This window comes from Trifolium pratense, linkage group LG2, assembly GCF_020283565.1.
Source record: "Trifolium pratense cultivar HEN17-A07 linkage group LG2, ARS_RC_1.1, whole genome shotgun sequence".
NCBI classification, from domain to species: domain Eukaryota; kingdom Viridiplantae; phylum Streptophyta; class Magnoliopsida; order Fabales; family Fabaceae; genus Trifolium; species Trifolium pratense.
The window spans coordinates 38541742-38663637 of NC_060060.1; the positions used below are offsets into that span (position 1 = coordinate 38541742).

Below are 121896 nucleotides of genomic sequence, written 5' to 3' on the forward strand. Positions count from 1 at the left end.
GTTTATGCCACGTTTTATGAACCGGCCTAAAGAGTGGCTTGAACATTTTGATAATGAGGTTACATGTTACGTAGTAGACAATATACTACTGCATTTGGAAGGGGAGTGGAACCATTTGATGTTAGAATTCGTCTCGAATTTTGGACTACTATGACCCCCTTCTCCTAGGAACTGGAGGGTGAAAGCCAAAAAAAAAATAGTAATTAATTACTCAAAAATAATTTGTAAAAGATGAAAAAACCAGAAAAAGGATTTATTGAAGAATAAATTATCTCTTTAAAATTTTTAGGGACTAAGTTGTTCATTTTTTTATTATTGTTAGGGACTAATTTTCTCTTTTTTTAAAGGTGGTTTATTTAGAGACCTTGTTTAAGACTTTTTTTCTCTTTTAAGGACTAACAATTGTTTTTTTTTTTTTTAAGATCGAATTAGATTTTATGGTTTTTGTTAGGAGATTAAAACGAGTCTTCTTTTTTGTTGTGAGTTTGTAGAGCAAAAATCATTAACAACCAACACTAAACAACTCGAACAAAAAAAATTATTAAATCTCGCATTAAAAATAGATAAAATTTGAAAATAGTTTATGAAAAAATAGTAAATTTATTTTACAAATTAATTTTGTAAAGTTAAGTTAGTATAAGTCAACAATCTAGGCGGTTACTTTAAAACATCCCAACATCAATTCACTTTTTTTTTGTTTACAATGGAGTTGAGAATCGAACTCAGGATTTCATGTATATTGTCCAAACCCTTCGTCACTAGTCCAAACATAGTGGCTTTACATCAATTCGCTTTTAAAAAAACTAATTTAGAACAATTTGTAAATGCTTTGAATGTACACTTCCAAAATATGAGGGAGTTTTCTTAGCATAGGCGTGATGAAATGTAGCTCCTAACATTTTAATATTGTATCATAATAATCAGGTTTTGGAAGGTTCAATTTTGACCTATACAAATTTTTTAAGATATAAGTCAATCATGTTACCTGTCTTAAAACTTAATTTTAAACTTCAGTATGACCTACTTTTAAGGTTTTTTTTTTAAGCACCTACTTTTTTTTTGAAGCACCTACTTTTAAGTTTAGTATAACATGTTAGCTTATTTAGACTTCTAAAAGAAAAATTGACTGTCTATTTAGTATTTACACCCCTAACTATAACATATTCAATTGGGTCACACACCCTATATATTACTAATGTACCAAGAGTCCAATAGTATTTGGTGTGTTTGAAATTCTATTTAGGAATTAGGAAATATCTCACGTCTCATAATATAAAGAGATAAGTCCCCTAAAATGATTTTAAGAGTGACATGCCTTACTATTAAGACAACTTTGCAAGATGAGTTATGTTCAAATAAAAATTCAAATAATTATCTTTATCTTTATATTTTTTTTGGTAAAATTTTGAGAGTATCATTTTTTAGATTGAAAATTAAAAATATCAATGAGGTATAAATTTGTGGTGGAGTATAGTTTATGGCACATATTTTGAACCATACTAAAGATGGGCCCAAACATTGTAATAATGGGTCAAAGAAGAAGACATAAAAAAGGTCCTAAAGGAGGGTGAGCAAAGTGAATGATGAGGTGCCGTACGTATAATGTGCTCCTCTCCATTTCTATTTTTTTAATTAAAAACAAAAACACAAACACAATGCCCCATTAACAAAGACTCAAGGAAAGGAACAACCACAATTCAATAATATACATACAGGGTTGTCTACCATTAATATTATCTATTTCCTTTTTAATAAGAGCTGAGTCTAAGAACATGATTATGTCTTTGTTGTCTCACAAGGTAGGGAAATGTATATCCCTACATCACGTTTTATTAATGGTCATTTTCTTGATCATATACCTTATTCATTCTCATCATCATTGCTCTTATATATCTTATCAACAGTTCCTTTTTTTGGATAGGAAATTAATGAATAATAAGTAAATAGTAGTACCACCTTAATCTATGAAAGTGTTGGACACTATCATGTCATATTAGTCCTTGGAGGAATCAAAATAAAATTCCTATTAATTGATGGCTCAAATAAAATTCCTTCTAGCTCGATCACACTATTGTGCCATGTTAATCTTTGTTTTGAAACCGTGTATTCAATAAATCTAGGCTACTTGACAAAAAAAAAAATGCATTCATCAAATCTTTGATGATAAATATATCTTGCAAAATCTGAATCACCCATTTATATAATAGTCTTCACTTCTAAGCTTTTTTTTATTTTCGAAACTTAAACTTAAGATAGACTTAATTAGGGGATTAGAATCCTTATACGTGATATCGTGATTCTCTGCGTTTTTTTATTCAATATAAACTTTACTTTTTCTACAAAATGTTCCTCGTGATATGTCTTTTATTCTCTTTGTGTATGCTTTAGGTGTGATGTTTATTCATCGTTACTTTTTTTAAACCAAAAAACCCGCCTGCATCAGAGATAATTTGTTTACTATGAGATTTATATATGCAGGAAATTATTAGGTGCAATTAAGCAACTTTTGTGACCGTTCAATCGGACGGTCTAAAAAATGTTTTTTTTTAAAAAAAAAAAATATTGCACTTAAATTAAAACTATCTAATCTTGATCGAATGATTATTGATATCTGATTGCCCGACTGCAACACTTTATGACTGCACTTAATTCTAGTCCAGTTTATGCATAATCTAGTGGTAAAGAAACCAATGAATATTGTCACCGACAAACAAATGCCGAAATTGTTAAACTAAACGTCATGACCGGGGTTCGAACCCCGACTCCCTTACTTATGTGTTAATTTATAATAACTTTGTCATTTTGTCTATGTAAAAAAAAAAGAATATTTATTTAAACATGCATTTTTTAATTCAAATAATTAATTTTTTTTAAAAAAAATTATACACACATTATTTATTTATTTATTTATTTAAAAAATATTATGAATAATTGAGATTTGATGAATAAAAAAAAGCTTACCTACAAATAGGGTTGGGAATAGGCCAGACAGCCTACAGGGGGCTTCGGCCTAGTGAAGTCTGGCCTGTTTATTAAAAATGTCAGGCTCAGACTTTAAAAAGAGCATATTTATATAAATAGGCCAGACTCAGACTTCTAAAAAAGCCTACAAAGCCTGATAGGCCGACCTGTTTATATTTAATAATATTATTTATATCTTGTAAAAAAATATTATTTATATATATATATATTTACAAATAAAAAATATATTATTTAGACAAAATATTTCAGCACAATTCACAAATCATCGGGTAAACATTAGTGCTTAGCAAACAATTTGTATCATGGCATACTTAATAGACTTTGTCGTAATCGTATTTCTTATTTTATTAGCTTTTAATTATTGTGCTAATCATTTTATTAGCTTTTTCTTAACGTTGTAGAAATTATAAAAATTTAAATGTGAAATAGGCTTTAAGGCCTGTTTGGCCTATTTAAAAAGACTATATAGAGGTCTTTATATAACACAGACTTTTAAATAGGCTATAAGGTCAGACCAGACTTTAAAAAGCTCAGGCCAGTAAAAAAAAATAACAATTGGTAAGCCCTAGACCAAGCTTAGGCTCGAAGAAAAACCGTATGCCAGACTCAGACCTGTCAAAGCCTGGTATGCCCTTTCCCAACCCTACCTACAAAGAAACGTTTTTCTCAATTAATATACGGTACAGTATATACAAATGATGATGAAATGATATTTGAGGGGAAAACAGTACATTTTGCAGGGATTTTTTTTTTTTGACGGCACATTTTGCAGGGATTTGTTTTTAAAGTAATTCGTAATTTTTGAATTTTAAAAATAAAAAGGTCGAATAATAATTGCTAGACAGGATAGAAAACAACATGTGAATTATGTTCTCCATTGTTTGTGTGTTAGTAAAATAGAAGAGGACAAGGCAAAAACATAAAGAAAAAATAATACACTTTAATTTCACTTTTAAAGGATGAAACTGAAGAGATAAAAAGGGAGAAAATTCCATTTTATGTATATAGGAATGGATTTCTGTCCAAAAAAAAAAGTTCAGGAATTGATCAATGAGTACTAATTAATCGTACTCAACATTTTTTGTCACACCAAAATTAATGACCAAGTAAATTTTATTCCTTTAAGGCTTTAACATTACCGTCCTTTGTTTTATTCTATTTTAGTATTCTTCTTTTCTGTTTTGTTTGGTTTGGGCATAAGTAGGGTCCTTCCCTACCTTTCAAATTTCTAAGACTCATTGGATAGTAAATGATAAGATTTTTGTGTCCTTTCCATTTTTTACTAACCACATAATAATTCTTGCATAAACATATATATTTGAACACATCTTTTGGACACATGCTAAAAAAATGATAACTTAGAAATTACTCCGATTATGTAGTCATTTTAACTATGCGACAATCAAACAGTAGCACTCATGCTCTTGCACTAACAATATTACCCAATTCTTAATGCACACCCTAAGACATTGTGCTGCCAACTTACCAAAGTGTATTCTTCTCAAATGATTAATCACCATCATCATCAGACTATGATCGACTAACTGCGCCGAGAATCTCTCAATGACCGCTTAGAACTTACCCTAATTTACCTAAAACTTCACTTATTACATGACATTTGCGCCAGACTATGATCCATTAATTGTGCCGACAAACTATCAAATACTGACTTGAGTATTAAAATGTTTGCAGGTACATTAAGAGTAGCGCCACCATCTTACCAACCATCGTCTCTAATCCACCCCGATCAAAGCTGTTTATGTAAAATATTCCAATATTAGGCTAAGTTAGAATCTGAAGATTTTGCATGATAACTACACCTCTCATAAGTTTCCAATAAAAGTAGTAAAAACTCATGCCATGTGAGGAAAAATTGAATTGATGGCAATATGTGCTATAGTTTACCAAGCATATAGCATAAAATTTAGACTTAAATTCCCGACATTGAAAGTAATTTTGTACTTAGAAGGCATGTGATTCAAAGGTTAAATATTTGGTTGATGTAAATGATGCTGCTGGAATGATATTCCAATATAAAATGGTATCTAGTCATTCTAATGTACTTTTTTGGATGATTCCATTCAACCTTTGCCAATGGTTTCAAAGAGTTAAGAGTTCAATGTATATGCAAGTAACAGTGGTGTTTGGCACTCACACTACCTCACTAACATTTTACGGTGTCATCTCTCATCTTACTAACTAATTTTGTAAAGATTAGTTAGACTCCATATAAAAACATAAAATGTTACCAGGCCTTATTGATTTGGGTCGTCCGCCGAATTACACATCAATTTCAATGTAATAAAAATTTACCCCACTACTCTAGCTCACAATGAGTGTCTAGTTTCTATTTTATTTTTTATTTTAGGTTAGTGATTGGAATGAACTATTTCGAAATTTAAATGATGAATAAAAAAATGGTAAGGGATTTTGAAAGATGGGAAGACCAAGCTAACAATCTATGGAATTCTACACTAAACTAATTAGAAAGACAATAAAATTTACTCTAAGAAAAAAGAGATTATTAATTATAACTTTTATATCCCTTTGTTGTGCAGTCAGATAAGCCTCGTTATGCTGGTAACTGGATAAATACCAAAACAGTGAGTGTTACTGTTGTCCCAAAAGCTGAAGGATAAAGATTGATGCAAAGGAAGAGAATCTACTACTTTTCTGTAGAAATACCAAGTTACAAAATTCACACAACAAAAGTATAAGTTATAAGGATTATCTACCTATATGACTGCAAAGTTTCATTCATGTATGTGCTTACTAGAAATTACATGATATACCTAAGTAAGAAGAAATAGTTGTACCAAAAAATATTATTTATAAATATTATCAAGAATGTAATACAAATTGCTTGAGTTCTTCCTTGCATGTGTAATCTGGTTTAGTAATCTTAATCAAGTCATTTTGAGATAATATATAGCTTCTATGAATGGCCTAATCAAAAATTAGTTGATGCAGTGAATTAGTGACAGAAGCTCTACTTTCTTGTAATGAAGTCAAAATATTAAATTTTCTCAAATAATCGACCGCGCCAACTCTGTTCCTTGCCAACGATGTCGCGATCAAGGCTTATATCTAGTGCAAGAACTAAGTAGTATATAAAATAAAAAAAAGAAGGATTGATAAGAATATAAGATATCAAAACAAAACAAAAAAAAATGAATGTGATTTTATATTATTTATTAATAAGTAATAACAAAACACATTATTGCAGCTATAGCATGTTTGAATTCATACCTCAGATTATAACACTGACTAAGCATTACATTACATTAGATTACATTTGGGGAGGGGATTATTGGAAAACAACATTAATGAAGAAGAAGGAGTTTAATAAATAAATAAATAAATAAAATCTTAAGATGCAATTTGTTGCTCAGAATCAGTGATACGGTTTTCATAGAATCTAGCAATGAAAGCAGATGCTTTCTTGTCAATACCAGGCTCAGCAACCCAACGACCTCTGTCTTCATCACTTGCAAACACTCTTCTGCGACTGTCATCATAGCAATAGTAATCATCTCTGCTTCCACTTGAGAAGCAAGATTTCAACATGCCACAAAAGGAGAATGAAGATGATTTCTTACCTGCCATAACTTCACCTCTAAGATAACTTATAGGTTGTGTAATGTCTCTCTTCTTTTTGTTTGAACTTGGAATGGAATTGTAGCTAGCTAGCATGGCTCATATTTATAGGCTACAGCAAAAAGAAAGTGAATGCCACATGCAATGCAATATCTCTTCATGTACAACAAAAATAATCATATTCTATGGTCAAAAATATAAACAACTTTATACCATCACTTATCAATCAATGTGAAACTTTTTAATACACTTCGTGTTCAGTAATATTGGACTTGAAGTGCGGATAAATGGTAGATAGTCTGATTAGAAACTTGTTAGCAGATGGTCCAATAAATTGTAGATGAGGCTCTGATACCATCATATAATTGGAAGTTGGGTCTAACTCAACCCTACAAAACCAACTTCTAATTAGGTGAGAATTGACCTCACTTATAAACATATATTCAGATCATCTTACAACTGATGTGAAACTTTTTAACCGTTTTCAATGTATTTTAATTATTTTTTGCCAATTACTCTATGATTAATAATATTCTTCACCGTGTATTTAGTAAAATTATTATTTTATTTCTTTCATTTATAATACTTTATTTTTAATTTATGTGAAATAAACTAGTATGACAATTACTCTTCTAAAGAATTACTAATAAAAATGGTTATCAATTACCAACATTAAATTGGTCTAAATGGTAAGGATTTTGGTCCCCTTAAGCATGTGATTAGGGGTTCGATATGGCTCATACGTATGAAGAAAATTCGATTGGAAGGGGAGAACAAACTTTGTGTGTCCCACAAGTTTTCCGACGGAGATTAATCATCGCTAACGACGGTGAAAACTTTGTATTAATATCATTTTTTTTTTTTGAAAACTTGGTATCCGGCCTTAGGACCGACTAATCCAAGAGGATCAATCTCACCGTTCACTTGCGGGAGCCCCATTTAAAGCCAGAGTTTTTTTGCTCTGTATGTATTTAGCCCACCGAAATTAGCACTAGAGGAAATCGAACCTGAGACATTAAGAGAAGCATACTCCAAAGATCCAAGCCAACACCACTAGACCAACCCGAAGTGGGTAAAACTTGAGAAAGAATTGTTTGATTACCATGTACCCAAGAAAAAATGGTTATCAATTTATCATAGTTGTAAAACTTGAGAAAGAGAAGAAAAAAGCACAAGTGTTATTGTCCTCTCATCTTGTATTGACTGAACTTGCATGCGGTTCATCCTTTTTGTTACCCATGTTTGCTTTTGTTTCCCCCACACAAAAGATGCCTTCTTTATATGTAATATAATGCCTATGGAATTAGATTAATGTGTTTAGTCCTAACTTTGTTGAATGTATGTTTATATGACTTTTCTTTCCATTAATTTCTGTGGGCTTTCTTCAATATCCTTTTTTTTTTTTTGATTTTCCTCTTTCTTGGAACCCGAGAGTAACTACTTCAACAACAAGATTAGGATGTCTTTGGTAACAATAAATGTGAATAATTCTATGAAAATTTCCACCAATTAAGTTAATTAGTACTATTGTATGTAACTTAATTACCAAGACATACCAAGACATGTTAGATAGGTAGAATCGGAAGGGGAGAACCCACTTTGTATGGCCTACAAGTTTTTTGACGAAGATTAATTATCGTTAATAGCGGTGAAAACTTTGTACCAATATCATGGTAATCTAAAGGATAAGTAGAATTGAGATATCTAAAATAATTTATTAACACATAATATATTTGTCTATAAAAAAACTTGATCATTATAAAAAAAAAATACTTGATATAAATTTAATTTTCATCTTACAAGCCAATTTATCAAAGTTCAACTTAATCTTAATCTTAATTTTTTTTTTACAATAATCTTAATTTTAAATGAACACGTGTTTATATTTCATGGGTATCCAATGCAACATGGTCTCACTAGCTAGCATTTCTATGTTCTTTTCATTTTCAATCAAACAATTTAAATGGTTTTATAGAGAAAACTTTATATTGGAATAAAATTTCTAATGTCAATTAATACATACAATTGAGGAAATAATATTTGCTTGTTGTTGTAGTCCAACGAAAGTTGTGTACAGCCATTCTCTTTGATTATTCTGTTCACATTAGGATGTTTGCAATAGGGGGAATTTAATCTTCTTAGCTATAATTTTTCACCTATATAATTAGCTAGAAATTAACTAATGCAACTATGCCTAAAAGCAATAAAAAAATGTGCTTATAAATAATACTTAAATAAAATTCTTTTGAACATATAAAGTTGGACCGTGTACTTTGTACATTGTACCGTATAGATTTATCAAAAAGGATAAAGGTAAAGATTTAGAACTAATATTATAAAGAAAAGAAAATTTCAAAGGAAGCTTTGAGGTTATTTCTTTTCAACTTTAACTAGTATAATATAATATTTTATATAGTATATGAATTTCATGTTATAGTATATGTTAAATTTTGATGATCTTTATTCAGAAGCAGCGTAGCCATAACCGTTACAGTAAGTAAGTAGTGAAGGCTGATATATATATATATATTGTGCTATCAAGCTGTCCTAACTTTATGAGATCTTAATTCTTAAGGATCTTCATGGGAGGGTACAGTTGGTATACGTATATTTCGTACAATTGAATTTGATCAAATACAAGGCACTATATCTTTAATTCTAATATATCAATCATTGTTAAAGCTATTTTATTGGTCCTTAATCACTAATCATATTTCTTTTAAATTTGCTTTCTATTAATCTTGTTTTAAAGGGAAAAAGTTGGATACTGTTGGTGTACAACTATACATAATAATCCATTTTAAAGCCACTTGTGATTTGGTAATCTTCCACTAATAATTGATGGCTGAGCTGAGTGAGAGGATTATATTTCTCATCACATATATCAATATTATCAAGCCATGTGATGAATTCCCTATATTTTCAAGGAGATTAATTCATATGTTGTAATACTTTTATACACATCTATTCAATTATATCACACATCATTTTTATATGATGATTTTTAAAATATCTCCTCAAAATTTTGTGAAAGTTAGGGTCCAAATGTACAATTTAACTTTTGTATTTTAACTTGCAAACAATGTTTTATTCCAAATATTTTCATGGAGGGCATGATAGGGGGACAAAGGCTGAGAAATAAAAAAGCTTATTTTTTATTAGGTGAGAAAGGTTAATTACATTTATGCCCTGGTATTTAAGCCTAAATTAGGTGAAAATCATCTTCAACCTCTATTATTCGCAAAAGGATGGGGAAGAATAATTGGGTTTATCAAGTTATTTGAACCCAAAAATCAAACAGTATATTTCGGGAAAAAATATCTCTATTGTTGTCCTTATCATGTTTCCATTATCTTCAACCTCTATTTTATTGCTTATATGAATAATACATGCTTCTCTAAAATTACTCCTTTTTTTGGTGTTTGGTGTTGCTCCAATAAATGGGCTCAAAGTGTTCACTTCCAAATTGGAGACCATCTAAGTAATTATTACTTTTTCAAGAACAACAACATCATCAATGGTGATTCCGACGAACTCGAGTGGAAAGGTGTCGTCATCGGCGAATCAATTGCTATTTTTCATTATTCCAATATTGAATACATCAGTTACGATGGAGAACATCACCTCCCCCTAATATCATTCTGGGCCGTTTTTCAATTCTTAGTTAATCACTTCAATTTTGCTAACATTTTTTTTCAATTGTTTTTAGGCTTTTCATAAGGGTTAAATTTGTGGGTACGGTGGATTGTGTGGTTACGGCGGAAATAAAAAATAATAATTCTATTTTCTGATTTTTTTTTTTTTAAAATTAATAATCACACAATGTCTAATGAGATGATTAAATTGGACCTTATAAGAAAGATTAAAATTTCAAATTGTAATGCCATACACCATACTCGTCCTTCCGTCAGTGATTTAAGGATATATCACGTGTGCGATGAAGAACATTGAAATTTTGCTTGTTAAACTAAGTATTCGTTCAATTACGGATACGGAGTAATATTTCATGAATATTTTATGTGCTAGAAGTTAATTGAAACTAGTTGTACAAACAAGATAAGATGTGCATGTCAACCTCCATACAATGTACACAAAAATTTGTTCAACTAAATAAGGGTTTTCACGTTTTGCAATTTATTATCCATTAAAAGTAAATTATTTTAACCAAAGCCATAGTCGGAAATATAAATATACAAGGATGCAAAAATAAAATTACTATATCAATCTATATTTAAAATGTTGTTGAATTGAATGTACATTTCACTTTTATAATCGTATGATGTTTATTTGGTTAGCGCAAAACAACTTCGGAAGTTAAGATCCGAAAGCGCCTATGTTTCGGAAAATGCAATCCAAACTCGCTTAGGTTCGGAAACTGCGATACAAATTGGATTTTTAAAGGCGCAAACACAGAGTTGTTCCATCAATTCAGTTTTATGAGTGAGCAACATTAACAGAGCATTTGGATGTGGTTGCTGAAATCATGGGGGGGGGTCAGAAGAGCAACTGTTTTGCGTAACGAAACACAAGGTCTGTAACGCTCTCTAAGTTCTTAAAGCCCATCACTATTCGACTTCTTAGACTCACTCAACGTATTGACCATCTTTACCAAAACAAAAAATAAAAACGTATTATTATCCAAAAAAAAAAGTGTTGACTCAATAAAGAAACTCAAACTAAAATTGACTAAAAATACTCAAACCAAAATACATAAATTCTTCATATTAGAGATGTTTTGTATGAAACTGACAACACTACTGATGTAGTTTTTTAGAGAAATAAATCTTAAACTTAAATTATTATTTTTTTCTTTCTCTATTACTTTTACTTTGTAACACCACCAAAATAAAATATATATCACTTAATATGAGATATATGGAGTATATTTTTGGTATACCCCTTTGGAAACGTACCAAAGCTGCTGCCAAATAAATCTGTGTGTACCAAAAGAAAGTAGTTGACAACAAGTATTGGGCGGTAACGTAACGTGTGTAATCAGTGTGAGTCATGAGATGAGATAAAATCCACCAATCTTAATTAAAAAATAAATTACACATCTCACCTACTAGTCTTTTATTATTTTTGCCAAGAAATACCAACCTTATATTTTAACGACCATAACTATGGCATATTGGCATGCATATGATCTAGTCCATATATCCGTATAAGACAAAACAAAACATAGTTAACGATAGTTATCAGACAGATTTAATTGAAATGTGCAAGTATTGTCACTCAAAATTTCTCATTTTTTCTTAATTCTTCCATAATTGAAATTGTTTTTTTATAAGAGTCGGAATCATCTTTGTTAGAAACTAATTCATAATTTGTTAACTTCACTTTCAAACAGCATCACATAATTTTTTGAACTTTACCCGTCAGGTTTCTTGGACTTTACATAACAGATGGAAGATGGAAGAATTATATGTATATTTTAACTTATATACATTTTAATGTAATTCATATTTTCATATAAAGAAATTGTTGTGCTGATAAAAATGTCAACATTGGTTTATCTTCTTACAACTTTACTTTGTGGAATAATTTGTCTAGCTCTATATGAAATGATTTCAATCATAATAGGTTAAGTTTACATTTATATAAGGTTTCGTTAATTTCTTGTTTATGTTTGAACCATTGTTTGATCTATGCAGGTTTTTTTATTTCTTCATAAGATTTTATTTCATTGAATTTTTCTCGATAAAGTTCTTAATGAGGCAGAGAAACTCTTGTATCTTGGGTTTTAGTCTAGTTCCCCAAAGTTCTTTTATATTTTTGTTATTTTATTTTTATTTAATTTTTTTTATTAAGATACTTTAGTGATTTCTTTGAAGTGCGAGAGTATTAACTATAGCTAACAAGGCAATTGTTATCTCAACTAGGGGTAAACCCGTGCGTTGCACGGGTTCGATTAAATATATAATTAAAATATTTTTATAAATGAAAAATAATAATTGTTATAAATATAATAATATCATATAGTTAAATGATAGATATTAAAATAACTTATTTAACTCATCTTCAATGTATTATTGGTAAAAAAAGAATAAGAAAATATGAGACATAAGAGCAATTTAAAGTTCACTTATAGAGATGTCGTAAAATAAATTATAACCTTTAACTTCTAAACTTTTGCATATAGGTCATATACATTCAAATTATTTCTAATGTAGTTGAGACATACATTTTTATTTTTTTTACAAAACATACCAAATCCATGGTTTAAATAGAAGGAAAACTTCCGATCAAATTGACGTGCTCCACAATCATCACACTACAATGACCACATTTATTCCATAAAGCAATCTTTAAACTTCAGTCCTTAAAAATATGAAAAATGGATAATGAAAATAGAATAACATTCATATATATATAAAGATAAAGATATATAGTGGCTGACTTACTTGTTGAGAATATATATAAACATAATTTGCTAAAATATCTATACATAGAAAACATACAAAAAATGAGAGAGCATGACTAAACAAAAAGTATGTGATACAGGTGAATAGATATTAGTTATATAAGGATCATGGTTACATTGAGAAGCATTCCAACAGTCATAAGATTTAATTCTAATGATTGTTTAGTTATCATTGCATTATATTTTTACAAATTAACTATGCAAAGGTTAATTTATAGTATAAGAAATTAAAACTCTTTATGCAAAAACCACAATAACACATGGAGTTTTATTCTTTTCATTTTAGTGTGCCGTTTCTTTTGCATATAATCAAAAGTCACACTATTAATTGGTATTTCCAATTATTTGCAATTAAGCATAAAATAAATCTCATAACCGATTTCAATTATTTTTTCTCCTATGGACTAATAATAGACATGTTATTGTTCTCGTATTTATCAATTCTCTTTTCTAAAAAGTCCGATATAAAATATAAAATTATATTCATAGTTATACAATAACTTTAGTAAAATTACATATTATTAATTTTTTTTCTAAGGAAGATTTTTTTTTTTGTTTATCAAAGAATTTTTTAGTAAAGTTGGATGCAAAAATGTCAATATGGCACAATATCAATTTTTTCTCAATTACATTATATACTATCATTTATCATTATAAGTTCAAATTTAGTAGAAAGCTGAGACAAATAATATAAGAATACATAATTGTTTGTTGATATATCTTCTTGTGAGAATTTCATTTTAGAATTTCAACAATCATGAGAATTTAATAGTCATAGTATCAGTTATGTCTCTCTCTAAACCATAACCGAGATATAAGTTTGTAGGTCTTACAATATTAGTTGGTCTCACTTTTAATTAAATTTTTCATTTTTCATTATTGATATATTCTTTTGTAAGAAATTCTCTTAGAGGTGTCATATCATCACAAAGAAGGCCTAAGAGCAATTCAAGCTTCCTTTTAATAGTAAAAGATGTTATATCAATTTTCAAGATATAATTTGGCCGATCAATATAATAGATATCCAACCATAAAAATTATAGATTAACATATATGAAGAATATGAAATACAAAATGGATAAATAATAAAATGGTGAAACTGAATATACAATAGATGATAAGATATTCTTATATGAGTGACCATTTGTTTTACAAATTTCTCGTAAGGATGCATGAAAATCAATAGATACTTTAGTCAATATTCTGCCATAGAAATCAATAAATTAGTGAAGGCATACATGAAAAGTAAGAAAATAACATAAGACATTATTAAAAGTTGAAGAATACGTACCCAAGAGTTATATTGGAGAAAGTAAATGATGACTCAAACAAAAAATCTATAAATTAGTAAATACCTTTTTCTTCCTACAAATGAATAACAAAAACTAAACATTAGTATCTTTCAACCTACAAATGAAGAACAAAAACTAAACATTAGTACAAATGAATATTGAGTGAAAATGTCAAATATTAAGATTTAGAAATGAGTAGAAAAAGAATGTGGGTGGTGGTTATAAAAAGTGAGAGTGAACCTATTAGTCACTAAACTTTCTCATTTTATAAGTTATATTTGGAGGAATGTAAAAGGATGCATACAATTATGATGATCTTTTTGGTATGCTAATTTAATTTTTTTTTAGATTTAATTTAATAAATTAAAAGAGATAATATTAAGATTTTAACAAAGATTGAAAACATCTTTTATATTATAAGCTTGTATACACAAGCAAACTCTAAACCCTAATTTGTTTTCCCTGTTTTCCCTCCATTTTATCTTGCAATTTTTATTAAAAAATAATACAATTTTGTCTTGACTAGGATTCGAACCCACAACCCTTTAATGCAAGGCAATATTTCAAACCATTATGGCAAGTATACCAATTGTGATTAAAATTATGTGCAATAATTGATAAGCACCATCAATTTTAAAAGTATATCATATCAAAATTATTGTTGACTATATTATTCATCACGAAATATTTTTATGACTTTCCTGATCGATATTTTTTTTCTACCGGGTCATAAATTTAGAGAATAATTATCATGTGAGATTTGGAAAGTTATTATCACGTGTAATTTGGAAAGTTATTATCAAACTCAATTCTACTAAATCAATTTTTTTTTGCAATACAACCAAACACAATCATAGTCATGTCACTAATCACATTCATTATTTTGTTTTTAATATTACAGATTTAATATTAACCGATGATCAATTGATATAATATGCACTAGCAGACCAATTGTGATTTAAATTATGTCCACAAAGTGTTAAGCTCCATCAACTTTCATACGAAAGATTTCATACGACAATTAAGCACCATCAATTTTCATTGCATAATTTAAACAATTAAAAAATGATAATCTCTTATATTATAAGCTTGCTATCATAAGCTAACCTTAAACCAAATTTTTTTCCCCTCATTTTCTCTTTCTTTTTTTTTTTTGGTAGAATTTTCTCTTTCTTTTTATTGCAACTTTATATTAAAAATATACAGATTTGTCATCGAACCTGCATCTCTTACTTACAATAAAACCTTTCAACCGCTAAAACATATGCTTCAATTATGAAAGAATTTAGGAATCCTAATATGTTAATCCTGTTTTCAATAAATTTGAACGGCGTAATTAATCACAATTTTTATTTATTTATGGATGTCTACTTAAGTTTATGTTCTTGATTACATCTTTAATTTTTTTTAACCTTTAATTATCATCAATTTTTTAACCTTTAGTTATCAGCAATTTTTTTTTAATAAGTAAACAAAACGATGAGGTTCAAAAATTATTTAAAAAATATATAAAATATAAAATAAGCACATAAACAAACATAAAATAATTAGTCCATGAAATTCTCTATACTACTCTTATTGAAAATATTCTTAGAATTTTTGTATTTTATTTTTTATTGTTACATATTACACCTAATTAGACCCATGCACCGCATGGGTCAAAGTTCTAGTTTTCTTAGAGTGCCACATCATCACAATGAAGGCCTATGAGCAATTCAACCTTCCTTTTACTAGTAAAAGATTAGTATAAAATATCATTTACAATAATTAGAATATCATTGTTATTATTTTGTAATTATTTACCATTATTTAGTTGTCAAAGTTGTACGTTGGCAATCTTGTATATTAATACCTCTTATGATAATGATAATGATAATAGAGACACCTTGAATTCATTTCCTTTGAGAGATTCATTAGTTGTCATCTTTATACCCATTTAATCTTTTATAAAAAAAAAAGAAAAAAAAGCGAGGGATTCTTGACACTTAATTTTTTTTTGTTAAGACACTTTTTTTTTTTATTTTACGCAAACAAACTTAACCATTTTATTAATTTTATTAATAATTGTTTCTCAATAATATGATGTCTATTGGTGTCCCACCCTAAGTCTTGCCACTCTTTTTTTTTTTTTTTTACAGTAGTCTTGCCACTCATTTAAAAGGTGCAAATATTGTCTTTAAACTAGTTACAACTTGACATAAAATATAAAATATCGTAGTTGTTACTTAGAGCATCTCCAATGATGATATTACTTTAGGTATCATACGTTACTAACAAGTGGTCCATATAATGCCATGTAATATTTATGCAACTCATATATATTTTACTTCAATGGTGATACCACTTTTTGAATATCATACATTAATGACAAACAGTAATATTTTGACATATACGGAAGCTATTAAATTTGATTTATATACCAAAAATAAAAATAATAATAACATTAAATTGATGATACAATACCTTATTTAAGGTACTAGTATCATCAATTTTGATACCCTCTGTGTCACATCATGAAACTCCAATGATATAAAAGTTAAGGTACAATATCATTAGTCTATGAAACTCTCTTAGGTACTCTTATTAGAGATGCTCTTAGTCACTAGGGTAGTTGCTACTTGACATAAAATTTTCAATCTTTAATTGAAATAGAAATATAAGCCACTGTGTTTGATTTAATAGTGAGAGGTCTGAGTAATACTTTCTCCGATTAAAAAAGTAATATATTTGGTCAATAATATATATTAGATATTTTTCTTATACATAGATACATTATTTTTTTAAGAAGAGTTTTTTTATTATAATAGTGACCAGAGAAAATATGCATGAGATTTTAGATTCGATGTTCGTTAATTCTATGATAAAAAGATAAATAGAAATATAGAATATAAAATAAGTGTGAACTCAGAACTCATCTAAACTATTTCTTGCCAACTATATTCATCAGTACTTTTTTTTTATTTATTTATAAGATCGGTACCTTTTTATTTAAAGATTTAATTGATATGCACCGACGGTGTAAAATAATTTTACATTATCAACCAATATCAACCATGTTTTCCGCTACATCACCCTACTTGACAAAATAATGGTTATTTATTGGACGATCGTATAAAACATTTTACACCGTCAATGCATATCAATTACACTCTTTATTTAAATCATTGTTTTTTTTGACTAAATATTTAAATCATTTATCACGACCTTTAGGGTCTGTTTGGTTCAACAGAGGGGGAGGGGAGGTGAGGGATTTTAATAGAGGGGAAGGGAGGGGAGGGAATAGGAGGGGAGATTTTTAATTACATATATGTTTGGTTCAAACAAGGGAACAAAAGAGATTTTAATAACATATGTGTTTGGTTCACGAGGGGAAAAGAGAGATTTTAATATTAATTTACTTTTTTATCCTTATAATCTTGAAATAGTCTCATAAATTAAACTATATGTTTATAATAATCTCTCAATATTTTTTGTCAAAAAAAAAAACTCTCAATATTTATGATCCATCTAACTGGGAAAAAATTATAGTTTTAAATTATTTACATCTATAAATATATAAAAAGAATTTATTGATTGTGTCAAAAAAAAAAGAATTTATTGATATTTTATTAACATACAATATGATATAAAATAATATTGAAATAATAGACACAACAAAATGTAATAATAAATAAAATAATATATAGAACATGTACCCAAAAATATAAAAATATAGCAATAGTACAAAACAGTAGTAAACGTAAATGAAAACATGAATAAAAAAACGTAAAGATAAATTGTTAAACAATAGAAAAGCAAAATAAATTAAAACGTAAATAAAAATTAAAACAAAAGATTAATGAGAAAAATATAAAAATAATTCCGGTTAAGTAAAATATGTAGGATAAATACAAAATAGTGATGTAGCTTAAAAAGTAAAGCAAGATGATCAAATGAATAGTTTTGGATTTCAACATAAAATTAGGGATAATAATGTCAATTTAATTAATATTGTATTACTCTACCTTCCCTCCTCTCCAAATCCCCCCAATTTGGGGGAAAGCAAAAAGTGGATTTATGAGGGATTTTGCTCACCTCCTCTCACCTCCCCTCCCCTTATAAAAATTGAACCAAACATAAATAATTTAAAATATTCCCCACCTCCCCTCCCTTCCCCTTCAATTACCTCGAACCAAACACACCCTTATTTGATTGTGATTCACATTTGCATCTAAAATCACATGTCCAATTAATTATTCATTTCAGTTTTAAATAAATATAAATAAAAATTAATTTTAAAATTAATTGAATAATTAATAAATCTGAGCTATCATTATAAAAAAAAATTCGATCTATTTTATAAAAGACATTTCATCTTTTTAAATTCATTGAGTAAATAATAACTTTGGTCTATATTCAATAAATTTAAAAAATGAAATATCTCGAGGATCAAATCGAAGAGAATAATATAATATAAAGCTCAACAAATCGGTATATATCCAAATAAGATAAGATAAGATGTGTACGAATAATGTATATTTATTAGTATTTATTTACACATTTATTTGCGTAACTAACGATATTCCGCGTTATTATTAATAGTATATTTTGGTGGACTCCATTCTCTTCATCCTTCTTCTTTTCTTTCTAACCCAACAACGACCTTTCCGATTCCGACCAATGGAAGAAGTTAACGGTATTTTCACTGTTCTTTCAATTTCACTTTTCCTTAACCGAATTCCATTTCCAATTTCATTATCTTTTGCGATTTCTATTCTATAATTATTACGATCAGGTTTTATCGCTAATGCTTTTCATTGATTTTGAAATTGTCGCACATTTTGAATTGTTTGTTTAACCTAATTCAATTGATTTTCGAATTCTACTGAAGAAATTTTTTGCAACACTTTAACTTGATTATACCGTGAAATCTTTTTGAATTTGTAATGGAAGTGATTAATTAAGTAATTAAAGTTGTTGAAGATTTGTGTTGCTTCATTTGGATCCTTGAAATTTCTAGCTAACTGAACAATTTTGTGATTTTTTTTTCTTGTTGATTATTCCAGTTCTAGAAACTAAGGATGGAACCGTTTCAGTAGCTGCTGCATTTGCTGGTCACCAGGAAGGTAATGCTTCGGCATGCATCAGCTTTCTTGTTGAACGTTTTTTCTTTCTTTCATTTTTTTTACTAAAATTGAAATTGGCTGATTGATTGATACATTGAGATTTGAGGCCCTGGATTTTTAATGATATTATGCTGTTGTTAGGTTTAGTTATTTCAGATTATTGTCATCAAATCTATACTCGAATAATGAATCGGAAGACCTATTTTTGAATTGTGTGGATCAAATCTTATTATGAATCATGAGATACATTACCAATACAGATATGTCATTTTTAAGTAAAAATAAGCAACATAGCATAATTATAATATAATATATCATCTACTAACCTCAAAATGATTAGGATTCGTGTCATAAATTAAATGACGGATGAAAAGTGTTTGGCTATACAAAATTGAAAAATTAAGTGTTTGACTACACTAAGTTTAGGTTGTGAATTGTGATTCATTTGGAAAAATTGAGATTCACTGCAATGTATCGAGACTTGAAATGGGACTCATGTTCAAAATAGATAATAAATTCATCTCAATTTGATTTAATTTTTTTTTTAAATCAAATCGAGATACGACTCACATGTATCGTAAGATGTTGATGACCATGTTTCAAGAGTCTTACTCATATCATGTCATTTCATTTAATACAATCCTGAAGCTTAGGATTCAAGTTGGTAAACAATTGGCCTTATATGCAAAAGACATGTACTATCTATCTGTCTATGATTCAGGGTTTAAAAACAACAATATGGAGTTTTTTGTTTTATCTGCTTGGTATTGGGTTTTTTGTTTTATCTGCTTGGTATTGGGATGGCCTCTTATCAATTGTATTCTGTTGTTGTCATTGCTTAATTAGCTGTGCAAGATAGAGACCACAAATTTTTAAGAAGAGCAGTCGAAGAAGCATATAAAGGAGTAGATTGTGGAGACGGAGGCCCTTTTGGTGCTGTTATTGTTCACAATGATGAAGTAGTTGCTAGTTGTCACAACATGGTTCTGAACTACACTGATCCAACTGCTCATGCAGAGGTCACAGCAATAAGAGAGGTTAGACTATAAATAGCCAAATAATTTTCTTATACAACATAGAAAAATGTAATTTTTCTATTAGGAAGGAAGTATTTGTTCTGTATTGCATTTCTGTTTTTTGATTGAAATAACATTCATCATTATTGCACAGGATGGTTACACCCTGCCTTACTTTATAATTGATTCGTTCAAAGCAATTTTAATTTATGTAAATGTTAGGAACTTAAAAGCTTTGGTCTGACATGGTTGAAAAATTGAAAGCTTATGTACAGAACCATTGATGCAGGTTTTCCGAGAATTCTATGCAAAAAAACCCAGTTTGTGGTAGCTATTTTAATATTTTGACTTAAGAGTTCTATGGATTAAGAACTTAAAAAGCTTTGATCTGACACGATTGAAAGATTGAAGGCATCAACGTAACAGACACTGCTACTAAAGATTCCATTCAATCTTTGGTCAACTCTATTAGTTTAAACTTTTTGAGAGCAACTGTCTAGCTACTAATTAAGATCATTTTTGCTTGTCTCCTTTATTCTCACAAAAACTGTATGTGAAATGGTCAGTTTGAATTTGACATTCATCTAATAAGGGTTTTTGACATATTTTAGGTTTTATCTGTGCAAGAATAATTAAAAAGGGTTTGATTCTTGATACCCAATTTTGAGATCTGATGCATGTAGAACATGATCCATATCTTGTGGGCATTAGTATCTTATAGTTTCAGTAAACTCTTGCTGGAAAGTGGCAAGAACTCTGTTAATTGTTGTTAAATTTATTAGATATATACTACCGAGAGATTTGACATGATTTTAGGATACATAATATGAGGCTATGCTTGCCATAGGATACATTATCTGTTTAAAATTTAGTATCGAGATATGAATTGGATGAAAATGCTGCAGTATTTCACTCTAAACTGTATATGTTTTACACTGTATGCCTATGCCTATTTGCAATGCGTGGACTTTATGCAATGTTAATTTTAAAAAATGATTGATGCAGTGTTTTCAATTTGCAGGCGTGTAAGAAGCTGAAGCAGATTGAACTTTCAGATTGTGAAATATATGCTTCTTGTGAACCTTGCCCTATGTGCTTTGGGGCAATCCACCTTTCCCGAATTAAGGTTGGAATTACCTGCTTTTTCTATGTTTCTCATTTGTATCAACATTGTACTGTTTCAAGCTTAACTTGTTACAATATTTTTTTTAAACAGAGATTGGTCTATGGAGCTAAGGCAGAGGCAGCAATTGCTATTGGGTTTGATGATTTTATTGCAGATGCATTGAGAGGTACTGGATTCTATCAGAAAGCATCGTTGGAAATTAAAAGAGCTGACGGTAATGAGGCCATCATTGCTGAAGAGGTTTTTGAGAAAACAAAGGCAAAATTCCAAATGTATTAACAATTTTTTCTTTCAGATGTAAGGACAATTAGCCATAAATGATTGGCTTCATTTGAATTTGAATCATTGTAATTGTCGATAGATAATTGCTATCTGATTGTCAACCTTTTCTAATTCACATTTTCACACTGGAAGATACCAAATGCTTTCCCTTCTTTATCATGTCATTTCCACTGATGTTAAATGGAAACCTTTTGTTTTTTCTGAAGTTACATTTTCATGATGTTCAAACAAACATTTCTTAGGGGATTTTAATGCAAGGATGAGTTCTCATTTATTTGAAATAATGTAGGTGGATTCTGTACTAGTACATTATAATTGTGATTTTACTTCTAGTAACAAATTGGGGAAACTTGCTTGGTTGTTCTGAGTTACTGCACCTTGAAATTTCATTATTTAACTTTATTGGTGTTAGAATTTGCTACAAGAACATTCAACTCTGCTCTGCTGATGAAGAAGAATCTACACATACACGTTTATCAACTTATTCTTCCTTGTCTTTTACTCTATTTTGAAAAGTTATACTTGCACAACTTTGTCTCCACTTACGCAAGCGATACATTTTTATACCAAGAATGATTCTTTAAGAATATTTTTCTTTTTCTTACTCTTTATATGGCCATTATTTTATTTTTTTGGTCAAGAGTATAGCCACTATTATAAGCACGAGTTTATTTTTTAGATTTATTAAATAATTAATGTTTCTGGTTTATAATATGAATCAGATACATTAGTTATTTAAAGAATCTAAAATTTGTTTTAATCTCAAAGTCTATTTTTCTTTTAATTTCAACTTTGTATTCTTTGATTTTGAAAGCAACATTTTTCCTTTTAATTTCTCCCCTATTTTGTTTCCCCATGAAGGACTTGGTCAAGTTATTGTATTGTAATCTAAAGTCAAAGTTGAAGCAGTCTGGTCTCATGTGAAGGTGGCCACTAACGCCGCTTTCCTTTACCACCGTTATTTATTCCTTTTCCATTGAGATTGATTGAAATTAGATTTATGACTTTGAAGCAAGTCCATGTTCTTTTGTCCCTTTAATCATTAATAGTATTAGTAAACTCTCTTTTGAAATACTACCAAGCCATTGCCGCATATTACAAGCAATGGTTTTAATATAATAATCTCCCTTCTTTTCTATATACTCCATTTATTTAATAGTATAAAGTAAACAATCTCGTAAAAATAAAAAGATCTTTGTTTTAAAAGGAAAATAGTAAAAACAATTTAACTTGATATCTCGTGGTTTACAAGACTCAGACTCACACACCCGGCATATCAGCCAACAATACACTTTTTTTAAAGTTTTTTTAAGTTTCAAGGGTGCGTTTAATCAGTTAAAAAAAACAACGCAACATATAATAAAACAACACAAAATAAACTTTTATGATATTAAACAATATTTTGTCTTATACAATATTTGGATGATATTTTGATATTTTAGACAACTTGTACTTGGGACAAAAAGTTGTGACGTAGTTTAGTGAGGGACAAACTTTCTGCTTTTGTCCGGCCCCTTGCCTCCTAGTTTATCCGGTTCCTAAAGTTTTTTAAGTTGTAGTGAAAATGTATTCTCTAAGTGAAATATTTAGTATTGTCTTCTTCTCTTTTATTGTCCTTTGCATGGGATGAAAGGAAACGAATGAAGTCTACCCTTTGATTATGTTGGTCCACTGTGCAGTTGGATGGTAGCAACTTCAATGGTTGACTTAAAAGATTAATGAATTGCTTTTTATATAATTAAATCTGATGAAGACAATTGATGCATGGCTCAACAACCTACAAGAATTGAGAAACATATATGGACGTGTTCACTAGACATTTGTCTAAAACGAAAATATTTGTGCTTGTCAAAAAAGAAATATCTAATGAAAATGTTCCAATAGTTAGTCATTTAGTGTAGTACTAGTACTATAGTCACACACTTTTATTTAATTATATAATCTTGCTTAGCCTACTTAAATTACAAGTTTTAAGGCCTTATTTGTACAACCAAAATCAAATCTCTCTTTTATTTCTTTTTTTTTTGACAAAAACAAATCTCTCTAGTCAACATTTATATATGATCTCATTTAATCAGAGTAGTATATAATATATAATATACCTTTCATATTCAATATATTTAATAATCATGATCTAAAACTAATTTTATTTTATTTCTTGGTAGCGTCTTCCCCTCTAGTCGCTATATATCCTTTGTTTCTAGTCTCTAGTATACCACTAATTGAACTAGCTAGATGATTTTTAATATCTTATGTGGAAATTGAATTTTTTGATAACAAGTAAACGACTTATACTTGACAGAGACTATTTTTTATTAGAAACTCGGTATCTAATTGAAGAATCGATTAATCTTGAGATCAATTTCACCGTCCACTAGCAAAGAGAATTTGACATCAAGAGAATTTGAACTTGACATTTAGAGAGGAGCACACTCTGAGATCCTAAACCGGCACCACCAGGTCAACCTCTTTTGGATAAGAAATTGAGTCCTTGTACACACTCTTTATATGCTTGGATAGGAAGGCTGCATCCATCATTCATATGTTGTTGCTACAAAAATGGAAGGCAAAGTTGCACTTCAAAAATTCCTACAAGTTCAGGAAAGGCTATATGATGAAAATACACATGCTTCCATTAAAAATACTGTGAGATAATTTCCACCAATCCCATATTAATATTAATCATTCACTGCTTCCTAGCTAACTGACACTCTCTACCTATATATTTTTTTTTTTTTTTTGACAAATCTACCTATATATTTTGATCCTGTTTTTTTTTTTGTTTCTAAATTATCTTTGCCTCTCAAAGTTATATATATAGTAGCTAACAATAAAATTATTGCAGTTATATATTTGAAGCTTGTATTATATATTTTTATTGCTTTTGAGTAATTTAGTGGTGGAATTAATTGTGTAGGTAGGAATTGGATGTAGTGGTCTGAGTTTGAGTCTGAATAATAACTTAGAAGAGATCACTCCTCAGAATCAAGACCACCTTATCCCCGAACTCAAAGTAAGTCGGTACTCAGTATCAATCTTTCATAACTTAAATGGATCTCAGTTATTTCGAGGATTCGTCTCTGCAGTTATGCGCGGATCGATATTGGTTTACTAAAAAAATTAACTTAAATTGATAATTTGATGTCCCTGACCAAGATTTTTTGAGTTGACTTAATTCAGTTGGGGTGGCTGGAAAGTAAGGTAGAGGAGGTGAAGAAGGAAAATCAAATTTTAAGATGTATGTTAAATCAAGTAAGTCAACACTATGCACTTCTTCAAACTCAATTCTTAATAGCCATGCAGCAGCAACAACAACTGTCTACATCACCTAATGAAATCAATAAAGAAGAAGCAAAAATATTAAAAGAGGAGGATGGAGCAATAGCATCTGAATTAGCTTCTTGTAGAAAAAAAGCTAGAGTTTCCATTAGGGCACGTTCAGATTTCTCATTGGTATGAATATATATGTTCTATATATCTTTTTATGTATTGTATATATGTAAATGAATGAATGAATGATTGTGGATTAGCACTAATTAATTAAGTGATTTGTTTGTGATTAGATGAGTGATGGGTGTAGATGGAGAAAGTATGGACAAAAGATATCAAAGGTTAATCCCCACTGTCCACGGGCCTATTACCGTTGCAATATGGGATTGGGAACAACAACACCATGTCCCGTCCGTAAGCAGGTAATTTAATTCCACTTTTGTGGACTCCTTGAGTTTATACAAATTTTATATTGATTTTAGGTTCAAGGGTCACTATCCAACTATCCAAGTGGTTAGTTTCGTACCGACTACTGTTAATAAGTTTGAATATATAAGAGAGATGACCCATTAACACATATATTGTCTAATATTTTAAAATTTTGTGTGGATATGTGCATCTCTAGCTCTTGGGGTCCTTGATCATTTGTCCATTGCGACTCTTGGCCTCCAGATTCTGTAACGTGTTGAAATTGGATCAATGTCTACGCTAAGGCGTGATAGCGAGTATTGAATTTTGTATTTGAGTCACAACTGAAAGGCCGATTGTTAGGGTGTGCAGGTGTGACTAAGTCTCACATTCGACAACAAAATTGATATTCAACAATAAATGAGTAGATTCATATACCGAATACTTTAAAATTTTAGGTGAAGAAGTGTTGTCCGTGTCATTGTTCTTAGTTCACTGTAATGAAGTTTGAGTGTTAATATTTCCTTCATGACTCAACTAGAAATGGTGTCAATCTTTCAACGTTCCTCAAAGATAGTCGAGCTTAGCTCTATGAAGATCTATCTTTAAATATACGGTCTCTTGAAATTATTCATTGTCCTTTTTATATAACTTTTTCATATTTTCAACTACACTAACTATATTTTTACCATCATATTTTTAAGGTTCTTGCTAATGAGTGTCTTCGAGATAGTAGTTCTTTTTGTGTGACATTTTGAAGAAATTTGATATTCAAACCTCAGGGGCGGCCCAAGTCCATGTGCAACATGAACCATGGCATAGGGCCTCTTAAAAACGAGGGCCTCAAATAAAATTATAGGTTATTAGTATATGATTTTGTATAAACTCTTGTGTGATGTTACATGGCTTGAAAGTGTCTTGCAGAAATTGAACTCTTAAAATGTTTCACAAAATACTCGTGAGATTTTTTTGTCTGTGAAATATCAAATTGCAACCGTTTAGGATATATTATCTAGCATAAGATAATTAGTTTGTAACTGCAGGTTCAAAGGTGTTGTGTAGATGAGACTGTATTCATCACAACCTATGAGGGGAATCACAATCATTCACTTCCACAAGCAGCAAAGTTAATGGCAAATACAACATCAGCAGCATTGAGCATGTTTCTTTCAGGTTCAACTTCAACCACTATGTCAAATTCAGGACTCTTCTCTTCCTCTGCCTCCACTAGCTTGACTACTTTATATTCATCTGCATCATCATGTCCTACTATAACATTGGACTTAACTCAACCCTCTACTAACTTCTTCAAATTCCAAACACCTATTTCTTCAAACTACCTCAATTACCAAACCTTGCATGGTTACACTCAACAATCTAATGAGGGATTGAGTTTGTCTTCTAAGATTTCAACCATGATACCCTCAGAGAAAAACCTTAGCTTGATTGATGGTGTGGTTGCAGCTATAGTCAAGGATCCTTCTATTAAGGCAGCATTAGATGCAGCTGTTTCTTCACTCCCTGGAGTTGTATTGCAACAGTGATGCAGCATATATAGATTAGTTAATTTAGAGTTGGTTATAACCTATTGTCAATAAATTAAGAAATTGGAATATGTTTTAATGTATCTTGAGTAGACACACTTGGTTCTTGTAAATGATATCAATATGTAACATAGGCATTAAGAAATTGGAATTGTTTTTAATGTATTTTTGTTTTATCTTTTAAAATTTGTGTTGATTTTAATTGGCTATCAAAGACGAGTTAGGATCTCTCCATTTATTTTCTAACTTTTTTCTCTTTATTACTATGTGGTTTTAAGGGTGATGTTAATGTGTGCCCTTAAAACACATGTTAACATTTTCCTAGTTTTAATAGGTTTTAGAATATATCTTAAGTATTTCGATCCACTAAATATCACATAATTGTATTTATATTCTCAAAACTTTAATAATTGCAAAAATAAAGAGATATAAACAAATGGAGAGGATTTTGATTCATCAAAAGATGATAGACTTTTGAAGTGAACACAAGTGTTTTTCTTTAATAAATGAAAATGTTAAAAGAGATATTTTCATAAATCCATTATTTCATCTTCTTTTCATCACATTTATTCACTTGCAGAGTCTCACATATTAACAAGTTAAAATAACAAACATAATTTAGACAAAAAAATAAAATGTTAACAACATACTCTTAACATATTTTTTAGTCCATTTTCTTTTATTGCTTAAGATTCATGAAAACCACATCATTTTATGAGTCATATATAATTTTAATAAAAAAAAAAGTATGTTGGCCTTATATAAAAAAGATGGTGTTATAAAGTACTAGTATATGTTGCTCCTTCTAACACTTCTATTTTATTTTGTTAATTTTTTAAGTTATAGCAGTGGAGATGTAAATAAATTTAAGAAAAGGAAGTGTCCTTCACTATAATTTTACTTTAAATAAAGAATGAGTACACATTTTTAATATTTGCGATATTCATAGCTATGTATGGGATATGCCTATTTATTTATTTTAAAATATAATGAATTTTAACCTCATTTATTCTACATGTTGAATTAATATAAGATACATGGGCCAAAAAACAAAAGGCCCAAAAGAGGGAAAAATCAAGAAAGGGCCATAAAACCCAAAAGCCCAAAAAAAAATTGAACTACTATTGGAAGGGGCCGCGCGAACGCAGGCCCCCACAGCAACAAATTATGATGTAGGCTCCACCACTTGGGTAGACCTTAGAAAGGCACCCCTCCTAAGTGCAATGGAGGTCACCTTCCTAGGCCATGGGCCTTCTTGATCACCCATTGACCCCATCCAGGTAAGTATGTAATCCATTGCCACACCCTTTCTTTTTATAACCATCATCACTCACTCTTTCACTCAATCTCCCCGATGTGGGACTCGTTTCAAACACAAAACTATACTTCTATTGATGGAATTGGTGTTGGCCACGATGGAAAATCAAGTGAAACCATTTGCAAAGATTGAAACCCATGAATCCCATAACCAACACCTTCAATCTTATTCATCTTCAAATTTCCAACAAAAATTCTATGCGCACGTTGTAAGAACACAACATCACTATCATAAGGATGAAAAGCTCTAACTTGAGTCCCCATATCAACAATTTCACCTCTTCCTCCTGTTATCAATAACTCATCCACAATACAATCTTTCACAAATATGGGAGGGAATTTTGTCATGTGCAATAAACACCAACTATATTCCGATTCCGAATTTTCCAATTCCCACACATTTACGTAGCATCGAATAGTACAAAAACTCGCTATTCGAATTGTTCCACAACATACACCAATGTGGCCATTAAATAAAATGGCATTTTTAGATGTGTCACTAGGAAAAGTAATGATGTTACATTTTTCATCATTGTTGAAAGGGTCATACATAAGAATACTAGTTTCTCCGATGAAATACAATATTCCTTTATGTGCAAATGCCGGTAGCAAAATGGTGGATTGTGTAAAACCGTTCGGGCAGGACACGGTTTTTTTGTTCCATTTTCCTGTTTCTGATGAGTAAATCACCATTTCAAATTCTGACTTTGTTATACCCCAAAGAATCTCATTAATTGTTCCTTCAAAGCGAGGAAACCGGACTATCCTGAACCTGTGATTGTTTAAAGTGACCTTATTTGTGTTTTCTTCAATGTGATAATAAGGTTCACAGACAAAGCCTTCGGATACACGGTCGCGTTTATTGTGACCAGTTAACGGTGGTGGAGGGAGTGGAAGTTTGATATAATCTTTTGTGAGGATGTTGCAAACATGGTAGACTCTACCACGTGTAGTTTTCTTGCAGAGAAACAAGCCGTTGGAAAATCCAACGATTCTTGAATATAAGACAGATTTCTTTAGTGTTATGTTGTCGAGTTTAGGATCAAATTTTCGGCCGAGAAAACTGAAGGAAACTTGGTTTTGAGGAGTAGAAAGATTGAGATTAGGGAAGAAAGAAATGAGAAGTTTACGCTTCGAGATAAAATTGAATTTCCATTCTTTCTGTTGGTTTTCATCTTCTTTCATGTGTTGGAGCAGGTTATGGTGATGGAGAATGGATCGTTGAATAAATTGGAGTTGTGAGATTAAAGCTAAGAAACGCTTTGAAATGGATTTGCCTCTCACTGCTGTCTTGGATGGAACACGACTCCATATCTCTATCAACAAGTCATCTGATAAATTTTCCATGTTGATAATCAATTCTGCTAAGAGATTATTTGAGATATATGTAGTTGCTTATGAATAAATGTTTCTCTTTATATATACTTTCTTAATTCTCTATCAAATGTGTACTAGGAACTAGTCAATATATCAACTTTGAAAGCCAAGTATATATGTCTATGAATTAATCAGCATTTGAACAATACAACATAAGCTTCTTCACACTTTTTCAACTTTCATTTGCCAAATCAAACAAAAAGTATAGTATATATATTTTCTCTTTGTTGAAATTAAGAGTTTAATGAGTCAGGACCCAGTTTGTACAAATAAAAACATTTGGTCAATTGAATTTCAATTTAAAAGTGAAAAAAACAAGAATGTTCTACTTGATTTTGCTGGCTAGTCTGCCCCTAGAATTAACATTCTTTACCATGTCACATGTATCAAGTTTTTATATGAATTTGTGGTGAAACCTATGCCCACTGAGAGATATAAGGTGAATTCTTCTTTTCATCTGAACTTTTTTTTTATACGTGTAGAAGTTAGAGATCGAACCTCTAACAACCTGCTTAAGAGGTCAAAATCTCAACCCACTTCGATCAACTCATTGCTTATTATTTAATGCTTTTATCTATTTAAAAGAAATAAATATATTTTTTATAAAATAAATCCATCCTACAACAATCGAACAATTTAACAATTTTATACCATATAAATTATATAAAAAACTGTATAATGAAAGAGATAAGTAGTAGTTTTACTATAGTATCTAATTAATAAGTAATAGTGTATTTAATATTACCATAAATATTAGTAAAAAAAATTACCATAAATACAAGTAGAACATATTAAAAGTTGAAAACATTTGTACCAAAAAAAAAAAGTTGAAAACATTAATGAGGGTTTGAATTGAATATTTTTTAAAATTCAAATACTTAATAATATTCCTTTTAAAGAAAGATTTAATAATATTAATATTTCAAAAATATTTTTATTTTATTTTTGGGTTACCTTTCTAAAATATTTTTAATTGATTCAGATTTTATTTTCAAAAACTTTCTATTATGTTTATAACACAAGTGTTAATAAATGATTTTCTTTTGACTAAAAGTGTCAACAAAAGAAAAGTTTTTAACATTAAATATGACTTGAATGTTATTGCTATAAATTCAAATATACTCTACCTCTTGATTCAGTGTGGAGTCATTTGACAATGGAGGATGAGGTAGTATTGTTGGGTTTTCATCTGAGTATGTTTGAGATAAGAGTTAGGATTGCATTGGCAGAGAAAGGTGTCAAGTATGAGTACAAGGAAGAGGATCTTGTCAACACCAAGAGTCCACTGCTTCTGCAAATGAATCCAGTTCACAAGAAAATCCCAGTCCTGATTCATAATGGGAAGCCCATTTGTGAATCCCTCATTATTGTTGAGTACATTGATGAGGTCTGGAAGGATCAAGCTCCATTGTTGCCCACTGATCCTTATCAGAGAGCTCAAGCCAGATTCTGGGCTGATTTTTTTGATAACAAAGTCAGTTTAAATTTTCATACTTACATTTTTTTTCTTCCTTGTGTTAACGTTCGGTTTTCGGAGAAAGAGGAGTTCGGTTGAAAGATAAATAAAATTTAGTCAAAATATTTTGACTATGGTATTATAGGAAATGTAAATGACGTGTCACAATTGCAATCACGTTATAGTTGTAGATACATAAAAAAAAGTTTATGTCATAGTCACATTCACAATTGCACGAATTTAGATTCGGTGCAATGTGTATATGCACGCAGTCAGTCACACATGCATCACGAGTGATCAAACGATTCAGATTTTAAAACAGATTTTGATATTTTGTAAAACATTTAAAGTTGAAATCGAGAATCATTCAATCTCAATCGGACGGTTGAGATGTGTGTGACTGCACATAACCCTAAACCAAATCGCGCATAACTGTTTGTGTGAGCCAAATTACAAGGATTATGTTGACATCAATTATATGTATAAATAATGCAGGTACATGAAGTTGCAAAGAAGATATGGACTGGAAAGGTGGATGAACATGAGAAAGAAAAGAAAGAGTTAGTAGAGAATTTGAAGACATTGGAGGAGGTTCTTGGGGACAAGCCATATTTTGGGGGTGACACATTTGGGTTTCTTGACATTGCTTTCATTCCTTTTTATAAGTGGTTTTCTACTTATGAGGCAGTTGGCAAAATGAACTTAGACTGCCCAAAACTCATTGCATGGGGAAAGAGATGTTTGGAGAGACAAAGTGTGTCCAAATTCGTCTCTGACGAAAAGGATGTCTATGAGTTTGTTATGATGTACAGGAAGAAAATTGGAGTAGACTAAGACACAGAATGTAGAACTTAGGAGTTTGTGATTTTGTGTTAAGCTAAATAAATCAGAGGATATGTGAAATTAAAAGTTTCTTAATAAAAATTATGTTGTTAGTTGAACTTGTCTGGATTTGGTTTTGCTGATTTGAATAAAATTGAGTTTTATTTTTTCATTTTGTGTTTCTAATAATGTGTTTGTATCTGTAACACCCCGATATTTTACACGGATTTTATTTTGAAATATTTTATCGTTGTCGAAATTAAATTATTATATTTTATAATTTATTGGGTTAGAATATTATTTTATAATATGGTCTAATGTATTTGTTTTAATTAGAAGGAAAAATAAATTACATGTATCGATAGTAAAAAAATAATATGTGGAGCATATATAATGGGTTAAGGATTTACTAGTAAGTAGTATATTTAGCTAACAAAAACTAAGAATCAATCCCTATATCTGTACTCCAACGTGAAGATAGAAACCACACAAACATATTACTTCTTGTTTAATTTTTAATATTAAAAATTGATATAGTATGGGTAGACATGAAACATATATAGGTACACGGCTGAAGAAAATAAGATTTTATGTTTTGAAAATAAATTGTAACTTCTTTTCCCCTATTTACATGATCACAATACCACTTTCCACTATGTAGTATAATACCATTTATTTAGGAAAAAGTTAGTGGGAGGATTATCACCTATTTAAGTAACCATCGGTTCTCTCTCCCTTGTATTATTCTTTCCCTTACTGGTTCTATTACGCTTAGAAAATAGAGAGAAAATTTAGAGACGGTGAAACTATAAAATTAGAGACTTAATGGCGAAAGGAGGACGAGCGGAAGGTCAACTAAGAATTAGTAAATAGGTTTTGTCACCAAGTGTGAGCTTATAGTGGAGCATGTGTTGATTATGAGTTGCTGCTATTAAGGTTAGAGGGTCCTCCGTTGCTTGTTTATTTTAATTATACATATGCTTATGTGATCTTTATGATGTGCGTAAATGATATATGAATTTTTGTGATGCATAGTTTATTTCCTTGTTGTTAACGTGATTTATTATGTCTTCTGATTTGGTGATTTGGGTTAACAACGGTGTCTTTGGTTGGTGATTGGGGTTATCATTGGAGAGGTCTTGTCTCTAAACCGGTGTTAGAACAAGACTGTTTTGATTAATTGCTCGGCGGAGTAATTTTTTTGGTGTGACTAACTTAGCGGTGATAGGGGGTTCATTTCCTTTTTGGTGTGGTTTGGAATAATACCCAACGGTGGGGTACCGAACCATAATACCCAATGGTGGGGTATTGTGTCCAACGGTGGGACACTGTCCAATGGTGGGACAAATTACTCTGCGGAGCGGTGATATCCGGATCATATAAGGTGCATTAGAATGACATGTAGACTAACCTTTAGGATTTGGTGAAACATTGGAGAATGTAACTATGGCGTTGTGTGGTAAGTGATTAATAACTACTTATTTTATTGTTGGTAATTTATGAGTTTTCCATATGTATATATGCATGCTTAATTGATGTTTTCCTATGTTTTGGAGCGACCCTCATGTATAAATTTGGTCAGGTTACTAAATCAGTAGATCAGAGTTGCGCAGCAGAAACGTGGTGACATGTAGTTGAGGCTCCGAAATTCGTGGACATCAGTGCTAGTCTTGTCGAGAGAGATTCTCACAAGCATCCGGAGTTATGACCATCTATAGATTGAGTGTTTGAGTAGTAAAAGGCCAATAGTCTTGGTTTAGAAATTTATTTTGAGTTAAAGAGAAATTCAATCTTTTGAAATTACATTACTCTAAATTATTAATTTGGAGAAATCTATTATTATAATACTAAATAATACTAAATATTTAGCATTATGAGTTTATTTTATTCTTTTAAAAAAATGGTTCATCATTTTGGTTAAAATTTGGTTAATTAACGTACCAAAAATTTGGGATGTTACAGTATCCACAGTAGACAAACTTTGAGGTTTGAACACATTTTATTCACCGTTTCAATAAAAGTGTTCTTGAAGAATGATGTTCAACATAAACGTCCTTCACACGCAGCACAGTGCCAGATAGAATTTGGACTTAGCTTAACTCTACTTAAAAAACTAGCTAAAAAGGTTGAAAATTGCTCAGAGTATTATTATTTTGGCCATATATATGTTCAAGCCGGTATCTCAACACAAACAAACAATGTAAAAGACTAAAAACAATAGTCAGCTAGAGCAACTTTGAGGGAAGCCAGGAGCACAGATGTCCCGACTGGTAAGGGAAATGAATCGGACATGACTCTTCAATGTAAAATAGACTTCCAGTTGAGTGGTTTGGAGTTAGATTCTAATTGCGAGAAGGAGGAACTGAACTCTTGTAAACGAGGTCATAGAACTCATGCCGGTTATGAGGATGCTTAGAAGTTAGAAATGCTTTGTTGTGTGCATGCATTTCTTGGGCCATGCAATAAAACATGGGTCACTCAGCCTCTACATCGAGGTTCAAAAGTTCCACATGCTTGAAACTCAAGATGGGAACAAGTGCCACAATCTCCATCAAAATTAGGCTTGGTCGCTTATAGCTGCCTCTCCAACAATGTAAGGACCTCAATGAATCCCTTCATGGCCACTTCTTTCTTTTCTCCTTTTGTAGACCATATCTCGGCTGTAGCATCATTCATATGTTAAAACCAAAATAAAGTAATGCTGGGTGGCTTCAATCTATTACAAAATGGTATTGCAAACATTATCAGCCATCCTTTACTAATTAAGAACTAAAAACAATAGTGTTACTGTGTCGGAAGTTCATGCCACCTATCTCCTCTGCTCTTTTCGTATGCATCAGCCGTATTATAGTTTGCATTAAAAGATCAGAATCAATGTTAAATGGAATATAATTAGAAGTAATAATAACAGTTATAAGGCATAGAAAGTTACCTTCTTGACAAATAGTCAGCCCAACATCTGACTTGCGCTCTCTCAAGTAAGGAGCAGAAGGCCATGAGGGAGATTTATCCTTCCAGACCTCATCAATGTATTGAACAACAATGACAGACTCACTTAGAGTTTTTCATTCTGGATGGGAACCCAGATTTTCAAGTGAACAAGGTTCGTTCGAAGGAGAAGAGGTCTCTTGTTGGTCAAGTCCCCCTCTTCGTACTTGTAACTGATAACCGTTTTCTTTTTGAACAAGAGAAATTCAGTCCTTCATCCCAAATGCGCATAACCGGTAATCCAGTAGTGCCAGTCAGATAAGAGCAAGAGTGTCCCAGAAAGCTCAAGAAACAAAAGCTGCTGGGACGGTGAAGTGATTTGCAGACAGTTTACTCTTGTCAATGAATAGTGAAAATTCAAAATGAGAGTTGAAAAATGAAATAGAATGTCAGGGAAAGCAGGGAATGTTCGCTCATAGATAAGGAAAGAGTAAAAACCAATTCAAATTGAAAAGAAATGAGAGAAAGAAAAGAACAGTGAGCTAAGTCCACAAGTCCACCAGGGATTGTGAACATCTGCACCCACTAGGGGCAGAACATCTCACAAGGTGTCTTGCAAAGTAAGCTGAACCCCACTAAGCTAATTGGCCAATGGTATCAAGCTACGAATTTGGGACAGCAAAAAAAAGATAAAAGATAGTTCTTTCATGATGTTGTGCAGCTTAGTTGAATTTCTGTCATACACATAACAGTAATTTGAGATTGAGAGACAGAAACTGGAGATATGTTTCGATAGCGACAAACATTACAGCATAACATACTGTATCTATTGAAAATAGGTGAGTGAATCTGTTCATCAGACAAAAGAATGGTTATATAATTACTGAGATTGTATGTTTTGTCCTGGCTTCCATTTTGCCAACATATAACAGAGTTTATTCGGTTGAAGCTGTGATACAGGACAGAGTTATAAGACACTTTCCATCACTGACAGGCAAGAAAGAATATTTGATAACACTGGTGTCAAGCATATAACTCCCTTGCTCCTACTTATCTGGATTATCTTTGATATGGGGCCATTGATAAAAAAGGTGTATATTAGGAGGAATAGGAAGGGCAGCAAGGTATAACAATTAGTTGTATCATTTGTAAAAAGGGTTTAATAGTTCTTTAGTCGCATGCTTTTATGACAGTTAGGAGAGGGATGAAATATGAGAAGGGAACTGAGGGATGAAAGGGAGAAAGAAAGTTGACAGTAGTGAATAGGAGAATAATATTCAAGGACTCTTGAATTTTCCTTGAAGATTGTACACGGTTTCTCATTCTTCCCTTCTCTGACTCATATTAAGTAGTGAATCAGTAAAGATTTGTTGTTGATTCCTACATAAATTGCTAATTCATTTGCATTGAAAAAGTACAGAAAACGGATACCGTCTTCTACCATTCTACACAACAAGAGTTCATGGCAAAAAATAAGTATGTAGAAAATTTTATGTAGTTCTGCAACCAGCAGCAAAATTATTGGTCACAGGTATTGTCAAACAGATATTGAATCAACCAGGATACAAATCTTTGCCACCTCTCAAGAAAGAGCAGGGGTTCATCCAACACGACCCAAGCTCTTAATTGACATATAATTCAGTTCTAAACTGATTGATTGTTGCAAAAACATGATGACCTCTAAAGCCGGTACTCTAATTTTGGGGACATACACATACCCAGTACGTGAAATAATTTTTCAAAAAAGCAATCGAGTATGCTTTGAATACTCTTTATTTACAGCTTGGGTACTGTTTGAGCATAACTTGAGTATAATTTGTCCAAAAACTATAAACCTTCTCTGCCTATGACGTTAGAGCACAATGGTATGCTGTATTATATATAGAAATCTTTGCCACCTCTCAATAAAGACCAAGGGTTGTAATAACAAGGGTAAAACTAAAATGTGGGAGATTTGTGACTGTTTTTGCAGAAATGGTTGAGAAATAAATAATGAGATTGACACCGTTATAGGGTGATCTTCACAGACAGTTTCATAGTAAGACCATGTTTATATACAATTTTATTTTCTTCTTAATGTGCATTTTAAAAATCTATATTAAGGTAGTTGTGCCCTAGATTTATTAATAATCTAACAAGTTATCTGTGCAAGATAGATTATAACATGTGAACGACTGCATTTGAACACGGAATGACAAAAAACAAGGGTATTTTTATTAAAAGCTACAACAATATTTGAATGATGCAATCAACCTGATAATCAACTAATCCTACAAAAACAACTGTAATTTTATAACAAACATAAATATTCAAATAATGCAATCAACCTAATCAACAACTAATCCTAATCAAAAACCAAAACCCGCCACAAACAGATCAGGGAATTTAACTCAGTCACAACAATATAACGAATTCAATAACCTAAATTCAATTCTAGGTTTCAATAACAAAGACTATAACAAATTAATCTGATGATTCAGATTCAGAATTCTGAGTACCGGAATTATCCTCCTGCTCCGACGAAATTGAAGCCGCTTCTTGCTCCTTAGCAACCAAATCGGCAAAAAGCTCCAGCGCTTCCACAGCTCTCTTCCTAGCTCCAACCGCAATCATAGCTCGTCTCTCAGCATCCAACCGAATCGCAGTAGCCGCTCTAGTCAAAGTATTAGCAGAAATCTGAGCAGCAGCAGCGAGTACCTTATTAGCATGAAAATCGATAGTTCTCCGATCGATTTTGAAGTAAGAGAAATTAGGATCGGCGCAAGGAGGACAAAGGAAAGCGAAATCGGGAGTCGAGGAAGGAAGAACGCACGATCTGTGAGCAATTGAAGGACATCGGATACACATGAGGTGAAGATTAGGGATGAATGAATCGTCGAAGAGTTCGAAGCAGATAGGGCAAAAAGTGCCTTGTTGTTGTTTGAGAACGCAATTTGTGCAGAAACGACGGTTTATTGTTCTGTAGCAAATTGTGTGGATGAAGAGAGGTGTGGTTGGGGTTGCGCCGCAACAGTGACATGCTTCCGGTGAAGGTTGAAAGGGATTCATCGGAATGGCATTGATGGAGGGGGAAGTGGCTCCGTTTGTGGGCAGTGATAACGGTAACCCTAGAAATAAAGTGAAGGACCGTACAAATAAAGTGAAGGACTGTAACAAATGGGGAAATGTGAATAGGAAAAAATGGTGGGAACTGGGAATCAATGACATGGCTACATCCTACTCATCCAAGTGACCTATTGGTTAGGATGATGATGGAAAATGCTTCGGACACCGGTTAAGCATAATTTTATGTTTTTTTTTTTGAAAACAAGCATAATTTTATGTTGAAATTTGTATATTTAACATATTAAAGATATAAAAAGTCATATTTATTATTAATTTTATCTTTTTATTTTCTTTTTTGGTAGTATATTTAACTAGTGTCCTGAGAGCACTATTTAATATGATCATTCGATTTATTTATACTTTAACTTTTAACTTGTGTTGATCCGTTGAGTTGATTCTCCAAGCTACTTTGTAAGTAAAAGAAATTAATGTCTCAGATTCGATTTTCTCTGATGTTAATTTCGGTGCACTAATTTAGCTTATTCAAAAAAAAAAATTAAGGTGCGAGGTATATGTATATTGGTATGAACATGGCTCGGAGATAGGAGATTACTCATTTTCGAGTGAACAATGACTTAAAAGTGCTAGTGGACATGATTAAATTAAAGGAAAATGCAACATTAACGAAAATATTCCTACATTGATTCAGCGAATTCATGATCTTAAGAGCATGAACTAGCAAAGTGCAAATCAATCATATCCAGCATATTCGTGATCTTATAAATTACATGTCTTTGAGGTTCCTCCTAGAGATGTGCAAAGACTCATCTTTGATGATAGATGTGTCTGTATGATTCGAAATGTTCATTTAGTTTTGTAATTTTTTCTCTTAACCTTTGCTCTCTTTTGCGCAAAAAAAAATGAAAAACTAAATAATTTAGTAACATAATCTAATAATAATCAATCATTTTATCTTTTATTTTTTTAGTTTATGTAATTATGTTTGAACATAATATATTTAGTGTTTTGGCTAAGCAAAAATTGCTCAAGTAGTTGGACAATCAATTGATTTTTCTTTTTTATTTTTCAAATCAAATTTAAGTAAATTATTAATATGACGAGATGAAGACACAATTAACGAAGAAAGGAGAGGAGTTTTTTGAGGGTTTACATTTGAGGTTATCATATGATATTGACGTTTGTTTTTATGATAGCTCTACCACTTTATTAGAACAAACTCATACTTTTAAATTATTATTAATTTACTTAATTATTACTCTACTTTTAAAAATTGAAACAGCATTTTGTGTCTCTCTCCTTGTCACCACCGATCTGTAAGTCTGTAACATGTGTAAGTGTAACCAACCATCATCGTAATAAGAGAGAATAAAAGCGCAAAAAGAAAGAAAGTCCGAAATTGAATTGAAAAAAAAGGCAAAGAAAGTTTGAAATTGAATTGAAAAGGGGTTATGGAGCCAGAAGACTGGGATTTGAGCGGCGAAGACCTCGATTCCCTTGAAAGAGAAGCTTATCAGAAGATTGCTCAACTCCGCTCCAACCCCACTCATCCTCCATCATCTTCTTCTCATTCTGCAAACCCTCCTCCTCCTCCTCCTCAAAGATCACTCCCCCCTTCATTCAAATCAGGAGGAGGAGTGACTAACAACACTAACGACCATTCTAAAGAATTCACAAAAGCCTCAGTCAAATTTTTTCTCCATTCCACTGGACTTATTGCAGCAAAGTTTCAATATGATCAGGTTTTATTTCTCAACATTATTTCATTCTTCCACATTTTAGGGTTTTATCATTTACCTTGTATATGAGCCACTGGAGAACTTTCTCGCTCATGCTTTGCAATTTTGTCTGTGTTAGGTAATAGTTGCTGCTTTTAGAAAAATCCCTAAATCTTCTTGGAATGCCAAAGAACGGTATGTCTCTCCACTCTTCAATCATTTCCGCCGTCGATTGGGATTGCCTGTCTGCTTTGTTGCCTTAGCTAATTAAATATTTCGGGTCTGCATGATGCAGGTTATGGATGTTCCCTATATCTTCTTTGTCAGAAGCAGAAAAGGTTCTTAGAGAAATATCTGGTTATAATGTTCAGGTAATAATAACTTATTCATTTCGTTTACAGTTGACAATTCCGTGTTACTATTTGCTACTGTAAGGCAAATAACTTTTGCATAGATACATTCCTTCATAATGAATTGGTTACCTTATGGGCAAGTCTTGGCATAACAACAATATTGTTGTCAGTGACTGTTTTGTGATCTGGTGGACACATGTTGTTGTTATAGAAACAGTTTTTCTACTCATAGATTATCGCTGACACACCCTCCCGTATTTTTCTTTTTTTTTCCTTTTGTTTGTGTTTTATTTGATATAGAAATTTTAGGGTTTGTCTCGAAACTCCAGATTATGGAGGATTACTTTGACTTTCCCATTTTATGATTGAATATGAATATGATATGATGAGATGAGCAAGGTCTAGGGAATCAAATACATTTTGAATAGGAGTGAATGAGACTGAAGTTCTGAGAAATTTAGGTAGCATAGAGATGAGGATATGGTTCATGATTACCTAATTAATTGCTATCTCCACCAGTATATCTGTTTGTTGATGGAACTTTCCTGGTCTGTTTTGGGAAACTATCACAATTTTTTGGATTTTATTGCGAAGTACCTTAATTATGGGCGCAGAGCGAGTTTCGTTTCTCAGCACATATTGGCTGTGCTGTGCGGGTCCTTCTGAAGATCTTTTGTATCAATACTGACATTGTTCAACCACTGCATGTGGTTGTTGATTGTCCATTTGTCCTGACTGTTTGAATATAAGCTAAAAAGTAATGCTTGAGAGAATAGACTGTTTTACGTGGCTGATCTGGGTTTTCTGGCTTGAGAGAATCCATAGCATTCATGAGCTTTAACTCAAATTTCTACAATGGATATAATTTAATTTCAACCATGCTTTTTAATTTTCTTTTTTATCCTCCACTTAGTTTATTTTTCCTGTACAACCAACACACTGTATATGCACCCTTAGAGGTTCTAAACTTCTAATGAGATTGAATGAGAGATAGATTATCAGAGAAGAAAAGCATCATATGTGGATAATAGGACTTGTGGAGTAAATGTTTTCATTGAGTGAGGATTACTAAGGATGTATGCCATTTTTTTGTGATTTTTATTTGAGATTATTTTGGCCTTAATTTCTAAATGTTCTAGCCTTCTCCCTACATTTATGCAAATTATTTTATAGGTGGAGAACTTAGATCCCTTAGTGCAACGTGCTATCACTGCTTCCACTTCTGCTCCTGATCTTCGAGGTATAAGCTGAATGTTTTGACTATCAGTTTTTCTGTTCTCTCCTTTCTAGATCAGCAAAGGCTTTATGTATATATTGTTCATTCCCCAAAAAATTCTGAAGTTTTTGTTTTGTCTTTACTGAAAGATCGATATGATAAGATCCCTAGCTATGTTGAATCAAAGCTTTTGCCATTTCAACGAGACGGTATAAGGTATGTACTGGCTTGCTTACTTTTTTCCCATCAGTCTCATAATATTTGTTTTTCCCTCTATAATTTGTTTTTCTACCATGCCATGATTTTATTTATTATTTATTTGTTTTTAGGTTTATATTGCAGCATGGATGTCGTGCTTTTTTAGCGGATGAAATGGGACTGGGGAAAACGTTGCAGGCAATTCACTGTCTAAAACTAAACTATTTCTATACTACCTATGAAGCACGTGTACACAAACACGGACATGACACAAACACTGATAATACTTTGAGAAAATGAAATAATTCAATGTAATCATAAGTACCGTATCACAGAAGAGTTACACATATAACTTCTATTGGCTTTTGCAGGCCATTGCTGTAGCTGCATGCGTCCAGGATTCGTGGCCTGTTCTTATACTAGCACCATCTGCATTACGATTGCAATGGGCTTCTGTAAGGGTTATATTTCTATATTTTTCATCATTTATTGAACACATTCGGTAACTTATGTCCTTATTGTTTTGCTTTGATCTAGATGATTCAACAATGGCTGAATATTCCTTCATCAGATATACTTGTAAGTTTTCCATGATCCCTTTATGGTTGTATTGAAAAATTTCTGAAGTTTTTTTTTTGTTTCTTTATGTTCCCCTTCTTATACTACCTAATCACGATTAGGTTGTCTTATCTCAAAGTGGTGGATCAAATAGAGGAGGTTTCAACATAGTATCTTCAAGTGCGAAAAGCAGCATTCATCTGGACGGACTATTCAACATTATCTCGTATGATTTGGTGCCAAAGATGCAAAATACGCTTATGGCGTCTGATTTTAAGGTTAGCGTTCGTAACCCAGTTATGTAATTTTTCTGACCTTTTGACTTTTGTTGTGGTTCTTAAGTCGTAATCTTAACTATATGTCAGTATGTGCTTTTAGTTTTTGGTCAGAGGCAGTCGTAATCTTAACTATATGTCAGTATGTGCTTTTAGTTTTTGGTCAGAGGCACAATGAATACAATGAATGGAGGAAGTCATCTATATATTGTGACTAAAAGTGTTGAAATACACGAAATTTGATAAAGTACATCATGTTTGAAAATTTAAGTCTCATTATGATCAACAGACAATGGTGCATAATTCTAGGGCTATTAAAGGTGTGTTCATCGAAAAATGAACTGTGAAAGCGTTGTAAATATTGTTGAAGGCTATGGAGTACGTGCAAGATTTGCTATTCCCCCTTCCTTAGGATCTTTTTGCAATGATGTTTAATAGTCACTGATAAAAATTATCAGATAATAATTGCGTACGTTTTTATGTGATATATTTCATTTCAGGCTGTGTGTGAATTTCAGAATATCTAGCTCTAGCAACAATAGCCATCTACTATGATTCAAAAGAAAAAACTGAAAACTAAAATAGATTTTTTTATCTTCTTTTGGTTTCCTAGTGATGTTTGTTTCTCCTTCCAGTATAATATTTTGAAAATCAAAATGGCTTGAGCAAGTGGTTAAAATGCCAAGAAATGTTTGTTTTTTGCATTTTAGTTGTTGTTGCCAATGTAATTATTATTATTATTATTGGGTTATATATATATTTTTTTGAAGTTCTATTATTATTGGGTTATATGTACTTTACCATCAGTTATTTTTCCTGAAAAGATGACTGAGTCTACCTGTGTGCATGTACTTACCAAGTGTTGCTGATAAATCACACTCTAAGCTATAAACTGTTTTTATCCAGGTTGTAATTGCTGACGAGTCACACTTTCTGAAAAATGCTCAGGCAAAGAGGACAACTGCTTCTCTTCCGATTATAAAGGTACTCATTCTTGAAAGCCACAATCACATACTTGCTTCTGGTCTTGTATACTTGGCTCCAAAGTAAGTACATGTTTAATAAACATAGAAAACAAACATATAATGAAAGATAAAAGTGGAAGACCGAGAATCAGAATGAAATTTAAACAAAAAAGAAAAAGGAATATGTGAAACATTTTGTTTTTGATTAACTTACCCTCCTCCCCAAAAGGTGGTCTGGTGGTATATGTGAAACATTTTGTTTTTGATTGAATCATATTTTAGCTTTGTTATTAGTCAAGTTGCTGTAGAGACTGCTTAGCTACTGAATACTAATATCTATCCAATTATCTCATGCTTCTTTCACTTAAAAACTAAAATTTGTGCGCCAATTTCAGAAAGCTAAATATGCAATATTGCTTAGTGGAACTCCTGCTTTATCTCGACCAATCGAACTATTCAAACAGGTACTCCCTCCATCCCAAAATATAAGGGAAAAAAACTCAATTTATGTCTAGTTTGGTTTAATACCTCATTAATGCTCAACATTGATGGAATCTACAATTTGATAATCTCTTTGGAATTTTGTTATAGCTGGAAGCTTTGTATCCTGATGTGTATAAGAATGTTCATGAATATGGTAACCGGTATTGCAAGGGTGTAAGTCATCTTTTCTTTGTTACATATAGGATTTTTAAATTAGCCACTTTCCGTTTGTTTGTACTGGATAAGTATTCCAACTTGTCGTTTGCATGGATCTTCCAGGGAGTTTTTGGACTTTATCAAGGGGCAAGTAATCATGAAGAATTGCACAATTTGATGAAGGCAACATCGATGATTAGGAGGCTTAAAAAGGATGTTCTTTCTGAACTTCCTGTAAAGCGTAGGCAACAGGTGTGTACATTCATCACCATTTTTTCTCTGTTATCTGTTTATACTTTATTATATAGTGCACGCTTTGACCGTGTTTTTTTCAATGCACGAAGCTTTAGTGCAACTTAAAAGTTATTTATTTATTTATTTATTTTGCATTGAATAAAAGTTATTTATTTTATTTGTTCTATAATTGATTTTCAGATTTTCCTAGACTTGGCCGATAAGGACATGAAGCAAATTAATGCTCTATTTCGCGAGGTAATTCAACATATTTGTTGTACATATTGAGGCGAGGGTTGCATCATTCAATTTTGTTAGGTTAGAACTCAAGCTAGTTATGAAGTGCAGCTATGTGTCTTTGCAATATTCTTTTAGCTTATTGTATGGCATCTAACATTTGTCATAGGATTGTGGAATTTCAAATTTCAAACAAGTAAATTGATTTACTTTGTCCGGACTTTTTTTTATTGTTATTCATATGACAAGTAGTTTATTTAAAGCTTTTGTGAATAAATGAATTGTAGTCTGGCCTCGGAACTTTTTATTTAAAGCTTTTTTTACTTCTAAACTGGTTTGGAATGGGCTCTCAGCCATTTTTATCTACAAACATGGTCGTAATTTGTTTTACCAAGTATGGGTCATTTTACTCAAAATAAGAGGTCTTGCATGTGCAGTTTAAGGTGGTAAAAGCTGACCAGTATTGATATTTGTTTTGCAGTTGGAGATGGTAAAAGCCAAAATTAAGGCTTCTAAATCACAAGAGGAGGCTGAATCACTCAAGTTTACTCAAAAGAATCTTATTAACAGGGTATTAGTGGAAGCAGTTGTTCACATAGATTTAAGTTGCACAATTTGTTTGAGAAATTGTTATGATTTCCTAGAACTAGAAAAAGTTTATATAGTTCACTGCAATGTCTGTTCATTTCCTTTCTGTATGCATATTAAAATATTATGACTCTGCTATGTGATTAAACACTGACTTTTGATCCATTCAATTCCAGATTTATACTGATTCTGCGGAAGCCAAGATTCCTGCTGTTCTTGATTATGTTGGAACTGTAATTGAGGTATGCCGCGCTTCTTCTCTTTAAAAAAATTGAAGATTAATACATTCAACTGCTGTAATATATATGAACTTCCAGAACGTTAAAATCTTAAGATCTTGTTTTAGCTTTCTCACTCAACGCACAGTTATGACTTTGATTCTACAAGGATATTTAAGATGTTACTTTGTCGTATCTCCTTAATTTTGATCCCTTCAAGTTCCTATATGTTGTTTATGTTCAATGGTAGAAATTTTTGTGATGATTAACCTTCCATGAATCAAATGGTGAAACTTCATTAAAGTACAGATTCCTTAGTGTGCTAGGGTATTTTTAACATCTGAATTATATTTCCATGCCATTGATCTTGGCTCGCAAATATAATATAATATGGAAAATGACAATGTAGGGTATTTTCCTCTAATGTAACAATTCCTTTTGTAATCTTAATTTTAAAAGGTGGCTGATTTATTTTTTTTTCTTCTTGTGATCTCCATTGCATGTGGTAATTCTATATATGTAATGATTGTTGCAGGCAGGTTGCAAGTTTCTTATATTTGCACACCATCTACCAATGATTGATGCGATACACGAGTTTCTTCTTGTAAGGCCACTTAAATTTTACTTATCTCATCAAGAAGTGATGATAAACACTTATGAGACTTATGAGAACTGTTAAAAATTTCCAGAAAAAAAAAGTTGGATGCATCCGGATTGATGGAGGTACACCTTCTGGATCAAGGCAACAATTAGTTACAGAGTTTCAGGAAAAAGATGCTATCAAGGCAGCAGTGGTATGGCAATTTCATTCATATGTTTTCATGCAAATGCAATTATATTTCTGTTTGATCTGTTGAGATATTCACTAGTTTTGACTATAGTTCTGGTGTAAAGTCTGGTTCAATTTAGAGAGAATAATTTTCCTGTCCTGCAGCTATCTATCAAAGCTGGAGGTGTCGGGTTAACGTTGACTGCTGCCAGCACAGTCATCTTTGCAGAATTGTCTTGGACTCCTGGTGATCTAATTCAGGCCGAAGACCGTGTTCATAGAATTGGCCAGGTATTCTCAAACTTGGTTGTTGTTAAGTTGAAAAAGAAAGGAAAAGAGAGAGTGATCTGAATACTGTTGTAGTTTAAAAATCAGCATCAACAATACGAGAGTACTAGCACAGTATCATTTTAGAAATTGTGACGATCTCTTAAAAATTTGTGATAGATTACCTCTTTTAAGAAAACATCTGTCATTGCTAAGCATAGTTGATATTTTTGTATCCAAAAAAATCTTTGCTTTGATGATTATGACTTTCTAGCTCTTGTTTTCAGGTTTCTTCGGTAAATATATACTACTTGCTTGCAAATGACACAGTTGATGATATCATATGGTAGGTTTTTGTGTTTTTTGCAGTCCTCTGAGACTTAGTAGAATGGTATTTGGTATTGACTTGATGTCTCTGATGCATTGATAACCTTATACTTTTTCTCTTCTTAGGGACGTAGTGCAAAGCAAACTGGACAATTTGGGGCAGGTATATCTCTATTTTGTTTGGGAACTCTGTCACATGTAGTGCAAAGTGAAAGTAATTGTAAATTCAGTTTCTGCACAGTAACATGTTGGTTTAATTCTGCTTTATGTTATTACCTTTTAGAGAAGAGTTATACTCAAGTAGTTTTTGATAGCGTGGATTTTATGTTCTGAAGAAGAATTCTGAACTTTAGTTATTGAAAATTCAGATGCTTGATGGCCATGAGAACACCTTAAAGGTCTCAGATTCAGATGATCAGCCACCATTGAGTAGCCCTGCAAAGCAGAAAACACTCGACCAATTTGTCAGAAGATGTGAAAACAACAGTAGTGGATTGGAACATCAGTCAACCCCCAAACGTCCTCGGTACTTACCCAAAGGTTCTGTGAAATGGTAAGTTGATCTATAACTGCTGTGTATCTGCAAACTGCTCACTCTACTTGGGGAATGTTGCAGCAATATTATTTAGAAGTTCCGTGTAATTTATTTTGGAATTTTGACATGACAACAGGTAATCATAAAAGAATATGATCACGTGTCGATACTATGTCAATCCAAGAGAAAGGCGTATGCAGTGGCTAAAATCTACTTGGCTATATAGGTATATAAAATAGGTGGTCAGCACAGGACAGCTGGGTTGGCAAGTAACTCTAACCTATGCTGCTGGGATGACGATGGTTATGTGATGAAGTCTTGCAACAGATTTTGTGTTTATCCCTTAACTAATTGTTCCCCCCTAGTTGTGTGTGGGACTTGTACATAGTACAGTATCATATGAATGTAGCTTGTATACTACCCTACTCAACACTAATTTTTATATTTCCACCATGTTGCTATTTGTTTTTCTAGTTCTTTTGATTGAGTTATACAATGGAATAGTTTTTCTAGTTCTTTTGATTGAGTTAAAAATTGCTATGATGCCCCTTAGTTATCTCCCTCCACTCTGTTTTCGGTTGGCTAGTTTGAGCCCCTTACCTTTTCTCTTCTCCGTCTCTTTTGTTTAACTGTAGTTTCAGCTTTCCTCTTAATTGTGCAAATCTACCTTAGCCCCTTGCTCTTTCCATCGATTTTGATTCTTCTGTTGCATTTCATCGTGAAGAATAGGCTTTTTGGCAAGTCAGGGTTCTTTTCTCTTTCCAGGGTTTTCCTCCTTCTCAAGGGAAAGTTAGTTTTTAGAATGATACCACATTTTTTCAATGTAAGAAATATTGGGGGAGAGGACATTCTTTCATAGCTCCATAAAACTTGAAATGCAATCAAAGGGTGCATACAAAAACAGTCAGGCCAACAATGAAAACACCACCATTATCCTTCAAAATTACTACCATGACAAATTGGAATTAAAAGAATGGCATTTTAATTTCTCACATATACTGTACATAAAGTCATAAATCCAAGGGCAAGTTGTACCAGATGGATAATAGGAAATAGAAAACCATAGTACATAAAACTAATTTTCATACAAAATGAAGTTGATATCAACAACTTAAGAAGAAAGTGATAATAACGATATTTCCTCCACGCTACATATATATACAATCAGCACACTAGCTAGCCATTTCTACTGCCTTGTGCATCAAGAAGTTGCAGCAGCAATACCCAAATCTTCGTGACTCTCCCCTAAAAATCTAGCCACAATAGTATCCACATCCTCCAAACCAACCCCAATGCAGAGAGGATTACTTGGAATCTTAACAGAATCATCAAGTCCTTGAACCATGCTATGATCCACGGAATTCTGAATTCTCACATTAGGAGCACTTTTACACTTCCCCATACACTTACATCCAACAACAGAACCAGCGCCTTCAACACCCACCACCTTCTCAAACTCTTCCAACAATGCAGCAGCCCCTGATTTTTTGCATTTGTTACCCATGCATACCTCAATCCTCTTTTGAGCTGCAGGGATAACCACATTAGTCTCTTTCTTAAACCCAACAACAGAAGCATCATTTGTAGAACACACATCCATAACATGATGATGTTGTGTGGAACCTTCAGCACCAATAGTGGTCTGTTGGGGCAGTAAAGCCGCCGGTGAAGCCGGTGGCTGCAACTCCAATTCCTCCACAGGCTTTGTGGCAACACCAACACTAGTTCCTCTGAAGGTGTTCATGTCAACAACTTCACCACATTCACTATCACTTGACTCAGATTCAGAGGATGAAGATGAAGATTTATCACAAGTTTTCATCTTGGAGGCTTTAGATTTAGCTTTTTTCTTCTCTTGTTTCATTTTTTTCTTCAATTCCTTCTCCTCTGCTCTTACTTTCTCTAGCTCTCTCAGTAATTCCTCACCACCACCCTGCATCCACCCAAGTAAAAAAGTAAAATAAAAACCAATTCAACCAAGCAGCACAGGTTAAGGAACTCGATATAGAAAATATCCATCTTAAAAATTCATAATTCATAATTATCATTGAAAATTTGTGGTAAAAATGGAAAAAACAAAAAAAACCCAAAAAATAAAAAACAGATTTTTAATCAAAGAAAATAAGAAATAATTGAGAAAATTATGAGCAAGTAAAAATTAAGATGACGAGAAATAAAAATCAAAGAGGGGCATAAAAAAAATACCGTGGTGAGGTTTTGAAGGTGCTCCAAGAGATTGGGTTGATTTGAATCTGAAGCAAACCCTAATTGAGGAAAAGATGAAACGTTTTTAGTGAAACGTTTGAGCAATTTCAATTTCTTCTTAGTAGTCATAACAGGTTCTCTGTTTTTGGTATCTTGGTAATACTGAACGTGACCATCGTCACGGAAACCAGACTCCATTGAAGACATTCTCACTCTAACAACGTCTCTCCGTGGAACCACGCCATGAGAACGGGGGTTGGTTCCAACGCCGGAGATATAGGTTATCTGACGGAGAACGGTGCCGGAAACCTCCATGTCTGACGGTGACGGTGAGAGTTGCTGAAAGTTGAAACTTCTACGTTTTGTTTTTTTTTTTTGTTTCCTTTTCTGTGTGGAATGTTATCTTCGAAGTTTATTTGAATGGGAACTTACGTGGCGGGTTTTGATTGGGTGGTGGTGAGGTGGCATGTGGTTTGCGTTTGAATGTGGCGGGCGTGTGACCGTTTTCGGTTTGCGCATGGCGGGCTTACGAATTGGTTTGATATCTGCCGTTCGTTGTAATTTTGTTACATCGTAAGGTTGACATGAATGGCAACTGGTGACAAGTGTGAAGGTTTTGTTGACGTGTTAAAAGAAAGACACGTGTACATAAAACGGTGCGTTTCATTGGAATAGAGACGTGGCCTTTCTGTTCTTTTTTTTCTTCATACAAATATTAATTATTATTTTTTATTTTAAATTAAGGGTTAAATATGTTTTTAATTGTTATATTTTAGTATACTTCTAAAAATAGTCAATGCATTTTTTTATTATATTTTTAATCTTCCATTTATTTACTGATTCCAACATTGATTTCTAATGTGAAACTTTGGTTAATTGGACACACAAAAATGACACATAGATATCTGACTTATTTAATGACGTGGATGTGTAAAGAGTAAGCATTAAATGAGTCTGGGGGACATCAATGACCAATGTTGAAAACGGCAAAAACGTGAGGACTAAAAATATAGGGATTATTTTTAGAAATCCACCAAAATGTAGGGACTTAAAACATATTTAACCCTGAAATTAAAACATTGACTTAAAACACCTAAATTAAGATTAAATTCACCTAAATTTTTACCTAAGAAGAAAACTTGTTCTCATAGAAGTATTACTAGTAAGGATATGGCTCAATAGAGCAATATCTGGCATTGTCAATAGAACACAATAGAGGGCGCGCGCTTCAATATGTATTTGACAAACACTACACATGAGTCGTGACTTGAAACATGAGTATATTACATTATTAGAGAGTACCTTTGTAAATGTTAAATACATATATATGCATCTACACATGGCAAAGCTTGTTACAACATTAGAGTCAACTATCTCAAAAAGTTCACTATTGAAATTAAATGAAGATCCTATTCCTAGATTGTGAGACAGGTTGTAACAATTTCATAGCTGACTTATCTAAATATTGATTGGAGTGTACTTTCTTCACAAAATCTTCTCACTGTTCTGATTGAGTGGTTCATACTTCATAGTAAGCATTGAGTGAGCATTGAAGAAGATATTATTTAATGAATAATGAATGTTTAGTAGCCAACTTTTTGTCACCATTAGCAGCAGTATTAAAAACCAGTGACATCTCATGAGGATGCTATGCAAGCCAAAAGTTCTCGCGACCCTACCAGGTGTCCCGGTACACGTTGCCTTATCTCTTCAAATGCACACAATGTTTCTGAGTCCAAACCTCCAGCAAACTACAAAACAACAAGTGACATAATTTTGGCATTTACTTTTAATTTATCTACTCAAAATGAGCTATATTGGTTCTTCATCCATAAATAATCAGGGGACTTTAAGGCTTTAAGTTATGATCTGTTTTAATGACGCGTTTCTGAACAATTCACAAGTTACATACTTCATGTACATGATACATCCCTTAAAAGTTGCTAAAAACAATACCTGATGGGCTCTGTATGCAAAATGCACACCCTGTAGTAGAAGAGAATCTTGACTAGATTCTCTGTCTGAATTTCTATTGGATTTAAGCTCCATTGTCAATCTTTTCATGTACATCTTGACCAGAGTCATGGAAGCCTGCTTTATCTGCATACATTGGTGTATAACTAATCAACTCAAGTTCTAATAAACATTTCAAAGGCCAATAGGGCATTAGAGTCATTGTTTTTCATTTCACGAATAAAACCATTGAAATAAAATACCTTGCTCGTTATTCCCGAATCAAGCATCCATGCAGTTGGAATGTTGTACGTTTGATACAAACGTATGACAGAATTTCGTAGGATGATTAGCTTCTGTATGCTCCGCTCAGACCTATCACAACGAGTGAAAGAGTTAGCCCTTCCCACCTGAAAATCCGTCATATCTTTAATTCATACATAGAATCATTTGTCAAAATAATCTTACTTGTCTAATAGGCTTGCCATCTTTTTCAAACTAGCTACACATGGAATGTCAGGGTCATCCTTGTAAGACGAAATCTCTTGTTCTAACATTTTAAGCTCACGATACTCAACTGCTGCCTCACGCATTGCATCAGCTTTCTTCTCAGGCCACTTAAAATGCTTCAAGACCGCACGCTCGTCAGCCTGCACAATACAGGATCATAAGAAGCTACTGAGAAACCAGGTATTGATAATGTTTTACCACATGACCACAGCATAATGTAAGAGTTTGACACAAAAATTGACATCAAAATTCGACAACAATCTAGATGATTACCACAAAATGTTACAACTCATTAACCATGAATTTGAAAGTTAACCACGAATTTTCAGGTGTTCACATATACAAATATATCCATTAACCATCCAAATTGTGTTTAAAAATATACATGATATTTATTAACCACAATTTGTGCTCAATAGATGCCAGAGGTTATAACTCATAATGGAATAAAATTCTATCTATCTTATAAAGAAGAAACACACATACTGGTTGCATCAATGATAGAGTCATTGGGCCACCAATAACTAACTGTCAGAAACTTACCAAAGTGGAAAGTTCACCATCAAGCCAGTCAACAAACTTGAGGACATCTTCAATGTCCACATAGGCTGCATCAACCACCTTTTTAATAAGGTCATTAATGAACTCTCCTTTTGTTTGAATATCCTCCCTTATCTGGAAACAATGGTCAATCATCACTCACTGATTAACGGAACAAATTGGAAAGTTAGTAACCAAAATTAAATGCAATGCTTACAGCTAAAAGATGAGCCGAACGGTTTTGAATTTCTCCTACAATGCTATTGTGTGCACTGTTAGTTATCGGTTTATGATGATGATGATTCATTGGCCTTTTCAAGTCTTTCATCCCATCCTGATTCTTTATGGAGTGAAATAGTTGCACAATTGGAGGAGGTTTTTGAGTGTTGGACAATTTTGCCAAAGGACGAGACGGAATTGGTGGCGGCGGTGGTGGTGGAGGTGGAAAGAGGCATCTGCTTGGTGGAGATTTTCTTCCTAAACTTGTAATTTCAGGAATGGCTTGGCTTGGTTTTGGAGCTTGAATTGAAGCTTTAACAAAAATCACCTCAGGATTAGCTTCTTTTTTTACCTTAGACCTTTCTAATTTGTCAGCAATGAGTTTTTGTATGTCTTTAAATTTAGGACTCTGGTGTTCTCCAATTGGTTCCTTCTTCATTCAAGAAAAAGAAAAATCAGATTCATTGATAGATAACATTCTATGCATATGAAAACAATTGTTCTGAAATTTGAACCACCATTTAAGTCAGCACTTAACACTGTGGAAATTCCAATCATAAACAAATTGATTCAATGATTCTAATGAATGAACTAACAACAAAAAAATCATTTCTTTCTTCAATGAAACATTTGAACAAACACATTCCATGCACTTTGAAGCAAAATACAAGAAAACAAACCAATAAATATATTAAATTCTCACCTTTTTACTACTAGTGCCAATAGCTTCTATCTTAGCTTCAGCAGAAGCAAGGTTCTGATTAAGCTTCATATTCTGAGACTCAAGATCAATATTCAAGCTCTTAACTTTATCCAATTCATCCTTCAAGGCCTTCACCTCAGACTGTAAACTCTTGATCAAATTCTCACTTACCTCAAGCTTCTCCATTAACTCCTTCTTCTCTTTCACATCAGGATCATCCTCAATTCTCCTTCGCCGCGGCCGAGTAACAACAATAACCTTAGCCTCTTCAACTTCCTTACCACCACCACCACCACCACCCTTGTGAGAACTCTCAACCTCTTCAACCTTGTTCATCACAACAATACCCCTTTTAGCCTTTGAATTATTCTTCATATCTGGAGGCACTGATTTAGCTCTTGTTGATGAAATGGTAGAGACCCTATTAACAATTTCAGGTGTTGGTGGTGTTTTTGGAGATTCTTTGGTTTTAGAAGAAGCTCTTAGTCTTAAACGTGTTGGTGTTGTTGTTTGTGGAACAGTTTGTAGAGACTTATTATCACTATGATGTTGTTGTTTCAACACAGTTCTTGATGTTGTGGTTGTTGTTGATGTTGGTGTTGGTGTTTTGTGCTTCATGGTTATGATTCTGAAAATGGGGTCTGAAAAAAGAGAGAAAAAAAATGAAACAAGTACTATAAAGCAGAGATCTTTGTGAGTGAATGAATGAATGAATGTTGTTGTAACAGGAACCTGACACGTAGAATATAAAAAAACAAACGTTATGCGACACTCGTGTGTTTAGTGTTTGTGTTTGAGTGGAAGATTAAATCTTGATGGTAGATGGTAGCCATAGATGAATACCTTCAACCTAACTGACCCACAAGTATCACCATGTACTAAGAAGATTGATAATTGATAGATTAGTATATTATAGTTAGTTAGTTTGATACCATGGTGTTCAAATTATAGCTTGTGTGAGAGAGATTAATCATAGTAATGTGACATGTATCACCTAAGATTCGCATATAAGATCTTATGTTTGAATATGACTGATTAATAATATCGATATTGTCGGTTGAATTACACCTCACCGACATTTTTTTTAGGAAACATATCATTAAATTGAAGAGAAACTTAATTTTTTATATTTCATTTCATAAAACTTAAGGTAAAATTTACTTACAATTGAATTAACAGATCCTCTCTAGTTAAAAGTGTGATCCAATGAGATCTAGACCATTTAATTTTTTTATTTGCAAGCGGTTAAATATTAAAAATAAAATGAATGGTACTAATTAACCGTGAATTTTTTCCAATAAAATTTCACGGGAATAGATTCTCACCCATTAAATTAGAAAGAAGTATAATATCACTTACTCTAAAAACTTGATTTCCAACATAATTTCTAATTGGGTGAAATTTGATGTTGGTTCCAAATTAAATTAGGTAGAGCTTTTGTGTCGAAGTGACAATTATTATCAAACTATCTCATCTTCTAAACTAATAAACCTTGAAGGAAAAATAAATAAAGGGTAATGCTAACTAGTGCCCCGGGGCACAAGTTAAGGATACAAAAAAAATAATTTTTGCATTGAAAATGACACTTTTTATACTTTATAAACATTGACTACATAAGTTTCAATGTAATTTTACTATAATTAGTATCCTTAACTAGTGACCCAGCATTTTCCATAAATAAACCTAACCTTGAGGGGTTCAAGTTGGCCACCACAATAGAGAAAGTGATATAAGGTGAAGGGACACAACGATCCAACAAGGCACAAAAAGCCAATTTATTTTTGTGTCTTATTCAACTTGTGTTGGCACATGATCACAATATATCCTAGGTCTATCTTCTGTCTCTTTGGTTGGTTCCACACGACCACCGAATTTAGATTATGACTTTATATAAAAGTGGGTTTGGCTTCAAATATATAATTTTGCTAAACAATATTTTTGTCTTATTCTGAAAAAGAAAATAGTTATTGTATTATGTTGAATTTTCTTATATGCTTTTAGAATGAGAGGATAAAAAATTCAAAACCAATTTTAAGAAAAATATAAATTTGTTGATTTATTCATGTAATCTTAGCTCGGTTAATGATAGTGACATTGTTATATACATGTGTTAGGATTTTAATCTTTCAAATTCCGAACATTTTATTTATAAATTGATAATTTTAATAATTAAGCTGATCGACAAAGAAAAAATTAGTTTATATATATTTTTTTTCTTTATTTGTTTACAGATTCTTTTCATACACCCAGTAAAAGATCCACCTTGAAAATATTTACTCGTATACTATGTTTTTGTGGAAGGAACTTTTTTGTTATTTTGAAATATAAATATGAAGTTGTGTGTCTTCTAATTATTAATGTTAATGGTGTCACGTACCAACGGACAACACACATTCCAAGGGTATATTGGTATTGGTTTGGTCAATTTCCTAACCCTTAAACTAATTATAAACCGAGTGAGTATAATTGATTTTCAAGACATTCTCATGACACACCTTTAATTAATTTGTTTTGCATTCTAGTTCTAGCTTAAAGAAAAATCAAACAACCTCATTGATTTCCAAATGATTTTATGTTTTATTATTAAAAGTACTACTTGAGCAATAATAATATTTACCTAAATACCTATAGGGGTAAACAACACTTTGATCATAGCTGAAGACAACGCATACATAATGTCTCTTATAAGTTATTTGATGTCAAAATCAAATTTATAAAGGTCGGTTTGTATCACATTCCTTTCCTTATCTTCACGGCTAATTACCACCACAAATTGAAGCAAAGACAATTACATATCATTGGGTTGAGGGGGATCAAATCAAATATAAAGAAAGAGAAAAAACACAAAGCCATTCACTTTAAGATAATATGTTATTGATAAAAAAGTAAAAAAATTATACTTGATGACATGATTGTTCAGTAATGATAAATTATTTTGGGATAATAGTGTAATCATTTGATTAATAATATATGTATTTTTTAATTAACTATTATCAATATATCAAATTAAATTTTGACCCAAAAAAATCAAATTATATATTTTTAAGTTTAAGACTAATATTATATACATTGTAGATATTTGTGAACATATTTTAATTGAGGTAATATATAACAAAATAACATTATAGTAATCAGATATATTTGGTTGCATAAATGAATTTTTTTTCATATCCTTAGTCCTTAATTAAATTATTTTTATTTATGTTTTCATTAATTATATTGATGTTGTTACGTAGAAAATTTATAGTGATACTTAGTTAGACATGCTTCGAGTTTAAGTCTTAGAGTTAGTGAATATATAAATGTGATGATTTTCTCATAACATTAGGGTTTCCTATAATATATATAGGCCCCTTAGGTACTTGTTTTGGCGAGATTGACTCCAAGAAGTAGTGGAGCGGTTGATCCTGCCATTAATGGGGGAAAATATCCCATGTCTATCTCTTGGGTCTTGACGTCATCCTATGTCCAATTCCAAGCCTATTTTTCGGTACTAGCTGTTAGTGGCGCACTGCCCTAATCCCATAAGAATATTGAATTTTTTCTTGTAAGGCGATGTGGGTCTTTTCCCCTTAGATAGGCGCGTCCCACCTAAAAGTGGTGATTCAGATTCATATGGCAATTTCTGGAATCCGTCGATACAATTAATATTTATAAAAATTACATCTTAAATATTTGAGTTCGAATAGAAAATAAACAATAATACTTTTATTTAATTTTGATACAATAAGTAAAAATAAATTATAAAATAATATACTACTATTTTGAATGATTATTGATAAAAGAAAAGAAAATTTTACACAAATAAAATAATTAGTACCCAAAGTGTGATATTGTAAGTTGTAATCTTGAGAGTATAGTTCAACTTATATTAATAAGAAAATACAAGAAGCACTTGTCATGAGGTGAATGGAAGACAATGTAAGTACATTGCTTTTGGCATAGGTTTTCCTTTCTTTAATTTGTTACTGTATCATAAAAAAAGAGGGTAGCCACGCAAATCTAAGTAGGCATAGGATCAAGTGTTTCTTCAAGTGCATCACTTTCACCTTGTAAAGCAAAACCACTTATAAAGAGATGCATTTCATTCATGGTAGTTTTTTGGGAGTAGTATTTACTTATTTTTAACAACTAATTAACTTTTTTGACTATGTTCTTTTTCTTTTTTGGAATAATTATTTTACTACGTCCTTCTTATAATTAAAATAATAAAGTTTCTTGTATAAAAAAAAATAACAAAGTTTCTTACGATAATTAAAATAATAAAGTTGATTTTCCCATTTTTAAAAATGCTAATATACATGAGATATTTGCTCAAGGTATGATTTAATTTGAAGGATAAGTATTTAACTTGACATCTAAATATTTTTTTTTTTGTATTAAAAGACACAACGAATTAAGACTCATACGAGCCCATAGTCACAAATTCCTTACTTAACGCTGTAAAAGCAGAGAATTAAAATAGGATGCTCCTATGATTTCCACAAAAGGGGTATAGGGAATATATACACATACTCAATGAGTAAAAAAGGTGAAGAGTAATATCTGTTATATATGATGTTTTCTCTTCCCACCCCGTGAATCTTTTATCTTCCCTGAATTCCCAATTTTGTTCTTGAAAAAACTTCGGTTCGTAGAAACCGAAGTTTTTTTTTGCCTTGAAAACAAATTTCGATTTCTAAAAACCAAAATTTACTCTGAATTTGCACTAGTAAAAATTCAATTTATACGAACCGAATTTTTCTGCAAGGACAAAATTAGAATATTGAGGATATAAAAATTCACGGGAGGTTAGAAGAGAAAACATCACCATATATGCCAAAGGTGATGAGTGAATCCGTGAAGTGTGAAGAAAATGCAGAAGCATATTCACATGTGACAGGGCATGAATATGTGCATGAAAGTGAGAGAGAAATGGTAAACCTGCTAGCTAGAGTTTAGAGCCACCGTTTAGTACTCTCAATACTTTGTTGCCACATATTCCATATAAGAGCAAATATGCTAACAACATTTTTACTAAATCACATTTTTGTCTCTATTGTTTTGATCAGAAAATTAGGACCACATTCACCTATTTTCTATGTTAAATTAAAATTAGCTAATTGTAGGTACTATTGTATTTTATATATATATATATATATATATATATATATATATATATATATATATATATATATATATATATATGCACATTTTCAATCATTTTTTAGCTGCATGCAAACTAACTAGACACAATTTAAGGTTACATTACCTTTTTGTTCATCAATTTTATATATTTTAAAATATGTTACCTTCTTAGCAATTTTGCTGTTGGAAGATGTTGTCAATAATCAAACGCAACTATATATTCCTTTTACAATCAAGACATAAATATATTGGTTTTAAGTTATAAAAGGCCATACTGAAATAGGTAGCTCAGTTGTTGAACTAACTAACACCGAATGAGTTTTAAGTATGGTGTCAAAGGTTCGAATACTGAAAACTAACATAACCAACTAACTTATTAATATTTGACTATAAAGATGTCCGGACTATACAAAAGTTAATTAATTAATGCCATGTTTAAATTAGTTTTTGCTAAAGCTAAAAAATTAACAACATAAATACCTTTCTAATTAAGAACTTGTTGTATATTTCATATATAGTAATGTTGCAATCTTCAAGCCATATGTAATAGCCCATCAATGAATCACCAAGAAATAATTTCCAAGCTATACCAACAAAATCTCTTTGATGTGATCATCTACAAAGTAATATATGAAGATATATTAGTTTAGTGTAAGAGATATATGAATTATGATGACTCAAACACATGCACAAACAGAGAAAATTGGTACCTTGGCTTTCAACAATTAGTCCCACCATTCACCAATGAGTTAGGTGGGTATACTTGTCTTATATGCATTTTTTTTTCTTCCTTTGTGACAATTGATATTTGATTATTATGAGAGAGTTGGAAATATGTATGATGAAGGGGAAGGCTATGGTGAGAACAAGGGTTGTAGGGGGTTGAGTATATAGGTAAATAAGTGATTTCCCTTTGAAGGAATACTTAAAATATATAAGGAAAAATTCCAAGTTTTCACTTGTTTGTTGTGATTTCATGTCAGATCAGGTGTCATATTTTATGGCTGTTGTGATTTATTAAAGAAATATTAAGAGTTTTATAAAAAAAATAATAAAGTAATATTAAGAGTTGCATAATGAATTATTTTCTCTATTTTGAAATTCCTTGTCTTTTGTTACTTTGCTCTTGAATTCACGTGCCTAAATTCTAATCCCTCTTGCCATAGAGGTTTGGACACAAAATTAAACCTTTTTCTAGTTGGTACATCGGTATAATTATAAAACTTAAGTATCTTAAGATGATAAACATCACTTTATCAAACTATAGTTTTTGATTAATTTGTTAACAAACTTCTAACAATATCCCTTTTGTTCCAAATATTTTTGTGTGTCCCTTTCCAAGTAGATTTGAATTTCTATGTTCGCATGATCATATACGGTCACCCATTTAGGCCATCGAGTTAAACTAAATCTCTTAACATTTTAAGAGACATAGTTTAATTCGACAACCAAAATAGACATATATAATCTTTTAATTGACTTGACATATCTTTGCTTACATGTTGTAAGTTCAATAACAAAAACTACTAGTGTGTGTCTTGTTGGAAGCTTGGAATGTTGGGAGCAACAACTATCTCAATCAAATTTTATACGGATCTTACTTACTAAAAATAGACATCAATTTTTTGTACTTGGGTTAGGAAATTATAGTTCATCGCTTCAAAAGTCATTACCTTATATGGTATTTTTCACTCTACACTCTTCATTTTAAATCCCTCTTATACATTTACCTGTTTTGTTAGTAGCTTATATTCAACCATTGGCATATATAGGCATTCAAACTTTGATGAAAATGCTAAGCAAAATATGTAGGTTCAAAAGATTTCTCGTTTTATTAATTGAGTTGATGAAAATGTACTTTATTTGGAAATTAAGCGAGTTAATATATGAGTTTGACATAAAGATAAAAATGGGCCCTGCATTTCCGTCAAAAAAAAAAAATAAAAATGGGCCCTGCATATTATTTTATTTTCATTTATAAATTGTAGATTTGAAGCTAAGCAGTTGACGAAATCAAGTGATCAGGCGTTTTTAGTTACCCATTGATGCTAATTTAGTGGTTGATTTGATGCTCATTATATGTAGGGACCATGTTTCTATCTAGTGCTGTTTTTTCAAAATAAAGTACATCTATTTTTACATGTTTTTAATCATATTGTAGATGCAAAATATCTACCAATTTTATCTTTAAATAATTTCCAAGAAACCTGATTGGTTTTTTGAAAGTAAGCCTAGTGAACTCATGTGCTATATAGCCTTAATGTAAAAAGGTGTAGTAATTAATAATAGATGTAAAATGAAGATATGCAAATTGGTATTTTTATTTTAAAAAAATGATCCACTAATTGATATTTGTTTAATTTCACAAATAATGATTTAAGGAAAATGACCCACTAATTGATATATCTGTTTAATTCCACAAATAATTATATAAGTAAAGAATTGTTGGCTGCAGCTTTAAGGAAGGGATAGTGATAAGCAAGTTTGAGGCATGAATCATGATAAGCCATATCAGGTGTTTACACACTTCACACCACTAAACCCACTATAATGACAGAAAGAGTAAAATACACTTAGTTTCCTAATAACAACAAACACAATCTTATGGTGGGATCCTTAATACATCATAAAAGATTGTTTATGATACTTTGAACAGATTTGTGCTGTTGGATGCAACAAAATACATCATGATCAAGGAGGTGTAGGATGCAATGATGAAACTGGGAGCCTCTCCTTTCTAAGTTCCTTGACAATAGCAGCAAGTGCTTCAGGGTTTACCCCAAGATCGCAGAGAGCAATGAGAATAGAAACTGTATGACGGTCTAAGCCCGTGTCTAGTATATTGGACATGTGAAATGCCAGGTCCAGAGCTTCTCGTGCACTTCTTGCAGCTTCTGGATCCATGCTAAAGGCTGAAATGTGAATATGATATACTTAATAGATCATAATTGCAAAAATGAAAACACCTAAATACAGGTCAAAGTTTCCCTCCAAACTACTATCTAAAACCTAAAGCCAATGTTTTAAAAACTGGAACAAAGGTCCAAACAGACGAGACCTCCTCCAGGTCATGGTTCAATTGATTCAACCAACAGTTGTAACAACGGAAGAAGAAGAGTCAAGTAACTGACTCTGCAAGTTACTCTCCATCTAATAGTTAGTTATCTTGTTAGTTGGTAGTTTTGGACCAATTCAGGCCTATTCCGCAGTGTACCTGTCCTATGCCGTGTGTATGTGCCGCTACGCGTAGTGCTAGAATGTTCAAATCTGAGGACAAGATCATTCAATTTCTTATGGGATTGAATGAACAGTATCACGGTGTTCGATAAAAATAAATATGGTGCTAAACTTCATAGATAACTCATGCAAATGTAAACAAAATATCCATCACAAATACATTAAAATCTATAACAAAGACAAGTCTTTATAGTATAAATTCAAACATCAAATCTCATGTAGATAAATATCACCTCTACAAAGAACACTTTGTTTCATTAGGGTTCATAAAATTCTTTATAGTATAACTTATATTTGCAGCAATTTTTCTAAAGTTTTCCTCCTCACAAACTTTACTCTATGAAAAAAAAAAAAGTAAATTTTTCAATTTTTCTAATCTTTCATTTCTTTCATCCTCACAAGCTTTCCTCCTAAAAAATACTCATTTTTTCTGACATTGATCTTCAATTTTCGTATGCAAATAAAAAAACAATTTAGGCAAAGTTCAATAAATCAAATAACCATTTATCAACAATAAATCAACGTAGAGAGTGAGGAAGAGAGAGAGAGAGACCTGCGAGAGAACAGAAATCAGAGAGATGAGAGAACGACGGTGGACGCTTAGTAGGGAGATGCGATGGGCGGTGGTTGCACGGTGGTGGATTTTGTGTTTGCGTGTGGTGAGAACGAAATTTAGGTCGAATTCTAATTCAATTTTGGGGGTAAAGTGTGCAAATTTTGATTTCTTTTGGACCGGACGGTTTGCTTGCTGAAAAGGAAAGGCACCAGTTCCATGGGTTGTCCGGTTCGGACCATTAGTTTTTTACTTCTTAATTAGAAATTTAATTAGATCTATTCTTTTTAATTATAATAGTTTTTGAGTTTATTAGTTAGATTTTGTTTTTATACAATTAGAAATTTAATTTAGCCACTAGACTACTAGACCAAAAAAAAAATAAAATTAATATCAACGATGAATTGGTCTAAGTGGTATGTATTTTATTTTGATCCGTGGTTAGGAGTTTGATTCCGGCTCATCCGTATAGAAAAAATTCGGTTGGGAGGGGGGAGAACCCAACTTATGTGCATCACATGTTGATGTAAAACTAAATTTGCAAACATCAATCAAATTCGTCCATGAATTATTCGAAATAGCTTAAACGTCTCTGAATTTGACATACGTCAATCAATTTCGTCCCTCAGTTATGTCCGTCAAATTTGGAGACATTTTAGTTATTTTGAATAATTCAAAGACAAATTTGATTATTTACTTGTAAAACTGTTCTATCCTTTAAATCCACAAAAGGAATAAAATTACTATATGATATGATAAATTAGAAGAAACAATTGTGAAATTGATAGAAAATCAAGATTTCTATATAGAATATGAAAAGAAACTTCATATCATCATATATATCATATATATAAAGAGAGATTAAGAAACCATCAGAAAATAGATACAAGAAGATGAAAGAGTCTTAATAAGATGAAGCAGTGCTACTTGTATGCAATGCTACTAAAGAAGCATAGGTACCACCCTTATTGAGCAATGTGTCATGCTTTCCTTTTTCTTCAATCACTCCATTTTTAACAACTGCTATTGAATTTGCACCTTTTATTGTAGATAATCTATGAGCCACCACAATGGTGGTTCTGTCCACCCTCACTCTGTCAAGTGCATCTTGAACCACTTTTTCAGACTCAGCATCAAGTGCACTTGTGGCTTCATCTAGTAGTAATATTCTTGGACCGTTAACTACTGCTCTTGCAATTGCCACACGTTGCTTCTGTCCTCCAGATAGTTGAGTCCCTCTCTCCCCTACTATTGTATCATACCCCTGCATATGTTGTTTTTCATAGATAACTAGTTATTCAAAATATTGGATTTCACATGTTTATTGCAAAAGTTTTAAGAATAGATTTAACTCATTCAGTACTGACTTCGAATTGAAAGTGTATTTGGTTTTTTTTCAACAGTCTAATTATTACTTAATGATCATAACGATTTGTTTTTTCTTTTCAACAGTCTAATTATTAGTTAATGATGATAATTTGGTACAGTTAAAAAACGCACAATTTGTTAAGATTTTGGTTCGATTTGAAACTACAAAAATGGTGCACCGAACCTTTATACTAGTTCGTTTTGGTTTCGGATGAACCACTAACGGTTTGGCTAAGTTTTAAAGAATTGTAGTAACGGTTCAGTTCGGTGCACCATGTATGTGTTAGTGCTTCATAAATGGTTTGTTTTACCTGCTGCAAACTGCTAATGAACTTATGAGCATTTGCCAGTTCTGCCGCAGCTATAATTTCAGCCTCAGTTGCATTACCACCTTTTCCATAAGCAATGTTGGCTCTGATGGTGTCATTGAACAGCACAGGCTCTTGGCTTACCAGGCCCATTTGTTGCCTAAACCATTTAAGTTGTAGCTTTTGGATTTCTGTTCCATCCAGTTTAATCTGACCTGAATCTGGATCATAAAATCTTTGCAACAGTGAGATCACTGTTGATTTTCCACTTCCACTTTCTCCAACCAATGCAACTGTCTGATTGAAATAACTAAACTTTAAGCTTCCGTCAAAGAAATACCTAGATGGATTTTTATGATAGTGGTTTCTTGTGAGAATTATGCATTAAACCATTATATAACTTTTTAAAATACCTGTCCTGAATGAATGGTTAATGAAAGATTTTTGAATATATGAACATCAGGTCTAGTTGGATACTTGAAAGCGACATTGTGAAACTCTATCTCTCCCTTCACATCTTCCAGTGTCATTCCTGATTCATCGCTGGTGTCAATTTTTGATTTCTGATCAAGGATAGCAAGTATAGAAGCAGCAGAACTTTTTGCTTTACTGGCTCCTGGTGCCATGAAGCCGGACTGAGATATTGCAACGGCTGCCATATTGAGAGAGAAAAATACCTGAAAATTAGTAAATTAAAGTTTTAATGCTAGAACAATATGATGAACTTAGATCTTACAATATACTTTTTGATACAAGTGATGAGAAATTAGCTTATTCTTTGACAGTAACAATTGATAAAGTAGAAAAAGAACTTGAATTTGACTTCGGCCTAGAGGTAAGTAACGTCTGATCAATAATTGTTCAGTCAGGATTCGACAAAAGAACACTATCTGAAGTGGCCTCCAAGTTCGGACAATAACTTACTTGAAAAACTTCGGATATTGATGTTTTGCCATGCTCAACAAGTTGTGCGCCGGCGTAAAAACTGCATGCATAGACACAAAACAGAAAGAAGATAGAGGAGGCAAAACCAATTCCACTGACTAAACCCTGCCTTTTTCCTGTCTGGACTGGTACTACACATTTCTTCTGGTATAACTCCATCACCTTCTCTTCGGCACAGAAAGCAGAAACTGTTCTGATATTCCCAACCGCATCGTTCGCTACTTGACTTGCTTCCTCATATAGTTTCTGTGAAACATATATAGACAATAGTAACATCATGTCAAGTTGAGATTAGTACTAATTAAATATAGAAAAAAACATGTGGTTACAGTTGAAGCACATGGTGGAAGGCACATACCTTTGCATCTGTGTTGAATCCTTGCATGGACTTGATTTGAAAATGTCCATTTACTAGTAGTAGAGGTACCAAAACAATAATGATGAGAGAAAGCTGCCAATTTGCCACAAAGGAGATTACCAACGCTGTAATAACAGTAGCAATATCTTGAACAAACAAACTGAGTGCATCGCCAACCAAAGTTCGAATTGAAGCGGCGTCAGTTGACAGCCTTGCTCCAAGTGCACCACTTGAATTCGCAGCTTTATCAAACCAGCCTACTTCCATGTGAATTATTTTCTCAAAACACATTAACCGGATCCTTTTTATCAACTTCGAACCAGCTAATGCAAAAAAGTAGGACCTTAAAGGATGGAAAACGAAGGAAGCCACACCAAGGGAAATAAATATCAATGCCCAAAACTTCGAGTCTTTATGAAGTTCATCTGCAGGCTCAAAGAATGTATTTATCATCTTGGAGACTAGAAGTCCCAGAATAGGTAGCATTGCTCCGGTAACTGCTGCTGCTAGAATCCCTAGGAGTAACACTGGGATTTCAGGCTTGTTAAGATAAGCGAGGCGGAGAAATGGGACATCTTTAGTTTTACTTATATGTGATGATGCTGATGTTGAAGAAACAACTTCAGCTCCTTGTACTAGTGTGGTAGGAATAGAATTTGATACTTGGAGTGAGTTATCACTGCTTTTTCCTATCCCTAATGATCCACAGCTTAAAGACCTTTGGCTTGACTCTCTTCCAGAATCTACAAAGTTGTCTAGCTTATCTGAGTCATTAGCACCATACTGTTCTGATGAATCCCTTTCAGTTTCTTGCAGCTTAATGAGTTGACTATAAGCTCCATCAGGATCTTCAGTGAGCTCAGCATGTGTACCTAATAATCAGTTAGAAGATATAAGAAAGCTTCGTTGTACCATATTTACTGTGCATGCACGCGTATGTATGTCTACCTTTTTCTACTACTTTTCCTTGATGAATAATTGCAATGATATCAGCATTCCTTATCGTGCTTAGGCGGTGAGCTACAATGATGGTTGTTCGATTTATCATGATTCTGTCTAGAGTCTCTTGTACCACTCTTTCCGATTCCACGTCAAGAGCACTTGTTGCTTCATCGAGTAGTAAAATTCTTGGATCTTTCAGAATTGCTCTTGCTATAGCAATTCTTTGTTTTTGGCCTCCAGAAAGCTGAGCTCCATGCTCTCCGACCATCGTTTCAAGTCCCTAAAATTAATAATTTTCCAGAACTAGTACGGTAAAAGGGACTTAAACATTTAAAGAAAAAACGTCTATTATAAAATAGTCTTCAGCACTATATTAAAACTAACTGATATTGAGATCTCACATGGGGAAATTTATCAATAAAGTTAGAAGCATTAGCAAGTTCTGCTGCATCTCTGATTTCTTCATCGGTTGCCGCATCCTTACCATAGCCAATGTTCTCTTTAATGCTACAAGCAAAGAGAACTGGTTCCTGACTGACTAGGCCTATTTTCTGTCTGATCCATTTCAGTTGAAACTCTCTGAGGTTGATACTATCAATGAGAATTTCACCACCTTGTGGATCATAAAATCTCTCTATTAAACTAATAACCGTCGATTTCCCACTCCCACTTTGCCCTACCAAAGCTGCGGTAGTACCACTCGATATTGAAATAGAAAATGCATCGAATATCATTTCATTTGGTCTTGTAGGATAACTAAAGCAAACCTCTCTAAGATCTATGTCTCCGCGGATGTCATCAAGCTTTCTCCCAGTAGTATCATAAGCATCAATTTCTGGCCTCCTTTTAATCGTTTCAAACATATTAAAGGCTGCAGCTTGTCCAGCTGCAAATGCAGTTAAACATGGAAATGCCTGTCCTAGAGACCTAGAAAATAAAATTAGCTCATCAAAATAGATGTTTTGTATGTTCATATAATCTTCTTGCAAAATACTAACTTGACTTACAAGGAACCAGTTAGAATTGCAAAAAATACACTTATGACTTGACCTCCAGTATAACCTTTCTCTAGTACCATCTTCCCTCCGAACCATACAGTCAAAGCATAAGTGCAATAAACTAATAAACGAGCCGAACCGAATCCTAAACCAATAGCCAATCCTTCTTGCACTCCAATTTTATAAGCTTTAGTTAAGGATTTATTGTACTGAGCTATAGCTTGCTTTTCGCCGGTAAATGATGCAACCTGCGCGCATTGGAGTAATTTGTTGTGTATCCTTAGTTAGAAACATGAAAAAGAAAAACAGTGGAAGGTTCTTTATGGAGGGAGTTGGCATGCATACTGTTCTAATGGAACCGGTTATCCGCTCTACTATAATTGCTGCTTCAGAATAAGCTACTTGTCCATGGGATGCCATCATTGCAAATACAAAGCTCGTTATTGAACCAGAGAGGAGAAGAAGAGGGATAGACGATAGAAGGACAAGGGTTAGAAGCCAACCCTTGATGAATGCCACAACTAAACCTCCTAATAAACATGACATGCACTGTATGAATTTTCCTACCTGAGAACATATCTCCCAAAAAACTAAGTTATTATCATCTTCAGACTTTGTTATCATAGTTAGATCAAATGATGCTGCATTAATACCTTCTCTCCCATGGCTTCTTGAATAAAAACTGTATCACCTGACATTCTTCCAACAACTTCACCACTGTTTGTTTCCTTGTCAAAGAAACTGATATCTTGCCTTAAAACTGCTTTGAGGTATAAGGCCCTTATTCTTGCAGCTTGTCTCTCCCCTGTGACCATCCAACAAGACACCTCTGCAAGATTTCAAGTATAACCACCTCTTGTTATTAAAATTGTAAGATAAATTATATTTATAATTTTCTAGTTATATTTAGTTGAGTCATACTAAGCTAGAAAATGGAGCATGCTTACGTAGAAACACCGCAATAAAAGCACATGCACCTAAAATTGCAAACTTGAGAGACACCTGATAGCATGAAATGAACCATGGTGAATTAGATACTCGCAAGGAACAAACTTATTGCACAACAGAATCAGTGACACAGATTGAACAGAAAATAGACATAAATTAAGAAAAACAATTACTTCACACTTGTATGCAAAAATGTGAGACAATTTATAAGAAATATCTTCCCTATAGATATTTCACAAGTGGATTCTTAATGAATATTTCTTACCTTGGAAACTTGATGAACTACTTGTTTAGTGTTGTTAACATTTGCTCCAAAAGCATCAAGAGTGTCTCCAATAATTATAGCCATTAAAGGCATAGAGACTCCATTCCCTACAGCACTTGTAGTCCCAACAATCATCAACGAATAATCCCAAGAGTCTGCAAATGAGAACAGCTTGTAAAAGGGTACTGTTTTATTGCTTTGATCCTTCACCTTGTTCTTCTTGGTATCTTCGTGCATGTCAACCATTTCTTGGAAATTTCCAGAACCTGCAGGAACTGGTGTATGTTGACTTGCTGACCCTGTCATCTCAGTTGAGGCTATATCTTCATCCAAACTAGCCTTAGCCAACATTTTCTTGGTTGCTTATAGCTTACAGAAACCACAATGAAACAGCTGTTGAAGAAAATTTAATGGTTTGAGATAGCAATTCTAGTTCAGCTATTCCATTAAGTCCTGTTTGGATAAACAACATAATTACGAGTTAATAGCATAAGCGCTTATCATATAAGTGCTTATATATAAACTATTTTTATAACAAAAGATCAAATAAAGTTAAACTGTTTCCATATAAGCTGCAAGTTGTTTTATAAGCTATGATGGAGAAGTTGTTTCTGTAAGTTTTTCCAAACAATTTTACAAGTACTTATGTCAGTAGATTAAGCTTAAATAAGTCAATCCAAACAAATGAGGTTTTATTCTTTAGATATGTAAAAAATATAGCACTAGAAACTAGTTGACTTTAACAAATTCAACAATAGTGAGGAATAGGAATTGAAGAGTAATAGATGAAAATTGCTAGCAGGCAAAGTTGAAAAGCCAAAAACAAATTCAGCTGTTCTTGTCATTGTGATTTTATGACAAAAGCAAAAAAAGCCAAAACAAACCTTTTTGCAAAAAACTTGAGGTAGAGGTGCTTTTTGCCTACAAAGCAACAGAAGAATGAAGGAAAATAATTAAGTTTGATGGAACAGTTTGGCAATAGCTTAGCATTGCAAAAGAAGAGTGCAAAATCAGATGCATGCATGTTACCATGGAATAACATGAAATCTTTTATATTATAAGGAAAAAAAAAATGTATTTGGAAAGTATCACCCACCATCCACTAAAAAAATAACACTTGGAGTTTATAATCTTTCATCCTTAAATTATGTTTGAACTATTATATGATGAAATTTATATCAAGTCAAATTTCATTGTAGTTGTGAGGACATCGTTGTTGAATTATACGTAAGTTATCTCTAACAACGCTCTCATAGCTTTGACGCGTTCTTTCGCCGACCCTCATGAGCTCTCAGAATCCAACTCGCCTAAACTTTTTTGCATAAAAAAAATTGATACTAAATTTCAACAATTGTATAATTCCAACCTTTTGTTTTTATTTGATTTCTATATCATTATGGTACTAATTTGACTTGAGAAACATGGGACGGCATGATTTTTTTTAATTTTTATTTTTATTTTTTGACTAATGTAATGGGGGACCGCATGATGTTTGCTAAATAAAAGTATCTATTATATTATTCTTTTCCAAATAGTATTATTATCATAAAATAAGACAACTAATTTTCCTGATAGCATATAATTTTTTTTTGTTTTTTTTACGAAATTATAGCATATAAATATAGAGCCCGGCCCTATGATAAAAATATAGTACAATAGGAAGGTCCAGGTTGATTGATCTCATCCAAGTGCTTTCAGGTTATAAAATTTTGCATGTTAGCCAAATGTAAAACACGTTTGTTAATTATTTTGCATGTTAGCCAAATGTAAAACACATTTAAGATTTCTTGGAGCATTGAACTAGAGATGATGAGTTAGGGCTCAAGCACATGAACATTAATTTTAGAAGAAGTCATGCTAACAAGCGTCCTTAAAATTTATCATTTTAGGATATCTCATATATATAGGGAAGGTAACATTTGTGGCGATAAGTTAACTAACTAACTAACTAACTTGGGTTTTCGGTGTAATACGGTTATTTGGTGTGGGATTCGTTGCCAAATTGTGTTAGGATGACTTTTTCAGTAATAGGTTTGGTCTTTCTAATTTTAGGTTATGTTGATTTTCTTTGATTGGTTTGGTGCTTCCCTTTCCATTTGTTTTCTTTATTTCTTATTCTTATCTATAATAATACTTTTGGGGAGCTAGCCGCTGCAATTGATTGTTGGGGTATCAACATAGTTAGTTAGGATGTCATCAAAGCCGTTACACTTCCAATTTTGCTTAATAAACAGGCTTTTATGTTGAAGCAGAATGTGAAGAGAAAAAACTTGTTCAGACTAATTTATATTAGAAACATATGTTATTCATTTCAGCCAAATGTAGACACCTGATATAGTGTGTATTAATGTTAGTTATCTTGTAGTATTTAATTTTCTTATCATCAATAATCCCTTGTCACACTTATGTTTTTGAAACAATTTTAATTTTTAAATAAATTGAATGTGAAAAAATAGAATCAGAAAATGAAATGGCTTGATGAAATATAAACAATGTTAACTAGGAATTATGAAATATCAAATTAATGAATTTATTAGGAGAACAAAAGATATAATAAAAGTACTATATGACAAATTGGATTATTATTATCTAAAGAGATGAAACAATTGTGAAAATGATAAATAAAATCAAGATTTCTTATTCTTATAGAATATGAAAAATGAAAACAAACTGCAAGAGATTAAGAAACCATCAGAAAATAGATACTAGAAGAAGTTGAAAGAGTCTTAAGATGAAGCAGTGTTAGTTGTGCAGTGCTACTAAAGAAGCATAGGTACCACCCTTATTGAGCAATGTATCATGCTTTCCTTTTTCTTCAATCACTCCATTTTTAACAACTGCAATTGAATTTGCACCCTTTATGGTAGATAATCTATGAGCCACTACAATGGTGGTTCTGTCCACCCTAACTCTATCAAGTGCATCTTGAACCACTTTTTCAGACTCGGCATCAAGTGCACTTGTGGCTTCATCTAGTAGTAATATTCTTGGACTGTTAACTATGGCTCTTGCAATTGCCACGCGTTGCTTCTGTCCTCCGGATAGTTGAGTCCCTCTCTCCCCTACTATTGTATCATACCCCTGCATATGTTATTTAAAATAATGGAATTCACATGTTTGTTGCAAAAGTTTTAAGAACAATTTCAGCTCATTGAGTACTGTGTGTATGTAGCATTGGCACTATAGATTGAAGGCATGTCTAGCATCTGACACGATGATTCGACACATGTAGTTAGTTACATTAAATCACACTTAGTTTCTTAAATTCTTCTAGGTGTCTACATATTAGAGTCCGTATCGTGTCCGATGGGACTGTTTATAAAAACCAAAAACCATACCAAACAGTTAAACCAAAGCGAATTGCACTGCACCGAAAAACTGAATTGTGAATCACAGTTCAAGAACTGAACTCAGTTCGGTTCAATTCATGAACTATCTATCACAGTTCGGCTCTTTTCCGTGTGGTTTAATATTTGGTTTTTTTAAACAATCATAACATTCAATTTGGTTATTAAACAGTCCTAGTGTCCGTGTATGTGTCAGTGATTCATAAATTGTGTGTGGTTTACCTGTTGCAAACTGCTAATGAACGTATGAGCATTTGCTAGCTCTGCTGCGGCTACAATTTCATCCTCAGTTGCATTACCACCTTTTCCATAAGCAATGTTGGCTCTGATGGTGTCATTGAACAGCACAGGCTCTTGGCTTACCAGGCCCATTTGTTGCCTAAACCATTTAAGTTGTAGCTTTTGGATTTCTGTTCCATCCAGTTTAATCTGACCTGAATCTGGATCATAAAATCTTTGCAACAGTGAGATCACTGTTGATTTTCCACTTCCACTTTCTCCAACCAATGCAACTGTCTGATTGAAATAACTAAACTTTAAGCTTCTGTCTAAGGAAGATCTAGATGGACCATTATGATAGCGAGTTCTTGTGATAATTATGCATTAAGTCGATATATAACTTTTTAAGGTACCTGTCCTGAATGAATGGTTAAGGAAAGCTTTTTGAATATATGGACATCAGGTCTAGTTGGATACTTGAAAGTGACATTGTAAAACTCTATCTCTCCTTTCACATCTTCTAATGTCATTCCTGATTCATCACTGGTGTCTATTGTTGATTTCTGATCAAGAATAGAAAAGATAGAAGCAGCAGAACTTTTTGCTTTACTAGCTCCTGGTGCCGTGAAGCCGGATTGAGCTATTGCGACAGTTGCCATTGTGAGAGAGAAAAATACCTGAAAATTAAGAAATTAAAGTTTTAATGCTAAAACAATATGATGAACTTAGATCTTAAAATATCCTTGTTGTGAGACAAGTGATGAGAAATTAGAATATTCTTTGACAGTAACAATTGATACAAGTAAAAAAAGAGCTCAAATCTGACTTCGGCCAGGAGGTAATTAATTAAAGTCTGGCCGAGAATTTTTCCAGTCAGAAATTGACAAAATAACACTATCTGAAATGGTCTCCAAGTTGGGATAATAACTTACTTGAAAAACTTCTGATATTGATGTTTTTCCCTTCTCAACAAGTTGGGCGCCGGCATAAAAACTGGTTGCATAGACACAAAACAAAAAGAAGTTTGATATGCCAAAACCAATTCCACTAACTAAACCCTGCCTTTTTCCTGTCTGTACTGGTACTACACATTTCTTCTGGTATAACTCCATCACCTTCTCTTCGGCACAGAAAGCAGAAACTGTTCTGATATTCCCTACTGCATCCTTCGCTACTTGACTTGCTTCCTCAAATAGTTTCTGTGAAACATAAATAGAGCATAGTAACATCATGTCAAATTGAGATTAGTACTAATTAAATATAGAAACAAAATATGTACTAAAAATATTTAAGAGACAAAGATGCATTGTGATTACAGTTGAAGCACATGGTGTAAGGCACAAACCTTCGCATCTGTGTTGAATCCTTGCATGGACTTAATTTGAAAATGTCCACTTACTAATAGTAGCGGTAGCAGAACAATAATGATGAGAGACAGCTGCCAATTCGCCTCAAAGGAAATTACCAAGGCTGTAATAACTGTAGAAATATCTTGAACAAGCAAACCAAGTGCATCGCCAACCAAAGTTCGAATTGAAGCAGCATCAATTGACAGCCTTGCTCCAAGTGCACCACTTGAATTCTCAGCTTTATCAAACCAGCCTACTTCCATGTGAATTATTTTCTCAAAGCACATCAAGCGGATCCTTTTTATCAACTTCGAACCAGCTACCGCAAAAAAGTAGGACCTTAATGGATGGAAAGCAAAGCAAGCCACACTAAGGGAAACAAATATTAGTGACCAAAACTTTGAGTCTTTACGAAGTTCATCTGCAGGCTCAAAGAATGTATTTATCATCTTGGAGGTTAGAAATCCCACAATAGGTAGTATTGCTCCGATAAATGCTGCAGCTAGAGTCCCTATGAGTAAGACTGGGATTTCAGGCTTGTTAAGATAAGCGAGGCGGAGAAATGGGACATCTTGAGTTTTACTTATATGTGATGATGCTGATGTTGAAGGAACAACTTCAGATCCTTGTACTAGTGTGGTAGGAATAGAATTTGATACTCGAAATGAGTTGTCACGGCTTAAAGACCTTTGGCTTGACTCTCTTCCAGAATCTACAAAGTTTTCTAGCTTATCTGAGTCATTAGCACCATACTGTTCTGATGAATCCTTTTTAATTTCTTGAAGCCTAATCAGTTGGCTATAAGCTCCATCAGGATCTTTAGTGAGCTCCGCATGTGTACCTAATAATCAGTTAGAAGATATAAGAATGCTGCATTGCACCATATTTAGTTTGCAGGCATGTATGTGTACCTTTTTCTACGACTTTCCCTTGGTGAATAACGGCAATGTTATCAGCATTCCTTATTGTGCTAAGGCGGTGGGCTATGATGATGGTTGTTAGGTTTATCATAATTCTGTCTAGCGTCTCTTGTACTAATCTTTCAGATTCTGCATCAAGTGCGCTTGTTGCTTCATCAAGGAGTAGAATTCTTGGATCTTTCAGAATTGCTCTTGCTATAGCAATTCTTTGCTTTTGGCCTCCAGAAAGCTGAGCTCCATGCTCTCCGACCATTGTTTCAAGTCCCTGAATTAATAATTTTCCAGAACTAGTAAGGTAAAAGGGACATAACGTTTAACGAAAAAACATAAACTATAAAATAGTCTTAAGTCTTGTATTGTATAATTCAAAACTTAATTTTCACAAGATGAATGAATCAAGAATTAAGAGCTCACATGAGGGAACTTATCGATGAAGTTAGCAGCATTAGCAAGTTCGGCTGCAGCTCTGATTTCTTCATCGGTTGCGGCATCCTTACCGTAGCCAATGTTCTCTTTAATGCTACCAGCAAAGAGAATTGGTTCTTGACTGACTAGGCCTATTTTCTGTCTGATCCATTTCAGTTGAAATTCTCTAAGGTTGATACTATCAATGAAAATTTCACCACCTTGTGGATCATAAAATCTCTCTATCAAACTAATAACCGTCGATTTCCCACTCCCACTTTGCCCTACCAAAGCCGTGGTAGTGCCACTTGATATTGAAATAGAAAATGCATTGAATATCATTTCATTTGGTCTTGCAGGATAACTAAAGCAAACCTCCCTAAGCTCTATGTCTCCGCGAATGTCATCAAGCTTTAGCCCAGTAATATCATAAGCATCGATTGCTGGCTTCCTTTTAATTGTTTCAAACATCTTAAAGGCTGCAGCTTGTCCAGCAGCAAATGCAGTTAAACATGGAGATGCTTGTCCTAGAGACCTAGAAAATTAAATTAGCTCATATAAAGTGATGTATTGTATGTGCATATAAACGTTTTGCAAAAAACTAACTTAACTTGACTTACATGGAACCTGTTAGTATTGCAAAAAATACACTTATGACTTCACCTCCTGTATAACCTTTCTCTAGTACCATCTTCCCTCCGAACCATACGGTCAAAGCATAAGAGCAATAAACAAATAAACGAACCGTACCAAGGCCAAAACCAATAGCCAGTCCTTCTTGCACTCCAATTTTATAAGATTTAGTTAAGGATATATTGTATTGAGCTATAGCTTGTTTTTCGCCAGTAAATGATGCAACCTGCGTGCATTGGAGTAATTGTGTTGTGTATCCTTAGTTAGAAACATGAAAAAGAAAAACAATGGAAGGTTCTTTATGGAGGGAGTTGGCTTGCATACTGTTCGAATTGACCCGATTATCCGCTCTACTATAATTGCTGCTTCAGAATAAGCTGCTTGTCCACGGGATGCCATCATTCCATATGCAAAGCTCATTAATGAACCAGAGATGACAAGAAGAGGGAGAGACGATAGAAGGATAAGGGTTAGAAGCCAACCCTTGATGAATGCCACAACTAAACCTCCTATAAAACATGACACATACTGTATGAATTTTCCTACCTGAGAACGTATCAACCAAAAAACGAAGAATAAGTTATTATTATCTTCAAATTTTGTTAAGAATGTATCAGCCCTTGATGCTGTATTAATACCTTCTCTCCCATGGCTTCTTGAATAAGAACTGTGTCACCTGACATTCTTCCAACAACTTCACCACTGTTTGTTTCTGTATCAAAAAAACTGATATCTTGCCGTAAAATTGCTTTGAGGTATAATGCCCTTATTCTTGCAGACTGTATCTCCCCTGTGATCATCCAGCAAGACACCTCTACAAGATTTCATGCATAACCAACTCTTGATATTTAAATCCTGAGATAAATTATATTTATAATTTTCTAGTTATATTTAGTTGAATCGTACTAAGCTAGAAAATTCGGCATGCTTACGTAGAAACACTGCAAGAAAAGTGCATGCACCCATGATTGCAAACTTGAGAGACACCTGAGAGCATCAAATGAACCATGGTGAATCATGGAATGAAAATAGGAGAATTTCAAAACTAAAGTTAATTCTTGTCGAATCAGATACTCACAAGGCACAAATTTATTCCACAAACATAATCAGTGACACTGATTGAACACAAAATAGGCATATGGATCATGATAAGACATAAATTTAGAATATAAATTACATTACGCTTGTATGCTTCAACAAAAATATCAGATAATTTAAAAGAAACTGTTCCATATAACACCAACTTCACATCTTCCCTATAGATATTTCAGAATTGGATTCTTAATGAAAAGTTGTTACCTTGGAAACTTGATGAACTATTTGTTTAGTGTTAACATTTCCTCCAAAAGCATCAAGAGCATCTCCGATAATTATAGTCATTAAAGGCATAGAGAGTCCATTCCCAACAGCACTTAAAGTACCAACAAACATAAGCATATAATCCCAAGAGTCTGCAAATGAGAAAAGCTTGTAAAAGGGTACTGTTTTATTGCTATGATCCTTCACCTTGTTCTTCTTTGAATTCTGTTGGTTCATGTCAGCCATGTCTTGAACATTTTCAGAACCTGCAGAAACTGGTGGATGATGACCTGCTGACCCTGTCATCTCAGTTGAAGTAATATCTTCATCCAAACTAGCCTTTGCCAACATTTTCTCTGTTGCTTACAGCTTATAGACACCACAGTGAAACAGCTGCTGAAGAAAATACAATGGTTTGAGTTAGCAACTCTAATTCAGCTATTCCATTAAGTCCTGTTTGCATAAACAACTTAATTAAGAGCTTATATATATATATACTATTTTTATAACAAAACATCAAATAAAGTTAAACTGTTTTCATATAAGCTACATGTTTTTTTTTCATAAGTTATCATGGAGAACTTATGAAAATAAGCTAAATATAGCATATGGACATTTCATAAAATGTTTCCACAAGTTGTTTCTATAAGTTTTTCAAATCAGTTTCACAAGTACTTATGTTAGTAGATTAAGCTCAGATAAGTCAATCCAAACAAATGAGGTTATAATCTTTTGATGTCAAAAATACAACACTACCTAAATTAGAAACTAGTTGACTTTGACAAATTCAACAATAGTGAGAAATGAGAATTGAAGAGTAACAGATGAAAATAGTTAGAAGGCAAAGTGGAAAATCCAAAAACAAACCCTTTTGCAAACTTGAGGTAGAGGTGCTTCTTTTGCCTACAATGCAACAGAAGAATGAAGGAAACTATAAGAACTAAGTTTGATGGAACAGTTGGCAATAGTTTAGCATTGCAAGTTAACTTGACTGTCTTTAAATCATGAGATAAAGCAAAAGATTAGTGCAGAATCAGATGCTTATTACTAAAGCTAGCAGTTTATGTATGGTTTAAATGCACCATGGAATAACATGAACTCTTTGATATTATTATAAGGGGGGGGAAAATGTATTTTTAAAGTATCACACAAAGGGTAATTTAGTAATAATCACACACATTTCACACAAATTTATTACACTGCCAATGTGAAGATCTCGTTGTTGGATTATACGTAAGTATCTTTGTCAGCACTCTCTGAGTCTTGACACTTTCTTTGACTCTCTAGTGAGTTCTGGAAACCCAACTCACCTAAACTTATTTGCATATGGTAATTGATATCAAATTTGGATAGTGGTATATAATTCTATACTGTCCTTTTTCTTGTTATTTGTGCCACTTTGGTGTTACTAGCTAGGAAACCTATATTATGTTTGAGCAGAATCTCTAAGACAACTGCAGGTAATGTTACTACCATTTGTTTATACTAACATTGCATTGAATGGACAAACACATTATTGGTATTACAACTTAAAAATAATCTCTAGATTGCATCATCTCTCCTTTGTTATGTTACTGATTTGACTAGAGAAACATAGGGACCACATGATGTTTGCTAAATAGAAGTATCTATATGATTCTTTTCCAAATAGCATTATCTTAAAATAAGACAACCAATTTTTCTGATCATAGGATATAAATATAGATTTTACAGTGTACAATCTTTGTTCTTAATTGATATAGTACTATTTTATATGGTACGATAGCATATTTAAAGAGAGAAAAGTAAGAAGAAAACAAAAGAAAAATGGTAGAGGCCTATGATAAAATATAGAATAGGACAGCTGAGCCTAAGAGTTTTATAAGAGTCAACCTTGTTGGAGAATATAAGAAGGTCCAGGTTGATTGAATACAAAAGTTTATGCTTGAGTGAATGAGTCCAATAAGTTTATGCTTTTAGGACAAAAATTGTTGCTCCCAAACCTTGTGACCAATCAATCTACACTCATTATTAGAGAGAAACTTTCCTCATGTCATCCCACATGTATTTTTTAGAAGTGTACTTTTTTTTTATTAATTAATATATATCCTTGATTAAAAAAAAATTAATTTCTCCACAAATCGTAGCTCAATTAACATAAATGTCGATATTATTAAGTCGAACATTATGATCGGGATTCGAATCTCGGGCCCTCCACTTTGTGCGTGTAAGTTTTCAATTACTTGTCATTTTGTCTATCTACAAAAGAAAAACTCATATTTGTTGTTATATTTTTTAGGGTTAAATATGTTTTTAGTTTTTTTATCAAATTAAAAAAATGTTTTTAGTCCCTTTAAAATCACGAGTTTTTAAGTTTAGTCTCTCGAAAATATTTATTCACTTTTGACTATTAATTGTATTTTATAGAGGCTATTTTTATAAACTGCAATACTATGGAGGATTAAAATTACCATTAAAGATTTGTAAAAATAAATTACCATTATAGTTTAATAGAGACTAAACTTTTTTTGAAGTGAATAGGAACTAAACTTGAGAGATCATAATTTTACGGGAAATAAAAATATATTTAACCCTAATTCTTATAACAGGTAAACTTTTTTAATAATAACTCTAAATATTCCTTCAAAAAAAAACTCAAAATATACATGGAACAAAGTTAACTAAATCCTACAGACATAGTACCTTTAATTGTAAATTTTATTTTTTAACAATTAATTTTGTACTATTTAGAAAAAATAAATAATAAATAAATTAAGTTAAATAGTAATTTTTTAATTAAGGGTGTGAGGTAATTTCCTTTTGCTTATATATGTAAGCGAAATATATGAAAATTTTGTTTTTAATGTATTTCATTCATTCAACAATAAATTTCATGTTGGATAATTTAATTTTTTTTGACAATTGTTGGATAATTTAATTAGAAAATGAATATATATATATATATATATATATATATATATATATATATATATATATATATATATATATATATTAACCAGTTGTGCTCTCAACTGGGGCTAAACAAGTAATTGAATTCAATCTTCCTCTCTGTACAATAAGGTTCTCTAACAAGCAATATATACTGTCCATGTTTTTCAATTTTTTATTTTGACATACAGATAGGGCACTTGAATAACTTGGCTGTGATAATTGCTCTTTGCTATCAAATATTATTGGTTGAAGTTCAGTCAAAACCTCATGAATTTTACGCCGAAAATTGCTCTTTAGGCCCCCAGTCTTAGGCCCTCCAAAAATCCCAAAATAACCCTGATTTTGGAGGCCAATTTACTTTGGATTTTACGATCTGAAATGAAATTAGGTTTTACGAAAATAAAATATAATTAAGTGGCTTTTTTTTTATGAAAATCTCAGTACTTAAGGCTCGTTTGGCCTAACTTTTTTTAGAGTTTATGCAATATAAATTAGGTTTTATGCTATTTTATAAGTTTCCACTAGTGAAAATTATAATTTTATAAGTTATTTTATCATAAACTACCCTGACAAACTTATAATAATAATATATAAAAATTGCATAAGTTGTTTGCATAAGCTCTAAAAAAAGATGGGTCAAACGAGCATGGTTTAAAATTTTAACACTTTTTTTACACTTGATTTAAGTTGAAACACTTAAATTTAAGTTGAAACACTTAAATTTTGACATGAAAAAATTATGTAAATGAGAATGATATGTATATGAATAATTTTATGAGTCAAAACCAGAAGAAAGTCAAGAAAAAATGCAATGAAATCCTTCTTTATCACTTATTCAATATCAAGAAAAAGAAAAATCTTACATATAAATAAAGCCATGAAAGAGCTTAATATTTAAGGACAAAATTATAAAAGCATGAAAAAGTGGGTGGTCTAAGATGTAGAACTAGAAGCACTTGTATGTAATGCTACTAAAGAAGCATAGTCCCCACCCTTACGGAGCAATGCTTCATGTTTTCCTTTCTCTGCTATAACACCATTCTTAACTACTGCAATTAAATCTGCACCTTTAATAGTTGATAACCTATGAGCTACTATTATTGTCGTCCGCTCCACCATAACACGATCAAGTGCATCTTGAACCACCTTCTCAGACTCAGCATCAAGTGCACTAGTTGCTTCATCTAGTAATAGTATTTTTGGATTCTTCACTATAGCTCTTGCAATTGCCACACGCTGTTTCTGTCCCCCGGATAATTGAACTCCTCTCTCTCCTACTATCGTATCATAACCCTGCATACATACATTATATATTTTTAGTTACTATGTACTAGATCATCATGTATTTCTGTCAGACGATGCTTATAATTTATACGAATATGAGAAATGTTAATAGATATCGCAATATTATTTTATACCTTTTGCAAACTACTTATAAACTTGTGCGCATTTGCTAATTCTGCTGCAGCTATAATCTCTGCTTCCGATGCATCTCCTCCTTTTCCGTATGCAATATTGGCTCTGATGGTATCATTGAAAAGAACAGGCTCTTGGCTTACTAGACCCATTTGTTGTCTTAGCCATTTCACTTGTAGACTTTGGATTTCTTTTCCATCAAGTGTAATGTGACCTGAATCTGGATCATAAAATCTTTGTATTAACGAGATCACTGTTGATTTTCCGCTTCCACTTTCTCCAACAAGTGCAACTGTCTGATATTTTTATCAATAACATAATCAATATGTTAGTTATTTTGTTCCTCCTTTACATAGAACAATTTAGAGTAGTGTATTAGAAAATTACCTTGCCACAGTGAATAGTCAAGCTAAGATCTCTGAATATTTGAACATCGGGTCTAGTAGGATACTTGAAACTGACATGCTTTAACTCAATTTCACCCTTGACTTCTTCCAATGTCATTCCTGATTCATCATTTGGATCTATGAGTGATTTCCTATCAAGAATAGCAAATATGGAAGCAGCTGCACTTTTTGCCTTAGTCGAATCAGGTACCAACGACCCGGATTGAGAGAGTCCTATAGCTGCCATGCTTAGGGCAAAAAATACCTGCAAATCAGGAAGCAACAAATAACTCAATGCTAGAAAAATTGGCTCTAATAATACCACCTGTTATAGGCTCAAAAAACTACAATACATAACATCTTGACCCAAAACCTTAAAGATATAATAAGTATATTATGGAGAGTAACTTACACGAAAAACGTCTGAGAATGTAGATTTTCCATCCTCGACGAGACGTGCTCCAGCATAAAAACTGGTTGCATAAACTGCATACAGCACGAAGAATGATATCCCAAAACCAAATCCGCTTACTATCCCTCGCCTTATGCCTGTCTTAATTGGTCCCTCACATTTTTTCTTATATAGGTCCATCACCTTCTCTTCAGAACAGAAAGAAGCAATTGTTCTTATACTCCCCACTGCATCGTTCGCCACTTGACTTGCCTCCTCATACAATTTCTGTTCATTGAAATGTATATCAGTATTCACAACATAAAGCTAAGTCAAAAATGCATATAGAGATCATGCTTGTATTGTAACAATGTTGACTCGTTCATGAAGTAATTTTCTTACATCTTAATGATGCCAAAAATTGTACAAAATATTGATCTGATTACTATTGATTCAGTTGAAAACACATTTTCATATCCATTCACAATATTAATTGTTTACCTTTGAATCATTGCTGAACCCTTTCAAGAACTTCACTTGCAAAAATCCATTAAGTCCTAGTAGAGGCACCAAAGCAAGGATTACAAGAGCAAGCTGCCAGCTAGCTACAAAAGCAATTACCAAACCAGCTATAGCTGTAGAAATATTTTCAACCAGTAAACCAAGTGCATCACCAACCAAAGCTCGAATCGAAGCTGCATCGGTTGAGAGCCTTGCTCCAATTGCTCCACTTGAATGCTCAGATTCATCAAACCAACTTACTTCCATGTGAACTACCTTCTCAAAACACATTTTTCTTATCCTTTTGATCAACTTACCTCCAGCAATGCCAAAAAAGTAGAATCTACATGGAAAAATGAATAACGACGCAACACCAAACCCAACAAATACTAACGCCCAAACTTTTGAATCGTGACGAAGTTCGTCATGTGACTCGTAGAAAATACTTATCATTTTCGAAAGCAATAGGCCGAAAACCGGTAATATTACACCATGCAGCACTGCAGCTATTGTCCCTATAAGTAAGACAGGAATTTCTGGCTTGTTTAAATAGGCCAGGCGATAAAGCGGCACTTCTGGTGGTGAAGGAGGAGCTTGAGTTCCACCATCTGCGGTTTCTGAGACGCCAACTATTGTGGTCGGCACACCAAATGACGCTGTGAATGAGTGACGACCGCTGTCTCCACCTCCAGATGACACTTGACTTATAGATCTCGAGGATAAAGATCTATGACTCGATCTTCTTTCAGATAGCACTATATTGTTTGACTTGTTTGTGTCATTTGCAACATTCTGGTCTGACCCCTTCATTTCTTGCAGCTTAATGAGCTGGCTATAGGCTCCATCGGGATCCCTTGTGAGATGAGCATGTGAACCTGATCAATTGAAAAAAGTATAAGAATACAGTAAGGTATATAATAAACATTCAGTTTGATTTTGGTTACACCATATGATATGTGTATATATATACCTCTTTCAATTATTTTTCCTTGATGAATAACCGCAATGGTGTCAGCATTCTTTATGGTACTTAAGCGGTGAGCTACAATGACAGTTGTTCGGTTTACCATTATTCTGTCCAATGCCTCTTGTACTACTCTTTCAGATTCCGCATCAAGTGCACTTGTAGCTTCATCAAGAAGAAGGATTCTTGGATCTTTCAGAATTGCTCTTGCAATTGCAACTCTTTGCTTTTGACCTCCGGAGAGCTGAGTTCCATGCTCACCAACCATTGTGTTTAGTCCCTAAGATCATTATCCATAATTTTACAAAATTATTAAGGCAGAAAAACCACGTTCAATATGAAGGAACACACAGAATATTTCAAACTGTTAAACAAGCAATTTCTTCATTTTAATAAAGATTTGAGAGTTCACCTGAGGAAGTTTATCTATAAATTTGGCGGCATTAGCAAGTTCTGCTGCAGCTCTGATTTCTTCATCCGTTGCACCATCCTTACCATAGGCAATATTTTCTTTAATGCTGCAAGTAAAGAGAACCGGTTCCTGACTGACTAGGCCGATTTTCTGTCGGATCCATTTAAGTTGAAATTCTTTGAGATTGATACCATCAATGAGAACTTCACCAGCTTGTGGATCATAAAATCTCTCTATCAAACTGACAACTGTGGATTTTCCGCTCCCACTTTGCCCTACCAAAGCTACAGTAGTCCCACTTGGTATTGCAAGAGAGAATCCATTGAATATCAGTTCATCTGGCCTTGTAGGATAACTAAAGCAAACCTCCCTAAGCTCTATGTCTCCGCGAATATCATCAAGCTTTTTCCCGGTTGTGTCGTAAGCATCAATTTCCGGCTTCCTTTTAATCGTTTCGAACATCTTAAATGCTGCAGCTTGTCCTGCAGCAAAAGCACTCAAGCTTGGAGATGCCTGTCCCAGAGACCTGGAATTGGAAATAGAAATATACTTAGGAAGGTAAAACAAGTACTCCCTCTGTAACAAAATATAAGCAAAAAAGTACATGTATTTGGTCCAGGTTCTAAATTCTGAGATAGGATAAAGAAATTAAATTTAGAAATAATAATCACAAGTGAAGAAAAGGAACACAAAACTTACATGGATCCAGTCAATACAGCAAAAATTATAGTCACAACTTCCCCTCCTGTATAACCTTTCTCTATTATCATTTTTGCACCAAACCATACTGCCAAACCATAACTAGCAATAACAACAAAGTAGAGTGAACCAAACCCCAAACCAGAAGCTAGGGCCTCCTTCACTACAGTTTTGTAAGCATCGATTAAGGACTGGTCATATTTAGCTATGGCTTGTTTCTCTCCGGTGAACGACGCAACCTGCGTTGGAAAAACGAAAGTCATTTATATAATCTGCAATAAGAAGAAGAAGAATAAAAGGAAAGTAAAAGGAGTTGTTTCTGAAATTTTGCATACAGTTCTGATAGAACCAATTGTCTGCTCTACTACAGTTGCTGCTTTAGAATAAGCTGTTTGTCCACTGGATGATGCTTTTGTAATAACCATGCTCATCATGGCACCAGACAAGACAAGAAGTGGAATACAAGACATCATGACAACGGTTAAAAGCCATCCCTTGATGAATGCTACAACAAAACCTCCAAAGAATGTAGCGATTAACTGTAGAAACTGTCCCACCTGAAATCAAAAGGTGAAAAATAGATGTAAATAATTCCACCATTGAATAAGACATGGCCTGAAAAATGTAGCGATTTATGACTTGCATGGCGGTTCATTCATACCTTCTCACCCATGGCATCTTGAATAAGAACAGTATCACCGGACATTCTTCCAACAACCTCTCCAGTATTAGTTTCCTTATCGAAGAAACTCACATCTTGCCTCAAAATAGTTTGTAGGTATAAACCTCTAATTCTTGCAGCCTGTCTCTCACCAGTGATCATCCAGCAAGTCAATTCTGATACATATCAAAACGGTTTCTTTTTATATCATGATGAGCCAAACTCGTTATAAGTTAGATCGTAAGAACTAATAGATAAACAAGTGTACTTACGCAAAAGAGACGCAACAAATGTACCCGCAGCCAAGTATACGAATTTCAAGGACACCTGAACACAGTAACAAGGATTAGGCTCTTTTTCGATAAACACCTTAATTAAGCGCTTATAGCATATGTGCTTATCCTATAAAGTCAGACTGTTCATATAAGCTATAAGTTATTTTCATAAGCTATCCTTGACAGCTTATGGAAATAAGTTGTAAAAAAAAGTCTCACAACCAAGCTCATGTTAAAAGGGATTGGTGAGGAGGGATGATGATTGATTGATTACCTTAGAAACTTCATCAACAACTTCTTTGGTGCTTGATGATCCACCAAATGCATTGATCATATTTCCAAATATTAAAGTCATCAAAGGCATGGAGATTCCATTCCCAATAGCACCAATAGTCCCAACAAACATCAATAAACGATCCAAAGGATCGGCAAATGAGAAAAGCTTGTATAAAGGTACTGTATTGGTTTTTTCATCCTTAGCTTTGTTCTCCTCTGAACCTTCTTGCTTGCTTCCAGTATCTTCTACTACTGGCTGAATACTTGCAGAATCTATATCCATTTCCTTAGAGGAAAGCTTGCTTTGCTCACAAACCCCTTTACCAATGACTCTAGTTTGTATAAAGCTGCATAAAAAAGCATTTCTGATTCAAGTCAGTAACACACAAGATATATAGTTTTATCCGAACTTTGAAAGACTCATGTAGTGAACAATTGTGATAGCGAAAACATGAAACACGCGTTTATGTATTAGTCATGGAAACTTTGTTAGTAAAGAGAGAGTAATGAACCTTTTTGTACCAAAAGATGAAGTAATTTTTGCCTTCAAAGTTGATGGAAAACTAGCCGTAGCAAGCAAATTTAGAAATGAATAAATGAATGAAGAAAAAAAAAACAATTGTTAGTTTGAAAATGGTTACCAACTTATGTTATAAGTCGCTGAATGGAACATGTCTTGTTCTTACTATCTTATATAGTAGAAAATTTGGAATTTGCAAATGCAATTTCTTGACACGCAAGTTGAATTTTATTCTCTTTTTTTTTTGGGTCAAAAAGTTGAATTTTATTCTAGTCCTAATTATTTGTTTACTAAAGTTGTCTTGTCCAAAGTATTTGTTTTATGTTGTGTTGGAGATTGGAGATTGTGGTTATTACTATTAAATTAATTTAATAAACAAAAATGTTAACTACTTCAATATCATTCCTACTGATTAAACCCTTTTTTCAATTATTTATGTTAACTTTGTATTATAGTCATAGGTCACTATCACAGTCAAGATAGACCATTCTTTTTAAAGATAATTTTCAATAGACAAAACAACAATTGTTTTGAAATAAAATTCTTATGGAAAATACTAATAGCACTTCGGGCCACTAGTTGAGAAAATCAAACATAATAAAGTTATTTTCAAACTTGTGTAGTTAATATTTTTAAAATATATAAAATTCACCTTTTTTATTTCTTACTTATAGGTTTGTCTCGCTTATTGAGATTGATTAAAATAAAATCTTGGTTCTAAAGGTTCATATGTTAACTAGTATTTTTGGATACTAATTAAAAATATTATATTTTATATCTTAAAATTATTGACTACGCAAATTTTAAGACAATTTTATTATATTTAATTTCTTTAATTAATGTTCCTGTCACTAGAGCATTAATTAACATTATCTTTAACTATAGGGTTTTGTTAACATGTGCATATAGGGCACATGATAAGGTATCTTAATATAGAAATTTAACATTTAATGATACAAGATATTTAATGCTTGAAAAGTTAAAATGCACAAATTTTAAAGCATTATTTCTATTTTTATTACCTTAATATGTGCCATATATGCACATGTTAACATTCTCCTTAACTATATGCGCACACAAAAAAAAAAAAAAAGAGAGAGAGAGTTTATGAAAGCAACAAGATGGTTGGAGTGAATTATTGGTTTCTTTCTTGGCAGTCACGCACAGCATTTGAAATGAATAATATGAGAATCCAATACGTGATCCCCAAATAAATCCAATACATTTGAAATGAATGATATGATTATGATGGGTGGTGTAGTAGAATATAATCCAATGATAAATCCATTACGTGATCCACAAATACAAACTCGTAGTATTACTTGCTTACTAGTCCATTCACCATTTGACCTTGATTCCTCTTTGAATAATAATAATAATAATAATAATAATAATAATAATAATAATAATATAACAAATTGGCATGGACATTACAAATTATTACATGGCAATATAACTCAAATCCTTGAATATAACTCTCACTTAGGCATGACAATATAACTCAAATCCGCGGGTACCCGCCTGCCCCGCCCTGATTTTGACGGGAAAAAACTAAATTGGCTGGATTTGGGTTCATGTTTAGATTTTCCGGATTTATGTCTAATTACATTTTACCCCTTTTAAATTAATATTATATTCATATGTTTGTGTTTATTTTTTATGGTACAATGTTTGTGTTTATTTTTAAGTTGAGTACTACAGTGTTTTTATTACTAGTCTTTAGCTAAGATATAATTTGAAAAGCATACGCGCTCTCTCAAGGACTTTGATTTTGAACTCTCCTCTTTCTACAATTTCCTGGAAATTACTATCTCAAAACATCATCAAATCATTCATGCACCATAATATTCTCAAACATGTACATACATCAAACATGTGAGTGAAAGAAGACTTTGGTTTAAAGTTTTATTTTCCCTAGGTTTAGACCTATTTGTCTTGTTTTCTTATATCTGAAATTTTAGATGTTCGATTGAGGTGATCTTTAATTCATTGGAAAGCTTACATAATTTAATATAATTTGTATGTTGGACACAAAATTCTAAATAGTGGAAAATCGACAATTAATTATTATTAGGTCATGCAGCAAAAAAAAATCCTAAATTATTTATGTGTCCATTGTTATTCTTTTGCATTCAATAATAAGCAGGTTAAATTATATTTTTGGTCCTCTAAATTTTATAAACTTGTAATTTTTGCTCTCTAATTTTGAAAATAACACTTTTGGCCCCCTCTGTTTATCCCATTTTCCAAAAGATCAATTTTGAGCAAGTTGGAGTAAAAAAAAATTGAGCAAATTAATACTAATGTGATAAGTCACTTAAGTGACTCTATTACCGGCTGCTTTTTTTACTATAATTCTAATGATTGAAATAGAGCAAGTTCTTCTCATTTAAATTGAAAAATTACAACTTGATCTGAAATACAACATATTCAATCATGGTTTTCTCATTGAGTACCTAAATTGTTAATTGTAAATGGTCAATTTTCTTATCTACGTTGAATCATATTCACCACAAGAAAAAATGTCTTAAAACAATAATAAAACACATCACCGATAAAAAAGTATGCAATTTTTTTTTATAATTTTTTTTTGCTTTTATCATGTGAAAATGCAATGTGACCTAAAACTACCCCATATGAGACACCAATGATTCTGATAAAAGCCGAAAAGTGTTCTTGCTGCAAAGGCCGAAAAGCGTATGACTTGCCACAAAGGCGACCACATAGACTCTACTATACACATATTACATGATGCATGCATGTTTCAATAACATTAAAATAATCATTTTATTCAAAAATCATACTAACTTGTATTTACTTATACTGGTTCGCGGTTTGGTTTGGATCGACTTTAAGACAAAAATTCATTCAATCCAAAAATAAATTTATTCGCGATCCGGTTCAATTTTTGATGACAAATAAAAAACATTCTATCTAATCCAATTTTATGGGTGGATTGGTTTTGAAAAATTAATATGAAATTAATCTGATGCGATCTAGTAGTTTTTAGAAAATGACATGAGTTGTGGGTGTGTAGTTAGCCATTTCCCAACATATTAGGCACATGGCCAATTTCTTCCCATGCTTATTGTCTCAATATATTATATGGTGTGACCGTCATATTATATCTCGCCGAATCATGTCTGCTAGCCTATTAGAAATAGGAAGAATCCAAACACAATTAATGCTATAACTTCACGACTGCTAACAGTACCATTATTTACAGAGGTTAGTACCAATTTTGTCGAACAACTTCAATAGATCTTTTTTGGACTTGGACCACAAGTCAGAGGTTTTGGCCCGATTCAAAATAAGTCCTTCTTTTTGCAGATTATGGTTATTAAATTAATTTAGGAAAATCCATTTAAAAGGTGGAATTTCTAACAAATAAGTTACCTAACAAAATTCATAAGAAAAATATTGTTGTTTTGAGTAAAAAAAAAGTTACCTAACAAAAAAAAATTAATCTAGGAAAATGCGGCACTAATTAAGGAGCTAAATAAGGTATGAGTGTATGTATTGGTTATTAAATTAATTTAGGACTTATTAATTTTTTATTCTGCATTATTTTTCTCTTTATCCAAGTTTTATTCCAATGATTTTTTTCATGGTAAAGTTTTTAACGAGGTACTTATTATCTAAGTTTATCCGATGAATTTAGAGAATCTTACACATTGGACTTTGATCTAGTCTCAAGATTCATTGTATCCTTCTTGTTTTATTTTTCTTTAGGGTACTTATTAGGTGAATTATTTTGGAGTTACAACATAGTTGGGATGCTTAACTATCATTTTTGTACCTTTTAGCTTTTATAAAAAGAAACTAAAGTTTAAAATAATAATAAATATTATTTATAGTATTTACTTGAGTAAAGTCAACCTTATCAATCTAATTGGCTTTTTTTCTTTCTTTCTCGGTACTGAGTTTCAAACCGAGTTCCTCAATGTTGTAGAACAAATCCTCAACCAAGTAACCTCTCGAAAAACAGACGAATTAATTGGTATTTTTAGTCTATATACTATGATATTTTTAGCTAAATGTTCTATTTTTAAAAAATTAATTTTATTATCTCTTATATTCTAAGCATTATCCTCCACAATCATCTTGGGTTTCTGTTTGTTGCAAGAGTTGACTAGGTGGCCAATAAACTTACAGTAATCACAATATTTTGGTAACTTCTCATACACTATCTCCCCATAGAAGGCATGACCTTCTCTTTCCACCAAAATGTCATCAAATAAGCGCTGAGAAAGATCGATGTCCATCAAAATCCTCACATAATGACCAAAAGAGGATTTTTGGTAGTCAAATGATTGTTTCACTTAACTAACTAATCATAATAACTCATGTCATTATCCACATTAGTGTGTATAAGCCTTTAGATTTCCCTTAGCTCTACTCAAAAGTAAATGACACGAAATCAAGTTTGAAAAGAAAATTGAAACATCACAAAAAGATTAAACAAAAAAAAGACATTATCCATAATAAGCAATTGCAACTCTCAATCAGAAGGTTTTTGTTTGACTTGCTTTTAAATTTAAATTTAGTTTGGGTAGTTCATCTATGTGTGATGTTTTGTTGGATATCACTCACGTTACGGATTCATCAAATTTACCTCGGCCTAATAATGTTCGAAAGGGTTAGGTGCGTGGATACGTCGTGTTGGCGGTAGTGTCGTTTGTCGCACTAAGAGTTTGGCGATTCTCATGTTCGTGGTGCTCAGTTCTGTTGATCGACCATCCCTCGATCTAGCTTCCCCAGTTATTGTATATATCTTATTAAGGGCTTGTTTGGCCCACCTTTTTTTAGGTATAGAAGCTCTTTTAATCATAAAGTTAGCTTTTTAACTAAAGTTCAAATTGTTTGGTAAATCTTAATTTTTTTTTTTATAAAAAAAATGGTTAAAAGTTGTTGTTTTTTATTATAATAGGGTTAAAAGATATATTTGATAATATATTATAGTTTTTCCTAAAATATAGATTTTTTTTTTTACTATAACTTTTAGAAATTGTTGTTTGGGCCTAGCTTCTTACTTTTAACTAAAAAGAAGAGAAAAAAAAAGTAGGCCAAATGGACCTTAATAATATGAGCGATAGGTGGAGGATGGGGAAGAATAAAAATGCGAACTAAGTTGGGATGTCTGATCTCTTTCTTGCATGTTTGTTGAGGACACTATCAAAAATGAGATATTCTAGGAAATTTTCTTAGGATATGTTTGAGAAATATATTTTCTAGATATACTCAGAAATGTGATTCAAGAATTAAGTCAGATATGTTTTAGAAACATATTTTCTATATATACTCAGAAATGTGATTCAAGAATTAAGTCAGATATGTTTTAGAAACATATTTTTGAGATACATCTTGGGAAATAATTAGGATATACTCTAAAACATATATTTTTATACTTTATTTTGAAAACAAGAAAGAAAGAAACAAAATAATAGATCTATCACAATCCACTCTTTCCTTTTAGTTTGTTTTATACTGAAAACCTGACAATTATTTGTACAAAATAACAACATTTAAGTATTTATATCAAAAGTTTCAAATTTGGTAATTATTTTGGTCAAGATAAGAATATGTACTACACTTGATCTTAACCAAAGAGCAAAAAAGATATTGTGAATTTCATATATTATAACTACAATATAATATAAAAAAAAAGGCTAAAATGCACTTTTAGCCCTCTAACTTTCACAAAATTGCAATTTTAGCCCCCTAATTTTCAAAATAGCAGTTTTAGCCCCTAATTTTAATCCTTTTGCAAAACCTCAATTTTGACTTAGTCAATGCATATGTGGCAACTCACTTAGCTGAGTAAGACGACATGTGTGTTATTTTTTTAATTTTAAAATAAAAAACCACATAACTAAAGAGCATGTGATAGTAGAAAATATTCAATCTCCAAATCAGTGACTAAAAATGAAATCTCTAATAGTGTTAAAGAGCATGTGAGTAATGTTCAACTTAAAATGCATCGTCCCCTATGCTGTCATGGTTGCATCTCATCACTGCATTTCCATGTCACAAAAATATAAGAGTGGTATGAATCACAATATAAAGGGACTCTATACGTTTGAATTGAAGCTCTACCAAGGATGAATGAATTGGCACATCTCATTAATGTAAGTTTCTTATTCCCTCCTCATATTATTATTTTTACCTCACTTTTTTTTCACTCCATTTCTTACACAAGTTCAACAATACTAGGTTCTGCATAGTCAAATTTCATTCGAGTAAAGTTAGAGACCAAATTGACAGTTAGCGGTTAAAATATAGAAACTTAATTGATAGTAAATAGTTATATATAGAGACTAACTTGACAGTGTAATCTCATAGACTTAATTGAAAGTGTACTACAAAGTCGGTGACTAATTTGGTGGTTTAGTCACTTTTATTCTTATTCTTGATACAATAAACAGGAATACAAGCTTATGTACATATACATATTCATGTAATTTGTATCTTACAAACTGAACCTAACTGCCAGTCTGCCACATACCTAGTTTCTTTGTATTTGCTTCCTCATTGACACTCTATCAATTAACTAACTTAACTGATCATGTTCATGACCCTATCACTATTTACTTTACACACAAATGAAACCACTAAAAAAGGCATCTAAGATGAAGAAGCGCCTGCGTGTGTATGCAATGCTACTAAAGAAGCATAATCACCATCCTTATGGAGCAATGCTTCATGTTTTCCTTTTTCTGCAATAACACCATTTTTAACTACTGCAATTAAATCTGCACCCTTAATAGTTGATAACCTATGAGCCACTATTATTGTTGTTCGCTCCACCATAACACGGTCAAGTGCATCTTGTACCACCTTTTCAGACTCAGCATCAAGTGCACTTGTTGCTTCATCTAGTAGCAGTATTTTTGGATTCTTCACCATTGCTCGTGCAATTGCCACTCGCTGCTTCTGTCCCCCAGATAATTGAATTCCTCTCTCGCCTACTATCGTCTCATAACCCTGCATATATAGTATCATGTTCAAGAATTCAGACCTATGTAGTATGTTTGTATTTTTACTATACTAAACTGGTGAAATGATAATATGCAATTTACCGTCTGCAAACTACTTATGAACTGGTGAGCATTTGCAAGTTCTGCCGCAGCTATAATTTCTGCTTCAGTTGCATCTCCTCCTTTTCCGTATGCAATATTGGCTCGAACCGTATCATTGAAAAGAACTGGCTCTTGGCTTACCAGTCCCATCTGTTGTCTCAGCCATTTCACTTGCATCCTTTGAATTTGTATTCCATCAAGTGTAATGTATCCTGAGTCAGGGTCATAGAATCTTTGTAGTAATGAGATCACTGTTGATTTTCCACTTCCACTTTCACCAACCAGTGCAACTGTCTGTTTTTTATATCAATAAATTGTTGATCTGTTAGTTGTTTTTAAATTAGGAAGAACAATTTAGATATTCTATTGGATAAGATGTGAAATAGAAAAACAACCTTGCCGCTATGAATGTTCAAGCAAAGATCTCTGAATATTTGAACATCAGGTCTAATAGGATACCTAAAACTAACATGGTTAAACTCAATTTCTCCCTTGACTTCTTCCAGTGTCATTCCAGATTCATCACTAGGGTCTATTTGTGACTTCTGATCAAGAATAGCAAATACGGATGCAGTAGCACCTTGTGCATTACTTGAATCAGGGACCAAGGTTCCAGATTGAGAGATTCCCACAGCTGCCATGTTGAGAGCGAAAAAGACCTACAAATCAGGAAACAAAAAATCAATGCTAGAAAAATGTGTTAGGTAAGATTTTTGTTTCGTCATCTTCTTTAGGTTTTCATTGTTATACCCCTTTGTGGATCATTGTTCTTTGTTGCTTAATGCAATTTGCGATTTTCCATTGTGTATACACACACACCCTTTCCCAATAAAATGCTAATTAATAACATAGCAAATAATTGTGAAAGTGATAGAATGTATGTAATGGTGAACAAGTTAGGAGAGTAACTTACAAGGAAAACATCCGAGAATGTAGATTTACCATCCTCTACAAGTCGAGCTCCAGCATAAAAACAGCAGGCATAAACTGAATACAGCACAAAGAATGATAACCCAAAACCAAATCCACTTATTATCCCTCGCCTTATGCCTTTCTTAATTGGTCCCTCACATTTTCCCTGATATAATTCCATCACCTTCTCTTCAGCACAGAAAGAAGAAACTGTTCTTATACTCCCTACAGCATCATTCGCCACTTGACTTGCTTCCTCGTACAATTTCTGTTAGCCAAAAAGAGTATCAGTATATTCTTATAACATTTAGCTGAGTAAAAAATGCACTCAAAGCACATGCTTGTATCACTTTTGGTTCATGTTCATAAAGTATGATGCAAAAAATGTAGTTAGACAGGTATTAATCTGATTACTTCTATTTCGATCTATCATACTACTTTCCCTTTAGTTAAAAAAACACACATTTTCATGTTCGTTCACAATATTTGTTAGTTAGTTGATAGAAGTCACCAACAAACCTTTGCATCTGCGCTAAATCCTTTCAAGACTTTTACTTGCACATATCCATGTAGTCCTAATAGAGGCGCCAAAGCAAGGACTATAAAAGCAAGCTGCCAGCATGCTTGAAAAGCAAATACCAAGCCAGCTATTACTGAAGCAATATTTTGAACCAGCAAACCAAGTGCATCTCCAACCAGAGCTCTGACTGAAGCTGCATCAGTGGAGAGCCTTGCTCCAAGTGCTCCACTTGAATGCTCAGCCTCATCAAACCAGCTTACATTCATGTGAACTACTTTCTCAAAACACATGTTCCGGATCCTTTGGATCAACTTACCTCCAGCAACACCAAAAAAGTAGAATCTACACGGAATAATGAGTAATGATGCCACAGCAACCGCTTCAAACACTATTGCCCAAACTTTTGAATCATGACGAAGTTCATGAGCTGGTTTGTAGAAAATACTTATCATTTTAAAAAGCATGAACCCGAAAGTGGGCATTAATACTCCATTTAGCACGGCGGCTATAGTCCCCATCAATAAGACTGGAATTTCAGGCTTGTTAAAATATGCCAGGCGATAAAGTGGCACTTCTGGTGGTGAAGAAACTATTGAAAGAGAAGCTTGAGGTTCACCATCTGCAGTTTCTAAGAAGCCATCTGTCGTGGGTGCAACATGCGATGCTGAGAATGAGTGATGACCACTGTTTCCAGTTGACCCTTGGCTTATAGATCTTGAGGAAAAAGATCTTTGACTCGATTGTCTTCTAGAATGCACTATACTATTTGACTTGTTTGTGTCATTTACGTCATTTTGTTCTGACCCCTTCATTTCTTGCAATCTAATAAGCTGACTATAGGCTCCATTGGGATCCTTGGTGAGCTCATCATGCGAACCTAACCAATTGAAAAATATAAGAATGCTACGGAAGTATATAAACATTTAGGCTTCATGCTTTCTATGAATTATATGATTCATGCAGAAAGTAGAATTTCGTTACAAAATAATGTGCCTACCTCTTTCAACTATTTTTCCTTGATGAATGACAGCAATGGTGTCAACATTTCTTATTGTACTTAATCGGTGAGCTACAACAATAGTTGTCCGGTTTATCATTATTCTGTCCAATGCCTCTTGTACAATTCTCTCAGATTCCGCATCAAGGGCACTTGTAGCTTCATCAAGAAGTAGGATTCTTGGATCTTTCAAAATTGCTCTTGCGATTGCCACTCTTTGTTTTTGACCTCCGGAGAGCTGAGTTCCATGCTCACCAACCATTGTGTCTAGTCCCTGAGATCATAATCCATAAATTTAAAAAATATTGAGGTAGAACATAGAAGGGCTGTTCAATATTGATAATCCAGTCAAATAAAGGGAAGAGAACATTTCAAATGTAAAGCAGGAATTCACCAAACACCTTTCTTTTTAAATGAAGATTTGAGAATTCACCTGAGGAAGTTTATCTATAAATTTGGCAGCATTAGCAAGTTCTGCTGCAGCTCTGATTTCATCATCAGTTGCACCATCTTTTCCATAGGCAATATTCTCCTTAATGCTGCAAGTAAAGAGAACGGGTTCTTGGCTGACCAGGCCTATTTTCTGTCTGATCCATTTCAGTTGAAATTCTTTGAGGTTGATTCCATCAATGAGAATTTCGCCATCCGTTGGATCATAGAATCTCTCTATCAAACTAACAACTGTCGATTTCCCACTCCCACTTTGCCCTACCAAAGCTGCAGTAGTGCCGCTTGGTAATGAAAGAGAAAATCCATTGAATATCAATTCATCTGGTCTTGTAGGGTAACTAAAGCAAACCTCCCTAAGCTCTATGTCTCCACGAATATCATCAAGCTTTTTCCCAGTAGTGTCATAGGCATCAATTTCTGGCTTCCTTTTAATCGTTTCAAACATCTTAAAGGCTGCAGCTTGTCCTGCAGCAAAAGCACTTAGACTTGGAGATGTCTGCCCAAGGTTCCTGGGGTTGGAAACAGAAATATAGTTAGGAGAAAAAAAATATTCATACCTTACGAGTATGGAAGGAAATAAATTTTTCGAAATTATACGCTGGTATGAACAAAAAAAAGCAACACAAATCTTACATTGAGCCAGTAAATACACAAAAAATTATTGTGATAACGTCCCCTCCTGTATATCCTTTCTCTATTATCAGTTTCCCACCAAACCATACAGCCAAAGCATAACTGGAGATAAAAACAAAAAAGAATGCAGCAAACCCCAAACCAGATGCTAGTGCCTCCTGCACTGAAGTCTTGTAGACCTTGATTAAGGACTGATTATATTTAGCTATAGCTTCTTTCTCCCCAGTGAATGATGCAACCTGCATTGGAAAAATCGATGTAATTTATATACTTTGCAATAACATTATAAAACAAAATGCCAATGTTATTTTTTTCGCCAGTTGGCTTACAGTTCGGATAGAACTTATTGTCTGCTCTACCACACTAGCTGATTTAGAATAAGCTGCTTGTCCAGTTGATGATGCTTTTGCAATAGCCATACTTGTCATAGCACCAGACAATACAATAAGTGGTATACTAGATAGCATGACAACAGATAGAAGCCATCCCTTAATGAATGCTATGACAAAACCTCCTATAAAAGTTGCTACAAACTGTATGAACTGTCCCACCTGAAATGGTAGGAGGGGGGACAATAAACAACTTAAATTATTTTTATAGGTATTACAAAATGGTGGTGATTTAAGATAGTACGATGTACCTTCTCCCCCATGGCATCTTTAATCAGAACGGTATCACCCGACATCCTTCCAACAACCTCCCCAGTGCTAGTTTCCTTATCAAAGAAGCTCACATCTTGTCTCAAAATTGTTTTAAGGTATAAGCCTCTAATTCTCCCAGCCTGTCTCTCACCAGTGATCATCCAGCAAGTTAATTCTGGTACATAGCAAACAAGGTTTATTTGGGGTCATAATGAACCAAACCAATAAGTTAGATTGTAAGAACTAACTGGGAAACTAATGTACTTACGCAAAAATGCCGCAACAAAGGCACCTGCCCCCAAGTATACAAATTTTAGAGACACCTGATCACAGTAAGTCGTTAGTAAGTTCGTAGATGTTTGTTTCTAAGTTGTAGTGAGCCATGAAGGGTATACCAGAAGTAATAACCTCACCATATACACGAGACGAGACTAGTGAGAAAATTACCTTGGAGACTTCATCAACAACGTCTGAGTCCGTGGAATCTCCAAATGCATTGATCAAAGTTCCAAATATTAAAATCATCAAGGGTATAGATATTCCATTCCCAATAGCACCCAAAGTCCCCACAAACATCAATAAACGATCCAAAGAATCGGCAAATGAGAAAAGCTTGTAAAAGGGTACTGTGTCCGTTTTTTCGTCTTTAGCCTTGCTCTTCTCTGAATCTTGCTTTCTCTCAATATCTACAACTGGTTGAAGACTCGGAGTATCTCCTTCCAAACTGATCTCCGTTTCCATTTTCCTTGAGGAAGACTTGTTTTGCTTACAAACCCCTCTGCCGGTGACTGTAAATTCAAAACAGCTGCAGAAAAAGCATTCTAGCTAGATTCAAGTTAGTAACATACAACAAGATAGTGTTCTTCAAATGATAAAATGGAAACAAGTAAAATAAAAACTGTATGAAACAGTGAAAAGATTGCAAAGAAGATGGGAAACTAACTAGTCGTGGCAAGCAACCGAATGAACTGTCAGTTGGAAAGTGGAACTCAGTTCAAATTAGTGGCTAATGTAATAGATGGATTGGTGTATGTAAAATTTCTACTAATATATTCTTCAAATTATGTAGTATTGGTCAAATGATTCTAATAGATTAATTGGTAATTATGTCTACACGTTTCTTGAGCTGCAAGTCAACTATTTATATTTTCATTCAAATTGTTTTATCTTTTTTCTATTTAGCTGTCTATTCCAAATTAATAAATTTATGTTGTTTTTAAAAGTTAGATTATCATTGAATATAAGAGTCAATGCATCTACTTGACGGCTAGCTAAACTTTTTTTCAATGTTATTATAATCTAACAAATTCATAAGATATTTTATTTGACATAAACAGATATACTAGTACCAGTAAATTCATTCAGTATAAAATGAATGTGAAAACTCCACATAAACAGATAAAAAAATTCATATCAATTTCAACAGTTTTATGTTTCAGACCGTTAAATTATGCCTCAACATCTTCAACCTTGCCTACTGAACACAAAGCTTTAATGATATTTATGTGTAGCAGAGTTCGGCTTCACAATTTGACTCTCCATAGAAATCAAAAGGTCAATTGCTTCACATTCATAACGATTTCTAAACAAACTGTTGACTAGTACATTATAGTGAATTATATTTTCTTTTCTCTCACTCCACGTGTGTGGTGTGTTTTTCTTATCAAACAAGTTTGAGTTTTCACCGATCCATTTTAGGTTATGTAAATATAAATTATTATTTTTCTCATCAAACATAGTATAATTTTCCATGTCTTGCTTTATATTGGAGTGCATAAAATCCTTTATCCAAAAAAATCGTTCATTAAACGAATAAATAAACTTCAAATGCTTATTATAGGTATTAGGTAGGAGAGTACACTAATTGTGATCGGTATAAATGTATTGAATCCAACAAAAATCTAAAAACAATGCAACACACACAATTAAAATCATTATTTTACATAATTTAGTCGCTATGACATTGATATGCAGACATTAATTCGATCCTAAAATTTCCATTTTTACACTTAAAACATGTGAATATAGTCACTATGTAGATATCCAAAACATTAACTTGATCCTAAAATTTTCATTTTAACACTTATAACATGTGAATATAGTCACTATGACGTAGATATGCAAGACATTAACTTGATCCTAAAATTTCTATTTTTACATTTAAAACATGTGAATCTAACCACTATGACATTCATATGCAATACATGAATTTAATCTTAAATTTCCATTTTCTACACATAAGGTGTGTGAATCTAGTTATTATTTGACTAAAAGAAATTCATCATTTGTAATTTTAAATATATCAAATAAATAAGGTTAAATTGGACAATTAGTCCTTAATTTATTTATTAGTTTATCGGTCCCTTAATTAATTAATATTACAAATTTGTCCCTTAACTAATTAATTTTATAACTTAATCCTTAACTTTAATTATGTTTGTTATATTGATCATTTCTATTAGTTTTTCGAAAAAAATGTATGAACTCGTAATATTTCTTTATACGTCTAACAATATTACTCATAAACAAATTATTTTATGCATATATATATATATATATATATATATATATATATATATATAAAGAATAACATAAAGTAAAATTAACATTTTTTGAGAAAACCTAATAAAAATAATCGATATGAGGAACAAAATTAAAGTTAATGGAGTAATTTATAACCTAATAAAAACGCTTGGGGCCTTTAACCAATGGCATCAAATATCCAAACTCCAAAAACAAAAACAAAAAACACAACAAAAATAAAAAACAATTTTCTTTTTCATGTTCTGTTCCTCTTTCTATCCACAATTCTCAGTTTCACTGTTCCCCCGACAAAGATTCTGCTTCCGTCACCAACCTCCGTGCCAACAAATGTATGCGACGGAGATTCTCTCCATGTTCGCTCTTCACGGCGTCGATACTTCGTTGCCAGTGGTCCCCACCACCACCACTAACTCCTTCAAAAACGTATCTTTCAACATACCCACTTCACATAACGCAACGAATGTGAAGTTGTCTAAAGCTTTGACACTTTGTCGCTGTACTGTTGACTCAAAGTCCATCGGCGGTGATGTTTTCTCGGTGACTCCGCCGAACAAGTGTGACGTTGATTATCTTGGTGAAAGCACTAAGGGTGATTTGAATGTTAAGTTGGAACAGCTTGAAGCTTTTGGTAAATTTTTAAACTTTTCTAAATTTTCTTTGTTTTTTCTTTGGCCCTTTTTTGTGTTCATTTTTATTTTCACTACTTCACTCTAGTTTCATAGTTTTCTTTATTTCATGTGTTTTTTTTGTTGGGTGTGTCTTGTGTTTGTATGATTGGAATAGCACATTGACCAACTATTAGTTAGTATTCTAGTTTTGTACGGATTGAATTGATAATAGAGTTTAATTAATGGAGATACACGTTTGACGTTAAATAGTTTTACACTGATATCCAATGACAAGTTGCGACATTAAATAGTTTTACACCGATATCCAATGAGAAGTTGCGGTGTTAAATAGTTTTACACTGATATCCAATGAGAAGTTGCGACGTTAAATAGATTTCCATGTAAGCTAATTTTGTAGCTGTAATTGAAATATAACTTCTTAATGCTGCATTCTGATTGGACGTCAGTGTAAAACTAGTTTGCTTTGACATCATTGTTGTTTCATTTTCTATTTGCACCAGTAATAACAAAACTGCAACATTGTTTTTACTTTATTTATTGCTGTTTTCAAATATTTGTATAGAAAATTGTGGATACCATGTGATGGTTTCATTTTTATATTTTTACTAATAAGTGTCACATTAATTATTTATTTTTTAATTATTGGTAAAAGTCGAAATTGTTTTCTCAGACCAAACAGACCTGGATCTTCTCACCATAACATCAGGAGTTACTACATTGAATATTGTTTTCATAAATGTATGCCTACAAATAAAATGTTGGTCTCCTCATTTGTAGGAATTGGTGATGCTTCATTTGAAGGTCCAATCGAGGAAGTGGCTAGAACAGAGGCTAGAGAGGCAGAAGATTTGCTAAAAGACTTGGGCATTCCGGTGCATTATTTTTGCTTACATGCGTCTTTTCTAGTTTGCTGATGTTTTTGGATAGAAAGATTCTACCTTAGATTTACTAAACATATTTAAACAGCTCATCTAGTTCTAGAAATTGCATAGGTCTCTCCCACTTTAACATAGAGGGCGTGTTTGCATAGGTTTGATAAACCTTTATGAAAGGTTGATGCTTGGCATAATCTACTTTTGTTATCATCTGCATATTGCTCATTTCATTATCACCGAATTCCATAGCAGATAATCTTTTTTTTTTTTTTTTCATTCATGCAAATGCTAGCTTTTCAGGTGAACATGTGATACTTATGTCAATATCAACCTACTATTTCTTTCACCACTTGTTATTTTCTTGATTTAATTAGTGTTTCTGACTCACTCTAATTTTGTTACCTTCAATTGGTGCACGTCTTCTCTGTTAGGATTTTGACTGGTGTGTTGTTTCTTGTCCTCATGTAGAGCCCCTCTTCATCCAGAAATTCACCTCGTGGAATATTCTGCACCCGTACATTGAATCTGAGGTCAATTAGTGCCATTGGATATGACATGGACTACACCCTTGTCCATTATAATGTGATGGTAAACCTCTTTCCCATGTATCAGATAGTTTGTATGAGTTTTTATAAATTAGCAAATGTGCAGATGTAACTTCTTTGTTCAATTTTCAATTGTATCATACGTGACATTTACAATTAAAATTTTATGTAACTCAAGTTGGTTGGTAATGTAGGAATTTTGTACTCATTAATTCTAAGATATTCTTTTATTCTTAAATTTTACTGCACTACTAAAACTACCAAGTATTTCTCCTGAACTGCGTGCTTGAAGTTTTTATTCTTGTATGTTAAAATCTTTGTCATGGTACTTCAAAGCATAAAATAATAAAGTATGAAAGAGGTTATTTATTGTTTTATGTTACCTGGAACTGTAGGCTTGGGAAGGCCGGGCTTATGACTACTGTATGGAAAACCTGAAGAATATGGGCTTCCCGGTTGATGGACTTGCATTTGATCCTGACCTGGTAATATGTTTTCTCTGGCAAGCTGGAGGCATTTGGAAATCCAATCCGTATTATCTCTTGTTTGTTGGAGTAATCTTTGCATTCTATTGTAAATTGTTCAGGTAATTAGAGGCCTTGTCATAGACAAAGAGAGAGGCAACCTGGTTAAAGCTGATCGATTTGGTTATGTAAAACGAGCCATGCATGGCACCAAAATGTTATCTACTCGAGCTGTTAGGTATGTGTCAGACCTTGTAAATTGTAATTTTGATTTCTGATAATGAATATAAATGCAGAGTCATTTGTTTTGAAAATCGATGCTTAGTTCAAATAGCCAAAACAACAGAGTCAAGGTTTCACCTTAGGTTTCTGTTTAACACCAAAAGCCTATTTTCTGAAAGTACCATATATTTGTGCATTGTATATATGCACGTGGACATGGACCATGTACTGTTAATTGATTGAATGCCTTGTAGCAAAACATTCACATTGACATATGTATACACTATCACTCATCACGCGCCCGTGCTCACACGCATTAATAGCTTAGTAGATGTCATTTGTGTAATAGTTTCTGTAGTGCTACTTAATTTTGTATGCAATGGAAGTGAGATATACGGAAGAGAACTGGTGGACCTGCGGAAAGAAAGTCAATGGGAGTTTCTCAATACACTGTTCTCCGTGTCTGAAGCAGTGGCCTACATGCAGGTATGTTGCAATTAACTGTGAAACCACTAAACTTTCAGCAACAGATATATTATGCTATGATGTGAAGTTCATTTTGCACTAGTATTCATATCTTAGTTGATTCTTTTTATCTCTCTACAAAGGGTACTAGGTTTTGTTGGTGTCTTAAATTTGAACATTGGTTACTATTTGTAAAAATATGAGAGAATGCTTTATTAATTTATTCCTCAGCTCAAGGCTGGTATTTATAATAAAAGTACAACTGGCTATCTCCTTGATTTTAGGAGAAATAAAAGGAAATAATGATATGTTTAAAATAACAAATTAGGAAACTAAATATATTCCAACACCCCCCCTCAAGTTGGTGCATAGATATCTGTCATGCCCAACTTGCCTATCAAATGCTCAAAGGTGGGTCTTGCCAAACTTTTGGTTAAGATATCTGCAGTTTGTTGACTTGAAGTTACAAAAGGTAAACATATGATTCCAGCATCTAACTTCTCTTTTATGAAATGTCGATCAATCTCAATATGCTTGGTTCTGTCATGTTGAACAGGGTTATGAGCTATGCTAATGGCAGCTTTACTGTCAGAGTACAATTTCAACGGAAGCTCAATTTTCATCTTAAGTTCTTCTAAGACTCTATGGATCCATAATCCTTCACATATACCTTGAGCCATAGCTCTAAACTCAGCTTCTGCACTACTTCTTGCTACAACTCCTTGTTTCTTGCTCCTCCATGTCACAAGATTACCCCAAACATAGGCACAATATCCAGAAGTTGATCTTCTATCAGTAATCGAACCTGCCCAATCAGCATCGGTGAAGATAGACACATTTCTTTCATTAGTCTTCCTGAAAAATAATCCTTTTCCGGGAGTTGCCTTTAAATATCTCAGTATCCTATAGACTGCCTCAAGATGTTCCTCAAAAGGAGAATGCATAAACTGGCTTACTACACTAACTGAGAACGCAATGTCTGGTCTGGTATGTGACAGATAAATCAATTTCCCAACCAATCTCTGGTATCTTCCGGTATCAACAGGAACATTACCTTTTTCCCAAAGTTTTGCATTAGGATCCATAGGGGTATCTGCCGGTCGACATCCACTCATTCCCGTTTCTTTCAATAAATCGATGATGTATTTCTGCTGGGAAACAACAATACCATCTTTTGATCGAGCAACCTCCATACCAAGAAAATATCTCATGGATCCCAAGTCCTTGATTTCAAAGTCTGCTGCTAATTTCTCTTTTACTCTTCCCATTTCAACTGTATCATTTCCGGTAAGAACAATATCATCAACATAAACAATCAGGACAGCTACTTTCCCATCTTGGGAGAACTTTGTGAACAAGGTGTGGTCAGCCTGCCCTTGAACGTACCCTTGTTTCTTCATGGACTGAGTGAATTTTTCAAACCAAGCTCTAGGAGATTGTTTTAATCCATACAAAGACCTATTTAGTTTGCATACGTTTGATCCAAACCTGTCTTCAAAACCAGGAGGAATGTCCATATATACTTCTTCTTCTAAATCACCATTGAGAAAGGCATTCTTAACATCTAACTGATGTAGGGGCCAATCCAGGTTAGCTGCAACAGATAAGAGAATTCTAACAGTATTCAATTTAGCAACAGGAGCAAATGTCTCTGAGTAGTCTATACCATAGGTCTGAGTAAACCCCTTAGCTACCAATCGAGCCTTATACCTTTCAATTGACCCATCTGAATTATACTTCACAGTAAACACCCATTTGCATCCAACTGTCTTCTTCCCATCCGGTAGTGTCATAATACTCCAAGTTTTGTTCTTTTCAAGGGCTTTCATCTCCTCAAGTACAGCTTCCCTCCACTTTGGAACTTCTAGAGCAACCTGTACATTTTTTGGAATTTCTACACTAGACAATTTTGAGGTGAAAGCAGAAAATGATGAAGACAATTTTGAATATGATATGAAATTAGACAAGGGATGTTTAGTGCAAGATCTAACAGGTTTTCTAACAGCAACTGGATCATCTATATCGGGATACAAGATACGACTCTCAGAAACAGAGATAGACTTACCTTTTCGGTTTTTAGGAGGTTGATCATTCCCCGGTTCAGATTCATGACACTGTTGAGATGTGGACTCATCACTTCCTTTGTGATTCTTTCTCACAAAGACCTTTCCTTTCCAAATGTTGTTTTCTGCTTCAAACCTATTCTCTTTAGATGACTCACTACTTTGTGGCATTTCAATTAGATCATCATTATTACTTTGAAAATTCTCATGATTTTCTTCATGAGAAAATGTAGGCTCAGATTCACCAAGTTCCTTACTCATAACAGGAGTAGGCTCAGATAAAGAATCATGGCCATTTTCTGTTGGTGCAAAACTGTAAGTCTTAGAACTTTCTGATTCCGGCAAAGATAAATTATTAAAAAAACTCATGTCCTCGGTTTGAAACGAGTCTTCCTTTAAATTCCCCCCCTGAAGATGAGTATCATCAAAAAAATACTTGTTTTCAAAAAATGTAACGTCCATAGTGACATACATTTTCTTGTTTTTTGGATCAAAACATTTATATCCCTTCTGGGTTGGGGAGTATCCAACAAAAACACATTTTATAGCACGTGGTTCGAGTTTTCCAACATTCTTATGTTCATGTACAAAGGCTGTGCAACCAAAAATTTTTAATATTAAATCATTTGAAACACGAGTACTAGGAAAACATTCTTTGAAAGTATCAATTGGAGTTTGAAAATTGAGAACTTTTGAAGGCATTCTGTTAATTAAATAGGCAGCAGTCAAAACCGCTTCACCCCACAAATAGTTTGGTACTTTACTTGAGAAAAGTAAGGCTCTAGCTACCTCCAATAAATGTCTATTTTTTCTTTCTGCAACTCCATTTTGTTGGGGAGTATTAGGACAAGAACTTTGATGTATAATTCCATTTTTAAGAAAAAAATCACTCAAATTAGCGTTAAAATATTCTTTGCCATTATCACTTCTAAAGACTTGAATATTAGTTTGATATTGGTTTTGCACCATTGTACAAAAATCTTTTACAGCCTGACAAACATCAGATTTCCCCTTTAACAAGTACACCCAACATACCCTTGAATGGTCATCGATAAAGGTGATAAACCATTTCTTAAGAGATAGTGTACTTGTACGGTTAGGGCCCCAAACATCACTGTGAATAATAGAAAAAGGTTTTGATGGTTTGTAAGGCTGTATTGCAAAATGGGAACGATGATGTTTCGCAAATTCACATGCTTCACATTTAAACAAAGAAATATCCTTATTACGAAATAACTTTGGAAACAAGTGTTTTAAATAGGGAAAACTAGGATGACCTAATCGTAAATGCCATAACATAATATTGTCATCATGATTATTCAAAACAGAAAAAGACTCAAAGCAGGAACTTATTGTTTCAGAAGGTAGTTGTGATGCAGATCCAATGTCAAAGTAGTAGAGTCCTCCACTCTCCTCAGCGCTGCCAATCATCTTTCCCGAGTTCAAATCCTGAAAGACACAATGAGATCGGAAAAAATTAGTTTGACAATTTATATCTTGGGCTAACTTACTAACGGACATTAGACTACAGGACAAGTTGGGAACATGAAGGACATTTTTAAGAGTTAACATTGGAGACAACACAACTGACCCTTTACCGGCAATGGCTGAAAAAGAGCCATCTGCGACTTTTATTTTTTGATTACCTGCACATGGACTATATGAAGAGAACAAAGCGGATTCACCTGTCATGTGATCAGAGGCACCGGAATCTACTATCCAAGTATGATTGGGACTGACACTAAGAAAAACAGAGTTACCTTTTGTTGCTACAGAGCAAGAGGGAGTTTGAGACTCGAGGAGTTTGAACAGTTTCTCTAGTTGTTCCGTAGTGAATGGACCCTGAGTTGAAGTAGATTGTTGTCCTTGATCAGAATTACTTGCTTGGAATGCACGACCACCTTTCTTCTTCTTCCAATTAGGAGTCCAGTTAGGAGGTTTGCCTTTGAGCTTCCAACACTCTTCACGCGTATGCCATTCGCGGTTGCAGTAATCACATCGAGGAACTTCGTCTGGTTTTTTTCCTTCGTAGGGGTTTCTAGTTGCCAAAGCTGAGCCTTCAGATTCAGAGATGCGAGGTGTCTTGCCCATCATAATTCCTTGTCGTGCCTCCTCCCTTTTTATTTCGGCAAAAGTTTCACGAAGAGTTGGCAATGGAACCTTTCCCAAAACTCGACCTCTTACCTCATCAAGGTCTTTATTCAGCCCAGCGAGAAACATGAACACACGATCATTCTCTTGCCTCTTTAGAAATAAAACACTATCTTCTGCGCATTTCCAATTGTCATCATAACAAAGATCCAACTCTTGCCACAAGGTCAGCAACTCATTGTAATAAGTAGTTACATTCCGGTCACCTTGCTTAGCATGCCATAATCGTGACTTTAAACCAAAGATTTGAGAGGCGTTTTGGATATCAGAGTATGTTTCCTTAACAGCTTCCCACACATCCTTTGCTGAAGGCAAAAACATGTAAGGCTTGCCTATGCCAGGTTCCATAGTGCTTACTAACCAGGCAATAATCATGGAGTTTTCAGACTTCCATTGTTGGTGAAGTGGGTCTCCTTGTGCCGGTTCAGCGAAATCACCCGTCAAAAAACCAAGTCTTCCTTTGCCATCCAATACCAATCGAACAGTTTGGGCCCATTGATTATAGTTATTCCCGTTCATCTTAGGAATATCGACCTTGAGGGAGGAACCCTCCTTGTCTTTGAAGCCTGTGTTGAAATCTCTGTCACCATAAACAGGTTTATTCTTGTTTTCGTTGTTTCCGCCATTACCGCTACTGGTAGCGATAAAGTCTGGTATCTTTCCGAAGTCTGGTATCCCACCACCACGGCCACCACCGTCTCCGCGGCCAGCTCCTTCTACGCGGCCACCTCCTCCGTTTCCGCGGCCAGCACTTGCAGGTTGGCCATCGTTATTGACCGAGGATCCGGTATAGGCCTGGCCTAGGGAGGGCCACTTGTTGTGGTCGGCCATGAGAGGCTAAACGGGTATGGGAATGGGTCGGGTAAAATAACGGGTCGAACAGAAATTTTTTTCAGGGCTGCGCCCCGAACCCCACTAGTTGTGGAAAGCTTTACAGTAGCACTCTAACCCTAACCCTAACCTAGGTCTCGTGATACCATGCAAAAATATGAGAGAATGCTTTATTAATTTATTCCTCAGCTCAAGGCTGGTATTTATAATAAAAGTACAACTGGCTATCTCCTTGATTTTAGGAGAAATAAAAGGAAATAATGATATGTTTAAAATAACAAATTAGGAAACTAAATATATTCCAACACTATTAATAAATTTGTGTTGTTTCAAAAACAATCCCTTGTTGACTATTACATAGACAACTATGTGTTAGCAAATTTCTAGTAGGCACGGGGGAGTTGAGAAATATTAAGATATAAAGCATTTATATCGATGTTGCCTTTTATATAATTTAATCATGTGTGATTATTGTAATGGGACTTTATTGATGATATATATAATTTATTTCAGATGGTTGACAGATTGGATGATGGGACCATACCGGCAGATCTTGGCCCCCTTGATTATAAGGGTCTTTATAAGGTAATATGGTGCAAAAGCAAAAGTATTTGTGAACATTATATTTGATCAGGGAATTTTTTTCCTTACAATTGGCACAACTTTCAGGCTGTTGGAAAAGCTCTTTTCTGGGCTCATGTTGAAGGCCGTCTTAAGGTCAACACAATCTTCTTTTTAACTTGTCCCCTATGAAAATTTGATGATGATGATGTTCTTTGTTCACACCAAATGACTTATGAAAATTATGCAGAGTGAGATCATGTCTAAGCCTGAACAGTTTGTGGAGCCTGATCCTGAATTACCTTTGGCACTTTTGGATCAGAAGGAGGTATATTTCCTCTATTGTTATAATTTTGGCTTAGCATCCAATGCCCTTATTACCACTTACTCTGTTATCCTCATGAAACAGGCCGGCAAAAAACTTGTGCTTATTACCAACTCGGACTTTCATTACACAGACAAAATGATGCGCCATTCTTTTAATAGATTCCTTCCGAATGATATGAGTTGGCGAGATCTTTTTGAAATTGTAAGTTCATATAAAGTTGCTTCTTCAATAAAACTGAACTCTCTTGACATTAGAGTGATGGCAAATGCTCTATATCCTCTTCATTACCTTGCCCATTAACAACCCTGTCTTATTGTGAGATAAACCTTTCATAATGATGCGGCTCTTTTAATGGATAGGTAATTGTGTCAGCGAGAAAACCAGAGTTCTTCCAAACGTCAAGCCCCATGTATGAAGTGGTGACAGGCGAGGGTCTAATGCGTCCATGCTTCAAGGCTCAACCTGGTAATTTGTTTAATTATTTTCTCTAGGTATAAGAGGATTCTTATCTTTTTTTAATAGAGAGTATAACATATTTCTTTGATGGGTTCGTGTATGAATGTATAGATGAAACAGCAATAATATGAGCAGAATTGTAATGAAAACAATGTAATTGTATTAGAATGGATGAACAATTACAAGAGAAAAAAGTAAAGTAAAAGGTAACAAACTGATAACAGTAGTTATCAGCCCCAAAAGCTCAAAGGCTTCCCAAATCACCAAGATGGTGATCCCCAATTCCCTAACAGAAAACTTGGATACCTATTCCTTATGTTCACTACTCTTTATATAATAAAATAAGGCCTCATGCACTCATGCCACCTCACCATTCTTTCAATCCTTTCCCCTTTCCTTTCCACACCTTAGGCTTGGGCCAAAGTCAAGGCCCACTTCATGATTCAAGTCTCTATCATTCTTAAAAAATTAATTTTTATATTTATATATTAATGAAGGGGACATGAACCCAAAGTTCAAGCGTATAGACTAATACTGAATAATATGTAGAAAATTATTATGAATATTATTTCAAAATGCTATCTAAGTACAAGTGCTATTCTATATTTATAAGGCGAGTACTAACTACACGGGCCAGACTACTCGGCTGTGACAACTAATACAAATAAATTCCTACAAATTTTAAGTGGTGGAGGGGGGGCTCGGATACCATCCTAGAAAATATATGATAGCAGGTGGCCCAACTTTATCTTTCCCAATAGCTAGGCTGCTACGTGCACCTAGACAGTTACCTGCATTGATGGCTATAGGGATTCTAACATGGATGCCACAAAATACAAATTGCAAAACCATCATCAATTTCGTATCAAGAGTAGTTTCAAGAAAATAATTCCTAATCTTATCTGTTGAGAGGGACAATAGCAGGTGGAACGGCAATACCTGCGAGAAGAGTTTCATGAGCTAAGTGGGCCGACTTAAAGTATGGAACTAACTCGAAAAAGGTAACATCAGCCAGTATGAGGTATCGTTGGAATGTAGGAGAATAACAACGATAACGGAGTGCCGGTGTCCACGTGTTAGAGGCGTGTGTGGACGAGAATTTGTCGAATCTGAGAGCCAGATTGGGTCATTGCAGCGGCGGAGGGGCAAACCAGAGTTAAGGACAGTGAGACTTCTGGGTACGCCTGGTTTAGGGTTTCCTCTCAATAGACTCTGATCCCATGTTGAGAGAAATAAAATAAGAGAGACATATGCATAAAACAAAATTGTGTGTTTCAACTTTCAACTACACGGCAGAGAACCTTTATATAGACTCGGGGCAATAAATACAAAGAATAACAGAACTAATTACAGAATATTCTAATCTTATTTACAAGATATTTTTCCTTATTTATATGATTCTATTTTATTTTCAACATTATCTTTCACATATTTACCCATTTTTCAGTTCTGATATGAACTTGGATAATAAATTCATGACATTAGAAGAGATTAATCACTTTTGACCAATCACAAACCATCATTTGTATGCATTTTTACGTATATACGATTAAAATCAAATATTTGTAATGATCTAACAATTATGATTGATCTAACAATGGAGTGTGAGGATACAAATTGAGACAGATGGAGCTTTTGTCCCTTTAACAAAGGCAAAAAGGTTTATATATCTGTATTTGGCACCCCTCTGCTACTTCCTTTATGATAAAAGGAGGACAAGTTGCAGACTGTAGACAGCTTTGGTACTAATCTGAGAGCCACCAATACAAAGAAGAAAAGCACCGACAATATTTATGATGCATCAATATTTTTAAAAAACTTAGTTCTGAATCTTTTAGGGTTGAGCAGATCTGATTGCAAAATAATAATTGAATTGTTTTTGTCATTGTAACATATAGCAGAAATGCAAAATAGCTACAATTGATTATTGTGCTTTGCCATCTTCTGCAGGTGGTTTGTACTCAGGGGGAAGTGCACAGATGGTTGAAAATTCACTAGGTATCCATGGAGATGAAATTTTGTATGTTGGTGATCATATTTACACTGATGTCAGTCAATCCAAAGTCCATTTGCGGTGGCGAACAGCATTGATTTGTAGAGAACTCGAAGATGAGGTTAGTATAATCAGTTCTCATTGGCCTCATTTGGTAGTAAAGAAATTTCTGAAACAACATTTATTTTTTCAATTTCAAAAAATTAATACACCGTTTTTTTAGGGGGAAAATGATATTATTGGTTGTTGAATTATGTATAGAAACACAGAGCCTTTGCTGGATCCAACTATTAATTGTCCTTGTGCTTTTGTAAATGTTAAAACTGCAGTACAGTGCCTTGATTCGTTGCCGAAGTGATAGAGAATCATTGATAGAGCTTATAAATCAAAAGGAAGTTGTGGGAGATCTTTTTAACCAACTTCGACTGGCTTTGCAAAGGCGAAGCAAAGACCGGCCTGCTCAAGTAAGTTTTGGTCCTACAATAATCCTATCGTATATGCTACTTTTTTTGGTTTATTAGGTGCAATTCTGTTAAATCCCATATTGACTAGAGATACAGCCAAATTAGCCTTATAAAGTATAAACTTGAGTAATATAAACCTCTTGAGCTAGCCTATGGGGTTGAGTTAAGCCTAAAGTTCAAATTCTAAGATTGTATCAAAGTCTATTCTAGATATGAATTTGTCGAAGTTCCAGATTACCAATCTTTGGTGTGGGAGTGTTTTAAGATTTCTGTTATTGGGCCACCCGCATTTATCCATGCTTCAGATGTTCAGGTTTGAGCGTCAGAGGATGTGTTGAGATCTGGGTCCCTGATCCCACGTCGATTATAGATATGGCCAACTGGCCAAGTCAGTCTTTATAAGGCTTGGGTAATCCGTATATCTTGAGGTAGCTTGTGGTGGTTAAGTGAGGCCTAAAATTCAAATTCTAAGAAATTCTTATATGGTACTTGTACCCATATTTATTGGCCTATTACTTTAACACTAATAGTAAGATTTTCAATGTACTTAAAGACCCTTGCAGCAACGCACATGGATGATGAAGACCTCACTGAAAGCATGCAAAAGCTACTTATTGTTATGCAACGACTAGATAATAAAATTGCTCCAATGCTCGAGGCAGATGGGGAGCTCTTCAATTCGAGGTAAGTTCAAAGAATTTAAAAACTCTAACAGTACTCGGTCATTTCATTTTCACCACGTGCAATTGTTATTAACTTGGCGTACCTCTCTACACTAGGTGGGGTTTCCTATCTCGTGCTGGACTGTGGGATAAAAGCCACTTGATGAGGCAAATTGAGAAGTAGGTGCTTTCCTTTTGATGTCCATGATATTATTGGATCATATCGCTCTTTTGATGTTGAACTGTTTAAATTTATTATTGCAGATATGCTGATATTTATACGTCAAGGGTATCAAACTTTTTATATTATACACCCTTCATGTATTTCCGCTCACAGGAACAGGTATTCAAACAACATTTTTCTTACCTTGTCATTTATAGTTATGACACATTAGATCATTATTTGAATTTTGAACTGATTTTGATATGTTTCTGTGTTCTGCAGAACCTCGCACATGACTCATACGCACACTATTGTTCACAATTCAATAATAAACCTTCTTCCTAGGGAAAATGGAAGTAGAATGAGGAGGATAAGTATCAGAAATAAAGAATCTGCTGGTGATATTATAAGCAGATGTATCATTGTAACAGTAGTTAATGTTGTGATGATACCGTGTATTAGTTTGGCTGATATCACGTCCTCAATATTATTAGGGACTAGGGATTTTGTTTCCAAATGACTCTGAAATTGGTATCAAATGAATTCTAATTCATAATTTATATGATGTGATCACATCACAATTTGGCAAAAAAACATTATGGGACATTGCCACAAAATTTGTATCCTGTATTTGTATTTGGTTTTAGTAAGTTACATTCTTACAAACATTATAGCTGTAATTCCAAAACTTTTAATGTTACAAGTTTCTCATTATGTTTTTTTCATGGTTTTGAATGAGTCAATGTTATCTGGATATAAATGTTGAAGAAAAATTTATGCATTTTGAATTTTTGAACGAATATCGTCAGCATGATCCTGGCGCCAGGCGTTTGTGGAGATGTAAACTTCAAGACAATGTCATTGCCACCTTCAACTTCAAGAAGCCACATCGAAAGAGAGAAGAAAAAAACCTTAATAACTAAACATATTTCAAACGGTAAAAGTTACACTTAGAATATACAGAAAATAAGAAACTTAACTAATGTTTTTCTAAATACAATCAGTAAAGGGCTTGTTTGATTGTGTTTTGTTTTCATAATATATTTTAAAACTAAAAACCATTAAATTTGTATGATTAATGTTTAAAATAAGTACGATTGCTATTTCCCTAAGGAATGTTAATTCATTGACTAAATAAAGGATATAAATTTTTAAAAGTTACAATTAACTGGTTGGATAGCTCAACTCAACTAAGAGTTGGAAAAGTTAAAGGCCTAGTGTTTTTTTAATTGTATTTTAAGGCAAACCGATCAACCAAATCAAACCATATATCATTCGTTTAGTTTGATTCAATTTCATTTTTGAAAAACATAGAAAACCAAACAAACTAATATAGATTTGGTCAGTTTGGAGCTCTTTTTTAATAAATGATAGTCGAACCAAACCAAACCGTTACACTCCTAACCGATACTCTATTGGCAAATTTTGTTTTATTTTAAAAATAAGTTAATATACAAATATAACATGACGTCGTTGAATGATGAATATATATACTCAACCAAATGTGAGTTTTATAATACAAGTAAAAATCAACTGTTTCTTATAAAATGGACCGAAGGTAGTAGTTATTATTATGGTATTTGGATAGTAAAAACTCAAATCATGAACAACCCTTTGGTTAAGGAGGCTTTTACTTTGCATTCGAGGTCTTGAAATTTCTAAGGACCATACCATGATGGCACAAGACAGGCAAAGTCCAAGAAACATTCCATTATATTTGTACATAGTACACACACCTTGCAAAACCTTCTTCAGTTGTCAATTAAGTCAAAGTAAATAAATTTTCACTGATAATGCTTGCAAAATGTAGTCACCATTAAACTAATTTTTTGGATTAAACAAATATCACTTATCAAATACAGAAATTCAACTCAATTACATCTCTGAAACAGCCCTAAAAGTTAAATTCCTATTTTATGCCCCCCACTGCTCCAACAATTTATGATTATGCAGCTTGAAGCGCACACATCAAATGAATGTGAAAAAAATCAGTCCATAAATATTTAAATTTTAGACTGTTTTGTTCTGCTACCTAGTTATTATCAATAGTATACAACCTTGCATTTTCTTATGGTATGATGCATACCAAAACTTTTTGCAGGGCAATCTGGTGGAGGCAACAGGTGACTTTCATTATAGTTGATAGAAACAAGACAAAGACCATGTGGTGGCAAATAGAAGCTGTATTTTGCCAGCTCCTTGCGATCTCGACTTGCCAAAATATATGGAACAATGTCTGGAGGGATCGCTTCCTTCCCGATTTGAAGCAACAAAGCCACCTAAAAATGCAAACAGATATATGTCAATGGCTCAATGCCAACAACTATACATTAATTATGCAATTGCAAAGTAATTTTTTAAATGAATACCATGTTTCGGACTTGTCTATACAAGAAACCCGAGCCTTCAACTTCTAGCTGCAAAAGAGCTCCCTACAGATTGATATTGAAATGTGATAACCTTTAGAGTATTCCTAGTTCACAAAAAATACACCAAGAAGATACTACAAACATGGTAAATTTTGTGCAAAATACTAATAATGCTAACAGTAGTACGGAAAAACTCTACCATTTCTTTCACATCGAATCGGAAAATATGCTTCACTGGATCTGGTACGCGATCATTGTGAGATGCATTTTCGAAAGAAGTGAAATCATGCTTCCCAACAAAATATTTTGCAGCTTCTCTCATAGCAGCGGTATTGAGTTTATACATATTATGGTAAGCAAAACGGCGCTGGAACGGGTCCATGATGGTATCACTGTAAATCTTGTAATGATAAATCTTACTTTTTACAGAAAAACGAGCATGAAATTCAGCAGATGCAGGGCTTGTCTCTCTAACTCGGATATCAGAAGGAAGAAGACCGTTCAAAGCCATGTGAACTCTATCCAAGTTTTCGTAATTAAATGGTGTAACAAAATGTGCAACCTACAGTCACAACAGAATATAAAATTCCAATCCAATGGTTGCCATTTGAAAGTTGAAATTGAACAAGCGGAACAAGGTCGGACCTGACCCCAAGCATGGACTCCTGCATCAGTCCTGCTTGCACCAACCAACTGGAGATCCTTCCTTGGAAGCTTTGTTGTTTGAATTAAAGCTTTTTCTACGGCGCATTGTACAGTAGGGGGAGACTCTTGATATTGCCAGCCTGAAAATATAATCAGCATTCAAAATAATGGAGAGAAAAGAAAGAAGTCAACTATTTAACAATGTTTTCATTTATTAAATACTGGAAAACTAAACTTTCATATATGGCTCAAGAGTTAATTGAGGGATTTGGTATCCTCTTTATAGTACACTATTACACCAAGCTCAAAACTTCATTCAATAGTTTGAGACTCTGAGCTTTATCCAACTTGGATTTTGATGGACAAAGAGTTTGGACAATTTAAATAATGTGAGGTTCAGCTCAATAACACATATATGGAACTTATAAGGAACTATTTTATCTGAGAAACTGTTATATGTTTTCATGTTTAATTATGTTGGTTTATGGCAGAATAATATTGAAAACTAAAGTAAAGTATGTTGAAGAGAATAATACTGAGATGAAATAGGGAAATTCAGTTTATTAATGACTGCAGCAATACACTAAATAGTAAGTTCAAAATATCAAAACAGAACACAACCACATCACCATAGAATTAGGAATGTGGGATAATAAAAGCTACTTTCTCTCCTAAGATGTAGGAACCACTTATTGACTCAAATAAAAAACTGAAACAATAGAAAATAAAGATAAAACAGCCACGTAATGCAGTCCAAAAGCAATAATTAACACTCCTCCTTGCTTTAGGATCTGCAAACTCCAATTTTCTGCCTTAAAAACTCAAACTTGCTGACAGGAAGTGGCTTTGTAAACAAATCTGCCAATTGATCCTCTGACTTGCAATAAACCAAAGTCACTTCTCCATTTTGCTGCATTTCTCTTAAAAAATAGAGTTTGATGTTAAAATGTTTAGTCTTCCCATGACATACAGGATCCTTTGAAATTGCAATTGCTGCCTGGTTGTCAATAAATACCTCTATCTTATGATTTTGTTGGAGATGTAAATCAAATAAAATCTTTTTTAGCCACACAACTTGATTTACAGCTGCTGTTGCTGCTATGAATTCGGCTTCTGCAGTGGATTGTGCTACTGTCTCTTGCTTCTTTGTGCACCATGAAAAAACTCCTGAGCCTAGACTGAAACAATATCCAGAGGTACTCTTCATGTCATCAATGGATCCAGCCCAGTCACTATCAGAGAATCCACACAACTTGAATGTTGGACAGCTCTCAAATTTGACACCATAATCAACAGTGCCCTTAATATATCTCAGTATTCTTTTTGCTGCTTTTAAATGCATTTCACTAGCACAATGCATAAATCTAGAGAGAATACTTACAGCAAATAAAATGTCTGGCCTTGTTGCAGTGAGATACATTAAACATCCAATAAGACTCCTATAGTATCCTTCATCAACTTTGTCAAACCCATCTTCCTTGCTCAACTTCTCCTTTTGGTTCATTGGTGTGCCAACTGTTTTGCACTCTTCCATCTGAAATTTTTTCAATATTTCCTTTGCATACTTCTTTTGGTAGATGAACACATCATTCTCATTTTGCTTGATCTCAATTCCAAGGAAAAATGTCATCAAACCAAGATCTGTCATTTCAAAAGCTTGCATCATTTCTTGTTTGAATTCCTCAACAAGCCTTGTATCATCTCCGGTTACTAAAAGATCATCAACATAGAGGGAAATTATGAGAGAATTTTTACCCTTATGTTTCACATAAAGAGTGGACTCAGATAAACTTTTTTCAAAACCTATGCTCAATAGGTGATCATTTATCTTACTGTACCAAGCCCTTGGTGCTTGTTTTAAGCCATAAAGGGCCTTCTTAAGAAGATAGACTTTATCTTCTCCACCTTGCACCGCAAATCCCTCTGGCTGCTCCACATATATCTCTTCTTGTAAATCTCCATTTAAAAAAGCTGATTTAACATCTAACTGGAATACTTTCCAGCCTTTTTGTGCAGCAATTGCTAACACCAATCTAATTGTATCTAATCTTGATACAGGTGCAAAAGTTTCAGAATAATCAACACCAAAAATTTGTGCATACCCTTTAACTACGAGTCTGGCCTTGTATTTATTGATCGAGCAATCTGCATTAAGCTTTGTTCTGAAAACCCATTTAACTCCAATGATGTTTCTATCTTCAGGCTTGTCAACGAGTTCCCATGTCTTGTTTTTTTGAATCATTGACATCTCCTCCTCCATTGCATTTTTCCATTTTGGATCTTTTAGTGCTTCTTCACAGCAAGCAGGTTCACATACTGCAACATTGCATCTTTGATAGATATCTGACAGCAGCCTTGTGCCTCTAATGGGAGGATCATCTTCTAATTCGTTCTCACACAACTCTGTTGTTTGCTTTTCAAGATAATCATCTTCAATATCATTGAAAGATCCAATTGTTTTTTTAGGATTCTTCCAGTCCCATTGTTGATCTTCATTAAAATGCACATCTCTAGAGACAGTCATCTTTCCACTTTGAGGATGATACACCTTGTAGGCTTTTGAAACAGAACTATATCCCACAAAAATTCCTGGAATTGCTTTCTTGTCAAGTTTATCACGCTTAACTTGTGGAACATGTGCAAAACAAACACAACCAAACACTTTAAGAAAGGTTAGTGAAGGCTTATACCCATACCAAGCCTCAAAAGGAGTTTTATCTTTCAAAACCTTTGTGGGGAGTCGATTTTGAAGATAAACAGCCGTGTTGGCTGCTTCTGCCCAAAATTGTTTTGGCAAGTCTTTCTCATGCAACATGCATCTAGCCATCTCCATTATGGATCTATTTCTCCTTTCACTAACTCCATTTTGCTCCGGAGTGTATGGAGTTGTGAGTTGATGTACAATGCCAGCTTCTTCACAAAATAAATTAAACTGTGTTGATGTATACTCCTTCCCATTATCGGATCTTAGAAATTGAATCTTGCAGCCACTTTGAGTTTCAACCATATTCTTGAACTTTACAAATACTCCAGCCACTTCATGCTTAAATTTCAAGAAAAAAATCCAGCACATTCTTGTAAAATCATCTATGAAGAGAACAAAGTACAGACTACCTTGTAATGACGGTGTTCTTTGAGGTCCTGCCACATCAGTGTGAATGAGTTGCAGCTTTTGAGAGGCTCTCCAAACAGTTTTTGGAAATGGTTTTCTGATTTGTTTACCAAATTGACAAGCATTACAATTTGGCAAATGATTAGAAAGCACCGATAGACCTCTTGTCATATCATTATTCTTCATGTTCATCATTCTTTGAATATGACAATGACCAAGTCGCTTATGCCACAGTTCAGTGGGACTGACTTCAGTGAAATAAGCACTCTGCTCCTCCTCAATTGGATCAAATGAGAAGCTTTTACCTCTCATCTTAATCCTTAGAATCTCCCGACCAGTGGTGTCGAAGATTAGACAAAGTTGATTTTCAAAAGATACTTTAAATCCTTTTTCAATCAATTGGCCTACACTAAGCAGATTTTGGTCAATATCAGGTACATAAAGAACATCTGAGATTGTCTTTATACCTGAACTCGTTGAAATTACCACAGTTCCTTTTCCTTTTGCAGAAATATAGCCACCGTTCCCAATTCTGACTTTTGAGATTTGAGTAGGCTTCAAATCTTTGAAGAGAGTTCGATCATATGTCATGTGGTTTGTACAACCACTATCAATCAGCCAGCATTCTGAACTACTTTTAGTTGAAAAGCACGTTGCCACAAAAATCTGATCTTCTTCATCTTGCTCTACAACCTGGGCATTGACTTCATGTTGTTGAATTTTGCTTTTGCAAATTATAGCTTCATGTCCAAGCTGATTGCACTTGCTGCACTTTGCGTCTGGTCTTCTCCAACATCTAAACGGTGGGTGACCGTCGAGGCCACAGTGCTTGCAAGAGGGATAACTTTTCTTTTTACCTTTGTCTTTTCTTGGGTTGTTTGCGGTACTTCCAACTTCATGATGCTTGGCTTGTAAAGCACCTTCCACCACATGATCCTGTCTCATAAGCCTTCGTTGCTCCTGGGCTTGCAAGGCGTGCAACACTGCTGCTAAAGTGATTGTGGACAGATCTTTTGTGTTCTCCAAAGCCGTTATTGATGCTTCGTATCTCTCTGGTACTGTAACCAAAAATTTTTCTACGATCCTCGAATCAGCAAATTGAGTTCCGAGTAACCTAACCTTGTTTGCAATGGAAAGCAATCTATCTGAGTAATCTTTAACTGTCTCAGACTCTTTCATTTTCTGCAATTCGAATTCCCTCATCAAGTTCAGCACTTGCATGCCTCGAGTCCTCTCATCCCCTGCGTATTCTTCCTTCAAATAGTCCCAGATGGCCTTGGCTGTTTTGAGCGTCATGATTCTGGTGAAGACAGTTTGTGAAACACCGGCAAAAAGACATGATTTTGCCTTTGCCTTTCTAGTTTTTTTCTCCTTGTGATTTTTTAACTGAGCCATGGTTGGATTATTCGGCAGCGGAGGAACTTCATAATCCTCTTCCACGGCTTCCCAAAGGTCCAAAGCTTCTAGGTAAGACTCCATTCTTACTGCCCAAAGGTCATAGTTGTCCCCATCAAAGACAGGAGGAGCAACTTGTGAGAAACTTGTTTCAGTTTCCATTTTCACAGGTCCCGTAAGATGATAGCTCTGATACCAATTTGTTGGTTTATGGCAGAATAATATTGAAAACTAAAGTAAAGTAAGTTGAAGAGAATAATACTGAGATGAAATAGGGAAATTCAGTTTATTAATGACTGCAGCAATACACTAAATAGTAAGTTCAAAATATCAAAACAGAACACAACCACATCACCATAGAATTAGGAATGTGGGATAATAAAAGCTACTTTCTCTCCTAAGATGTAGGAACCACTTATTGACTCAAATAAAAAACTGAAACAATAGAAAATAAAGATAAAACAGCCACGTAATGCAGTCCAAAAGCAATAATTAACAAATTACAAAAATCTCTTTGTATTCTAAACTGTAGAAAAAACTTTTGATTGTTTTAATTGCTTCCTATACTTTTGGAGGTAAAATCAAAATGGTTACACTTTTATAATAATGAGTTGCATCGATACACAAAAAAGTCTCGTGTTGTTAGAGAATCGTGACTAACAATAGTTTTATAACAATAGTCATCTTTTAAGCAAGCACAAAACTATGAAGACTTGCAACAAAAGCCGACAATACTTCGAAAAGCGGTGTGGCGGACTTGAGTTTAGAAAAATGTGAAAGCAAAAAACAAAAAAGAAATGGTCTTGTCAAAAGCAAATACTTGTTTCATGTCACTATTATAAACAAAATTCACTTTGTAGAAACATCAATGAACTTAAAAAGTAAATTTTTACTTATAACAGTGATGGCATTTAAAATGATAATAATATCAGAATCTCATGATTACAATGTTTGAGATTGTTGAATGAAACAGAAAATTGAATATATGCAATACAAGAAATCTGACTAATATTGTTTGTGACTAGTAAAGAATAGTTACAGAATCATAACAGAAAATTAATTACAAAGTGAAACACATGTGACAGAATAAGAGTATAGGGAATGAGCTATGTAATGTGACAATGATTGAGAAAGTTCATACCTGCATATCGGGTTCCATCATAAGCCAAAACGAGGCGCCATTTATAGACAGAATCTTGATTGTGCTGCACTTCCACAACATCAACTGCAGAATTCAACTAAAAAAACCACCAAAAAGTAAAACCGTTATTGAAGAATGAAAGAGAAAGAGAGAGAGAGAGAGAGATTGTGATTGATGATGCATACAGAAAGAAGAGAAGTTGAAGATGGAGATGGAGATGGGAACGGAGCAACCAGAGCTGCTGCTGCAGCTGCTGCTGCATAAGTCATCATCTCACAAACATCTACCAGCGCTGTTCTTCTTCCTTTTATCTATCGTACAAACTATTTCATTTTATATTGGTACAATAATACACTATTTTTTTTTAGTACGCGACAATGAGGGTCTGTTTGGTTCGGGGGTTTTGGAGGGGAGGTGAGGGGATATTTTAAATTAATTGTGTTTAGTTCAATTTTTAGGAGGGGAGGGGAGGTGAGAGGAGGTGAGCAAAATACCTCCAAATCCCAATTTTTGCTTCCCCCAAATTGGGGGGATTTGGAGGGGAGGGGAGGGGAGGGAAGGAGAGGGAAGGAGAAAGATATCATTACCATTTTAATTATTTTGACATAATTGTCCTCATAATTATTTTAAAATGCCGCATGTCTTTTTATATTCATAAACTGTTGTGCTAATTTTTTTTGTATTACATTGTTATTTT

At 33.3% G+C, this 121896-nt stretch overlaps 15 protein-coding genes, 1 non-coding gene and 1 pseudogene across 25 annotated transcripts; 5 read left to right on the forward strand and 12 right to left on the reverse strand.

The window, feature by feature from the left end:
- Positions 1-6144: 6144 nt before the first annotated feature.
- Positions 6145-6696, reverse strand: LOC123907184. The gene has a single exon (XM_045957339.1). The coding sequence runs from the start codon at positions 6673-6675 to the stop codon at positions 6352-6354; it is 324 nt and encodes a 107-aa protein (XP_045813295.1). The 5' UTR covers positions 6676-6696; the 3' UTR covers positions 6145-6351.
- Positions 6697-18823: 12127 nt separating this feature from the next.
- LOC123907185 (guanosine deaminase) lies at positions 18824-22029 on the forward strand. Its single transcript, XM_045957340.1, has 5 exons — positions 18824-18970; positions 19341-19400; positions 20247-20437; positions 21438-21542; positions 21633-22029. Exons 1-5 carry the CDS (start codon positions 18955-18957, stop codon positions 21819-21821), a joined length of 561 nt encoding a protein of 186 aa, XP_045813296.1. The 5' UTR covers positions 18824-18954; the 3' UTR covers positions 21822-22029.
- A 2012-nt stretch (positions 22030-24041) lies between these two features.
- LOC123907186 (probable WRKY transcription factor 47) lies at positions 24042-27144 on the forward strand. The gene is made up of 5 exons (XM_045957341.1): positions 24042-24470; positions 24742-24837; positions 25005-25277; positions 25388-25516; positions 26546-27144. Exons 1-5 carry the CDS (start codon positions 24384-24386, stop codon positions 27044-27046), a joined length of 1086 nt encoding a protein of 361 aa, XP_045813297.1. The 5' UTR covers positions 24042-24383; the 3' UTR covers positions 27047-27144.
- A 1029-nt stretch (positions 27145-28173) lies between these two features.
- Positions 28174-28334, reverse strand: LOC123911895. The gene has a single exon (XR_006810768.1). It is a non-coding gene; the product is annotated as a U1 spliceosomal RNA (small nuclear RNA).
- A 92-nt stretch (positions 28335-28426) lies between these two features.
- LOC123904677 lies at positions 28427-29710 on the reverse strand. The gene has a single exon (XM_045954311.1). The coding sequence runs from the start codon at positions 29708-29710 to the stop codon at positions 28427-28429; it is 1284 nt and encodes a 427-aa protein (XP_045810267.1).
- Positions 29711-30896: 1186 nt separating this feature from the next.
- Positions 30897-32030, forward strand: LOC123907187 (glutathione S-transferase U25-like). The gene is made up of 2 exons (XM_045957342.1): positions 30897-31214; positions 31692-32030. The coding sequence occupies exons 1-2, from the start codon at positions 30897-30899 to the stop codon at positions 32028-32030; spliced, it is 657 nt and encodes a 218-aa protein (XP_045813298.1).
- A 4704-nt stretch (positions 32031-36734) lies between these two features.
- On the reverse strand, positions 36735-37897 carry LOC123904678 (annotated as a pseudogene).
- Positions 37898-39130: 1233 nt separating this feature from the next.
- Positions 39131-47559, forward strand: LOC123907188 (SWI/SNF-related matrix-associated actin-dependent regulator of chromatin subfamily A-like protein 1). The gene is made up of 23 exons (XM_045957343.1): positions 39131-39751; positions 39867-39922; positions 40023-40098; positions 41254-41320; positions 41446-41512; positions 41626-41692; positions 41866-41949; positions 42032-42073; positions 42175-42330; positions 43234-43311; positions 43688-43756; positions 43884-43949; positions 44055-44183; positions 44367-44423; positions 44884-44973; positions 45167-45232; positions 45744-45812; positions 45898-46002; positions 46143-46268; positions 46532-46590; positions 46698-46734; positions 46940-47124; positions 47243-47559. Exons 1-23 carry the CDS (start codon positions 39461-39463, stop codon positions 47244-47246), a joined length of 2046 nt encoding a protein of 681 aa, XP_045813299.1. The 5' UTR covers positions 39131-39460; the 3' UTR covers positions 47247-47559.
- Positions 47560-48071: 512 nt separating this feature from the next.
- LOC123907189 (diacylglycerol O-acyltransferase 3) lies at positions 48072-49709 on the reverse strand. The gene is made up of 2 exons (XM_045957344.1): positions 49312-49709; positions 48072-49039 (listed from the first exon to the last, which is right to left on the reverse strand). Exons 1-2 carry the CDS (start codon positions 49624-49626, stop codon positions 48308-48310), a joined length of 1047 nt encoding a protein of 348 aa, XP_045813300.1. The 5' UTR covers positions 49627-49709; the 3' UTR covers positions 48072-48307.
- A 798-nt stretch (positions 49710-50507) lies between these two features.
- On the reverse strand, positions 50508-59328 carry LOC123907190 (protein CHUP1, chloroplastic). 5 transcript variants are annotated; one of them, XM_045957345.1, is made up of 9 exons: positions 59074-59328; positions 58844-58979; positions 53237-53877; positions 52532-52966; positions 52318-52449; positions 51733-51914; positions 51528-51639; positions 51268-51411; positions 50508-51062 (listed from the first exon to the last, which is right to left on the reverse strand). In XM_045957345.1, exons 3-9 carry the CDS (start codon positions 53852-53854, stop codon positions 50949-50951), a joined length of 1737 nt encoding a protein of 578 aa, XP_045813301.1. In that variant the 5' UTR covers positions 53855-53877; positions 58844-58979; positions 59074-59328; the 3' UTR covers positions 50508-50948. The 5 variants fall into 5 exon arrangements, with proteins under 5 accessions (XP_045813301.1, XP_045813304.1, XP_045813303.1 ...); XM_045957348.1 differs by having other exon boundaries at positions 52532-52963; positions 59074-59262; XM_045957347.1 differs by lacking the exons at positions 58844-58979; positions 59074-59328 and adding an exon at positions 54080-54211.
- A 1421-nt stretch (positions 59329-60749) lies between these two features.
- LOC123907192 (mitotic-spindle organizing protein 1B-like) lies at positions 60750-62352 on the reverse strand. The gene is made up of 2 exons (XM_045957350.1): positions 62154-62352; positions 60750-61275 (listed from the first exon to the last, which is right to left on the reverse strand). Exon 2 carries the CDS (start codon positions 61265-61267, stop codon positions 61055-61057), a length of 213 nt encoding a protein of 70 aa, XP_045813306.1. The 5' UTR covers positions 61268-61275; positions 62154-62352; the 3' UTR covers positions 60750-61054.
- Positions 62353-62886: 534 nt separating this feature from the next.
- Positions 62887-69299, reverse strand: LOC123907193 (ABC transporter B family member 21-like). Of its 3 annotated transcripts, none has more exons than XM_045957352.1 (13): positions 69170-69299; positions 68286-68738; positions 68020-68074; positions 67726-67901; positions 67418-67639; positions 67082-67320; positions 66476-67001; positions 66081-66354; positions 65133-66004; positions 64754-65020; positions 64243-64506; positions 63833-64126; positions 62887-63417 (listed from the first exon to the last, which is right to left on the reverse strand). In XM_045957352.1, exons 2-13 carry the CDS (start codon positions 68634-68636, stop codon positions 63058-63060), a joined length of 3900 nt encoding a protein of 1299 aa, XP_045813308.1. In that variant the 5' UTR covers positions 68637-68738; positions 69170-69299; the 3' UTR covers positions 62887-63057. The 3 variants fall into 3 exon arrangements, with proteins under 3 accessions (XP_045813308.1, XP_045813309.1, XP_045813310.1); XM_045957353.1 differs by lacking the exon at positions 69170-69299 and having other exon boundaries at positions 62997-63417; positions 68286-68392; positions 68496-69154; XM_045957354.1 differs by lacking the exons at positions 68020-68074; positions 68286-68738; positions 69170-69299 and having other exon boundaries at positions 62997-63417; positions 67418-67470; positions 67640-67867.
- A 1496-nt stretch (positions 69300-70795) lies between these two features.
- LOC123907194 (ABC transporter B family member 3-like) lies at positions 70796-77544 on the reverse strand. 2 transcript variants are annotated; one of them, XM_045957356.1, is made up of 13 exons: positions 77325-77544; positions 76458-76850; positions 76091-76145; positions 75797-75972; positions 75483-75704; positions 75146-75384; positions 74535-75060; positions 74112-74385; positions 73197-74041; positions 72784-73050; positions 72265-72528; positions 71855-72148; positions 70796-71366 (listed from the first exon to the last, which is right to left on the reverse strand). In XM_045957356.1, exons 2-13 carry the CDS (start codon positions 76806-76808, stop codon positions 71028-71030), a joined length of 3852 nt encoding a protein of 1283 aa, XP_045813312.1. In that variant the 5' UTR covers positions 76809-76850; positions 77325-77544; the 3' UTR covers positions 70796-71027. The 2 variants fall into 2 exon arrangements, with proteins under 2 accessions (XP_045813312.1, XP_045813311.1); XM_045957355.1 differs by having other exon boundaries at positions 76458-76853.
- Positions 77545-80229: 2685 nt separating this feature from the next.
- On the reverse strand, positions 80230-86029 carry LOC123907195 (ABC transporter B family member 4-like). The gene is made up of 13 exons (XM_045957357.1): positions 85882-86029; positions 85368-85716; positions 85091-85145; positions 84819-84994; positions 84493-84714; positions 84158-84396; positions 83459-83984; positions 83053-83326; positions 82083-82957; positions 81603-81869; positions 81192-81455; positions 80807-81100; positions 80230-80681 (listed from the first exon to the last, which is right to left on the reverse strand). Exons 2-13 carry the CDS (start codon positions 85650-85652, stop codon positions 80322-80324), a joined length of 3837 nt encoding a protein of 1278 aa, XP_045813313.1. The 5' UTR covers positions 85653-85716; positions 85882-86029; the 3' UTR covers positions 80230-80321.
- A 6150-nt stretch (positions 86030-92179) lies between these two features.
- Positions 92180-98199, reverse strand: LOC123907196 (ABC transporter B family member 11-like). Of its 3 annotated transcripts, none has more exons than XM_045957358.1 (13): positions 98065-98199; positions 97569-97926; positions 97390-97444; positions 97121-97296; positions 96810-97031; positions 96481-96719; positions 95831-96356; positions 95398-95671; positions 94400-95277; positions 93882-94148; positions 93364-93627; positions 92969-93262; positions 92180-92873 (listed from the first exon to the last, which is right to left on the reverse strand). In XM_045957358.1, the coding sequence occupies exons 2-13, from the start codon at positions 97860-97862 to the stop codon at positions 92514-92516; spliced, it is 3849 nt and encodes a 1282-aa protein (XP_045813314.1). In that variant the 5' UTR covers positions 97863-97926; positions 98065-98199; the 3' UTR covers positions 92180-92513. The 3 variants fall into 3 exon arrangements, with proteins under 3 accessions (XP_045813314.1, XP_045813315.1, XP_045813317.1); XM_045957359.1 differs by having other exon boundaries at positions 97569-97942; positions 98065-98193; XM_045957361.1 differs by having other exon boundaries at positions 97569-97946; positions 98065-98141.
- Positions 98200-99790: 1591 nt separating this feature from the next.
- On the forward strand, positions 99791-113251 carry LOC123907197 (5'-nucleotidase domain-containing protein 4). Its single transcript, XM_045957362.1, has 17 exons — positions 99791-100293; positions 101072-101166; positions 101638-101757; positions 102110-102199; positions 102301-102416; positions 102787-102886; positions 108424-108495; positions 108580-108627; positions 108722-108799; positions 108881-109000; positions 109159-109264; positions 111206-111369; positions 111578-111712; positions 112266-112396; positions 112492-112554; positions 112639-112717; positions 112820-113251. Exons 1-17 carry the CDS (start codon positions 99903-99905, stop codon positions 112880-112882), a joined length of 1971 nt encoding a protein of 656 aa, XP_045813318.1. The 5' UTR covers positions 99791-99902; the 3' UTR covers positions 112883-113251.
- A 1093-nt stretch (positions 113252-114344) lies between these two features.
- Positions 114345-121546, reverse strand: LOC123907198 (tRNA pseudouridine synthase A 1). Its single transcript, XM_045957363.1, has 6 exons — positions 121385-121546; positions 121200-121296; positions 115552-115691; positions 115106-115468; positions 114907-114969; positions 114345-114816 (listed from the first exon to the last, which is right to left on the reverse strand). Exons 1-6 carry the CDS (start codon positions 121469-121471, stop codon positions 114580-114582), a joined length of 987 nt encoding a protein of 328 aa, XP_045813319.1. The 5' UTR covers positions 121472-121546; the 3' UTR covers positions 114345-114579.
- Between the last annotated feature and the right edge of the window lie 350 nt (positions 121547-121896).

Excerpts from the sequence above, each read along its gene's own strand:
- LOC123907185 (XM_045957340.1), top strand. Across the intron at positions 19,401-20,246 it reads ATTTGCTGGTCACCAGGAAG|CTGTGCAAGATAGAGACCAC; the intron begins GTAATGCTTCGG and ends TTGCTTAATTAG. Across the intron at positions 20,438-21,437 it reads AGGTCACAGCAATAAGAGAG|GCGTGTAAGAAGCTGAAGCA; the intron begins GTTAGACTATAA and ends TTCAATTTGCAG.
- LOC123907188 (XM_045957343.1), top strand. The coding sequence starts at position 39,461 with ATGGAGCCAGAAGACTGGGATTTGAGCGGCGAAGACCTCGATTCCCTT. Across the intron at positions 39,752-39,866 it reads CAAAGTTTCAATATGATCAG|GTAATAGTTGCTGCTTTTAG; the intron begins GTTTTATTTCTC and ends TGTCTGTGTTAG. Across the intron at positions 44,184-44,366 it reads CTGTAAAGCGTAGGCAACAG|ATTTTCCTAGACTTGGCCGA; the intron begins GTGTGTACATTC and ends ATTGATTTTCAG.
- LOC123907184 (XM_045957339.1), bottom strand. The coding sequence starts at position 6,675 with ATGCTAGCTAGCTACAATTCCATTCCAAGTTCAAACAAAAAGAAGAGA.
- LOC123907198 (XM_045957363.1), bottom strand. The coding sequence starts at position 121,471 with ATGATGACTTATGCAGCAGCAGCTGCAGCAGCAGCTCTGGTTGCTCCG. Across the intron at positions 121,297-121,384 it reads CTTCAACTTCTCTTCTTTCT|TTGAATTCTGCAGTTGATGT; the intron begins GTATGCATCATC and ends TGGTTTTTTTAG. Across the intron at positions 114,970-115,105 it reads GATTCGATGTGAAAGAAATG|GGAGCTCTTTTGCAGCTAGA; the intron begins GTAGAGTTTTTC and ends ATCAATCTGTAG.
- LOC123907193 (XM_045957352.1), bottom strand. The coding sequence starts at position 68,636 with ATGTTGGCTAAGGCTAGTTTGGATGAAGATATAGCCTCAACTGAGATG. Across the intron at positions 67,640-67,725 it reads AAGAAGCCATGGGAGAGAAG|GTAGGAAAATTCATACAGTG; the intron begins GTATTAATGCAG and ends ATATGTTCTCAG. Across the intron at positions 66,355-66,475 it reads TTATTGATAAATTTCCCCAT|GGACTTGAAACGATGGTCGG; the intron begins GTGAGATCTCAA and ends TATTAATTTTAG.
- LOC123907197 (XM_045957362.1), top strand. The coding sequence starts at position 99,903 with ATGTTCTGTTCCTCTTTCTATCCACAATTCTCAGTTTCACTGTTCCCC. Across the intron at positions 101,758-102,109 it reads TTGTCCATTATAATGTGATG|GCTTGGGAAGGCCGGGCTTA; the intron begins GTAAACCTCTTT and ends CTGGAACTGTAG. Across the intron at positions 102,417-102,786 it reads TTATCTACTCGAGCTGTTAG|TGAGATATACGGAAGAGAAC; the intron begins GTATGTGTCAGA and ends ATGCAATGGAAG.
- LOC123907189 (XM_045957344.1), bottom strand. The coding sequence starts at position 49,626 with ATGGAGGTTTCCGGCACCGTTCTCCGTCAGATAACCTATATCTCCGGC. Across the intron at positions 49,040-49,311 it reads ACCTTCAAAACCTCACCACG|GGTGGTGGTGAGGAATTACT; the intron begins GTATTTTTTTTA and ends GGGTGGATGCAG.
- LOC123907195 (XM_045957357.1), bottom strand. The coding sequence starts at position 85,652 with ATGGATATAGATTCTGCAAGTATTCAGCCAGTAGTAGAAGATACTGGA. Across the intron at positions 84,995-85,090 it reads ATTTGTTGCGTCTCTTTTGC|AATTGACTTGCTGGATGATC; the intron begins GTAAGTACACTT and ends GATATGTATCAG. Across the intron at positions 81,101-81,191 it reads TGACTATTCACTGTGGCAAG|ACAGTTGCACTTGTTGGAGA; the intron begins GTAATTTTCTAA and ends TAAAAATATCAG.
- LOC123907196 (XM_045957358.1), bottom strand. The coding sequence starts at position 97,862 with ATGGAAACGGAGATCAGTTTGGAAGGAGATACTCCGAGTCTTCAACCA. Across the intron at positions 94,149-94,399 it reads GATTTAGCGCAGATGCAAAG|AAATTGTACGAGGAAGCAAG; the intron begins GTTTGTTGGTGA and ends TTTGGCTAACAG. Across the intron at positions 92,874-92,968 it reads TCATAAGTAGTTTGCAGACG|GGTTATGAGACGATAGTAGG; the intron begins GTAAATTGCATA and ends CTATATATGCAG.
- LOC123907190 (XM_045957345.1), bottom strand. The coding sequence starts at position 53,854 with ATGAAGCACAAAACACCAACACCAACATCAACAACAACCACAACATCA. Across the intron at positions 51,915-52,317 it reads ATGGTGAACTTTCCACTTTG|GCTGACGAGCGTGCGGTCTT; the intron begins GTAAGTTTCTGA and ends TGTATTGTGCAG. Across the intron at positions 51,063-51,267 it reads TTGCATACAGAGCCCATCAG|TTTGCTGGAGGTTTGGACTC; the intron begins GTATTGTTTTTA and ends GTTGTTTTGTAG.
- LOC123907192 (XM_045957350.1), bottom strand. The coding sequence starts at position 61,267 with ATGGATCCAGAAGCTGCAAGAAGTGCACGAGAAGCTCTGGACCTGGCA.
- LOC123907187 (XM_045957342.1), top strand. The coding sequence starts at position 30,897 with ATGGAGGATGAGGTAGTATTGTTGGGTTTTCATCTGAGTATGTTTGAG. Across the intron at positions 31,215-31,691 it reads CTGATTTTTTTGATAACAAA|GTACATGAAGTTGCAAAGAA; the intron begins GTCAGTTTAAAT and ends TAAATAATGCAG.
- LOC123904677 (XM_045954311.1), bottom strand. The coding sequence starts at position 29,710 with ATGGAAAATTTATCAGATGACTTGTTGATAGAGATATGGAGTCGTGTT.
- LOC123907194 (XM_045957356.1), bottom strand. The coding sequence starts at position 76,808 with ATGTTGGCAAAGGCTAGTTTGGATGAAGATATTACTTCAACTGAGATG. Across the intron at positions 75,973-76,090 it reads TTTTCTTGCAGTGTTTCTAC|AGGTGTCTTGCTGGATGATC; the intron begins GTAAGCATGCCG and ends GAAATCTTGTAG. Across the intron at positions 71,367-71,854 it reads TCATTAGCAGTTTGCAACAG|GGGTATGATACAATAGTAGG; the intron begins GTAAACCACACA and ends TAACATATGCAG.
- LOC123907186 (XM_045957341.1), top strand. The coding sequence starts at position 24,384 with ATGGAAGGCAAAGTTGCACTTCAAAAATTCCTACAAGTTCAGGAAAGG. Across the intron at positions 24,838-25,004 it reads ACCTTATCCCCGAACTCAAA|TTGGGGTGGCTGGAAAGTAA; the intron begins GTAAGTCGGTAC and ends GACTTAATTCAG. Across the intron at positions 25,278-25,387 it reads CACGTTCAGATTTCTCATTG|ATGAGTGATGGGTGTAGATG; the intron begins GTATGAATATAT and ends GTTTGTGATTAG.